Consider the following 111,042-nt stretch of genomic DNA (forward strand, 5'->3'; position numbering starts at 1 on the left):
CTGTTAGCAAGCCGCAGAGTGGCTTGTGGACGAGACCTCCAGCAGTAATCCCTTCTGCATTCAGCCCTCTAAAAATAAACCTACCTTCTATGTTTGTTGTTCTATTAAGGCAGCAGTAATAATGCAAATGTATTTTGCACACTGCATTTTTGTTGTTTATGTTTTCCCGTACAGATGGATGGTTCGTAATACATATATCAGCACATGTCCAGAGGGCACTTTCAGAAATATTGATCAGGATAGAGATTTTTCACCACCATGACACTTGATGTATATGCACTACAGTACAGGGCCCTCTGCAGAATCTCATTTTTTTTAATGGTTAAAGTTCAATTCAGGGCACAACAGCAAATTACAGTATGTGCATTGTTCATTATCATGTTTTGTCTCACTGAGGAAACAGAAATAAAAACATTTTATGTACTTAACCCTTGCAAAGCAATACCTGCAGTCTACAACAGTTAATATTTCATTATCATCATTACAGCGACCATCAGGTCTGGAGAACTTATTATTATGAAACTTAAAAGCAGTGAACACATCGAAAAGTGCGGGCTGAATATTTTCACAAATGGCAGGACGCTGTGTATTTTTAATGAAAACACAGGGAGCTGGCCTTGAAGTCTGTCTCGGCTCCACTGTGCTTTAGTATTTAAATATAAAATGCCCTTAGATGTGCAGAATACACCTGATATATGATCACTGAGTTTAAAAAGCAGCAGCAGCAGCAGGGGCTGAAAACGAAGCAAAGGTACGAGCAGCCCCAGAAAACCACATTTTAGTCAAATTTTTCACCCCAGTATAAATGTATTAAGCAGAATTTTAGCAACTGTAAACACACATTGAACAAAACCTACAAAAAGTTAATTGGGTAATAATTCTTGAGTGAGTAACTGTGTGTATGAAGAGTTAGAGTACAACAGTTAGATGCAATCATAAAAACCTGGAACATGAAGAACAATAATTACGTCATAGACCAACGTCAGGTCAGCTGCATGGATATTGATTACAGACTCGGAGCTTCACAGCTGAACACAATCAGGCTAATTAGCCATTCCATTACAGCTGCTGATTGGCCACGTCTTCAGGACTCGAGCACAGTGCCAACTCGGTTGAAATGAGGACTTAACCATGTCTGACCATCGACTATAGCTGTCAAACAAAAAAATAAAAAGGCAGTTCAGAAGAGAGGATTAAAGCATCGGAGGAAGCTTTGTTAGAATGAAACCACTGAGCTGCCACGGGCCAAAACATTTGAAAAGCCATCATTATTGAATTGGACTTAACATTATGTTTGAAACATCAAGTAGAAACTGGCATCTGTTGGGCGCTTTAGCATCAACTGGGGAGTTGAGATTCAAAGCACATGATATTTCTAAGAGGTCACAACCAGGACAAATGGAAATTTTACGCAAGGGATGAATTAACCTTTAGTTCAGTAGTTAGAGTTCTCTTTCTGTACGTCTGTTGAACTGTTACAAAGACACATATCACTGCTTACTGTATAGAAATCAATGAGTTTGTGCCTAAGGTTATGTCTGAGGTTACTGGATGTATGGCATAAAAATCAGAGCTACGGTTTGTAGTGGGTGTCTGAATCTGAGCTGCACTGCTGAAGTAAAAAGCAGTGAACTCTTACTCCACCAGATCTTTCCGAAGCATACAGTAACTCGATATGAGAGCTGAGCTCCAGGTTGCGAGAAAAAAAAAAAAAAAAAAAAGGAAAAGAAGAAATTAAATGTTTTCCATCTACTCTGCCACCAAAGAAAAACCTTATGCCCCTCATTTTCCGCATTGTGAAAGGCAGAAATAATGATTTCCTATTTGGTATGCATTTTTCTGCCTCTCTGGTGGAATGTTGATTCATAGGGAGCAGAAAGGCACTGCGGTGCCCGTGCCTTATTAAAAGTCAGCTCTGTGTTCGGTATCTTATCAAATACAGAGACAAAAATTACGAAAACAACCCACTATGCTAGATTGTCTGGCTGAATGGTAAATATCAGGTGAATAATTAGCTTTCCCTGTCGCTGTTTCCCTCTTTTGTAATGTAAAGTGGTTGAGCACCTCTGAGAGAAGGGTACTGTGTTGCTTCTGTAAACATCATTTCCTCCATTGCTCACGTCCCTGGGACACCCAGTATCTTGGCGACATAAAAAGTGAACCGCATCTTCAATAAACCCAATTATGGGAAAAGTTCGATCAGCTGATCCTGGCCTTGTTGAATAACCTATGCATCTTATTCCCACTGACGAAAATATTGTGGACTGCTGCAGTAAGTATGTAGCGGTTTCGGCAATGTGCCTCCACCTTGTTGCCTGTGCATAATTACAGTCTAACTTCATCAGTTACACTTTAATTAACGTGTATCAGCCTTGACAAACCTTAAATGAACCACTGATGATTAAATAAAAATGTGTGAGAAGCAAGTGAAGAACATTATATATGTATTTGTAACTGAGTCGTACATTAGTGGAAGTGACAGTTAAAAATTTACATTAATTTATAATTCAATAAGAAGCCGTTCATTTTTCATACTGTTTTAAAATTGAAAAACTTGATTAATAAATCAAGTACAGCAATATCTAATGTTTGCATATGCCATTAAACAATGCTTAAATTATTTAAGACGTGTACTGTATATATATATGTGTATGTGATATGTCTAAATATTAGTTGCCCCACTGCTCCTACTCTGAAGTTGAATGTTTTTTTAGTCAGGGGGTGTACCTGGCAGACTGAACCAGCTACCATTGAGCTTCAATTATATGATGTGCTGAGTCATATGACAGGCAGGAATGTTAATAGTCAACCATTAACTGATAAGAATTTTGACCGATTAATAGTATCCTCAAGTCCTTAAACAGTCCGAACAAACACACTGACACTTAAACGGCTTGACTCTGTTTTTAAACCCATTAGATAATGTTAGCCCTGTGATGCTAACAGTTAGCCCAGTTTCTGTGTTTATGTTTAGTGAGCAGTAAACTCTCAATGTTCCTGGCCAGACAAGGAGGCACAGGAATTAACCCTTCGTGAAGTCCCTGGCCAATCATAACATAGCATCAGGCCGGCTCAGACCAGGGTCTGACAACAGCACAGCTGTGCTCCATTGACTCTAATGCAATCGCTTCAGATTTCCTTCATTTTCAGGCTGGTTTTGTGGATTTGGAGCTAAATGTTGTGCCTGGGGCACGTCGTGTATTGATGATACTCGTTGCCTGGAAAGGTTGGAAAAATATACATGTTTCTTCCCTGTTCCGAAACCAAAACCGAACCCTGAAAAGTGTAGGGTTAGCTAGCTAGCTACTGAAGATATAGCCTACTGAATGTATACACATGCTGCTTTGGCTTGATAATAATTAGAACAGTGAAACAAAGACTGGCCCTGCTGTACAGGAACCAGTGAAGGGAAGCAGGGAAACTTTGCTGATATTGAACCAGATGTGTGTCATCACAGTGTGCGCAGATGAACGTTGTTTGGCTTCCCCTGCCTCTCTGGCAGTGGAGGTCCGGGCGCTGGCAGGGGCACAGGGGCGAAGCCAAACACTGTTCATCTGCACACACTGTGATGCCACACAGCTGGTTCAATATCAGCAAAGTTTCCCTTTATATTCATTGTCTTGTGTGGCGATCAGCAGTGATGTGGTGGTTCACTTTTACACTGTGATCTGTAGCCTATAGTTCGGCTTTAGCTTCCAACTATCTTTGTCTTTTTAACCTGTTGTTGCTGCTGAGTCAGTTTGACATCCTGGATATATCCTTCAAACACAGACTGTAGACCCCTCTGTCTGCTTCTCTCTGGAATCACTGTTTTATTTTTCCAAAAATATGATAACATTTCTTCAGGGAGTGCAGTTAGTTACAGTGTGGGCTCCATGCTTGTTGGACCATTACAAAAGAGCGGGGCTTAGCCAAGGGTCAATTGTCGGTAACTTTATGTGATCAGTATCACAAGTGAACGTAAAAGCCCACCCTAGCTTTTTTGTCCATTTGGGTATACTTGTGTTTTTTAGGTGGTGTGTTTGTGATTTTTGTTGCTTCCTCTTGGATGCTTGCTGCCTACGGCCCTGCACCTGGTCCCTACCTTTTTATAAAGTCCCAGGCTCACTTGTGCACTGTGCCCAAGAACATCCCAAACCCAGCAAAATAAGAGGATAATCAGAAAAAAACAGGCATACGGCAAAGTCTCTGCAAATAAATACACCACTGCACACTTCCAGTGGGTCATAAGTGATGACTGAGAGGGATTACTTTTGTATGAGTCTATAGTTTGGCCAAGATTGATGCTAATAATTTCACAAACTATCAGTATCATTAGAACTTCCATCTGATGGAGGCTGCGCAACCATCGGCCACAATCGGTCATGTAGGGACGAACAAGGGGATCAAAAAAATGCGGTATGTGTACGGCCCCTAGGACAAGACATATGAGGAAAGCTTTAACATTTGACCAGTTGACATTTTCCATCCACATGGACTACTGAAATACTCCTTTGGCCTGGTAATCAGAGATTTAAATTTGTATTTTTTATCCATCCTTTTCTTTGGAAACAGCCAATCACAGTGAACATTCTGTGGGATAAATTGTATTTTCATGGATTTTGAGAACACACACAGTAGTCATAAACAGAATCATTTTCAAAAATCTATCTACAGTCTTCCTAAAGTCTGAATATATGTTTTCCAAACAAAGGATATTCCCCGTTTCCCTCATCCTATTCTCCTCACCACGCTCAGTTGCCTACCGTCCACACACGGGTATATATTAACTCGTGCCTCTGCTTGCTTTTTTGTTGTGATTTGTGGTTTTGTGGTTTTAAAAAACTGTATTTCTGTTCCTTCTGGCAGGATTTTACTTGTTTCATTCTGTTCTAAGTAAATAATTCGGAGACACTCGCATTTGATTTCATACTATTTTATTTTGTCAGTATTATTTTGCCCCCTATGTATGCTGTTTAATTATTTAGTAGACTTGTAATTCATTTAATGCTTATGAACTTACATCACCTTCAAAGTTTACAGTCTAGACTGCAGTAATTTGAGAATGTAGTTGCTCATCAGAGGTTTTGCCAACAGCAGTACAGATTCCTTTTTTCGTTGAATACAGTTTTTCTTCTGCTTTTCTTAATAATAGTGAGATCTGTGGGCGAAGTACAAGTGTGTATCAGCGGTGAAATGAACATTTAAATCTAATTTTTTTCTGACATTGAAAGGATGCCAAGCTGCAAGATGCTCTTTGCAGTTTTTAAAGGAGAGTTTATAAATGTTGGTGATTACTTTGTCCTAGTGTTGATAGTTCAATCCATACAACAAACAGTATGTCTCTAGAGTGGGTTAACTGGCTGAATGCTGTGGATACTTTTGCATAATCCCAATGATTCTTTCCAAAGACAAAGTTCTGTACATAATGTAATGACACTAACTGTAAAATGATTATACTTTTCCCCCCTTTAAGTAACATCAACTGCATACTGTCTACCTACCGCATTTGCCAAACCTATATTAACATTTATTCCCTCTTTTCTCTCTGTTTACTGCTTACACTTAACAAACGTAAGACCTATTTGATATCCTCTGAAGTTAGTCAATCAATGTCACAGTCATCATCAACGCCGTAAGATTTTAAAGAAAACATACCCAGCTGTCACAGCAACATGAGAAGTGAAGTTGCACTAAGGATTTTCAGACCATGATTCGTACTTTCTTTGAAATGTCAGTGACAGGACTCCATCTGTTACAGAACTACAGTATATATATCTAATACTGTGCTTGAGCGCTTTGATGGATTCCGCCATAGATCCTAAAATCCCACCAAGTCCTGTTAGAATGTAACAAGGACCATCTTGGTCTTTCTTCAAAAAAAAGGAAGAAAGACACAACCAATCTGTAAGTAAGCTTGAAAATCACAGTGTATTTTGAACTGATAATGGGACATTGCTTCTCTAGTGTGACAGTTTGGCTCCTACAAAGCAAGAGGTTACAGTAAAGGTCCAGTGTTGAGGATTTAGGGCTGCCCCTGGCTAATTTTCCTAGTCAACCAGTAGTCGTCATTTAGGGCCATTAGTCAACTAGTCACCTGCATATTTACGATATCAATTTAATTATTAAATGATATATTCTGGGCGGGGCAACACAATGGTTTGAGTTGAAGGTGTGAGAAAGAATAGTATCAGTAACATTGTTAACACTGTGCTACATTACACAGAAATACAAACCGTACTAATGAACCTTCATTAATATAGGCCTATATTTTATCTACAAGCGCATGTCACACACTGAGCAAGCCGCCTGTTGATGATGCTGTCGGCAAAGCAGTAATGATTGTGCTAAGTGGCTAATGGGCATGTAGCTACTGACATTCAAACGATACGCCATGTTTGTAGTCGACCAATAAAGATGAGTTTACATATCACCGTGGGTTCGTCCTTCACCTTCTCAAAATGATCCCACACTTTCCTGCCCGACATGTTATTATCTAGCCTGTGGAATAACTGCAGGAACCAGCTCTGTGAATTAGGGGCCGTACACATGCTGCGTCTTTAACCGCCTGGAAAACGCGAGGTCGGGCGCTGGGTGCTACTCTTGTGCCTTTTTTGTGCCAGCTTTCAAGAGAGCGGTGGCAGGTTGCATCTGAGGTTGCTAAGCAACCTTAACAAGCATTGTATAGCCTATTTACTTGAAATCCTGAGTGCAGAGTTGATCTTCTTCCAGGCACTGTTTATAAGTGTGTAGACCTATCGTCTGTGAGACAGATGTAAAGCTCTGGGTAGCCCTGCACTAACATGATCAACTTTTCCATGTTTATCACAGACTGAATATTTATGGAAGGCTCCTGTCTGACCTGTCAGGAGAAGTTGCAGCTGGTTGCAATCTGATATCCTCACAACTAGATCTTACACACCACTCCTTTAAGTTTGGGATTACATTTAGAAAAGTAACACAAAACAAAATGAATTCAATATTAATTTAACTGAAATATGTATGCACAAACATAACTGCATTTGTAGCAGAGACCGAGACATGTTATAATAAAGAATTATAATATGAAACATTACAACGCTTGTGGTCTAAGTGTTTACGTCCATAAAAAAGCTGATACATTGTTAGAATGCATCATAAAGACAGCAGTTAATACTTATCGGTGTGAAAGGGTTTACTTCTAGATGTATTCATAGTCCATAATTAGAGTACCCTTTAGTTTATGTCACTGTTTGCAGCACTGTGGTTGTAAAATGAAGATGGTACTCTTCATCAACACTCCCTCTCCTCTGGACATGAAAATGGTATGCTTTGTGAGGGCCAACCACCTGAATACTCATCTCACTTTGTGGCGTCACTTCAGTCAGTCTTACAGGATCGATGTCTCAGCCAGTCATTATTACTGAAAATACTACTCACAGAAGTTTAACGCTGCTTTTTTTTATTTTCACATTTAAGACTCTCTCAGGGCAGTTATGCTTATATGCCCCCGTTTTCTTTCTTCTTCTTCTTTTTTTTTTTTAATAACACCCACTAATCTTACAAATGCATACCATTGCGCGCTTGTGTGCTTTTAGACTGTATGCTATATTCTCTTCATTAGCTGCAAAACGGATGTAATTGAAAATCTCAATTACAACAATATCAACACGGGCCTCACATCAGCAATATGCTCCCAACACACAATAACAAGTTTATCATGGCATTTATATCCTTGGCAGCGATAGAAACCCAGTAAATTGCACTGCGAAGTCTTGTCATCTTGATAGCTTTTGTACTTGTGCATCTTTCTTGTTTGCCTCCTCTGGCTGAGATTAATTGCTCCTGTAGCCAGCACTGACAACAGCGTTTATGGAGGGAGGGCTACGGATATGGGATGCCTGTATTTCAGGTCCTCTCCCCTCTCTTGCTTTTTTCATTCTCCCTGTGTCCCTCTTATTTACCACTTTGCTGTGATTCACCAGAAGAAAAGCACAGAGGGAGCATGTAATGGGAATATGGTAGATATGGCACTACAGGCAACTGCCTGCAGGGGTAGAGGAGAGGTGATGTCTCAATTTATGATCCCATTCCATCGTTTCTCTTAAATTCATCACCTGGAGACCACCTGCTGCCCTTCTGACGTTACTGATGCCTTTGTCACTCATGCAGGTACGATGACTGTAATACTATAGAGAACCAGTTAGATGCTGATATTGCAGCGATATTACCAAGAAATACAGAAAATACAGATAGTAAACGTTCGCACTTCCCACCTCACAAAATTCAAATAAGAGCTGAAAGGTCATAAGAACAGTTGGGTTTCTCATGACTGTGACATTGACCTCATCTCCCTGACAGCATGGTCTGAAATCAGATTGGCACTGTATGGACGCAATGGACAGAGAGCAGGGCCGACTACTCTCTGTTAATAATTCATGTATCTTTCTCACATGTGGGACTTCATCCGAGACACTGAAAGGTGTCTTTGGACCTGAATAGGTTTTATTCTCAGCTGAATTAATTCTCCTTGAGCATTGTCCTGTTGTACGGTTCTTGAGAGAGACTCATGGGGATGAAATGCTTTAAGAATTCAATGTGCTTCAACACTGAGATACTAGCATAATGTCCTGAGTTGCTATTGAGCTGCGTGTTACCAGATAACTTAATAGACAAGGCCTTAACTCAATTGACCCCCACTGACTGTCAGCTCAACAGCCATTGACTAACTTAACAATGCACCAGAGCACACACACCAACATCGAGTTTTACCATTATTTTTGTAATCACCTTCTCTTTTCATATGTTTTGGGCATTGCCAATAATGAGAGCAATAATAAAAAGCAATTAGCAATTGTAGATTATTGATTACTTTTGTAAGGAAAAAAAATGATTGTCATTATTTCCCAGATCTAAAAGTGACATATTTTTAGAGCTGGGGCAACTATAATAACAATAATAATGACAAATTTAATTCATACAGTGCTCTCAAAACAAAGTTACGTTGTGCTTTACACGGTTGAATTAGGATTAAAACATTTCATAATGAAGTTTTTATCAACATTATTAGCAGTAATTCAGCAACATAACTGGGAGCTAAACCAAGTGCTTGAAAGGTAATCAGTAAAATCTTAAAATTAATTCTAATACATAATGGTAACCAGTAGAGAGAGGTTAGAATAGGAGTGGTTTGATGGTGTCTTTAGTATTTGTTAAAACCCAAGCAGCTTTGTTTTTTATACTAGCTGAGACATGAGATAGTTTTTGAATACAGTGAGTACAATAATCAAGCCAAGTTGATATAAGAGCAATTATAACGCATTTTAGATCAGCTCAGATGAGAAAAAATGGTTTTTGAGATGCTCCTTGGTTAATAAAAACACAGTTGAAGGACTTTTGATTCTACAGTAGTCTTTCAAGAAAAAGGTCATTGGCACCAAGGATACAGGTTTGGTACTTGAAGACAAGGGAAAATGTTTTTGTAAAATTGGGATAGACTTTGAAGGACCAAAGAATGATTTTAGATTAGATTTTATTTAGCTTGAGAAAGTTTTGAGACATCCAGCTCAGCATTTCTGACAACATAATTGAAAAACTGATGATAAAACAAGTTGCCTGAAAATTCACTTTTTTAAAAATAAATTTGATTATATTATTGTGTTCATGTATGATATGTCCCAGTGGCAGCGTGTGTAGACAAAACAACAGTGGGCCAAGGATGGAGCTTTGGGGAACACCACTGGTCAGACGTGCCACAGAGAAAGAGGCATCATCTGCCACTACCGAAAAAGTTTTATTTGATAAATAAAACATGAACTGGTCTAGCAGTTATGCTGCAGTTAGCACAGTTAGCTGCTAGCCACAAGCTCAGACACCTTCATGTTAAGAATTGTGCACATTTTGCCTGAATCAAACTCTGTCATATGGAGCTCCTTTAGGTAAACCTTTTCAAAAAATTTAAATAATGACGGTAAATTTTAAATGCGTCTTCAGTTTTTTTTTTTTGTTTTGTTTTTTTTTGTGATCACTTGATTAGTCTGATTGCTGCAACAATTTTTGATGGAAAACTTACCAAAATTTTCCAGCTTTTCCAGTGTTGTTATAAAAATTATGATCACATTGTTTAAGCATGCCATTTTGTTGTGCAAGTCTGGAGGATCGTTCCTGTTTTATTCTATAGCAACTGCAACATCAGCAGGATAAGGGAAGTCCATCACTATATCTGTAAGAGGAAATGAGAGAAACAGAGGGTTTGGAGAAAGGTCGGGGACAGTGTCATCTGGAGGACAGTATGACAAGACATCACACCAACTGAAAACCATTGTTATCTATGAAGTCTGTACTTCATAGATTAGGGGAACCGAAACACCCGAACTCCAACACCCAATAAAAGCTTGCAGTAGATGCTCCTCAGGGAGCCTTTTCTCTGTAACCTCATCTTGTGTGTTGCACTGTGAATCGCTCCTCTTGTACAAGATAATAAATTCTGTTAAGCTGTGATATTTCGGCTCCAGTCTCTATTTGCTTTAAAGGTCATTACAAACAAATTCTTATGACAAGTGTGAATATTTACTGTTTTTCTTTTGTCTTATATATTAGCAAACTGAATATCTGTCTGGGAATAGAAATGTTATTGGGACAAAACAACCATTTTAAAGAAGTCATCTTTAACTCTGGGGACTGCCATTTTGATCAGTTTTTTGAAATTTAAGGGCAAAAAGTATATATTTCCGTATTAATAGAGAAAGTATTCAGCAGTCTAATCTCTAATAAAACTAATTTTTGGTTGCAACCATAGATGTATTAACTTCATTTTGCTTTGCCAAAAGTCCAAAGAAAAGAAAAGAAAAGAAAAGATACTTGAGGTATGAGACAATTGCATGAAAAAAAGAAAAGCAGGAAATCCTCATTTAAGCAGCTAAAATCAGCAACTGATAATTGCCAGTTTATTAATTAATTAGCATAATTGGTGAAACATTTTCTGGGGATTGACTAAACACATCAAGGACCAATCCCTTCAACCCTAATAATAATTCCATCCTTGTTTCTCGCTCAAAACATGAGTGTGGCTCATGTTTGCTTTTACCATTCACAGTGTCTATGATATGAGTCAGTCCCTGGGATTTGTAAGCTGATTCAATATTGTGAGAGCAAAGTACTTTTGGTGCCGTCATTTATCAGACACAAAGAGCAGGATGAGAAGCAATTCCATTCCTTTGCCACCTGATGTTGTCTCTCAGGACCGCAATTTTGCTAGATAAGTGTCCTTATCCTCGGGTGATACGGGACCCACCTTGAGAAAAATCCCTCACATTCTATTGTGCCTTTGCCATCCGGCCAACACCTAGAGTCACGGTTACTACAGACATCCATCATATCTCCCTGGACGCAAACGCAGAGAAGATAAACCCACCCTCCTTCATGACCATTCATCTCTTCTTCTACTTGTGCAGTCTCCTCTGATCTTCTTTAAAGCAGGATGCACTGAATAACAATTCTCTTTGACAACACTCTCCAACTATTCCCTCTTTTTGCCTCTGAAAATACTGACACCAATATGTTTGAATCTCCAAGGGGAAATATGTCTCAGATTTAAGTTTATTACAAAAGATATGGGCCATTCAATTTGTTTATGAAAAGAGAGCGGCGAATAAAAGCACATCATCTTTTATGCTTTTGTCAAAGGCATCAGTGATTCCCAAATTGTCGCTGTGCCTCTTGAAAACATTTACTTATACTTTGCAGATGAAGCTCATTTCTGATCACAAATTCACTGAAGGCACAAAAATCTGCCAGGCAGCCACATTAAGCCAGCAAATGTGCACTGCTGTTTACCCCCCCGCTCCCCGCCTCCACCCACCCCGACCCGCTTTCAAGCCCCAGTGGCATTCTTCTATTCAGCTGATGAAAGAGATTGCTTGGGTCTTGCACTAATGAATTGGCATTATTATTAAATGATGTTTGTAAATTATGACCCAGTTTGCTCCCGATGAATGGCGCAGGAACTCAAAACCCACATCGTCAATTAGGAGCTCACAACCACTGTGAGCAGTTAGTTGTGGAGTTAAACTGGATTTTGGATGCAGGTTGGAGTTTGGGAATTCCATTTGCAGCTCACTGGCGCTGCCTTGTGGTGTGAAGGCAAACATCCTAAATTTTCCCCACTTAAATGAATGCACTCTTAGAAACTATTCATGAAATTATAATACATTATTATCAATTTGTTTTTTAGGAATTATGGTTGAGTCAAACAGTCAATAAAACAGAAGGTTATATGCAAAAATAACCAGTGTTCAACATACAGAAATAATATTTCATGAGATTATTTTGTTGGCAAAAGTATCTAAAGGCATGGATTAGCACTTTTAAAATATGTACTTGAAAATCTAATAGTGTCTCCTTCATTAGGACTGATTTTATGTCCCATCCCCCGCCACAAGGGGGAAGACGAGTGGAACAGATGCAAGCAGAGAGCTTCTCATCTCAGTGATCAAATATTTCTTTTTCATTTGAAATTCTGCTTTGTTGTTAATGATGTTGACAACAACTTCAGTCAACTTGTGATGAATGAGCATTTGACAAATGCAAATGAGCAAATGTTAATTAGACTTTTGATCCAAATGGTTTTCAGAAGCATATTTTTTAAATCTCGCCCTGTAATGTGTTGATTATCTTGCATGAGAATGGTGGGGATTTAACACGCGCAGCACATCTGCTGAGGGTCATTCTCACAGTGACACCTTGTGGAGGTTGGCTCACACATGCATGGTGTTCAAACCCAAGCGCATCCAAACTTTGAACTGTATTATAAGATAACATTTTAATCATTCTCTAAGTCTTATTGTGCAGTTTTAGTAATTTAACTCAAGATGGTTATAAGGAAATATAAGCACTTGAGATTTCCCTTCTTACCCTCTGACTGTTTCCACCACAGATGTTAAATATCTTTGGCCTTTTTGTGGCTTAAATTGTCTTTAAGTATTTTAGTATATTTTTATACTACTTTAATGATAAAGATCCTACGCCTTTGTGAGTTAAAAGCTCATGCTAGACTCATTCTACCCCCCAGAAAACACACATGCAATTTCAATTCCAGGTCTCCAATTTCATGATGTTTAACTTACACATGCCACTACAGTGTATCTCATTTCCTACTTTCCCCCCTGTAGCTTGCACAGCTGTGTTCACATTCTGCTCTAAAATGAGTAGGAGTTATCTGAGTGACGGGATCCACAACAAACTAAGGACACTTCTGGATCGAGCTGTTTATTCAGAGGTCTGCAAACATCAGACCATTTTGAAAGATAGCACGCAGCCGACATGCACAGAGACTACCGTGAGATATCAAAAAGCTACAAACACAGATGTGTAGCAGTGGATTCATTAAATGAAATCAAGTGAACAAAACAAGATGATAAAAAAATGCTCACTTGAGATGCATTTGAGACACTTTCTAACTAAACTGTCGTCCATCTCAAATGAATTGAGACACAATCTGGGTTGATTTGAATAAAAGTACATCTGAGCAGGGCTGAAGAAACTGTGGTCCACCTGTGTGTCTGCCCTGGGGCTTTATGGGCTAGTTCAGTGGTGTCAAACATACGGCCCGCAGGTCAGAACCGGCCTGCCGAAGGGTCCAACCTAGCCCATGAGATGACTTTGCACACCTAATATTAATACAGTTGTGAAGGCTATGAGGTTCCAGGGTTCAGCAGCAAGTTAAAGCGTGAGTAGCCTTCATGTAAAGTGCTTTTTTTTTGGGGGGGAGGCTCTTCCACCCTGATCAAAATATTAAAGGTATTTAAAGATACTGAACATGGTGGACAGTATTGTCAATCAGCAGCTTCAGTACAAAAGCGTCTGTATCAGACTTATCTTCAAACAAGACTGGTGTAGTTTGTAAGGCTGTGATAAATTAACTTGGGTCCTCAAGAGCTTCCACTGGTGATGTGGTGATGACAGCGTTATTACACATGAGTGAAAATGTATGGAATAATGCACTTGTAATGACAGAGATTAGTACAGTGGCTGAATGTAGAAAAACTGATACACACCATTGAAATTGCACTCATCTTTTTGAGACATCTCAGGCTGTTCATCATCTGCTTTGCAAATGAATCAACATTTTCAGAACTTCTTTACACTAAAGGAAAGGGAAACATTCGGAGGTGTTGTTGTTTATAGATTACTATGCAATGGTTTTACCGGTCCGGCCCATGAATTAATATAAGTTTGAAACACTGGAGTTAGTGACTTTGTATTATGCCAACACATTCTCACTCTTAACACATCAAACACCCAAACCTGGTCAGTAGCCCTACCCATCAAACTGTGACGCTCTAGGTGCCCCTCTTGCATCACTTTTTGACGGTCTGGGACGACGTGTCGGTTTCCGGTCCCTACCTGCCTAGTGTCTTTTCAAAATACACATTTAATGTAGGTTTACGTTTAGGCAGCAAAAGTCCTTGGTTAAGTTTAGAAAAAAGATTATTTTTGGGTTACAAATAACGTGTTTGTCACTAACGTAATGTTATAATGTACATTATGTGACTTACGATGTTATGTTGTTAAAGTGAAAGTGAAAGTCCTGTGTTTGTTTGAACCATCCATCTCCCTTCCCTCCACCCTACACAGATTTTCTTGCTGTTTATACTATGCTGCTCAGAGCATCTAATAATGACGCAGTCTGCTACCGCTTCTGACTCATATATATGCAGTATCCCTTTTTCTTTGTCCCCAGAATTTTCAAAGGAGTTGCACTAAGGTCATTCCAATACAATGCTCCATCTGACTGGAATAATCTTCCTCTTTTCTTGAGATCTGTCACCTCTTTCCTCTTTACATTCACATCTCAAGACAACTCGTTCATGTTTTTAAAATGTCGTACTGAAGACTGCTATGTAAGTATTCGAGGTCACGGTATCCAACTCTCATTTGTCTTGTACAATAGCTGAGGTTAAGGGGGTGTGGGTGGAAGATGGATGAGCGAGATGTCTGTAGTGTATTTGTAGTGTATGTTTGTTATGAAGGCAGTTTTGTCTGTATGTTTTTGTTTTGTATGTGTGTCTAGAAGACCCCCTTGAAAATAAATTCAAATCTCAGACAGACGTTAGAGAGTGCCTTGGTATTTTGGTTTCAGACACAAAGGGCCACTGACCAAGCGTTGGAATTTCTTGGCAGTGAGAACACTCTGATTATGCAACGAGGACTAGTATGTACTGTCTCTCATATGTGAAAACAACATCAGCACCGATGGTAATTTCATAGATCACGAACAGACCTCCCGTGTGTACAAAGAAGAGGCTGCTGCTCTTCCTGCAGGCGGTTTAAGATGGTAAATATAACAAGAAAATGTATCTGTACATACACTGAAATAGAATTTCAACCACCATCATTATCTCCATGTACACTGGATTTTAGAAACACCAAATCTCCTGAGAGTGAAGGTTTAGTGTTACAATATTGCACGATTGGCGAAATTCCACTCCCATACTTCACTGACCAGATGTCTGTCCCACGCAGCAGACGGGCTATAGAGTGTTTCCAGCCATAATGTATGACCTTTCACAGAGCTCTCCCTCACACATGATTTTAAACCACCGGAGGATTTATCCATCTTTATCAGCACTGAGTCACGGTATCAGTGTAGGCGAAGTTCCTCTTAGGAAAAGACATCATTTGCGGGAATGTTTTTTTGGGTTTCCTGTGAATTTATACCTCCCCAATCCCTTCAGTGTTTCTCACTCTTGGTTTTCCACATTCACTTATGCGTCTTCCACAGTAGTTCATCAGATCGCAGTAATAACACCATTCAATTTGGCATTTAGCTTTATGCTCCATCCTTGCCCGGGACATAATGGAAGAAAAACTCACTTAATGCCTATTTTTTGTGGCACTACCCTGCAATTTGACAAGGCTGGATTACAGCGCATCTCTGTAAATAGCAGTCGGGGAAAATACCAAAATCATGCCATCATTTTGGGCTCTTATTATTTCCTTTATGCAGCTTAAAGTGCCTCAAGTGAAATTACATTATCATAGTGCCCCCTTATCTGCGGATCCCCACGAGTTGCTGGGTTCCTGCTTTTGTCATGCTTGACTTCCACTCAGAGGTCTGGGTGTCGGCGAGCCCCGGCTGTCTCCGCCGCAGATGAATTTCACAGCTTTGTCACATCCAGACATAGCGGCAGGAGGGGCTGGAGGGTAGGTGAGGAGGAAGGAGGGGGTCACATTCTAGACTCACTGAGGCTAAGAGGAAATGATGTCACCCTTGCCCGGACTACCATGACTCATTAGTTTCAGGCTGTGCTTTAATGTTGCCCTACATTTGGACCTCTGGCTGTTACAGCTGTCTTGGCAGTACCAAAGAAACTCTATGAGGAAAAACACCTTGGCCATAACATTTCTCTGTCAGCACCATTTTCCATGTGTTTTTCTGCATGAAAAACAAGCCAAGGTTTTGATTGTGCTCGTGCAGGGTGCAGACTACAAACTGAATTCTTTCTCATAGGCACATTTAGATGCCTTGTTAGCAAGCTGTAAATCTATTTCTTCATGTGATTCTGTCTGTAATAGCAGAGTGTGGCACAAGTTTAGAGCAATATGCAGGACGATTTTGGGTTTTGTGCAGGAGGCAATCCTGCAAGCAAAATGTTTTACGTTCCATCATGGCTCACTTGACAGCCATTGAGATCATTTTTACAACATACATATAATTTTCTCGCAGATTCTGTGCATCCCTGCAGTTATAGAGAATGATACGCAAACATAAACATTGGACTTTGTGTTTTATTGTACTTCATTTCCATTTTTATCCCGTACAATGGAACATGAGATCAGATCGGGCAGCAGACCACTAAACCTACACACCATATATGCAGCAATAAGGACATTTCTTCAAGTGTGGACTGTGGAATTTCACCAGCAGAATCAGCACATGGTGGGTGGGAGAGAGGGCAACCATCGCACCCAGCACTAAGTACACAACTATACATAGCTGGGTGGGCATATGTATACATTTAGCCGGCTTCCTGTGCAAGTGAAAATTATGGGAAATTGCGTGTGAATATGCACGTAGGCAAACATACTGCAACCACCGATTGACCCCAGTTATTTCAGCCTACTGACTAAATCAAATGAGCGCCTTGAAAGAGCCTGTGTATGTGAGTGGGTGTCGAGTAGTATTGCATGTCTACAGCATATACGTGCACATTATCATGCCTGCATACATCCACTTAAGTGGGTGATCTAGTGATTTGCTCAAAAGAGTGGCAGTATATTCACCTTTTGAATGTTGTTGTTTTTTTTTTTTGTTTTTTTTTGTTTGCTGGAGGAAAATCATCTCATTTGAGTTCGACATTCCAAACACCCTAAATCCTTTAGTAGATTAAAACAAACTGCTTTATATTTATGAGTTGCTCTTTGTAACTTTGTGATTAGAAATTCCATAATTAAGATGCCATGGTAGTATTGTACCCATGAGAATATAAATTATGTGCATACCCGCAATAAAGTCCTGTTATCTTGCTCATTTATACACATAAATTGATCTTTGATAATGACAGCTAGAATCTATTGGGAATAACTACAAAGCTCTCAACGAAAATACAGAACAGTACACAGTCCCAAACCGTTTGAAGTGCACGTAAGAAAAGCTTCCTATGGTGTGCCTCAGCAAGACGTATGAATGAGGTCAAATAAATTTATGAGAAGGGATATTTGGGGGGTTGTTTTTCAATTACGGATGTTCCAGATTACCTGCTGGTTCAAGTTTGGGTCAGTCACCTTCAGCTTTGTCAGAAGGAGATACCTAACTGAATTTCCCATGTGCAACATATCCTCCTCCAGCTGTTTTATGAGTCTTTGTAAGCATGCCAGCGTAAAGACAAGTAGTGAATTACGAGGCCATCTCAAGAGGCTTGTTATGTCCTTGGTCACGGGGAAACCTAGACTCCCCCACTCTTCCACATCCCAAGAACATCTAGGTGCACGGTAGGAGTTAAAGTTTCAAGTAGTAGCAGTTGAGAGATTCGGAGATGAGCACTGTGCAAAACAACAAACATTCACTAACGCCAATCCCTAAACTTCCCCTAACAAAACTTAGAGAAACTTTCACTGCAGTACACAAACAACTAAATGCTGTCTTCAGTTGTTGAAAGTAGCAGAGATGGAGGAGAGCAGTGCTGAATCCAAATGTCCACCCTCTGGAATTGCAGACTGAGCCCTTGCGGACTTCAGTTGTACGTAGGCTGACGTATTTAAAATTTCATCATGTGCAGTCTGGGAGGGAAGAGACTGCAAGCCGCTGATAGACAGCCCTTGAGACTGTTTTACCCGTTGCTTTGGAAACATTCAGCTATCACTGTTGTCATATTCATGTCATAAAAGTTGAAGAACAATGCCGACTCATCTGTCGCTGCAGATAACAAGATATAAATCCCAACTATAACTCAATAAATTGCGTATTACTGACATTCCAAGACCTTCTTTTGTTGTTCTTCGTCCAATTTTTTTTAGCCTACTACACTGCACAGCCTGATGGGCTACAATAATAAAATGCATTTTCATTCCCTCTACAGCCTATACTTATAGGCCTACATATTTCTGTATCATGATGAGGTCTCTGGAAGTCTGCAGAAAATCCGCTTGAGGCCCCTTGTGGAGTTGTTGGATTGTGGATTTGGACAGTACTCGGCACTCTCGGACTTCCCGGCAATGCGCCTGCAAAGTCTGCAAGTTTGCAAGTATGATAAAATGCGGACATTTGGATTCAGCTGTCAGCTGGTGTTTAAATTGAATGATGTCATCAGCGTGTCCAACACAGAGGCAGTAATCCCTTCAAAGGGACCAATCATGGGGCACCACCTGTTAGTTTTCAGTTTCCCAAAGTCCACCGTTCTTGCCAGCAAGGCTTTGATTTCACAGTTTCCTGTGGCATCACTGTCATCAATGTTGCCTTACTTCAAAGGTGCTTTTTCTGAAATCTAACAGACTTTAAACGGGCAAGCTGATTTACCCATTATTATTTCAGTGCCTCATAGGCCTTGGCCCGTTTGCAGACTGTAAGAGGCTCAGAACAAAGAAGCTGAAGTGATAGTGTCTTTGAAAAATGCTGTCACATTCCAGGGTGCATTTGGGTATCAAGCCTCAGTGACAGCATGATAGCTTTTAGAGAGCAACAGTGTGCGTGATAGGAGGTTAGGGACCCTGTGCGTCAGGCTTTGCATAAGTAAGGCTGTATGTACAAAAGTGGAAACATATGTATGCTAGCAGTGTGCACATTTCCTGCTATAAATCATAGATATTGTGGAATCTTGCCACATGAATGAGCTCACTGTCTACTCCCAAGCCACATAGCAGAAAATATCGTGACTATTTTTAACATTTATGAATCCGTGGTCCCACATGCTTTTACAGCACCAGTAAGAGGAGATAGTGGTGGAGAGGGAAGAGGCAAGATAAAGAAAGAGATCCGAGAGAGGGAGGACAAGTTTTGACCTTGTGAACCAGTCTCGGGCTTTGCATTCTTGGGAGGTTGTGTTTCTCGAGAAAGCTGTGTGATTTCTAGCTTTCACGACTCCCCTTGGTTTCTAACCTCTGTGTTTCTGTGTGTGTGTTGGTGGAAGAAGGGAGGGTGAGTGTGGGAGTGGGGCTCCATGTGTGCTCCATAATGACCACCACTTGACTTTGGCATTGTGCATCGCACTTGTTTCTCAACCAAGCCCTGACCTTCAAAGACTAAATTTACTCTGCCATCTTCCAGAGAGGACCCACTGCTAAGTCCAGGGTTTACTCTGTAATTGTATCAGGCCAACCCTAATATTACACAGAGCAGCACCTGACAGATATAGCAGCCATGCACTTTATCTCCTGCCCCCACAAACAATATGAAATAACTGACATAGACTATAAAGTCATTTTCTGATAAGGAGAGAGGACATTTTTTAAATAAATAAAACTTTCACTTGCCTGCGATTTTGAGGTGGAGTTATGTAAAGGTTTGAGACATGCCCTCTGTCAGTCCAGTTTCCCCTTTTTTTTTCAGCCACACTGATGGCAATGACGATTGGGTGGTCCATCACTGTGGGCTTTAAAGGAATAGTTCACTACCCAAATGACCATTTGTATATCAGTTAATTACCCTGAATGAATGAGTGAATGAAGAATCCAGACACGGAAAATTCTTTATGAATTGAAGTCACAGGGAGCCACATTTAACAACAACAAAACTATATCAACACATCTGTTTAGAAACTCTTACTTAACTTGTGTAATTGAATCCATGTTTCATTTATCCAGTTGTATGCTCAGTATTTCTTAAACACATTACCCTGCTAGTCAACTGCAAATGAAACTTATCAATGCTCTCTTCAAAGCCAGGCTCCATAGACAAAAACAGTAATTCCACCTTGCTGAACATGGAAGATGCAGGTCTACCACTGCCTTGATCAAGTTTGTAGGGCTGCCCCCACCCCCTGCGACCAGTGGTTATCATTTAGGGCCATTAGTCGACTAGTCGCCTGCATGTTTATGATATTAATTCAATTATTAAATGATATATTTTGGGCGGGGCAACACAATGGTTTGCGTTCAAGGTGTGAGAAAGAATAGTATCAGTAACGTTGTTAACACTGTGCTACATTACAGAGAAATACAAACCGTACTAATGAACCTTCATTAATATAGGCCTATATTTTATCTACAAGTGCACGTCACACACTGAGCGAGCCGCCTGTTAATGATGCTGTTGGCAAAGCAGTAATGATTGTGCTAAGTGGCTAATGGGCATGTAGCTACTTCCATGTTTCAGATGACACGTCATGTTTGTAGTCGACCAATGAAGATGAGTTTACATATCACCTTGGGTTCGTCCTTCACCTTCTCAAAATGATCCCACACTTTGGATTTCCTGCCCGACATGTTATTAACTAGCCTGTGGAATACCGCAGGTACCAGCCCTGGAAATTAGGGACCATACACATGCTGTGTACTGTCTGGAAATGTGAGGTCAGGCGCTTACCTTACTATTATTATTATTATTTTTTGCCAGCTTTCAAGAGTGCAGCGGCAGGTTTTCTGAGGTTGCTAGGCAACCAAACAAGCATCGTATAGCCTAAAATCCTGAGAACAGAGCTGATCTTTTTCCAGGAGCTGTTTATAAGTGTGTAGGCCTGTCATTCATGAGACTGATATAAAGCTCTGGGTAGCCCTGCACTAAAATGACAAACTTTTCTATATTTATCACATGGAAGAACGGAAGGATATCTGATGGGTGTGATTGGTTTGCAATGTGACTCCTGTCTGACTGCTGAGGGTGACCTCTTCCTATGTCTTTCCTTTCAAATTAAATTCACACATGGTCCAGTCATATGGGTTTTGATTTTTTTTTTTACAAGGTGCAGCCTCCTAATAGAGTTTCAGATTTTGTTTTTTGTGTGTGTGCAACTAAGTGACCAATGGAATCATGCCGTCTAATGACCTTTCTGGTAGGCTAACGTTAGGTCGACCAATAGTGGGCAGCCCTAATAGTTCTGATTGTGTTAGTGTGACTTTGGCGAATCTGAAGTAACCCTTGATACAATAATGTGCACTATATTATTTTGTCATATGAGGGGTCCAAGCTATTGACTTTGCTGAGCCCCCATCTAGCATCAGTAGCAGGTCAGTTGCAGGACAAAAATTATGTACAGACACTCCTGGTTCCCAGAGGATGTACACTCATGATTTTGGTGATCCCTGACTTTTCCTCTTCCTCCCACGAGGAGGACTTCTGTGGTTTTGAGTAAAATGCCCCAGTAGCACGCTGATGTTTGTGTTTGGCTCAGTGGAGCCTCACAAAGCTGCCAGCGTGGCTTTAGACTCTTTTTCTGGTTAATTTATTTATCTTTGGAGCATGATCACACTGTAACTACAAAGTTTATCTGCTCAGGTTTCACCCTTTCATCAACATTTGTGTTAAAACCTGACACTGCTTTGTGGTTTATATGAGCTTTCCTGCTCTGTTTATGGAAATGGATATCTCACTGCATCCTTTTTTAGATTTTGGAGCAAAACAGCAAAAAACTGGAAAAAAATATTGATTTTAGTGAAACGGAAACTCACTCACGCACACAGTTTTTCTGTGTGTTGTGTGCTTTTCTATGCAAATCCACCTCATGAAATCTGATATTAAAGTACTGCATGGGTAGTTACACTGGACCCAGATTACAAATTCTCCCTCTACGTAAACTTGTGAAAGTCATAACCAAAAGAGGGTTATGGCTGGGTGCCCAGACGGAGGCAGAATGCCACAACACTGCAGCTACAGACCACAACGTCCAGTGTGCTAGATTTCCTTTGTACATGCAACAGAGGTATCCAAGGGAAAAAAAATCCCTCACTTGTGGTTGGTCTTTTAAGTTGGAGCCAGTGGGCCAATTAAAATGATTAGGGTGGATCACCACTGGTTTTGTCTCAATGTGCTGTGGTCACTAGATTGCCAGTCTGCTGCCATATTGCTTCTGGCTCCTCAGAGGGCAACAAGTTCACATGGATGGCTCAAAACAAACACGCCCCTACTGAGAGACTTTTCGTCCTCAGTATCTGATAGGACTTGAAGAAGAAGTGCTAACTACAAATCCAACAAGAGCCACACAACGTGGAACATACAATTATATCATACCAATGGATAGCTTTCTATGGCATGAGGTCAAGAGCGACGGTGGGAATGTTGTCATGTCACGAACCCTGTTCTTTTCTCCTTCACAGGGAGTGGAGCACAGTCTATGCTGCTGCAGCTACTCGTCCACAATTGAGTTCAGAAGTGGCATAAATATAGACCCAGACACCGGGAAAGATGACTGTGGTTGATTCATTTTGTGTTCTTGGATGAGCCTTGCTTATGCCTTGTGGCACATTTAGATTAGTGAGATATTTTATCCCAGTCTTTCATCTCAGTAGTTGCAGGTTCAGATAGATGGTTGCTATAGTTTGTCAGTGTGTTGTTGAAATCCACAGTTATGCTGAGGGTGTCTTTGATGTTTTTAAGGACCTAATATTTTCTTAGATTTTCCCCCTAAGGTTCCTTCTTGCTGGCAAATCTGATATGATACTGTTTGTGGACTGAACTGACAGTTACTGGCTTCTAGTACCTGTCCAGCAGAACATCTTTGGTGTCACCTCAAAGTCTTTTTGTCTCAGAATTTTACATATTGAAAATATCACAATGAAATCCATTTTTCTTACACAAATTAGTTTATTTATTTCATTTTTGTCTGTCTAAAACCTCTAATACATTCAGGATTTTAGGAAGATTATGAATCATATATGGAAATCTACCAAACAGTTATATTTATAGTGCAACTTGAACTTACTGCCCCCAGTTACCAGATTCTCATGATGGACATGATGAGCGTGGGTGGCCATCCTCATTACCGTGCCAAAAACCATAAACAAACAGTGATGAAAGTAGCAAGGAACTCGAGTGAATGTAAACATAACAGACACTGTCACAAACATCAACAAACATCACAGCACGTAGCAATTTATGGTCTATGTGAAAGAAGCATCGGGATGGACATTTAATCACTTGCCTGTGCCTAGCAAAGGGCACTGTCCTGAATTATAGTAGCTCAGTAGCACAGTAGCTCAGTCCATGGGGACTTGGGCTGTTAAAGTCCTCGTCCAGACCAAATATGGAGCGTGGTCTGGTGGCTGAAGATGTGCCAGTTCACCTCCTTGACCAAAGCACCAAACCCCCCAACCGCTCAGGGCGCCTGTCCATGGGCAGCCCCCTCACTCTGACATCTAGGTCCTGTTTGTGCATGTGTGTGTATTTTGGACCTGTGTGTATATGACAACGCAGTGAAAACATTGAATTTCCCCTCAAGGATTAATAAAGTATAAAAAAATATTGTGCTTAAACAGTCTTTCAATGTCTGTGATGTAGATTGTGGCTTTTAAGAGAAGATATGCCAGCCCACAGAAATTACAGGGCCCCTGAAACGGTCCAGTGAGTGGGTTCTCTCCAAATCTGCTTTACTTATATCAATACATGGAAGGAAGTTAGCAAGGAAATTCACGTCAACTTTAGCTTATAATTAATTTAGATCAGTCAGCTTCTCAGGTCATGTGGCCAGCCACCTGTGTTTTTTTTTTCCAGAACAGTTGCATACAAAAAAAGACCCATACCCATTTCTGTTTATGAAATAGTCTTACACTTTACTAAAGCAACAATACATACAGTGGTTATTTTTATTGTTTTAATAAGCAGTAGTGAATGTTTTGTAGGGATGGGCATGAGTATTGGAGTACTTGTTTGTACGTCGTGTTCGCTCAACGTATAGAGTATTCGCCACCGCCTCTCCCACATGAGAACATGACTTTTATATTTTTCTTCTTCTATTTAAAATGGGTAAGATTTTATTTGATTTTAGAGGTGTGCACAGTGTATAGCTTCGCTCAGCGCCTCCTTGACCCACTGTCCTTCTCTTTCTCTGTTTATCATGAGACTTCTGCTGTGAGAGTGTGAGCTACGCACCGGGGAACAGTTGGTGCAAGTCCACCTATGCACACACACACACACACACACACACACAGCGACAAGGCTTACTGTTGACATTACATCACATTATTGTTTTGGTGTTGGATGTTAGCCGCTGCTGCTGTGTGAGCTCATTATACCAGACAAATTGTTAACTGGTTAACTCTCGGGAGAGCGGCACCGAGACGGTCCTTCAGTGCTGCGTCTAACCTGTGTAATGTCATGGCAGCAACTGAAAGTTTGCCAGATTATATCATGTTAACTTTCAATTGGTTTAATAGACAAAGTGAAGTCTGGTTGTTCAATAAATGACTTCAATCAGCCAACTGACATTCCCATTAGATTTATTTATTTATTTATTTTTCTTTTTTCTGCTAGCATTTGATTACTCTATAATAATTTAATGTGAGTACCTGAATATGGAAGTGACTCAAAATGTTCATCCCTAATATTTTGGTCCCAAGTAAAATTTGGTTGTTATTGCTGGATGAACATGATTATTTTTAGCCTCCATGGCCCCCTTTTAGCGGCTGCGCCCCTGAAAGCTTTTTACCCCCTCAGGTACGGCTCCTGCGAGGGGACAAGAACAATGAGTGTCATTATAGCTATAATCATCTTGAATCAGTACAAACAGCATATTTTATCTGATACAACAGCCCATAACAACCAGTCAAGTCAGAAATTTTCAGTTTATTGCTTTCTGAGGCCCCATTTACCAGTATTTGCTCTTCATTACATCATAGCTTGCACTTGTCATATTGATTCGTTGTCATAGATCTTGTCAGCAGAACCTCATCTGACCATAATATTACATCCAGACTCCTCACTTCACAGTGGAAAAGTGCCCACACGGGGGCTCTGGGGGTCTGAACACCGCTCTCCTGGTTCTCCCCTCCACACCCATATTGACCTAAGACACGTAGTCTCCACATACACTAGGGCACACACAGACACACACACCCTGACACCAGAATACACTCTCATTCTTTCATCTGCAGTTGAACTTGGAAAGTACTGATTGAAGGAGGAAAACAAGACTAAACACACTAAAGGATCATTCAGAAGACCCCAAAATAGCTCATAAAAGGCACTTTGTGCCACTCATATTTTTCTTTGCTTACTATAAACTGAGCTTTTGTGGCTTTTGACAGCTCCCCACCCTCCATCCATCCTTCCACTCTGCTTTTGTCTTTCCATAAATCAATATCTGTCTGCGGGTGTGGGGCTGCTGATTGTTTTTACAGAGCGTTGCTGTGTAATTTGGCTAAATGGTACTTACACCGAGCTTACTCTGAGATGGTAAACAGTCTGGCTGGTAGAAAGGGAGTGTGCCGATAGCCACGAAGCATACAATCAGCTTTAATTGGTATTGTGGACTGTGGACGTACTTGATTACTTACCTGGGAGATAGGCATGATGGCAGGCTCGTGATAATAAATACTGTTTTGGTTAAATTGTAGATGGATCACATTCACTGCATCAAGTTTTACCTGACACGTCTAAATCCACTTTTGTATCACATATAATCATAGCTACTGGCATAATACTGCATGAGAAATTCACTGCACTGAGATGGACAGGGACTTTCCCTTAAGTTTACTGAAAAAATAGATAAATAAAATAAAACTTTTACAATGTGTTGGGGTTCTTGCTGTTGCCAGAGACTGTGGTTTGAGTTGTTAAAATTAAAGGATAAAAGGATCTCTCTCTTCAGCTGGTAAAGCACTTAAACTCACCATATGATGTTGGAAATTTAATCAAAAAGCAAATTGTGTGTGCGAGTGTGGTTAAATGTAGATTCCTGTAATCTTTTCGCAAACACAACTGTTTTGTAGTTTTATATTTCTAACAAAAAAGCAAGTTTTGCAAATGGTATCCAAGCATGTTGTTCTCTTGGGTTGCTTTGCACTATTGCAAGATGATAAAAGTTCACTTCAGATGCAAATAGGTCGTCTTTATTAACCTGTAATGGTGGAACATGTGCAAGTAGCTGCACTAAACACTCTTTTATATTTGATGCATGCTTATTTAATGCTCAGTTTCCCTTGGTTTGATGCAGGTACCCTGTACTGTAAAACAACAGCTCATACTACATTATCCCAATTCTTCAAGGAATGTTAAAAAACGGGGAGGCTTGGCAGAGGCCTTTTATTGCCAAGTAGCAAATTACACAGAGGGGGTCTTATTTCAAGCTTTCAAACATTCCTCTATGAAATGTATCTAGCTCTCACACACACGGCTCCTGCAATGCTTTATTCCCCGAAGCCCCATTTGTATGAAATGTAAAGTCTAATAAATTTGACATCCTTTGAAGTGCGCACACAAGTAAAAAATAATAGACACAAAACTTACCCACACTGCCCCACTAACACACACACACACACACACACACACACACACACAAATGCACTGAGTTGCATCTGTGCCCAGCTGTATTGAACGTTTCCTCATTGTATTCCTGCTCTATCCCAGTACTTTTCCACTGATGTCTGACTCACAATTGCACTGTGCCTGAACCCTCATAGTCCCCCACCCCCACCCCCACCCGTCTACCCTCCCCTCCAAATGTAACTTGAGAAATTTACAGTGAGTTAACCATGCAGTCGATTGTATTTATGACACACACATACTTGGCCTGCTTCATATGATGATTTTCGGATCAACATATTGGACAAAATTCTACACAGATGGCTTACTCCTTTAGAAATGTCTGCAGATTTAAGTCTGATTTCAAATGAGTCACTTATTTATTAAACACACTTTATGCGTGGCTGATGATAATTTGTATTTTTACTGGCAACAAATCCCATGAAGAGATGAAAACTGATGCTGCTAACCTGTCTGTGTATCTGAAGCCTGATACAGCTCATTGGTCTGTTCCATAGATCTCCACTGTGTCCAAAATGAGCTCATCAGTGAGCTATGGTGTTGCACTGGGTGACAGTAGGATTAACTGCGGCAGTATTGTTTATTTTAAGTCACCTCCACAAGCAACCCTGGTGCCAAAATACCGAGTAGTCCACCAAATGCACAACTGAAAATAGTTTCAAACAAATGCACTGTTCCATTATTAACTTGGTAAAAGCGACAGTGAGCAGCTGTTTTAAGAAATTAAAGGTCAGAAAAGAAAGTTAAAATAAAGGAAATTAGAATAAAGTCAAATAAAACTGTATATTTGTGACCTGTTTCATTCACGTATGTGTTAATCAGAAAGGGCTAGGGACAGTGTGAAAAGTGATATACTACTTAACTTGGACAGTAGCTCATATTTCCATCCTCTTAAATTGTATGCTTCTGTCTGAGGCATCATAATGGTGTTGATAACAACTGATAAGAACTAATAAATGGCTTGGTAACATTTTAAAGGGTGCAGATTTTATGCCCCCACACCAAAATTATCACCACAGTTTGCAGTAAACATGGTTCTATGCACTTTAAAAGAACACTCAAAGTGATAGGAAGTAAAGAAAAAAAAATAGTTTTTCAAAGTGAAGTATCTTTAAAACTTCTGTGACTTTAAAAAGAAAGATAAATTCCCATTAGACAAAATATAATGAGCTAAAAAAAAGTATCTACGAAGGTGAGGCAAAAGGTAAAGGAGTACAATGCAGGATTGTCGGTTACTGTTTGCAGACACACTCACCAGCAGAAGTAAAATGAAAAGCCAACCCCAGATTCAGTCTCGATTGGCATTTCGCCTCGCTATGTTTTTTTTTGTTTTTTTTTTTTCCTGCGCTGTGTGTCTTGGATGCCTGCTGATACAGTCTGGCACCTGGTCGCTACCTTTTATAAAGCCCTGCTCTCAACTTCACCTCAACACTGTGGGGGTATTTTATTTTTGTATAAACTTCAGATCATCCTGAATAACCTTGTAGAATATGGAGAAGTTTCTTTATTTGTTTCCTTTTTTCTCAATATCCTTTTATCCTTATTATTCCTTTATTTGATTTGATTTGTTTTATTTTCCTTTTATATGTATTTATTATTTATTTTTTAATTATTATTATTATTTTTAATAAGTATTATGTGCTTCTGTCTTAACCGTCTATTTTCTGTACTTATCCAGTTTTGTAGTATTTTTGGTGTATTGTTCTGTGCTTATACAAAATAATTTAAACATGCAGTTGTTTTGTAAATGCTGGTTACGTTAAAAAATGTAAAAACAAAGTGCCTAAACAAAGTTGGAAACAAACAAACAAAAAAAAGTTCCATATACAGAAAATAATAGAAAAATAAGAAATTAAAGGCAGAGGCCAAAGTCTCCGCAGAAAAATACACCACCACACGCTCCTGGTGGATTTCAAGTGATGATTGAGAGGGATTACTTCTCTATAAGCCCATAGACTGTTTTTAGGACTATCTTGCATAGTGTATCTTTAACAAGAAGATTGTTAATAAATAAATTACGTAAGAGTGAGTGGGGTTACTGGAGAAAAAGAGAAAAGGTTCTCGAAAAGACCGGGCAGTCTGCCAGTTTACAGCTTCTCCAAATTCCATGTGGTCACAAGGCAAGTAATGGATTAATGTCTTGATCATGACGAGGTAAATACCATGTTTAAAAGCGTAACACTTTAAATGACTGTTGCATGGGGCATGCACACAAGAGGCTTCGATACAAAATATACTTTAAGTAGGTAAACAGTGCATCAGATGCAGACTAAATATGCTGGAGACTGCCTATGACTGCCACATAGCATGACTGCGTCCAAACCACAGCCACCAGATATGACCACACATCAACTGGCCCCAGGCACTTATTTTGACACATTATTGCAACACTTAATTTAAATCCTTTGTTTAGTCAGGACCAGAGTGTGTGCCGCAGTAATGTCTAAATCACTGTCTGTCACCGGGCACCCTGCAGTTAGTGGCACACTTGGATTTACTTTGGTATAGGATCATGTTTCCCATCTCTGGAGCCATTGACCCCAAGCATGGCTATATAAACAGGGAGTTCTAGGCCTCCTGGTGTGTTCAACTTTGACCGTAAAAGCATGAGTTACTGAGTTTAATCATCTTAAAAGGAAAAAGGAACTGAAAAGTTGCCTTTCTTTACTCTCCATTTGACTTTAGAAATAAACCAGGTTTAAAACATTTTCATCCATTTCTGGCTTTTGGTACAGCCATTCTTGTGAGAACCTGCTAGTTTAGAAGGTATGCAGGTTTTCCTGCACGCCTGGCTCGGATCAATGTCACCTTTCAGAGGGTCCGACCAGGGGCAGACCGGGGGAAATGATGGCCACAAAGGGCTCTTTGAGTAGGAGAGAGCCTTTCCCCCATGCTGACCTAAATCTCCCTCTTCTCTTCCCCTCTCCTCGCTGCCTCACAGCAGCTATTCAGACATTCAGCCTTCAACCGGGCTTCACAGGGAGCACAAACGTGCGCCTGGTCAGGGAGTAGTCCTTGCCGGGTAAATAAAAACACAGGCCTCGGGAGGGGTGAGTCTTCAGAGGGTGTGGGTGCTAAAAAGTAATGAGATTTGGTAGGAAGGTGAGTCCTTAGATGATGTCATGAGTGAACTACTGATTTAAGTTTAAGATTGTATTTTGTCTCTAGGTGGCACACTGTTAATGGTTTGCAATGGGCCACCGTTCTCTTGTTTGTCCATCTCCAGTACACCATAGTTTGTTTTAGTTTTTCAGTCTAGCTGGTGGATTGAAATGGTAGTGAGAGATAAATAAAAGAGCACCGATGCGCCTCTCCAAAGGATGACAGGTTTTCTGTAGGCTCCACCTTCCATACTCTCCCCTTCTGCTCTGTCATCAGCCCTTACAATTCCCATCTGGCGCACTGTCACAGGGTTATGTGAACATGTTTACACTGAGCCCCTAAGGTAAACTGAACTACATTTGCACCGATGTACATCATCACACCACACCCCAAACACTTCAGTGCTGCTCCCCGCCGCAGAGCAGTACTCCGGTCCAGACCAGGCCTGATTGTTTCTACATGTGACGTGTTCCGTGGAGAACAACTTGACAGTCTATGATGAACTGATGCAGTGATAACACAATGGAGGGCTGTCTGCGGTGGGGAGTGATCTCTTCCAGACACTGCTTTGCTTTTGCCAAAAGAATCGACACAGAGGACTGAATTCCTTGAATATCTGAAATTACCGTATGCTGAGTTTGTAGAAAGGCCGCTGCATGCTTTGAATGCAAAATCACTTTTTTTTATGATGCAGATAACAAAGAACAGATTTAATTTTTTTATAAAGACTTTTATTAAGTTTTGACAATAAGTTAAACAACTTTCTGAGTTTCAAAATTCATTCACACACATCTCTCAGAAAAATATTGCAGAAATGTCTTCAGAAAAACAAATGAATGTTGCCATTTTCCAAAAGCAAAGGACGAAAAACCTTTCAAGTAAAACAGAATATTGAACTTCATTCAAACAGAATTCATATTGAATTCTGCTGTCTTGTTTTTCTGGTGTGAAAAAAAAAAAAAAAAAAATAGACTTATTTTTCACTGGGCACGTATCTAACTTGATTTGAAAATCTGAATCGTTTCAGGGTAGAAAACACCGTCCAAATATGGAGTTAAATCTGGAATGTAGAAACGTGGAGTGTTGATGAGCACCAGTCATAGATTTGGAGGCAGTATATAGGCGTTTAGTGACATTCTACCTGAAACAAAAATGATACAAAACGGCCATCTGCATGCTAGCATCCTTTATCTAATCGCTAGCAAACCAGTGTGTGATACTAACAGTTACCATGACAATGTGAAATCAGTATTGTGAAAATCATGATATGGTGATAACTTACAGTACAGTACAGTAATTCCAAGTAGGATGTTGGTTTTCAATGGAAATGGGAGTGTGGCACATTGTGTTCCCTGCTAGCAAATTTTTCTTTCTAATTTGTACATCTTAAGTGTGAATTAGTTCTGTCACTTTCCTCTCCACCTTACACTCTGTTTGACAGAGATTTCTTGAATGCAATCATTTAATCTTTTAAAGCTTTTGCTTTGAAATAGAACTGCATCAGCAAAACATCTGGGACACAAAACGCCAAATGAAACAAAACAAACATGACCAAAAAAAAAAGCAAAGCATGGTCAAAAGACTAACAGTATGATCAGATAGTTCAAGGGTCGATGAAGGACACTGCGATGTAGCGCGTTCCTTTGGTGGTGGGCAGGCCTTCGTGGAGGTGAGTCAGTCGTCCTGGGTGCATGAAGCTCCAGCCTTTCCTCGGTGACTCTATGGAGCAGTTGTACCGATGGAAACGGCAGCCCCCGCCCTGATACAAGGAAATGAAGGAATTAAAAAATTGCACTATTGATTGTGAAATGGGTCATGGAGTCAACAAGAATACAGGGAAGATGATTAAAGTGAGAACACTCACATTTAATCAAGCTGGATGACACCCAGATGCCATCAAGCATTACACTCTAATATCAGCATGCTTGAACTCCTTAAAGGAGTACTTCAAACCCCAAATGATCATTTTCATGACTCTTTTCATGCATACCTCCAAGGTGAACGAAGAATCCAAAAAAGGCAAACCATCTTGATGAATTGATGTCGTTCTGTTTACAGACTTTCATACAACTAGTGCAGTATAATCCGAGTCTCACTTATCCAGTCATATGTAGGGGTGTCCTGATAGTTTTTTACCCCTGATCTGAGTCGTTTTATAATGAGTATCCCATGATAACAAGTCCCATTCAATACTTCTGTTTTCTTAGATAATACAGCTGCACAGTGCACACTTCAAGTACATTAAAGTTACTAAACCCGATCCAATGCGTATGCTTGACAATTGAAAAGCTCTGCAATGCATCAAGAAAAAAATCCCTGCCTTTGTTTATGTATTTATTTGTTTGTTTATTTACAGAGCAAGTAAACAGATCTAAATAACAAACCCCTCCTTTAATCTTGTTGGCCTTGCTGCTGTCTCGAGGGAATGTCTCTGTCCCTTCAGAGAGTAGCCTTTTCTCCAGTGTTGGTTGCTTCGATGCAGCCTTTGCCTGAGTTACCTGATTGAATGGTATTTTATTCAGTTTATTTTCGCCGTCTGTGCATCTTTAGTGTGGATTAGGCTACACTGATATTGTTAAATCACAAGTAACACTTGCTCCTGGAGCTTTTGTCACACTTTGCAGTGGCGTGTTGACAAGATTGTCTTCAGTTCTTTACCGCTGTCTGTCTCTTCTACACTTGTGGATAAACACCATGCCATAATCACACGAGACTTTCACACTGAGCTGAAATGAAGCGAGTGCTCATAATTTTGGTTTAAGAAAAAAAAAAAAAATATATATATATATAAATAAAAGTGTCATACTGCTTTTTTGCTGTTGGTTAAGGCATGTTCTTTGCCGCAGGCGGGGCTCAGCCCCTGCTCTTACACACACAGAGGAGCTCAGCTGAGTAGAGGAGGAAAGTAAAGTAGAGCGGAGAGTTGAAGACTATTGCACTTAGTGTGACTCTGCAGGAAAGCTTTGTGAGAAAAAGCACCTTTGTGATAGCTTATTTAAACAAAGGGTTGGATCCTCTATACAGCTCAATATACCCCGAACTCTCTCCATTAAAAAATGCCTTGATTGGCACTGATCCAGATCTCTGAGATCGGATCGGGACATCCCTCGTGCTTCCTAAACACATGCGTTTTTTGCAAAAATTATATATTTAAATCAGTGCTTCCAAACTGGTGGGTCGTGGTTCAAAAGCTGGTCGTGGGCTCATTCCTAATGGACTGCAAGTAACTCGCAAACGTGCCAAGTTTGTTTAAAAAAACAAACTTTCTTTGAAGTACAGTGAATTATCAGCACAGAGCTTTTATTTTGAAGTGCCGTTTTCTACAGTAGAGTGAGGGACTAACCAACAGCTTTTACAAAGACATCAAACTAGCTCAACAACATGTCCAAACGCAAGTATGACGCTCAGTGTATTAAATTGTGTGGACCTCGAACTAATGATGAGGAGAAATCTGGACACCGTGGCTGGACCAGTTGGGAAACACTGATTTAAATCAATTATGCATAAACAGCCCAGGTGTGCTACTTGTCCATGCGTGAGACTGTTTATGCAGATGTATATTAGAAAATGCAAACACAGGCAAGAATGCACGTGTTTGGAAAACACTGAACATACAGCTGGATAAATGAGACTCGAGTCACATTGCACGAGTTGTTGGGGAGTTTGTAAGCAGAAATTTCGGTTTATTTTTGCTGTTGTTAAACGTGGACCCTGATGACTTGAATTTATCCTGAATGTTTCCCTTTTTTGGATTGATGGATTTGAGGTTTTCTTCCCGAATTCAGTGTAACACAGGCTGAGTAACTGACATAAAAATGGTCATTGGGGCGAAGTTTTCTTTGAATACAACTCCTTACCTGAAAGTCTGTGTCTTTGTTATTGAGGGCGATGTTGATGGTGAAGGTGGAAGAGTCGTGATGGGGCCTCAGGTACGCTTGCCTCTCCGGCGTGTATTTTACCACAAAGTTCATTAAAGCATAACCCTGTGATGAAGCACATTAATCCATCAAGTTAGCTGACAGTCAGTGTACCTTTGAACATAACCGATGGAAAACCTGTCAGCTGTTATTAATTGCTGCACATGTGAGAACAGGGTCCATGACATGAGGAAACTTTTTCTTCAGTTTAAGCTTTTGGGCAAATAGTGGCAGCGTTCATTGTTTATCTTTCTTTCACTTCTCCATGAGGTCACACTTACCTTAGTGTAGTAGCCAGAGAAAACTTTTAATGTGACGGGCGATATGAACTCTCGGATGAAGTGTAGCCACTCTTTGTCATAGCCGATTTGCTTCATATGAATGTCGTCCGTCGGCACCGTCTCGTAGCCGCCGGCGATCCGCTTGTCCTGAGAAAAAAAGAGAGGAAGTAAAGCATACTGCAGTGTGATTAACGACGGAACAAATGACCCACCATCCGCGATGTGTGCCATTACAAAGTGGTGATGATGATGACAACGTGCCTGTGTGTGCGTGTGTCTCTAAAACCGCAGGCTGTACTGTTGTCTGTCTGCATGAGGCTTAATGACCCATCCAGCTCAGCCTTTTTCCCCACACAGAGTTAGTCAAAGAATCTGTACACATTTAGTCTCTCAGGCAAACTTTTACACGCATTAATTACCAATTTCAAACTACATAAAACAGGCCACATGGAATAGACACCATAAACATTAAACACAATATCATAACCATTTATGTGGTTATATTTAAATGATGGACCTGGACAGGATGGTAATAAAATTAAGCATGTGTGTACAAGTACCCTCAACACCAGTGGTGTCTGTGTGTGAGATTGTACGTGTCCTAACAGGATTTTTGGGCATTTAAAAGAATAGTCCACTCACTAATCCCTACATCTGGCTAACATTCGACCCCCTTGACCCTTGAAGGTCGTGAAAGTTAGCTTGAAAGTAACAGCTCACCCAGGCATCAAAGACAACAAAGGCAAGGCTGTTACAATAAAGTTTACAAGGCAACATGAGGGATTATTTCCTGCCTTCCACTTCGTTCTATTGGTGTCTGTGCTGGATTAATTACAACGAACACTTAACCACAACAAGACGTGGAAGGCTTTGTCTTTACTATGATAATTATCTTACTCAGGCAATTTAAAAGTTGTGAAAGTTTTTTAATGTGTACTGAATAAATTACAGCAAATGGCTTCTTCTGAAGGTTAGAAAATGAGCCCTGGTGTCTCCAACTGTGTGCAACTATTGCTGCAAATGATGTGTTCAGTAATAGATGGGCAACCTATTGTTATTTAATACTAAAATATTGAGTTTATGTGAGCTTGTTTCAATCTCATAAACTGATTCTTGTAGCCCTGTTTTTTTTAGCCTTTAACAAATGCAATTAACAAATTAGCTTTTAACTCAAAGCATCGTTGTGCCTCAGCATAACCATATTTAAGTGGGATAATGGCTGTTGAGTCTTAGGGCCCTGTTTTACACCTGGCACAAAGCGGAGTACAGCGCAGCACAACTGGGCGGCTGTAGCTCAGAAGAAGTGGAAGATTGGTGGTTTGATCCCCAGCTCCTCCAGTCTGCATCCTTGGGCATCATACTCAACCCCAAATTGCTCCCGAGAGTGTATGAATGGGTACTGAGTAGTAGGCGGCCCCTTGTATGGTAGCCTTGGCCACTAATGTGTAAATGTGTGTGCATGGGTAAAAGAAAAAACCTGCTTTGAGTGGTCTGAAGACTAGAAAGGTGCCATACAAGTGCAGTCCAGTACTGTTGAATTGTCATTGCTAGCTTCAGACTGATGCAGTTGTCATTTTCACGGCCAGTGTCCACACTGTGTAAGTAGCAAATGTGCTCGTGCTCCTCTGTGCGCCCATGGATAGACATCAAATGCATCATTGACCAGCAGAAACCTAGCCTAAAGTCAATACAACAGTATTTTCCTGCTATTTAAAGGGCACATTATTCAGATGGTAAAATGTGCCTACATAGGTGGGTTCAAAATGCACGTGCACCCTGCTTATTAAACACACAGGGAGCCACTGGTGGTTTGCAGGTGGGTGAAATAATTCATCATTAATGAGGTGAATATTAATAACATTCTCTAAAATGTGAACGTAGCAGAGAGCAGAGCAGAGCTGCTCTCTGACTCAACATTAAGAGAGATGCTGTGCACATTTACGCTTGAGAAGCAGTATATCTTCATTGATTTTTCATTAGTTAAATGTCTAGTTCTGTTTCCTCTAGCAAGTGTATAACTGAAGTTTTTAATGCTACTGCTTAAATGTCCCGCAATATTTGCTGCAGTGACATGACGGCTCTTACTGCGTTACTCTCAGCAGAAAACCACTCGCTTCTTCAATTTGCCAAATACACCTTGTAAAAAGCAATGTTAGGTGTAGGTGCCCTGGCTTTTAAAATGAAAAGATGATGATACTCTGATTTATTGAATTAATTCAAAATAAAATACTACCCCTTTGCCCCTTGCACCTTATTTTGCACCTAGATTATGCATCATTTAACTAGCAAAAGTGGAGTTGGGGAAGACCTAAATACACTTGCATCATGCACTTTAGACCACGCACTACAGATTGCTTAAACAGGGCCCTTAGTCTTGTTTTTAATAGCAATTGTCCTGTACTTTTTGACATTTTATGGATGAAAAAAAAAAGTAAAAGGTGATGAAAAGGACAAGTATTTTTAGCCATAATATATTGTCTCCCTCACAAGGACGTGTGAACATTACCACAGAAAAAAAGTATGTGCCTGCTGTGTGTTGACTACAGCTCTGTGTTCAGTGAACCTTAGTTAACAGTACTGACCTCATGTTTGCCTCCGGACCATGAACCATAGTGCTCCATCTCCTCAACTATTTCATCACAGGCCTTCTCTGTGAGGACTGGGAACCAGAACACATCTGGACAAGGCTGCAATACACAGACATGAGCAATGAGACCACGGAGAACAGACTTGAGTCACACCTTCACCTTTAGCAGCTGTGACTGAAATATAATACCCAGAGATGTTAAAAGCAGATGTGTGGGATTTCTGTCCGACGTTATGTCATTGTCTTTCACTGTCTCTCAGTCTGTATCTCCAGCACATGCAGATATACTCGCAGAATAAATACAAACCTCCTCCAAGTAGTTCTCAGTGAAAATCTGAGTGTAGTTTTTGTGGATGTACTTCTCCTTCCAGTCCTGCGAGGAGAAAGAGTTGCGGATTAGTTTTCATTTTTGTGGACTGTTAGCTGACCTACATACCTCACAGAGCTAATCCCCTCTCCCACAGGGCAGGTCCCAGCGTGCCAAATACAGTAGTAAATCACAAAGCCTTATCAGTCAGGAGTCTTATCACGCTGAAGTCATTACTTCAGAATCGTCTCACATCTGTAATCCTTCCATTATGGCTAATAACCTTTACAGATGCCTGCGCGTTTATCTCAGCTATTCAGAAAAAATGGCTTTCTTTGTGTATGAAGAATACGGAGAAAACATAATGACTTACCACAGGGTTTTCAAATATCTGCCACAAGTCATTGTTATAATGAGAAATGTTATAATTGGCTGTGGAAATGAGCCTCCCAAAGTCGTGACGGTTTGTTATGTACATGAAGACTCCCTGCAGCAAACAGGGGGGGGGAAAAAAGAAGTTCAGTCAGTTTCACAAAAAGTTGGAGTCACTTTAATGTCTCACAGGCAGGATTTCTAACAGATCCATATCTACATAAACATAATTCATGCATATAAATACTCTGCAGGTTATAATTATGGTAACTGTTTATGACTTGAACACTCATCGATGGTTAGCACCGGCATAAAAACCAACAGTTACTCATGGCAAACTACTTTAAAGCTTCATTTGCCCCAAAATGAAAATAAAATGTGATTTCAGTGTGCTTTAACACACTGAAATCAAGTAGCTTTAACTTAGATAGAACCAAAAGAGACAGATAAATAATCTAAGATTATTTATGGGTGGGTGGTGGCGGGGCTGCAGGGTGTTGGTGGGTTGGGGAACAGGACAGGGTGGGGCAGTGAGGTGAGAGGAGTGGGAGAACAGGGACAGAGGGGTGCTGGGCAGCTTGGGACAAAGCAATTCCAGGAACGATACTCTATCTACAGTGAAGCACGGGGAGGGCGCCGTGTAGGGGTAGATTTGGACTCACTATCAGACTAGGCTTTGAAAAGAAAAAGAAATGATGAATTAGACAGGGTTTTGCAATATGCTGGTGCAAGTGTCCAAATTGCTAATGTACAAAATCATCTTGTGAAAGCTGTGATTTAGTCCAGATGGTTTACATGAGTGAAAGGAAATATTATTGGAGCCTAGTCTGAGATCAGTCGGTGTGTTTAGAGGGAGCAGCTGGTTACATATGTTTCCTGGAAGGTTTGGCGGTGTGGGGTAAAGCATCAGGACAGGGGACTTGCATGTGAACTGACTCTCCAACCTTCTTTCTCCTCCTTGATCTCCTCTTGGAAGGCATCATAAAAACAGGACAGAAAACAGGTCTTTCTCTCTCTACCTTAGACAAATATCTGTTTTTGGACCTGAACTCAAGCAAAGAGATCAACATCAATTTCCAAAGAGCTGCCAGACATCCTGATCTTTTCTGTAAGGATATAGGCAGCAGCTCAATAGTAAATCTTTTTACATGTTTGAATATGTAATCGCCCAATCTGAAATAGTGATTGACAATGCTCAATTCCAGTGGAGAAACAAAAATGTGTCTTTGCTTTACTACACATTTACCGAATTTAACTCAGCAGGGCCAAAAAATCCTCAATCAAATCAGGTCTTTTTCATGTGAAAAAGAGTCTGCTATGAAACGGCTTCTGAGCGCTAACCCATTGGAAATGGATGTTTCAGAAAACAGAACAATCAAAACAAATGGAAACCTTCGGGGGCCTGAGCATATGGAAGGCTTCTGGAGAGGGGGAGTCTTTTTCTCTGTGACTGGTCTAAAATAAAGGAGAAGCATGATGTAAATATCATAACATAGATTACTGTTTCAGAGTAAGAGACAGAGTGACAGTTGAAATATGTATATGTCACATACATAGCAACTCAGGAGGAGAGGAAATGCGCCTGCATGAGAAAGGAGCAAGGTTCCCTCTGAAGCTGATGTTTTTCGTGGGTTAACACGGGAGGAATGCATGCCGGGGGAAAAAAGCCAAGCAGTCCGAAAGTACACCATGTTTGGATCAGGCATGGTAGTTGTTTAGGTCAGAGCATAGGTGACATGTCAGTGGTATAAAACACAGCTGGGTGGACAGTTTATAAGTGGAAAGAAAAACACATCACACAGACAAGACAAACTTTTGTCAGCTAGCCAGCCAGGCATTGCAACCGGTTGCACTGTCTGTGGTCATGTAACAACGAGGGCAAGAGAAAGTGAGGGATTATGGGATACAAGTGGAGGAGAGAACCTTAATGCACTATAGAGCAACCGTAAACAAAGGTTCATGCCTTGATGACAGACAGACATTTAAAACCGCTTATACTTGCCAGTCTTTGGTTTCCGTTGAGCTGTTGACTTTGTCAGGGTTAAGAGATTCTAAACTAGCAGTACTGAATCTTAAAAAAAATATTCAAATATAAATATCCTTACAGTGGTTATGCCCTAATAAAGTTATGTTTTCATAGACGCTACAGTGCAGACTACTACTTCACACTATGTTTACAGTACTGAGACATGAATCCCTCAAGATGGCGGCTAAGAGTTCTTACCATTTCTCTGGCATTTCTACAAAAAGCCATATCTGGGTCTAGTTTCTCCAGCACAAAGTAGTTCCTCTCTTTCAGTTCATTCCTCAAAGCACTGCCCTTGACAAGGTATATATGTGCCATGAAAGGAATGTTCCACACACCCCTAGAAACAACAAGACAGAGACAAAGTGCTCATTTTACAGTAACTGGGTAAATTTGCATTCTTGGAGTGCTTGAGATTTTTTCATTACAATCCTCATGCCAGCCATGACTACAGCCATGACTACAGGTGTGTTGTTGGGGAGCTATATGGCGAAATAAGGCAGCACGTCAAGACTAAGAAAATACGTTATCATAATATTTTGTCTGTCGAGTTACAGGTACATAGCAGTACATTTAAAAATACTTTTAGGTGTTTTTTTCCTTGACTGTACCCCTTTTACTCCCACTTTGTGATGACCAATTCCACTTGCCCTACCATCTTTGTCTTAGAGGTTTATCCCCAGATCCCAACCTTCTCTGCCCACTCACACTAACCAACCAGTAGGAGTTGCTTGTGCAGCTACAAGGACCTAATCCCTCACTGTCTTCCTCCCCATAGTTTGGCGGGTGATTAAATCTGGGTTTCTACTGTGGTGGGTGAATGTTTATTCCTTTGCGCCATCTGGGCGCCATTTCATCTTATTTTTAAACACATAAAAAGCGAGAGAGAAGAAGTGAATTCGACTACAGCTGCAGGCTCTGACACTCAGTGCTAAATTACTGCACAGGTTGATTGTGACTCTAACGACTGTTCATATGTGTATTCTAGCATGTAGCTCGTAATGACGGCATGGCTTAACATGGATGAGAACTGTTTCGGCACAATAAGGCAAGATTTATTGTGTGGACCATAAAAATGCAGGGCTGTTGCTGTGTGCGTGTGTACCCTCATTGTACTTGTGACTTACACACGCTTTCTCTGCACAATGTCGATATAATCTTCAGAGCGGGCGTAATAACCATCCAGACTCAAGGCTCCCCAGAAGTTGGACCACAGCTTGCCGTGACGAGTGACAAGGGGACCAATTATTTTTCTGTAGGGAAGCAGAAGGCAGAGTGGAGAGATGGTAATTCTGTCAGAGTAGATAAAAAATCTGTGACATCTTACAGACAGCCAACCACCTAATGCACTGGGTCTCGTAGCGGTGCTGCATCGAGGCGATCAACCTCTGTGGAAAGATATGATCAGTGCCAAGTCACTAACAGATCGTCGAAGTGCATAATGCAAACCAGAGCCGTAAATCATGCTCGACTGGATTGAGTGTAGTGGCTTGCTGCAGCAGGCTTTTTTTCCCCCTGAATCTAGTCGATTTCTTTGAATTTGTATGAAATACAGTAACACAGGGTTTGTTCCACTGCAGCTCTTTTAGTCGTACAAACCAAAACCACAATGAAAGGGATTTTTTTTCTATGAAATAAACTGGGCAGACTTAAAATAATTGAGCCATAAATCACAGCGATGGTTGATAGGGATGCAGATGGATGCACTATGGTATACTAATGCAAAGTTCTCATGGCTGAGATAGATTGGAATTTTCCTCCCTTTACTTCAGTCCCTGGAGAGAATTCTCATGCTGTCTTTAAATATCCTAGAAAGGGGTTTATAGATTGCATGCTTCCAACAGGTCACAATGCCATGCCACTGCCACAGCGACATCCAGTTTATAGGGAGGTTTCTTCAGAATCAAGAGCTGCAGAAGGGAACAAGGGTTTGCATGTTTGTTTTTTGTATAATGCAAAGTGGCATTTCGGGGTTAGCGTAGTAGACCGTTTCACTGTTTCCGTGTGGCCAGGCAAAAAACAGGAAGCCAGGGCGGCTTATTTTTAAACTGTCATTCACCCGGCTGTAATGTTCCTGTGGTTTTGCCACTTTCAATGGTTCGACGATCACAACAACAACCAGGGAGGCTCCCTGAATGTGTTCCAGCGTGGTTGTTAGTCCAGCTACCATATGATTACCTGTTCTGCTCGATGAGGAGCTTCAGTGTCTGTCTGTTGGTGAGCATCACATCTGAATCCATGCTGAAGTAGTAGTCGCATGTGGCATCCTTACGGCAAAGATCCCTAATGAAATCAAAAGCACAGACATGACGTAGAGAGTAGTGATTATTCAATCTGGGGCTGATTACAGTCAATGAAATACTTGAAAGTAATCACAGTCGCAAGTTGAAATTTATCAGCTCCTAAGTATAAGATGTCATTTTCAATTGCAGAGTCAGACTCTCACTGACTATCTTTAAGCCTCCAGTGGATAATGTGATTTAAGGAAGATTAGAGACTGCTAATAAACCTTAGACTTCTTCATTACAGGGCTGTCCTGACCAATGCTTTTAGGCATACTGTGTTTTTGATAGGATCTCTGTGATGAGGCCTCACAGATTGAATTATCCCCATGACAACAGGCTATTATTTAACACTGAGCAATGAAAGAGAAAGGGCCCATATCGGAGGACTCAAGGAGAAATACTGCACCTTTTTGGCTGCTGTGCAATACATCACACAAGCCACACATTTTCTACTGTGCTCTCTAGCCAAGAAAGGACACATTATCTAAAGTCTAGAGAGATAACTATTGAGCTGACAATATTGCAAACTCACTACATATATATGCAGTGAATCTTTTAGTTTGAAACGAACACCTGTTCTGCAGCATAAGAGGACTGTTTTATTAAATACATGCTATCACCATCTAGAGGTTTAAATGTAATTTAAAGGGTCAAAATTCAGGGTGTTTAAGTAGTGCATCCAACATGGATGCAGCTGAGGCGGCGGCTAGCAGCTAACAGTGCTAACTATAAATAGCGCTAAACAATGATAACAGTAATGACAGAGCTAATGGTGTTAACCAGGGTAGAAATGGAGGGTGGGTGCTACATTCCCATGCCGCTGCTGTTCCAATACTAGCGATAACCACCGTATAAGCTCAGTGCAAGATGGCGGCAATTAGCTAGCCAGTGGGGGCTACACATACAGGCACTCACATGCACTAACACGGACTGTCTACCACAACAAAGAACAGATAAGCTTAGATTACAACACACACAGATGTAGCATGACTTCATTCTCTGCTCAGGATGCCATTACTTTACTATATATTCACAATGCAAAAGTGGTTTGCTGCTAATTTAGTGCTCTGAATGTGGCATACAGATCCTCTAAAGGGGAACTACATCCATGTTAAGAATTCACGTTATTCCTATGGTCTAACACAGTCAAAAATATTCATTAACATGGACAGCTCCCAAATTCAAAAGCTAGAGTGCTAAAACTCAAATTTGTGATATCACTGGGTATAAAGTCTGGAACTGCCTTATAGACAATGAATTGGGAAAGATGTTATACATGACACTGATAGCTCTTTTCTACCAAACTAGCTCTGGTTCTTGAACCTCTTCTGTGCAGGATTCTTGGACCCTTGGGGCTGTCTAATGAATCAACCTGTGTTTCCATCAGTTTTAAGAGGAACCACTGTAATCAAGAGTGTGTCCTTAACAGAGGCCGTTGCACAATGCACAACAGAAGTAAGCAGCAATAGCAATTACATTGATTATGTTTGTTCTGTTATTACAGTTGGTTTTACCTGAGCATGGGGCAACTACCAATGCAACCACTGCACGCTCTTTCTCTTCTGACAATTTCTCACTTGACTTCTCCATAGTTGCCTTCTCTATCCTCTCTTTCCAACCTGCAGAACATGACGCCCACTGATGTTGTCATAGTTCACAATTTAGATGAAGGAAAACCTGCTATTTTCTGGTTCCAGCTGAGAACCAACTTTTCGGCTTCTGAACCAGTTTATTTTTGGTTGAAATACTCAGTTCAAAATAAGACGCGGGAACCGGAACAGAACTGTTCCAAGTTGGTGGAAAAGTGGTATGAGAGCACCCGGGGGATTATTCTCAGTATATTGGTACATTTGCTGTTTCAGAACTGAAAACACTGCAACAGAAAAAGCTCATTATGATGTAAAAAAGAAAACAAGCATTAACTGGTTTCACAAAATCCCATTCATTGTCAATGGAGCAGCTCAAGGCTTTACACTTGATTACATCACAAGTTTGAGACTTATTTGAGAGAGAGTAGCTAATGTTTGCAAATATAGATTGAACTTTCCAAGGCCATGGAAATAACATATCAGATCTCTTAATTTAGGTGGTGTTCCTCTTTAACGTGCAAGTTCTCCTTTAGTTTAGGATCAATCAAGGCCAAAGACATCATCATCTAGTTGAATCAATTTTATTCCTCAAACCACACGTTCTGAGAGATGACAGATTTAGAGACATACATGCCCATGTTCCTGGCCTCTCCTTGGCTCAAATTTTCTTCTGGACCCACAACCTTGAAACTGTTGAACGCATTCCTGTTCTCTTCCCAGAACTTCTGGATGTGCTTCTCGTGGTAAACCTCCTGAGCAGGGAGCCAATATTAATGGATTAGGAGCCACATAGAAGGAGCCATGTGTGGTAGAGCTCTAGAAGATAGCCAACGAACAGCTGCATAAACTCACATTATTGTGGATGAAAACATTTAGTTTATCTTTGGGATAATCCAGGGTGAGAAGTCGCTGGAAGAATTCAGGGAGGAATGGAGTTGGCTGCTCAATGAATACTCCAACCAACACACTGGGATACTCCTGTTTAGATTAGAGAGGAGACAAATTAGTACTATTATACACAGAGCAGGTTTTAGTCACGGACCACTGTTTAACATAAATCAAGGATGATGTGACATTTCACTTTAGACCTAAGCAAATAGTGAAGCTTCAACAGATGGTGTCCATGACAGCGTTCCTTTTGCTTTATTGTCACTTCATTGCTCTTTGTTATATGATGTGATGGCTTTTATTCATTGCAGAGGTCTGTGTTAAATTTAAGCAATATATTTTTACTTTTGACATTTATGATTAGCATATTCTTGCCAAAAAATATGTAAAGTTCTACAGATGGGGGCAGTGGACATCCAACTAGGTATGCTCTGCTTTACAGGACATTCTAACTTCTAACCCACATTGCCACGTATAACTCTTTTTAGAAGACAGCCCAAAATGTACTGTACAAAATGATGGTTCAGACAGTTCGGGCAAAGAAGATATATAGAGAAAAGGCACTGAGAAGAAAGGAGGAAACATTTTCCCATGACACTCTGCTCCAGCCCACACAGCTCAGTCTGGACTCCTCATCTTCCAATGACCAGTTCACAGCAAAGGTCTGGCCCAGGGATGAAAAGGGATCCGAACCGAACCGTCTAATTTGCAAGTTCCGCAATGACTGCGTTGCAGGCACAAGAAGGGGGGACTCGAGCATCTTGCCAATCTGAGCTTAAATTGTTACGGACATACAACGGACAGACAGTGAAAGGAAAGGAAAGGAGTGGCAAAAAGGGCAGGGAAAAGAATAACCAAAGCATCTATTAAAACCGACAGAAACAACAAAGACTTTCTTTTGAAAACAAGAGACAAAACTAGGAAGTGACGAGATCTAGGGAGCTCGGTGTAGGGTAGTAGTGTAACACTCGCAGTATCTTTGCAAAGCCTGAGCTTATTCCCAGAAACGAAGTACACAAAGAACCAATCTAGACAGTAAGTGACCTGGATTTACCCCACAAGAAAGGCCTGGACACAGTATGACCAGTGTTTCCACATGACTTGATCTCACAGACACCTCTGTCCCAAACACACAGAGTGGCACAGTAGAATGAAATATCACTGACTTGCCTATTATTGAGAAGCAGCATTTTTCGGCATTCATTATGGAAGGTCACTGAGAGCAGCTTTTACAGAGATGCCTTTCATGTAGCTGGGTTTGTATTGAATCGGCTCCAGGTAAACTACTGAAGCACTTTTATTTGTGGAGCATACAGAATTACAGTTAATGTTAAAGGATTCATTAGTAATACACTTCACAGACATTGGGCTTTTTGTGTAGTGCAAAGATATTTTGTAATTGCAAAGACAGGTTTTGTTGCACTTTTGAACAGGTCTGTACCAAACTGATTTACAGAAACAAAGTAGATAAAAAAAGATTAATAGAATATATGAATTGGGATCTTGTGTATGCTTCAGTGCTTTGACTATGAAGACAAAGTTAAGTTGCGGAACGTTGTTGACAGACACAGCTAGAGAAATTTTCTAGAGCCTGCCATTCTTGCTGTCTATACATTGCCAGCCTTGGCTGAACTCTGTGACAAATTTTCAGCGTAACCACTATAACTTACTTTTGTGGATATAACCCATACTGAGAAGCCCACTAAAAGGCAGGCTGGTCGACAGTGACACCCCTTTAAATGAGCCCTTCTGAAAACCCCAGAAGCCATATCCTGCACCACAGCAGTGCAGTGCTTCCTCTTCCCCAAGTAGTTTCCCTGGCACTTATGCTCTTTTAAAAGGGTCCAAGAGGACCAACGGGCACATAACCTATTATTGCTGGAAAGAGAGTGCGTGCAGCACCAACAGTCTTGCATATCTGCTGAAAAGCTGGGCTCCACTCCTACTGTCTAGACAGTCACTGATAGATGGATGGTTGACGCTGGAAGACCAGGCGCTGTGTCATCCTTTGTGTCCAAAGGGAGGTGGCTCATGACAAACTTTCCGCAGCAGCACTTTTAAATATGGACTAAAGGAGGACAGGAAATAGAAGAGAGATTGTTTCATTTGAAGCACTTACCTTTAACTGAGACAAGTCCACAACATCGTCATCACAGTGCGCACAGCCGTGTTCATAGTTCCATGTATCAGGGACATAGTTGGCCAAGTAGTTCAAGTACATCTGCGAGGGAAAGAATTCAGAGCAGGTGAATGCCAGGTTACAGAAGATTAATATCAGTATAAGCAAAAGCCTTTCTCTGACTCAGTGGAGCTCCCTTTTAGCGCCGTGATGTGTTTGGATTATTTTGAAATATGACTCTGCATATCCAATTCACTTCTTTATTATAGGAATAAATGACCAGGTAGGATGAGTAAGCAGAATCATTTCAGACTAAGGTCAGACTGAAGACCATAGGGCCATAAATGTTTCTTAAAGTAAAATTGAGACTTCACTGTCTGGTTTAATTATCCCTTTTCTTCTCAGTTCTCTTCATAAATTTCAACGTATTGTAATCATAATTATGTCTGCTCTTTATTTAGTGTGCACAAAAAGTTCACGTTTATGGGGAACGTAGTAGTTTCAGTTCACTGCTGTTTACGAATCCCTTATTGCAGACATTAACATTGAGATCACATATTTGTAGCCAGGTTGAACTTGGCACAATAACTGGAAAAAATAATAATGAACTAATGGTAAGGAGTCCGACCAGGCAGCTCTACCGGCAGGAACCACACTGCTAGGATTCTGTGATCTACCATGCAGAGCTTCTCCACCAGATGTTGAGGCCTCCGGGAAGAATGACTCAACAGTTTGGTGGGTTTGGTTCATTACCAGGGAAGGCCAGAGACAGGCGGCTGGTGGTGGAGCAGGACTTGTGAAGAGATGGGGGGAAGGAAAAAGGCAAGAAAAAGAACTCCACAGAATGATGATGGTATCATACGGACATCCTGCTTTTCAGCTTGCTGAGCCTGTCACTCTATTTTACAGAGAGTGAAAAGAAAATGGGGGACACACGGGCAAAAGAAATATACCCCAGTTTTGGCTAGACCTCTGTCCTCCACTGAATAATGAGCTGATTTTTACGGCCAGGACTACTGGCAAGTGAACAGTATGTATATTTCCTGAATGTGTGGGAATTTATGCACTGAAATGAATATTTGGTGATTAATGTCAGTTGGATAAGAACCTAAATGACATGAGCCAACAGAAACTCATCAGCAAAATGGAAAAGAACAGTTCAATAACTGAGCAAGTGTACAAGATGACAATAATTAACTTAAAAGTGTTTATGCTGTGCCATAAGTACGCTATGTGAGGTGTGCCCCGGGGGCGTAACTTCTTACTCACTTTGGTGTTTCCGTTGCCATGGACTACCACTGGCAGGGAGTCGTACACTGTGTTTCTAACTCTGACTCTGTCTGTTCCAAACTTGAGGAGCACTTCATCTGCCAAAAAGAGAAACAAGAGACATTTCAGGCCAGGTTATGAAAATCGACTTACCACATGGGCGAGAGCTGTGAAGGTTTATAACTTACTGGGTAAAGTGCCAAGCCTACAAGTTCTCTGAAAGTATGCAATCGCTCACAGAGTGTGGGAGCAAAACGGTACGGTGTTGGTTCAAGTTGGTGCAGCAAAAGTTATTTAATGCCCTAGTTTTCATTTTTTTTTTCATTTGCGAGTCAGCATGAACCTGGTGTTTTAAATAACTGAGTTTAAAATATTTGACAAAATTACACAGATTAGCAGTGAATTGAATTATGGAATTTAGTTTCTGTGATGTCTCACCAACAGCCCCATTTAGGTTCTGGAAAATCTGGCACTTGTGGTCCAAAGTCATATTGAGAGTTTGCTGAAAGACGTGAAAACATAAAGTATCTTAGTCATCCATGATGTGTTTGAAAGGGATATATTTTCACATTAATCATTGGCATTGACATAAGGTACTCACTCGCTGTAAAGGATCCAAGTATATTTTTGTGTAGAAGAGCTGGTCATCATCGTTGTCATGGAGATTCCACTGTGAAACAACTCTGTTGACGTATGGGGCGTAGCCGATTATACCTGCAAGTAATAAACAGTGTGAAATACGCACCCAACGGTAAAGTATAGGGTTGAGGGAGGTTTACAAGGTCATATACAACTGGCAGACTGTTGGTGACAATTACAGTATACAGCTGGAATGCCTTACACTAAGTGCGATTTTTGGCACTAACCCCAAGCACACAAGTAATTGGCAGGGACTCTCTTTTCCCACAGTCTGGGGATAGAAAGGAGTGCAATCATGGGCAGTAAGGAAGCTGTACGTTTTAACTGTCTCCAAGCAGTGTGTGCAAAAATCACAGCCTCTCTAAATGTACATTCTCATGGCAGTCTTTCCTCTAGTTTTACCCTGTCTACTCTTTTTTTCTGATTTTGCTCAAGGACACTGACCACAGTGACAGATTGCAGGGTTTGGTGATGTCGCTGGTGTGCTGCAGTATGCATCCCATCATTTTAAAAAAAGCTGTAGACACTGTAAACAAGTCGGCGGGTAGACGTGACATAATCTAAATGGCAGGAGCGAGAAAAAGTTAAAAGGAAATCATGACAGTTTATGCAAATCATATTGTCGGTAGCTTATCCACAAAATGATGGTTTTAAAGAGTGCTGGGAAGTGCATGCCTTTTTGACCCAAAAAATCAAAGATTTTTCTTGATCTGCTGGAAAACACTGTACAATATTCTGACTGCAAAGTTGCCAAGAAAGCATGGAACACAGAACAATAGGACTTATCACGCACAATACATTGAGAAGTTCACGACTGTTGAAGAGTTAAGAAAACTTTCATTTACAGCTCTTGCCACGCTTGTTGCTAATCCCCCTCATTGGTTTTCGGTCCCAGGCTTACTTCAGTAATACTGTAGTCTCTGTGACAATGTTGCGTGGTACCAGATGCTATAAAACATTACCAAATGGTCACTTGGGCGGTAGCCCTAGGAACATAAACAAGACCTGCAATTTTATACAAACTGTGGCACGTTTTGGGGGCCAAGACAAATCCACATGTCATGTCAATGATAATGAATGCTAAAAACAGTCTGTGATCTGTCTGAGACAGCTAGGCTCCAATATGGGAGGTCAGACCAGACTGATGACCACAGGGAGAGCAGTAATTCAATGTCCTGAGCAACTGGCAGGATTCAGCTGGCTATGGATTATGGATGAGGACTTACTTTCACTGTTTCATTTGTTTAAAAGATCTGTGAGTCAGAGTCTGATTCAGGGTGCAGCACATTGAGCTCAGCATAGAGCTGAGCCAGTGGTTAGTAGCAAACGGTGCTAATTCTATAAACAGCGCCGCTGACAATGGCAACAGTTAACGGTGCTGACCTGGGAGAAAATTGGAGGGTGGGTGCCACGCTTCTACCGATATGACACAGGACACAAATACTCCACTGTGTCTTTACATAGCAAATAGTTGCTTGCTCTGAATTTTGTATAAAGCTCCTTATATTATTATGCCTGCAAACATCTTTTACTTGTAATATAGTTGCATGCCAATGCAAAAATAAGAAAGGTGACCGCTTAGAAAGTGGCTGAAAAGGAACAAAGTTCGTATTCAGTTTTCACATGAATGGGCTTCTGTCACCTCCTGTCTACTTGGACAGGAAATTCCTCAAGGAGCCAGTTTACAGGGAAAATAAACTTCCATTTTATTGCAAGAGATAATAATAAATGTCTAGTGGTTTTATATTTTAGAACTAACTCCAGTCTGTTGTCATTTCTTGAGCTTCAGCCAACAACAGTGGGGCTGCACTGCTGCTCAGCCTTCTGAATTCCAAGGCCTGCGTGACTTCAGTCTTTGACAGCTGATAGTTTAAAGTACAAACCCATGTGCACACATTCAAGTTAGGTGTTTACAACTAGATTACTCTCTAAAAACTAGTTTGTGGGATTCTTAATATTGTCTTCATATGATGAAATTAATTTTATTGCATCAATCTGTACAGATGAGTGTATGGGTATCAGTTAAGGTTAGAATTACTCGGGGTAGGGTTAAGGGTATTAGGGTTAGGATTGACCATGAGGTTGGGGTTGGGTTAGGGATACACCATGGTAAGCGTGACACTTAAATATCTACTTTTATTTTACAGAATACTTGAGTAATTAAGGGACTTTGCATTATCCAAGCAATGTGTTAAAATAGCATCTTGCTATCTGTGACAGAGAAGATTCAACAGGTCAAAACATTTTGATCATATTTCGAATTTTTGGAACCCACCTCCAGAGTTGAGGTAGCGCTTGCCACTGCGAATTGAGGGGTACTTGTCAGCTAGTCGCTTATCTGGCCATATCAGTCCCTCTGCAGCAAAAAGCACCTTGTGATTGGCTTGCTGGAACTTCCTGAGAATCTCCTCTGGTCCTCCGGCAAAGATAAGATCATAGCTAAAAGAAAGGATTTAAAATTAAATACAACAGATCAGTATCATGCTCCTCCCTTCAGGGACAGCCTGGCAGTTTTCTTAAGGTATTTTATCTTGAATCTGACACATGACTTGCTCGAGACAGATAGGAATCTAAATGTAAACAGTGAGCATTCTTTGTGAGTGAGCATCGTATAGGCGAGCATTTCTCGACTATTACTGAAAGTCTTTCCCAGAAGAGTCCTGCTTTGACAGACATTCACACACAGAGCTCTGTGACAGACGGAGGAAAAAGCGCCTAACCCTTTAAATAGGCCTTGTGGTGACTTGTTTAAACGCATGTTGTAATTCAAAGGGCAGAATTTTTAGGCTGTGGAAACTCCTAATGTTTCAGGCAATTGTATTTAGAGGTGTGAAGTCATAACAGTAAAAGAGCTGATTCATCTTGGTGACACCATTTCCACACAGTCACTGACTATAAAACAACCTCTTCTGGAAATGACTTTGGTTCTGTGCTTGTGTCTGTGCTCTATACACAGTAGTCTAAAACTGACCAACCAAAAAAAAAAAAAATCTTGCACATTATACACTTAATTTATATAAAGTGGCAGGAAATGGAAAAGACATCCTGAACCACCTCGGTCAGGCATGTGATGAGAGGAAGAGAAGTCTAGTGTAGGTGAGAAAGCCTGTAAGCCCTACTGTATCCACATCTGGCCGACACATGTCCATACAAGAACCCTCTGTCCATTGTTAACTCATCAATCATAGTCACTGCTGCAGTATAAAGAGGATACAAAACATTCATGACCATGTTTAAAGTTAATTATTAAAAAAAATAAGACTAACATGGCCTGGGGGAAAGAACTGTGTCACATTCTCTTTGTGGGTGATGACTTTGTTATCATCGGAGATTGCTTCATTTCTTTACTCCTACAACAGAACTAACTGTTACTGTGACTGCAATATTTGCTTTGGACTTGGTTTTAGAGGTTATCTTAACACTAAGATCGCTCTTGGTATTCGAAACCCATTTAATTAGAGGACTCATCTACACTCGACTTACCAGTGGAATTCTATCAATAGCTCGCAGGGCAGATATAGATTAATTCTCCTGCTCCTCCTTAACTACACAGTGCACCACCCAGGTCTGGAGCGAAACAGACAGCCTGCTTGCTGCATTTACATGCATCCCACCAACTGGTTTCCACTGGTAAGCCTTGGCCGCTCTGCACTGCTCATTTGGTGATTATAGCTAGCAAAGATACTTGTGTATAAATTAAATCAGATTCCAAACATTACAACACTATATGCTGTACAAATTTCAAGTTTTTTCCTCATTATCTGCTAGCTTAATGTCTGATATCAATCAAGGGTAAGATCATGTCAATTGTTGCCAGAGCTCGCGAGAGTATGTTGCTAAAACAGAGACATGATTCCAACAAAGTTAATTTTCTCCTGATTTGTGTGTCTGGGAAAAAACGCCATTTCAGTGTCAGAATGTCTAGAAGGGTTCTGGCTTGTACACAATGGGTCCAATATCTACGTAAGTGACTATGGGACTAAGGGAACAATCTTAATCTGTACTCCAGGAAATAAATCTAAAGTGGGCCATCTCAGTTTATCCACCGTCCTTGCCACTAGTAACGCCATCCTGACCCAACACCATTGCTGTAAAAAGATTGTGCCCACCCTCTTGTCACCCCTCAGATCATCCCAGTGAGTATACGTCTCACTGTAAGCTCTGTTAGCACTGTTGCCAGTTACAACATGTCTAGTGCTGCTAACATAGTTAACATTGCTAAAGGGGTCTTGCCTCTCAAAATGAAGCCGCTTACTCACAGGGGCTACGTTACCAGCAGTAATAGTAAATGAGTTGAGGCGCTAGCTAGTCTCGCTCAACAGACCTTTCTCAAGAAAAGAAAGGTCTGGCTGCGCCGACTCTCACTTTAAGATTGGAGAAAAAAAAACGCCCCGGCTTTTTTTTATTTCTATCAGCCAATCACAATCATTCTTGGCGGTGCCACAGCAACGGTGCACTTGAAAACTGCTACACAACCAGAGGTGGTAGGGTGGGACTTCAGCGGGTGGCTCGTTCCGCCCAATGAGAGGCTGATCTATGCAGCAAACTTCCGCCCACTCAGACTAGGTGCTAGCTAACCTAACTCCCACCAAACTTAGGTGGTGTGCACTGCAGAACAGCCAAGACAAAAGTAAGCTAACCAGTGGAGATCGGAGGGTGGGCAGTGTGCACTATGTTTTCAAATGTTAATGTAGCTAGTCAGTTGTCCGTCAGCATACCCGGCAATACATTTAAAACACAAAACATTAAAATCACACCACCTCTAAATGGAAAGTGCTTTGAAATGATATGCTAATGCTCACACTGAGTCAACAAAGAATATACCAAAAGGAAAAGCCTCTTGTATTTCATGTAACTTCGCGTTTTTTCATGAAAATTAACCGGATACTTATTGGTTATGGATGTCAGGCCATTGAGAGCAAAGTTAAACAAAACTGACATCCCTAGATGGGAGCTATGATAAATTCTAAGAAGCATCCAAGGAAAGTGTCTGAATCGGATGCTCCAGACACGTGCCCTTGAAAGAGTGCTCCTGAAGGCTGGAAGATACAGCAAGCTCACCTAGTTTGTGTAAATACTCTCACTGCCAGAGAGGGGAGACAAAAGTTCCTCACTGGAGATTTAAGTAATTAATAGAGAGCACTTAAAGCTTATGTTTCAGTACATATTTAATGATGGACAATGGACTCAGCTGTGTGTTTGTATACTGACTGTCCCCATTCCACTGGGTTTCAACCATGAATTAGTGGCTTTAACCCTCGTCACACCCACCAAACTGGCAAACATATCTGAAAGTGTTGTGCACCAGTGAGAGAAAGCATACCTCACAAACTCTAAAGTGGAAACCACCACCTTTTTATACTGGAATTACAAAGGTATGGTGTTTGAAAATACAGAAACCTCCCTAACTGGTTACATTTTCCATTTTAAAAGCCCAAAAGTCCTTACTACATCCATGACAAATTCCTACCAATTGCAAATGTGCACAGAGCAACTGAAAATGTTCTGGCTGTGACTGGCAATTGAAGTCTCTGTTCAAGGTATATGGCTTTTGAATTGCATGCAATCATTCTTTTCATTATGCGAATTTCAGCCCACGCTCAGAGCTCAACAACACAGTGAATAAATTTCCACTCAGTAAGTGAATTACATAAATGGGACAAAAAGTAAGGCTGTGACTGAACCAGACACTGTCAACCCTGGCAAGGTGGTCCAACAGGATTAAAATTTTAAAATACATAAAATGCATTTGAATGTCTGAAGCACAGATGCAATTTACTTCCTGTTTGAAGGGTGTGACAACTTCGCACAGCAATTATAGCTTGCATTATTCATGTGACATGGTGCACTAAGTATCATCATCTTCTGCTCCATTTGAGGAAATATGGCCTGCAAAGCTGTTATTATTCTAAACCACTCACATTAACTCAGTAAAACTTTCCATCGGCTCTGAAAACTCATCATTCAGCTACCTGCACGTGAAAATTACTCTCCTCGTATACTTGCCGACGCTCTGTAATAATGCCTTAACATGAATGAGCGGAGGGCGGTTAAGAGCTACATGAATGGGCAGGAACCCCTCTCACGGAGGAGGCATCACTTTCAAAGCATTCATTATAGTCTGTGATTGTGAAAATTAGTTTAATTTCTAATTCATAGATCTACACAGTGATTAAAGGTTCCGCTCCTGTTATGGGAATGTTTTATATGGCGTTGTTTTATTTCATGTCAGAGCTCAACCTCGAAGAAAAGTAACACTAGTGAGCAAATAAAACATGAATAGCAAACAATACAAAAAAGCTAAAAATGTCTGTTTGTCAACATACCTGTCCACGGAAAGGACAATGAGATCCTCCTGGTCAGCCAGAGCCTCCATGGCCTCCTTCAGTAGTCTGACTTTTTGCCCTCCGCCGATAGAGCGACCCACGTCACCACCCTTCCACGCTTCTCCCATTCCCAGCACCTGAGACAAAACAGATGAAGTTGTAGAGCCCAACATGAGCTGGCTTGACACCAGACTTCACCAGAAGGCAGCCTAGCAGCACTGTAAAAATAACCAAACCTCTAAAGGCCGTCACTCAATTTTTTCAAGACCGGGTAGTAATTCTGCCAATGGGAGAGAAATTCTCACTTTCTAATATGTAAGACATTTCCAAGAACTTTCCTGGAGTAAGGCAGAGTGAGAGGGTCCACTAACCCTCAGTGGTAACTTGAGTGGAAGATTTGTTTAAGCTCCTGTGTGTAAGTGCTGCCAAAACATATTTCACTAAACAAGACACAATCTCACTGGTTACTAAACAACTGTGAATGAAAATAAAGTATGCAGATGTGTGGCGAGATGTAGATAAGAGCATGAGGCAAGGCAGCCTTATACTGGAATCCAAGTGGGCCGAGTTAAAGGTCTAGTCTGGAGGATTTAGGGGGATATATTGTTTGAAGTAGAAGATATTATAATTGGTATGTTTACTTTAATGTAGTACAGTGTCATACAGTACAGTATGACATTTTTCAGTGTGTGGGGCTTAGCTGGAGGCAATACAGTTCTTCACAGACATTAGCTAGTGCTAGCTAGCAAGTTCTGTTGGCTTGTTTTAGACAAGATGAGTGGTGCATTCAGAAATACTTATTCCAAGTGCACTCTGGCACAGACTGGACCGTTCATAAATTCGGAGTGCTGTCGGAATGTACTATTAGGTTATCCAGAGCGCCGCACTGTCAGAGTGGCAAAGCGCAGTGGATGGATGATTTGGCAAGATTGCTGAAGGTGGGATGGCCGGCGTTGTAAATGATTACGATGCCAATCTTACAAAGGAGGACGACACCTGAACGTTTTCCTTCCGTTTGTTTTGCTATCGAAGCTAACATTAGCTAATGTTAGCGTCACAGAGAAATCCAATATTCATCTTAATACCTCCCCAGTTTCTGATGAGGTGGACATGATAACCCTTAATACACATAACGTTATTCATCCCTACAACAGTAAATACTTCCTCCCTAACCTTATATGAAGTGTGCGCTACACATGTGAGCATTTTTGATCATCACCTCCATCCAGTCCTTTCATCTTATCACATTTAACCATAGTTGTCTTTGTTTATGTTGAAGGGTAATGACTGTAATGTGATAAAAGTTAACTTTAAAGCCATGACTCCTTCTATTCTAGCACCCAGTCACACATTTTAAGACTCCTATGTAGCCTACAGCTCTGTGGTGGCAAGTCATGTTTCGCTTCCAGCTAACAAATTGACGTCATTGTGTTGTTGGCCCTAAAAGCTACTATAAAAGTCAGCATGTTTTCATAACCGTAGAATGAGCTGTTTATATCTACATAGGGAACGGTCCCCGTCCACAAAGATTGTCATGTTTCTGCAGTTGCCAAGAATGGACAAACCAAACGCTGGCTCTAGATAGGGCCATTCACATTTTCCTGTCGGCTACCGTAGTTAGCAGCCTCTCCGCAACAAAAGCATTGGATAAACACAGATGTTTTAACTTGAAACTTCTTTGGTTTAGCGTTGAAGATCACCACAGGAAGAGACCTTGGTGGATAATTCAGCTCCCAGTAAAAACCTCCCAAAAGTCTGGATCTTAAGTTATTATGGAAAAAATGTGAGCACAGATTAGCAGGTGCTCGGTTAGCAGCCCATCTCTGGCATGCCAAACAACCTTGGATTTGTGACATGAAACTGCTTTGTTCAGTGTTTTTACTGGATTAATCACCAGGTCTGCTTGTTTTGGAGAGGAGGAGACCTCTGTGGCTCATGGTAAAAACCTCCTGAATGTCTGTATCAGAAATAAGGTGAGCACACAGTAAGTTATCAGAGAAAATCGGTAAGCAAACATTAGCAGGTGGTGGAATAGCGTCCTGTGTGCGACATGCCAAACAGCTTAGGAGAATCACTTATTTGTAATGTGAAACTGCTTTATTCACTGTTTTTACTGTTTTTAATCAACTGGTCCATTTGCTTTGGAAAGGAAAAGACCTCTGCGGACAATTCAGCTCATGGTAAAAATTCCTGCACAATGAACACTTCAATCCTCAATCTGCAATCCTCACCAGTAGCTGCCACTAAATCCCCTTAAATCTCACACACAGGATCTTTAACATTGAGTAATACCTATGCTGAAGTAAAATTATCAGATACTTCTTATTCTTTGTTTACTTATAAGTCTCATTGGGTTTGCTGTACAAAGATGAGTACACACCAAGCCCCTAGAAGGCTGGCACAGTAGCTTGCTAGTATGTTTCGGCACAAGATTGAAAAAAAAAAACAACAGGTGCAGCAGGGTCACACAAAATGGCAAAAGCCTGAGCAAATGCAGGCTGCGCACTGACTCTGACCTCTGAGCATAAAAAAACAATGTTTTTCATTTTTTTTACTGCTGGTTTCAACCTCAGAGGGGAATTCCGGACCCACTTTGAGAAGTATCCCTTTCAGATGGATGTTTTCGTAGCTTGCTGCACTTTGTTTCCTTTAACAGGCCCAATCAATCTTGGGAAGTGTGTGTTGAAAACATTTGGCTGCTGTGGGAGTGTCGCTTTGTTAGCGGGGACAAGAGGCACATTTGTGGGTATAATTTTAAAATACGAGAAGACAATCTTACCTTCACATTGTACTTGAAATAGTTTGCAGACTGCATAAATCGGAGGAAGCCATCTGTTTCCTCTGTGGCAACAGTGAGGACGAGCAATTTTTCTGCAAAAGACAGAAACACATTTCCACAACCTTACTTATGGGACTTATAAAGTCATCACATATTTTTTGGCGACCAAATTATAGGGATGCGCGGATATACTCTTGCGGCATTTAAGTTGTGAATTTAAAGCAAATTCTTGGTTTCCACTGAAGGATATCCACAGGAATATGTCTAGTGTTTGACGCTTATATATAAAGTCCTGAGATTCCAAAATAATGTCAACCAAGCTCTTTTAAACCTCAGACTTATGTCAACAAACTGGTAGCTATTTGGTTAAGCCGGCTAAACCTACATCTCAAATTAGTAACATCTACTGTAGTTATGATCTGATTCAAAAACAGAAGCGTATTTTTAAACATAATTTCTTTCTTCTTGTGTCAAAGGAACTCCCATAAACCTCCAGGACATTTCCAGTGGCCATGAGTGCTGATGTCTGAGGTTAAGGGAAGGGTTAGACCAAATACAAATTAGCACCATAGCCTCATGTGAAGCTGGACTAGATTACACCCACTAAGCTTCTTTTCACTTGTTCTATTATGCTTTCTAAAACCATCTGAGGATAGCCTTGATAAAAAACAAAAAGGCTGAAATATGTGATTGTGAGCCAAGGAAGGGAGTACCCCCGGATCTCTAGATCCGGTTCATCAAACTCTGTTAGTGTATGAAGGGGGAGTACACAGCATTAGTTTCCAGCGTCCCAGAGATATATTCAAAAAGTGCCAAATGTTAATGTTGCCCCGGCAAGCAGTCAGGGAGGCCAGCAAAAAGTTAATGACACTTTAATATGGCTTTATAGGACCACTTGAATACTAAACCTGCTTTTCATGTTTCGAGAGCCAATCTGCTTTCTATTTAATATACAACACTACATTCCACTAAACCCTTGTAAATGATTTATTGGACATTGGCAAGTAGGATTGGAAGTATTCTAGAGAACACAGTAGGGCCCTATAAAGGCCCCGAAAGTGCACTCTGCCCCAGAACACAGTTAAAGAGCTAGAAAACAAAGATTAACATGCCTGCATTGTTTCGTTTTTGTGGATATTTGCCGTTAGCCTGGTGCTCATTTATTTATCTTGTTGACTGCACAGCAAATCTCAGCATGCACATAAATATTCACACTATAAAAAAAGATATATTGATATCACTTTTCATTCAGTACAAGCCCCCTCACAACAACTGTGTGATCGTACAAACCAGCTGCCATAGAAGAGGAAAGTTGGAATAGGGATATAGAATAAACCCAACAAAAATCATCAGAAACAGAAATAATATGTGCTGAACAGTCAGTGCTCTGTGGATGCTGAAAAGTTGGGCATAAATTGAGATTCCTGACATCCATTGTATCTGTACTTTATTCCCACACCGGAGAAGTAACTAACAAAGCCTGAGGGCATACAAGAGCCAAGGTCTTATACTAAATCATTATGTGTCAGCAAAATCAAAATCACCCATCTCCCACCCACTCATCCACACTTTAAGTCCATTACATGCAGTCTCCTTGTGGCTCTTTTCCATCCATTTCCTGTCAATGTGACTTAGCCATTCTGTCATCCCAGTCTAGCCTGCGGCCCTGTCGTCGCTCTAATAGCCATTCCAATACTCCTCTGACACAGAGGTTCTTTTACAGGTTGGAAATAGTTCCCTGTCTGCCTCGAACTGGGCAGATTCAGAGCAACGTGAGTTTTAAATTAAGCACTGCACAGAGGGAAGGGGATGCCTTTTCTGGGCCACAGGTGAGTCTATGTTCTTGTTCTTGGCTTGGGATGATGAAGCGTAGTGCAGAGAGGGGTTAGTATCTCACATGTTGTGGAAACACATTTTCTGGCAGTTAGATATGTTCAATGTAATATGTGCATGTGTGAGGACCAATTCGTCTGGCAAAAAGATACATTCTAAATCAAACTAGGCTTCTATTTTTCTCCGTTCTTGCTGTGTGAAGCAAACCTTGGGCAAAGCTAAGGGCCTTTTTTAAACAAAAATATATCTTATTGATGTTCAAATATGTGGATAATGGAGCACACTTTCAGACAGTCTCTTGTGGAAGCCATCCACAGTGTTCCAACATCAAAAGTGCCACACATTGTTACGTAACAAATGAAAAAAGAGAGCTTCAAACTGAGTTCAGACACAGCTTACTCTCTCACCTCTGTACAGCTGGTCAATCACAGCGTAATGTGTGTGTGTGTGTGTGTGAATGTTGGAATGTCTGTATTGGAAGGTTGCAGACATGGTTGGAAACAGCCCCTTCAATTTAAGGTGCAGTGGGGAGGGGGTGTCCGAAGGTATTGGACTGTGTAGCAGGCAGCTCTGACATACTGGTGTCTGAAGAATGCTCTGCTGAGATTTCTTGGCAATATTTGGAGACCTCCAGGAAATTTCACTATTCATGATGCTCTGATTACAGCCAGGACACATGTTTTGTATTTCACTCTGCAATGAACTCAGTTATTTTTTCTGTTCATATAAAAAAAAATTATCACCAGTTGCATTGTTTGTATTTGTGCAATAAAAGCCAGTGGTGAGGTGGAGGTTGCGGTGCTTTTGCACACATTTTTAAAACAAAAACACTGACTGCCTGTGATGTCACTGAAAAAATGTGCCTTCAGGATGAAATAGGCTGACAGCACCCACCAATTACCCCTCGGTGACTTTGCCCTGACCTTAGGGAACCACTCACTTTCCTCCAGTTGTCAACATGCAGGCCACATCAGTGCATCTCAACAAGCAAGCTCCCTGTTAAGTACAGCCTGGGGATGCAAACCACTTTTGATTTAAAAGAGATGAGATGGACACTTTTATTTCCTACATTAAACAAACACGTCAGCAGATCTCTTTCATGGCTTTTCCATACACAACTCCTGGTGGAAAAGAATCCCTTCAGATTTACAGAGGCCTCATGTGAACTCAGCTGGAAACCTTGGCTGGATTTTGTGATATTGTCTCCAAATACATCACAAAGCACATCGCGAAGACTTATGGTCTGCAAATTCTATGCCAAGCCAAGGCCACATGTCTACTTTTTCATATGATGTTGAAATGAGGGTTATCAGTTTGCTGCTTTGAATCCAGATTTTGATTGGGCTTTCTGTTTCTTGCCCGGTAATTATCTTGTTATCAGTTTGGCACAATATTTTAAGAAAGACTGCCAAAGGTCCAATGTGTAGGATTTATGGACATCTATTGGCATAACTTTATTACATTCATAACTATGTTTTCACTGGTCTATAATCACCTAAAAGTCAGAATAGCTGTGTTTACATGACCTTAGAATGACCAGTTCATATCTACATACAGAGCAAGTCCTCTTCCATGTTGTTCTACTGTAGCCCAGAAAGGACAAATCAAAAACTGGCTTTAGATAAGGCCATTTGCATTTTCGCATTGGCCCCCATAGTTCTCCTACACACTTGGCACACGGGAGAAGTTTCAGTTTTGCAACCTTACCACTAGATGCCACTAAATCATACATGTCTTTAGGTAAATCCTTGGTCCCACCCTGTGTCTGTATGTTTGCATCCACTGGGGTCCATCACCCACAGATATAGTCCTAGCGTCATTGTTTACTAGGAGTAAGGGAAACAATTATTCTTAGATGCATCACAAAATAATCAGAAATTTAAACCCAATTCTCAAAAATTATGTAGGACCAAGCTGTAAGTTTCTTACGACTCAACCAATTGGATGGTGAAATATAATATACGTAAAACATGCATTGTGCTTAGGTTCTACTACTATTATATTGATAAAAGATAATGGAAGAAAATTAGTTTATTACAAATGTGCTATGTTTTAGAAGTATCAAGTTGCCACACAATGATTAAAAATTATCATGTATAGAAATAAATAAAAAAATTGATATGTCTAGATACATCTATAATTGTTTTGTAATTGCATCGTAGCCCTCGAAATCAGAATCAAATTGAATCGTGAGGTACTTAGAAAGTCCTAACCCTAGCATGTATGCAGATGACAACCAATTCTATGCTACACTATTGATTAATGCCCACTTACTGTTTTATTTCAAATACACATTTACTAAGTTAAATCTTAGGTTAACAACCTGGGAATTACTCTAACGTCACTGATTAAAATGTTGATATCTGTGTGTAAAATATTACCATAACAGGCACATATCATTTTCAAAATTTTGCCAAGGTAACGTAATTATTGTCATATTTGGTTAGCTCATGGTTCCATGACTGTGCTGATTAGTCTTTTTCTTTCATCCCTAACACACTCATCTGAAAAAGCCAAAATGCCTCACTTGATTTCCCTTTGCCTTTAATTCATAAATAGCTCAGAGGTCTCAAGACCAATCAGAGTATTTGCCTATTTCATGCATCATGCAGACTGTGTATGATTTTCTGTTAGTAAGGATGCTTCTTGTGCTTCATTGTTCAAATGAATCCCCAAGGAGAAGAAACAATTACTTAAGGATAAAAGACGTACAAATCTACTTTCTAATCTAATGACAGATTTAAATCCTGGGCCAGCTGGCCAGTCCTTTGATGTGTCTTTTTATGTGAATCACACTAATGATGAAATAAAACTGAGATGCAGATGGCAACCCTTAAAAGGAGATGTGTTTAGATCACTGTGATTGTGGAGGATGAATGTCTAGTCAGAGTTAACACAGGAACCTCTCATGTCAGCACTGTATGAACAGCCCACAGCAGGAGAGGAATGCAGCTCATACAGTGCCGCTGTAACTCTTCTCCAAGAAAGGCATCAACGCCAAATGGTCTTTCACTCCCTCTCACTCTTTCTTTAGACAACATGGGACTGGCCGTCTAGGTAAACTTTCACACTTCGATGAGCAAAGTTCTGACTCACTGGCTGGAGCCTAAGCTTAAGTAAGCATTTCTCGCAGAACGGGAAACGATATCATGGGAATGTTCCCTGGCCTTGAGCGTAAGGATAACAGGATCTTTCTTCTTTGACGAGACATTCCTAGTTAGTGAACACAAACCACTGTTCTTTCTATTTTGGTCATTCAAGTAAACAGAATTCACAAAGGGTGTCAGGCAAAGGAAAGTGCAAGGAGTTTAATAGTCCATATTCCTTTGTCCTCACATCTATCTGACTGAGTCTGCCTTTAATCTCAAGGTAAAGCAAGGGGCTATGAGATGAGGGGGGGAAACATTGCTTTAAACCAAATCAGATCTGATTTATACTTGCCAGGATTGCACAGTAATGCTGAATTCTGCTGTTTTCTGTGAGTGCAACCCAGTGTGCCATGCCTAGACCTGGAGATTTGCCAGGGGATGAGCACCCTCCTGAAAAGCCAGCACTCATTATATGAAATGTGACTTTAACTTTATCTCAAGTCAGTGAACCGAAATAATGAAAGTAGACATCACTATCAGGGTACTTGGAGAGTGGTAAGAAATTGTTTAAATAGGCTGAGTGTAACACTCCAGGGTGTTTACCCTTCACAGATGAGCCTTAGCATTTGAGCTTTGCCAAAATTTCAACAGTAACACACACTGCCACGTTGTACTGTTGAAACCCCTCATGGTATTACTGAAAGTCATGTACACCCTCCCCATCTTGGTGACTGTTTACTCTAAAAGACTGTGGAATTTCAAGCCAGGTTGCATATCAACATTAGAGTTTTCTGTTGGTATGTAATGCGTGGTGGATGTCGTCATAATTTGGCCACATTAGCAGGAATACAAATGGAGACAGACTCGTTGCACATGTCCGAAGTAAATGCAAGGTAATGCCTAAGTAGAGAAAACTGAAAGGCAAGTAAGGCGGTGGCGTACAGCAAGGGGAAGACAGCATTTTAAAGACATCAGTGTGTAAGCAAAGACACGTCCAAAATCCATATTTTAGACTGACCAAGCTAATTCAGAGAAGAAATGTCTCTCTGTCCACAGGGGCCTGCAAAACATTCCTGATGGTCATTCAGATCCATTTTGCAGAAGATGAAAGTGTCATGTTCATGTGTATGTAGAGGTTACTGTAACTCTGGCACTACCTGTATTTTATCTTACGATCAAATAGTGGTTTTGTAACTTGGAAAAGTTGTTCACTTTACTAAAAAAAATGCTGCTGCTTAGGGACACAGCTGGAACTAGTAAGATGCTAATCTTGCATCAGTACAAAATTGCATTTAATCCAGCTGTAATACAAGACATGGCTACTTCTCTGGACTTTATCAAATGAACGAGGTGTAGTCTGGAGAAGCACGATGCCATTTTTAAACCTCCAATAGGTGATGTTTTTTTCAGTTTGGGGGCAGCGGAAACAGATTGTGAACATATGTTAACCTGTCATCACCTTTTAAGTTAATATGGTGAATTAGTCAAACAGTCGCTTACTACACATCGAGCAGTTAAGGAGTAACATTAACATTAATTTGGAGTCATTTTTTCTGGCCACCTGGTGTATGTAATGCCAGTATTCTCTTTCAGCTCTGTTTTCGGTTCCCTACCAACACCCGAGGGAAATATCTGGCTCTTTAGCTGCTAAATGTGTCTGTCTGTCGTTTGGTGCTGAGCAGGTAGTGTACAGTGGGTTTTTAAAGCTTTTCCAGAGAAAATAGCTGCCTGCTGTGGCTGAAAACGAGGCTATGATAGCAGTGAGAGGGAACCAAAACAGTAAAATTGCAGAGCAGAGAGCTACAAAATGAGCTGAAACTCTATAAAGCTCTGTAAAGCCGAGGGGGTCTGCAGATTCAGGTGGTAATTCTCTGTATATCCATCGTTACAAGCCACCCTTTTCACATTGTCACTTGATATATTCTAATTATAAAAATGTCAATCACAGCCAGTTTGAGGTCTAAGCACTGGGATATGCTTGGAAAGAAGTAGTTCCTGCTGTGTTGTCCGACCTGGTTTGAGGTTAGATGTGTTTATACCATGGACTGTATATAAAGATGGACGACATGACAGCTCCTTAAAAGTGAAGTAAAATATTACTTGTGGGTGGCTGCAGTATAGGTCCTAAACCCTGCACCCTCCACGATAATAGATGGGACATGGGCCAAACTAAAAAATCAAAGTACAGGTCTAAAACCGTTTCCTAAAACTTGTCATTTTAGGTAGTTGTTATCATGTTGATGTATGTTCACATGCTCACTTTTCTGATACATTTGGTTTGAATGACTTATTTGATGCTATAATAAGGGGGTGTGATGTCATGATTGACGGCTGTGTGTGTCAGTCGGTGTGCTTGCAGTTAAGTTGGGGTCAGGCGGGTGTATGAGCAGGACCTCAATACCGTGGCTCCACTTCTCAATCACTTTTGTGATTCTCTCTTGGTACTTCTCACAGTCAAGGATGCTTCCTTGGTAGGATGGGTCGTTCTGAGTTGGGTCCTACAGAGGCTAAGCAAGACTCCTTCCTGGCATTCAGTGAACACACATCGGAACAGGCCAGCAAGAGGCCAGGTGCGCATCACTGACTTCAGTTCCGGCAAATTGTGTGCAAAGAATTGTGGGTGCTTGCAGCGGAGGATACACACTTGCATCTTTGAAAATTCTCTAAAGGAAGGACCTGAATTCGAAGGCTCTTTGAAATTGGAACAGTCCTTCAGTGGGATTCAATGACATAGCCTCCTTGAAATTCAGCCATTTAAAGATCCTTCCTTCGCTTTGAGAAGCACCATCTGACTCTAAATGATGCAAGATGGCAGCACCAGTATTTGGGATATAGTTGGTAGTATTTTCATACAGTGGGAGGAAGAAAGTGGAGACATGGTGCCAATCTTTAGACGACAGCTGTAGCTCAGGAGGTAGCACGGGTCATTCACCAATCAGAAGATCCGTGATTCAATCCCCAGCTCCTGCAGTCTGCATTTTGAAGTATCCTTGAGATAGATACCGAACCCCACATTGCTCTCGATGGTTGTTCCATTGGTGTGCGAGTTAGTTATGGCTGTGTAGCAGGTGGCATTGTAATGGAATGACAGATATTAGCATTAACTGACTCAGCAGCCCCATTCCGTCCTCCATATATCATGAGTTTCGTACAGGTGGGTTGGACCTAATCAGAATGTCACTACATAGAAAAATAAATACAGTTTGCTAAAATGAGGGCAAAATTCTTTTATCAGTGATTGTATCATTAAAAATCACATAAAAAAAACAAGTTAAGAAGCTTTTCATCTCTTTACATTAGGTTGATATTCTGATAATTCCACGGAGCAATACGTAGAATAACTTTTGCAGAAATGACTACCTAAAAATATAGAAGCACAGACACAAGCATGAGGAGTAAAGCCAACAAAATGATTTGGAATAAATCATAAAACAGCAAAGCATAATCAAGTGTAGCCTTGCACAGCAGCCTTGGCCGTAAGTGTGTCAATGTGTATGTGAATGGGTGAATGTGACTCATTGTGTGAAAAGCCCTTTGAATGGTCGGAAGACTAGAAAGGCGCTATACAAGTGTAAGTCCATCCAAGTTCACTTTATATATAGTCTATGGTTTATACGTGATCCAAACAGCCACAGGTGAAGGTGAAAAGCCGGCTGTCATAGAGAGCGGAGAGAAACGATATAATTCATGTATGGGACTGAATGTCTGAATGTACAGTCTTCACATAAGTAATTCTGCCATCTCTTTATTCCTCAGCTCTCAGCCAAACATAGCATGCTACTCAACCTAAAGTTTCTTTTAAAGATTTTCCAGCCTTAGAATGCATTACATTTTTAATGTAGATACAAGCACAGAGGTAGCACTTCAGATATCTAAAAGCCAGAAGCCCCTAGACGTGCAGACATTCCTAGCCGCCTAAAACAAACCATTGTTGCCAGGTGAGTAATCCATGTGTTTGTAATTATCTGTAGTCACCTTATTTAAGGGACGGTTGTACAGGGGACTAGAAAACCTAATGCATACAGGTTTGTTGGTCAGAGGGTATGCTTTAGCCGCCCACAGCTATAATAGAGTTAATCTTCTAGTGCCGTTTCAGAGCCACCATAATTGATAAAACACACTATTTCCATAACACACAAGCCATGTAGTGCATCTGCAGAATAAGCCTGTGTTTTCAATTACACATGTCGAACCACAGGCACTTTAGCCCTAGGATGTGGCATGATGTCACCGGTGCAGGGTCGGGAAACAATTTGGTAGTCTCGTCAAACGTCATTTTGAATCAAGATTAACTTATTTATTCCACCCTACAACAACAACTATAACGAAGAATGAAATAACTAAATTGGTGTATGTCATGCTGTGCTCCTGTCAGGGGTAATGATTACAGTTGGGGTGGTCATTTCCTCTGTTCACCACAATCCGGTGTGACTGTAGAGCTTCAAATCCTTCACTGTTGACAGTAACACACCTAGTTTAATTCAACATAATGAACTTAGAGTTTACCAATTTAACTTCTAACTTGTGCTTTAACTTTTGTGCCGAACTGCTGTAAGCGTTAAAGCAGGACACAACTTTACGATATAAGCTATTATATTTTGATAAAATTTCCAGCAAAGGGAATATGAGCCAAGTCTTTAACTGTGCAACCACATGCTGCTTCTTTCAAACAGTCCCGTTTCTCTCCCTGGAAAGTGAATTGAAAATGCTTTAAGAGGAGCAGTGAGCTGCTCCCAGACAGCATGTTTGGCATCTGCGTTGTCTTCTCAGCTTGCTGATTTATTTAATCAGGCATCAGTGGTGACTAAATACAATCTGCAATCCCTGGCTCTTAAAAAGGACAGGAAAATGGCTGTACTTTGACATTTTTCCTTGGAAATCCCTGATGTTAGTGTATCAGTTAGTCTGTCAATCACCTAAAGTAATAACCAGGAACACTTTCATAAAAGTAAATGTCTCTGTTTATTTTGTATATTTTTTTTACTGATTATAGCTGTGATTCAACCTAGGGCAAGTTCCCCTGGATAAAGCTGCAAACGCCTGACAGTCGTACACTGATTATTTACTGTGATGTCTCATTTTCCTGCAGCCACTTCTCTCCTTTTAAAAACTACATCACACTGACATGTTACGGTGAATATTCCAATCTTAGTATCTGCAATATGTTGACAACTACTGATGACTACAACTTCATTTGTGGCAAGTTGAACAGTTCACCCTGTCAGTTGTATCAAGATTTAGCCAACATGTCTTGCCAAAAATCAGCAGCTGCTCAATTCCCACTTTCACACTCTAATCATTTAAATGACTTGCTACGTAGTACAATGGGATATTTGTACAATAGCCATAATCCTGACAACTTCACTGAATGTCATCTGTTTTCATTATTGCTAAAGAGGAAGACATTGCATCATGGGAGTTGTCTGCTTGATATCATGCCGACCTTATCTCTTTGACAGATGGCAGAATACCTCAGACGCAGCTAAGAAAAAAAGAGACCAAGAAAAAGAAGACGATGCAGCGCATATTTGGCTGAATAGGAGGCACGAAACCAACCTCGTGGTGATATAGTGACAATGTTCTGAGGCATGATTACGGGTTTGGCTTGCCAACAGGGTTTGTTAGTTTGTTAGACTGGAATTACAGGCAGTAGAGAGCTCTACTGAATATAAGGCATGGACAACTTTAGGTGGAGCTTCCTTTTCTTCTCTATAAAAGGCTCCCTGCCGACACGTCAGTGTTGTCTGGGAAAGGTCTAATCTAAAGACGCCTTGGAACAGTGGGAAGCAGACCAGATCATACTGAGTAATGGGATTTATAGTCTCTGGCGTACACGCACACACCAAGAAATATGGCCTTGTAACTGTAAGGGATACAAAAGTTGTTGCCAGGTAAACAGTGTCAACATCTCTGTGTTGATAGTGTTGATATTTAAAACAGATCTTTAGAACACTGAACCTTTTACCGTTTTCATAAAGTGGCATCTTTATGTTCAAACTGATAATTGGCAGTTTCACTTACTGGGACACCAGTATTGTAAAATGTCTCAGGGTCTTAGATTAGCAGTCGGTGGCCTAAACTCACACAACAAGAACTACAAGTTCAATCCAGTATATTTGCTGTCAGTATGGCGTTCACACAGTCAGTCAGAAATAAGTCAAAGGCTCCATTCAAGGGGCCGGACAGTGGGGGTCTGCGCCTCCCACTTTTTGTAACTTTCCAAAACCGACAAACCAACAGCCACGTCCACTGTTCATAGCGACTGGCAAGGTGTACATAGGTGAGAAATGGGCAGAGCTCTGCATTCCTGCTTCTTCTAAAGTTCCTTTTCATGACTGAATTACGCCGTTTGCATCTGCGCTACTATCAATGGAGAGGCATTGTGCTCTTAGAGAAAGGTTGGAGAGGAGGTTATCAGGATGTGCATTAAGTTTAAACCGCCAGAGAAACACTGTCCTTGCATATCAGCTTGCACAGGTAGCATTCATACTGTAACTGCACAAGTTTTTGTAACCTTTTGACTATTTCTGCTTTGTAATACCCCGTCACTATGAAGACTTGCATCTCGCCCCATCTAAAACAGTATGTACGACTTGTTTTATTTTTTGACATGGCATTCTAATAGAGAATATTTATCAGTTGTTTGCATCACTTTTCACCCCATTACTCTGCATCCTGCTTGATTCTGGAAAGAAAGAAAGCTGAGAATTTGGAGGGGAAAAAGGATGACTCATCAAGTTGATATTCTACACTGTAAACACCTCATGCAATAGGTGTAACACTCAAGTGTTTCTGACGTTACCACCCAGACAGGCCCCGGGATTGCTTGAGTGTTTTAGCAGTGTGTCCTAGTCAGAACTACAAGGCTTCTATTTGGAGCAGAAAAATGAGAGACACAAAAGAACTTACGCAGTACATCTCAAATCTGGGCATAAAACGTGTAATGCAATCCCTCACGCAATCTGTTCTGGCTTGTGTGCTTCAATAAAAGTTATGCACTGTAACACGGCAAACTATTTATGGATTTATACTCCATAAACTGTTAATTGAGTTGGTAGAATTTCTCGCCAGTGCCTTGTGTATATATATATATATATATATATATATATATATATATGTATGGTCTGGACCATGTTTTACTGTTTTGCACACTTAGGGAGTTTGCAGAAACATCTGCGCATGATGTTCCTTTGGCAATGAAACGTAAGGAAAAACTTAAAAAAAGTAGGCTAGATTTTGAATGTATTTTTGGTGACCCAGCCCTTTTAGTACACAGATCAGATCTATATGAACCTCAAATGCCTCTATTCAAAACAGAAAAGAGCTTTTAAGCTGGTGAAGCAAGATTGCAAGATGTAAAAATCTAATTTTAGCAACGGTAGTGCATCATATACTTTGAAAGTCTCTCCGTAAATGTGGCACCTGGTTAAATCTAAAGGGATGGAGCTAAGTAGCATGCAGTTAACCACGTTTACATCACTGAATGAAGTCATTGCACTACTTTGTCCATTTAAAGTATGAAAGGTTTCATTTACAGCTGCTGATATACCCCAAATTCCATTCATGAGGGATTAAGTAGGCTTAGTGTATTAATCCCAACAAGCTGTATCACCTTAACCTCATGATATAATCCCCCCCAGGGTGCACTAACAAGGCGCTCATAAGCAAACATTTTAACCCTTGTAAAGTTAATGTGGCTACTGTGTGGGGGTTAGCCCAGACCAGAGGACAAAACAAGCTTGTTGAGACTGAAGGCAGCTGTTGTTCCCTGACAGTAGACTGCCCCCCCACCCGCCCCCTCCTTACCAAAATGCATCATTAAAAAGTCCTAAATTTCCAGACTCAACTCACACATCAGCCCACAGCACTTATGACACCCATACTGGTATAAAGACACACATGCACCCACTTATGTTGTTGTTTGCAGTTTTTTTTACAAGGTGCCCTGTGACTGTAAAAGGGGCTGTGTTGCGCTGAAATGATTTAAGGGTAATTTAGAGCAATTCAATGCCAGCAAGTCAATAAAACGGTGACACATTGGGGGAGCTTAACCTATATACACGCAGTGTGTGTCTCAACAGCTGAGCACTCAGGTTGTACTTGGCTCCACTCCATCAACCTTCAATTATAACAGCTTTACAACCTCCTCTCTTGTTTCTCAAGCACATAATTGCTTGTTTGCTGTTAAAATCAAATACTAAAGGAATTTCTGATTTATGTTGAATGCTGGCTAATAAGTGTCTGATTGTTCTGGGTTTCATTCAAATCTGACTGTAGCTTGAAGCAAGTGTAAACAAGTGAAACCGACCAGAGTTATTTCTCGCGCTGACATTTTACAGCTTGACATGTGTATATAAAAGCTGGTTGCTGCGTGCTGCCAGACAACATAACATAAAAACAGGATTGTGAGAAACCGCAGACGGTTCTTTTGTGTTGAACACTATCGTGTAATTTAACGCTGCAACATATGTAGAGCCTGACACAGGCAGATTCACGCACAGGGAGCCACAGGCATGCAACCTGCGCCTCTTTACATGCAGCCGGTAATTACATCCTCGAAAATACATCATTCATATCTCACACTTGGCGCGACAGCTCAGACAGATGTAAAGATGTGTTGGATTAAATGAGGATTAATATGATTTTGATTGTTATGTTAGGGGCGAGCTGCAAACAGTAGGAAGGAGGAAAAAGTTTACCTTTAGGAATAGGCGCAGGAGGTTGAGGTGTTTCAGTAGAGTAGACACAATTTGCAAACTTCATCCAACATGAAAACACAAAACAAAACTTGAGGTACTCCATAGTTCTTGCGCAAAAGTGCGACTGGTCGACCGGACTATTACCTCCCAGCCCGAGAACAGTGGTCAGGGTCGGCCCTGCAGGCTCGTAATGTGCGCTCTCGCGATAATAAAATATTAAAAGTTTAAAAAAAAAAAAAAAAAAAAAAAAAAATCATCCAATGAATATGAAGTTGTCTGGTCGAGTAGCTCCGGAGACAGCCTGTGCTCCAGGGGACGGGTAGTATAAGTACTGCAATTCAGGGAAATTAGAGCGCAACAGGCGTGGTGGCTTAATTGCGACTGCAGCCACTTGAGTTCCCGCTGAAGTCACCGCCCATAGAGAGACAGCGGAGGAGAGATAACAGTGTTCACCCCCTGACACAGGCACGTCCTGCGCGAAAGTTTGACTAAGCACAGCTGTATTTGAACCCCCACCCCCACTCCTTTGCCATTACATATCCCTCCCCTGGTCCCCTCCCCCTGAGCACCGAGCGCCTGTCTGACCAACACTGCACCCCTTCTGCTCCACAGTCCTCACTCAGCCTCGGTGCATTCAGACTATAAAACACATTTAAAGGCGGCAGATCAGCATTCTATAAATGATTTTATAGCAAAGGCAATATTTGTTTTGTAGTTATTTTTCTATACAGCACAGTTAAAGGTTTAGTGTGTTGTGTTTAAAGGGCCATATTGGTAAAAATAGAATATAAGTATTTTTTCTTTAGTGTTTTTCAGTCTGTTCCTAGGGCTGGCTATTTTCACTGTTTTCCTGATTCGATTTGATTCAATTCGATATTGATTCGCTTGGGGATATATCACCTTCAATACCAATTTTTGTTATAATGTGATAGAGATTCTGAGAGAACTAATACTGTAGATTTACAAGGAATTATTTTTCAAAGATAATCAATTTAGAGCAGGAATAAAACTAAATGATGTTTGTAGAGCAGCAACACTAATATTAAAACAGCAAAGTCACAATATAAACTCAATATCTCACTGGAAACAAATCAAAAATGTCAGTATATACCACCCAGCCTGAGGGTGGACAGTAAAACCGTCCCCTGAGGAGATCACTGCCTGCAGGTCACATTACCGTTGGCAAGTTTTAAGATATGCAAACTAAGCTAAACTGTTGTTGTTTTAGTTTGTTAGTAACAATTTGCTATTAGCTAGAAAGCACTCTGTTCTTGTTTAAAAGAAAATGTTAGCGGTAGTGGATGAGAGACTGCAGACAGAGCAGAGTGAATTATCACTTTTCTAAAAATTTACATGTCGCTAAACAGCTGTAACAAGCGTTGGCATAGTCAGCTAAAGATATCTTCACTTCTCTGTCTCCACTGCGGATCCTCTGCTCCGACTTCCTGCACAGGCAGCAGGAGAAGAGGCTGCTGCAGCATGATAACGCATGATGCCAAAACATAAAAACAGCAAAGCCCAGCATACACTGTACGATTTTTGACCGGATTTGACCCGATTTTTTTGAGACGCATGACCTGCGGACGCTCGGGCCGGATTTCCATGTCGTCGTACGTCTTTTGTCATGCAGTGTACAGGGGGGGCGAGGGCCGATCATCTGTTCCAGAGCCACGGTCGGACGGTCAGATGAATTTCTGACATGTCAGAAATTTTGGTCAGCCAGGCACAGACATTCACACAGTTGAAGCAGCGCCACGAGCCAATTCACCAACGTCTGTGCATTTATCCCTCACTGCGCCTGCGCGAAGACATAGATCACCATGGCAACGCGTCGGTGGACTGTAAATATGGAGGCCAGGTTGTTTGAGCTGTGGCAACAGTATGATTGCCTGTTCGACGGTTCTTCTTCCACCTACCACGACCGCTATCAACGAGAGAAACGCTGGCAGGAGATAGCCAATATTCTTCAGCTGCAAATCATCAAAGCAAACCGCTTGTCCTGCTTTGTTGGCAACATCGGCACTTCCGGAACAAATCGGAGCTTTCAAATGTATCTTTATTGACAACTGTCAGTGGGCAGGACAGTCAGCAGTGGCCGACGAGCCATTTTCACCTGTACAGTGTGAGCTCTCTGATCGTGCTTTATGATCGGAACGTACAGTGTGAGCACATAAATCGTGAGCTTTGGCCGCACATCGCAGACGATTCACTCATACAGTGTGAGCTGGTATTAACAACAAGATTTTAAAAATCGTATAGTGTATGCTGGGCTTAAGCTAGCAGAAATTAAAGAGTCAGTAACATCGGGGCTTCTAAATACTACGGTCGTTAATAATTAGCGCTGCAGCCATTTTCTATCAACGAGATTAACGGAGTTAAAGCTTCATGCATTTGTGGAAAAAAGCGTATATTAAAAGATCGATCTCGGATTTCATGAATCGATGTCGGGTCATTCAAATTAAAATCGATGTGAATCAGATGAATCGATGATATTTTGGGATGTCCATGTATATTACCATGTTGCAATTCCATGCGTCTACTGAAGCCCAGAATGGACAAACCAAACACTGGCTCTAGATTAGGGCTGCAACGATTAGTTGACTAATTGATGACTAATCGACTAGTAAAATAATCTGTGACTATTTTATTAGTTGGCTAATCGGTTTGAGTCATTTTTCATAGAAAAGTACAATAAAAGTACCCCAAAATACTCTTAATGCAGCTTCTTACATTCAGATATTGGCAGCTTTACACACACTCCCATGATGGTGAACTAAAATCCTTTGGCGTGAGTACGAAACAAGACATTATGTGACATCATTTTGGGGTTTGGGAGAGACGGACTGACTTTTTTCAACATTTTAACACATTTTTCAATAAAATGATTAGTCAACTAATTGAAGAAATAATCAACAGATTAGTCGACAGTGAAAATAATCGCTAGTTGCAGCCCTACTCTAGATGGGGCCATTTGTGTGCTAGCATCGATCACCATAATTACCAGCCCCTCCACATTTATTCTGTGTCTTTAGCAGCCCATTTGGTTTGGAAAGAAGGACACCTCTGCATTTAATTCAGTTCAGGATAAAAACCTCCTGAACATCTGGATCTTAATTTATCAGAGAAAAAATCTGAGTACACATTAGCGGGTGCTGGGCTAGTGGCCCATCTCCAACATGATGACGAACAACATTGGAAAAACACTTTCTTTAAAAACTGTTAAACAGCTTCATTGAGTGTTTTTACTGCTTTTAATCACCAGGGGTCTCATTTATAACCATTGCTTACACACCAAACAAGGCCTGAAAGAGGCGAAGTCACTTCCCACGGAAAAGTTGTGATCTATAAAAGCAGACTTGATGGGAGAAGCTTTGACCCATGCTTACAAACATTTTGGAGACAGGAAAATGGCAATGCAGATGGTGAGGTGGAAGCCTGATTGTAGAAATTGTCGAATATTTTCGGGCACATGCCATTTTTGGCTTTTGTCCGTAAGTAGACTTTTAGTATTGATCCTACACACTGTTTTATAAATGAGACCCCTGGTTTGTTTGTTTGGAGAGATGAAGACCTCTGCGGATAATTCGGCTCACGGTAAAAACCTCCTGAAACAATGAATGTTAAAGGAATTCAAAGCGGTAAAAGTTTCAGCTCATTGCAATTCACAGTCCTCACCACTAAGTGCTGCTAAATCCCCCTAAATCTTAAAACCTGTTCCTTTTAAGTAGAAAAACCGTAGTGTAAGAATACTAAGTTACAGTAACCATTTAAATTTCAAACAACAAAATTTACTTACAAGTGTCAGAGGAAGCTACTTTGTGTGTATTATATTATTAGAGTAATATTATTTATAGTGTAGGCAGCATTTTAATGTTGAAGTCAGTGTAGGTGGAGCTCATTTTAAGTGCCTTAGTGGAGTAAAGGTATAAAGTGAATGGAAATACTCATGTATAGTACAGTCAAGTACTCAGTTACTTTCCACTGGGGTTACAACTGCCAATTAATTTTCTGCAAATAGATTAACCAACTGATGACTTGGGCTCTACTTTCCATCATTCCTCAATACAACACAGTAGATCACACTATGCCCTCGTCTAACCAATGGCAGTATATGAAAGTGTAAACTGATACTGCAGTTGTTAGTTGTAAGTTCTGCTTCCCTACAGCAGTGGACAAACACACACTCAGACACACGAGGGGAGAAATGAAGAGGAAAAACAGAAACCACACATTAAATCCAGCTTCCATCAACCGTTGGATTGCATTTGTGTCTCCCTGTGTGTCAGCTGACCTTGAAACCAGTGCTTTGTCCCATTTGTGTCTCTCATTCCTTATTAGGAGTAACAGACTCGTCCCCGGCGTAAACCATTCCTGTCTGGCGAACACTATGCATGGCAGTCACGATGGCTGCCACTGCCCAGATTGTTTTACTTAATGACATCACTGAGATTTTGGTTTTCAAATACAGAGGGAGTTGAAGCCAGAAGTTTTTTTATGAGATAAATGACTTCTTTCCAGAGAAGCCCTGATAAACCCTGAAAATGTAGAGCCGTGCCAGAGAACACAACAGAGTACTTGACTGGGGCTTGAACTATTCTTTTTACTGTAATTCAGCATGAATCCGACACTGAAGTGAGCACTGGGCAGGCACGTTTATGGAAATTAGTGTGTCATGAGAAAATTACAACTTTAAATCTTGCTGTGTAGCTTCAAACAAAAAAGGCTACCCTCTCTACTGTGCAGCTCAGACAAACACAAACTAGGTTAAAACAACACAGCGCTAATCAAGATTTGCAAAGGTATCAATATTTGTAATTAAAGTCTTAAAGAATGTGTAATTTCAAGACTCAGTGATACATATCTAGCAGGGATTTTTGCCCCGTGGGTTGGTGAGGGAACTCTGCAGCTGGAAAATATAAGTGTTTGTGGTACGGAACCTCATGCTGCATATTGGCAGCGTGCGATCGGGAGTAAGCTGTGTCTCGCTTCAATTCACTGCAGCCTGAACACCCACCAAACGTTTGGAAAGGCCAGTGAAATGTCCTCTGGATTTGATTACACCCTGACAAAATGTCCAGAGGTTATATGAGGGGTTTAATATCCCATCAGAGGCCCACGCTTGGAGATGTGAAATACTACAGCCTGTAAGAAACACTAGGACAGTTGTAGTCTTTTTCCTTTCCAAGTCAGGTTCTGCAAAAAATGTGACATGCAGTGGCACCGATGACACATTTTAATTTGGGATGCATGTGGCGTGGGTGAGGAAATTACATTTAATTACACAGAAATTGCCGCATACAGAATACAGAGACTGGGAGACTGCTGCGGTAAGTGGGGTGAGGACGGAGGAGAAAGCCAGGAGCTCATCAGGACACCTGCACATAATTACCCCCCCCCTCTATATCTGCCTGGGTATCAGCAGAAGGTAGCAGACTTTGGACTACAGACATGTACCTTAGAGCTAAATGCAGCTGTTTATCAAACTCCTAAAAAGAAACATAGACTGCTGGGGACTTTCTTACAGCACAGGCGGTGTGCTCTGGAGGAGCCTGCTTTTTTAATTCTGGCTCATTTCAGTGCCAAATAAAACACACAAGCCTCCAGCCTCCCCTGTCCTTGCATTAACAAAAGACTAAACAGTGTTGCAGCCTCCTGACGACACTAGACCATCCTGTATTTTCAGCGCTGTTGTGGAGACAGTGGGTTTACAGGCACTGTTTAAATTTAATCAAGCTGAAAGAAGAAACAGATGATTCATTAGGGAGGCAGACTATAAAGAAAATGCCCAATATTGAGAATAAACCTAGAAATTCCTATGAGGAAAAAGAGAGCTCATGAGAAAAGGGACACATGGGAAAATGACGCTGAAATAGTCCCTCCATTTATTCAATGATTTTCCCGTATGACTGACATGAATATTATGGGGCATATACAGTAATCTAAAGAACGTATTGTCCCTTTCACTTATGTCAGCGCACTGCTTCGGGCGATATCTGTCAGTGGTCGGACACACCTTGGGTTTCTTTCCACTTTTCTCTATTTTTGACGCAACCTTCTTTTGGTGGTGCAGCCAGATGGTTTTGCAATCACACATGTGACTCACAAATCCTAGACACTTGGTCCCCTAAACCTTGCTTAGGAACCCACAATTGCAACATGATTATGAAGAATGAGTTTTATTTTTATCTCAAACGCTTTGATCACTCCGCAGAAAGTTTAATTACTAGTCCCAATCAATGGCGAGAGCAGCACTCCTTTCCCCCACTCAACTCGTCCTCTTGTAAGTTTGTCTTTACGTCATCCTTGGCTCAGCTCTGTCGACGTCAATCCCACTTATGAGATCCACGGGGCATCCGCTGGCCCAGGGTGTGGTCTAGGGGTTTGCTAGGAAGGGGTTTCATCAACACCGCATTTAATCTAAGACCAAAGAACTTTAACAAGCACAGCAAGTACTTTTTTTAATGTCACGCCAGAGTCTGGCCACAAAAGAGAAAAGAGGTTAGGCAAGAATTAATCCACTTTGATCATGGGCGGTCTGCCTTCTATTGTCTCAGACAAAACATCTGAGCTTGCCGTAAAGATTTGAGCAGCAAATTACGTGAATGCACACTTGAAGATGTTCAGTTTCCAAACCTATGTGACTCTCAGTCCTATAAAATTGCATTTTTACCAAATAGTCTGGGTTTTTTCGGGCAGTGTTCCTTGAAAATTACACATAATGAGCTCTTTTGCTGGCCTTTCATTTGAATGTCATCATTAGGCGGCCACGTGAAAACCACAAAACCATTCCAGAAGTAGGTTGAGGAGAAGAGGATTCAACCCTGCATTAATCTCGTCCTTGCAGTGCCACCTTTATCGCTCCAAAGAATCTGTTCATACACCACTAATTTGCTTTGCCAAATGCAGTTGGGAGGATACATAATCGTTGCCTGGACAACTATTTTTTTTTAATGGCAGGATGGGGGACCTTTATATATCCCAGAAGGCACAGCGAGGAGGTCAGGGTGAGTACTTAGATGTACAAAGCTCAGGACCTTGACACCATGGCTTCAGATTCCTGTGTTCCACATGTTGTTAGGACTAGCCATTTACATGCTTAGGCCCTGATGAGACAGAGCGCATTTTGCAGTTTGCTGCACTTTTTTTTTTTTTTTTGGATTATTGCAAGGCAACCACTGACTCACATGGACAGACATAAGGCACTTGAGGACTGCACACGGGGAGAGATCTGTGTGGGTATATGAGACACTCAGAAAAAGGAGAACTCACAGAATACCATGGGCTGATCCAGGAGCTTTGCCTGGATGATGGTTGGTTCACAGCTTATTTTAGGATGAGTTGGGGACAGTTTGACAATCCGCTGTCAATTGTCGAGCATAATTACGGCTGCTAAAACATTAGAAAGTAGTTGAGGCCGCAGTTTGTTCAGATATGACTTGCAGATTGCCAAGGACGATAATGAAAGTGAGCTAACGTTAGTTTAACAAAAATTATGCACACTACCACTTGTAATCTCAGCTACAGAAGGCCCGCCTTTCAATTCATCTGACTGGGCAATGGCAAAAAATGCCAACAACACTTTTTTTGCTCTGAGTTGAAGTCAAAAACAGAAAAACGTGAGGTGCTTAGCAAGGCATAAAGAGGCGAGCAAAACGCTTCACTCTCATCAAAGACAAGTACAAAAAGCCGCCACAAACTGCTAAAAGTCACTCTGCCTGATCGAGGTTAGATTTAGGTTAGATTATAGTTACATTAAAAATACATAGAGCATGTTTTGTAGGTTAAAACAATTTGATACTTTAATTCCATAGCCTGTTGACCCAAAAGCACATTTGCTAATGCATTTGTAAGTGGTGTATGAAGATCACTGTTGGGAGAAGGTGTTAGTGAGATCTTACATGTCTCCAGTCTTTGGTTTCCTCTTAGGAATGTCAATGTAAACGTAAATAACCATCCCCCGTTTTATATTTTACATCTCCTCTCTTTCCCCTCATTGTGTGTATATGGTGTTTTCCTAGGCTGCGTTTGCACAGATGTTGCCTCAGCCATTTGTTCATCTCAGCTGGTTGAAAGCATGAGAAATTCCAGGTCCTGTATGCTGTGTGTAGTGAGCAGACTACATTTTATTTCTCAATGTGTGTTGAGCTCCAGGAGTAATCAGAGGAGTATATTTTTTGTTCCATGTTGGCAGGAAACAGAGTTAACAATTGTTTCCATAAAGATTCTGGTTTCAATGATTTGTTATCATAAACCCCTACAGGACATACTTACAGTCCCAGTCAGCCTTCACAATGCCTTTTAAAACTCACTTTAAGTTGAATTCTCAAAATCTGCGCAGTAATTTAACCCAGCAGTTCTAAGAAATGAACAATAGAGGAACCTCAGCCCACAGTTGCTGGATGTGTCAGTAGTGTAAACACATTACTTTAAGACAAGAGGCTGGCTAGTTGCCCCAACTTACATACTGTCATTTTCTTCAATCACCGAGGCATGTAAAAGTTGTTTGTATCCCCTAACTTCCACACATCAAACTTACTTATGTAACCAGTTATGTCATTTTTAAAGACTTGCACAGCATGAATTTATCACACGGTTTTCAACATTTTATTATGTGTTTAATTATAAGGGAAGTCTGTGACATGGGATGTTGCACAAAACAGGACCCTGCATACTCAAGCTGAAGAAAACATCTGTGTTTGTCCCAGCTGGGGACATCTCAGCCAGCAAATCACTGTAGGAATGACATCAGTCACATCACATGTGTGTGTGGCCTGGGTGTTTGAATTCATCTGAAACGTGGAGAATTTCTCAAGAATATCTGACCACACAAGTTCAGGAAATCCAGAAATGTACATCTTGAAACAGAATATCCCCAGAGTGAATTCTGAAGAAGTCTCCACAGTTCTTTCAGAGAGGCGAAAAAACACTAAGGAGTTGCACATTAGTCTTGAAACAAACACAGCTGTTTCTGTGTTGACTGTTTGGGGTACATGTCATTGGTTCGACAGCCCATTGGTTCGACATCCCATTAGTCCGACTGTCCGCGGTGTTGAACGGCTCGCGGCGGGCGTATGGTGCGCCGCAACCGGCTTGAGGCGGAGCAGGCTCACGGCTCATGCGTTTGTCACTTTCTTTTTCATTTTAACTCACATCATGATCTTTTCCTGACCCTAACCAAGTGGTTTTTGTGCCTAAACCTAACCAGACCTTAACCACAGGGCATCATGATGATTTCGGAACGGACTTCGGAACAATGAGTTTAATATGGTCGGAACAATGGGATGTCGAACCAATGGGCAGTTCCTGACTGTTTGTTGGAGAAAGTTCTCGATGATGTTTATTGAAATGTGGGCTCATCAGGAGTTCAAAGGTGAGAGTTTACCACTTTTACGACACCAGTTAATGTAATACAGCACCCATATAAATGGTGGTCAAGATGCAGAGAAAACAAGGCTTAAAGTAACTTTAGTTTTACTCTTGGCACAGCTTGTTTATTATGTAACTTGAGCACTATGGGGCAGGGTAGGAGTGATGAGGTTTTGGTTTAGATCCAGGAATTTTTAACATTGCAAGCCCAGACATGTAATATTCTCATGAACTTCAGCTGTAACTTGGATGAAAATCAAGCTCGTGTGCCATGACTGCAGGGTGTCTTAAAATGTCTTAAATTCAATGTTACAACAATAAGGCCTTAAAAGCCATTAAATAGTCTTTAATTTGAATTTGTTAGGTCTTAACTGCTACAAACATTTGATCTAATGTCATTTATACATCTTTTAATTTGTGTTTGTGAAAATGAGTGAAGCCTTTCTGTGTTAAAGTCCACATTTCTAATTTTGCAAACCTTTAAAAAACTATAATACTGTCATTTTACTTCATACTTGCACTTACTTGTTGGTAAAATGTACATCAGTGTAACTCACTCTCATAACCATATTCCTACAGAACACCTACCTCTGCACAGGACCACATATATACTACTTACCTGCAATGCTTAAATAAGTAAAACATGATTTGTCTATTAATCAGTCCTAAATTTGGTTACAAGGTGTCTTGAATGGGTCTCAAAAAGCTTTAAATCTAACTGTCTAATACCTGTAGACACCCTGGACCGTCTATCATAAAGTGCATTTTAATGCATGTAAACCTGGATTGAGATGCAGATAAGAAATGTAAAATGGAAATTACTCAAGAGTACATACCTCTGCCAGAGCTGTCCAATGCTCGCACATTTTTTTCATGTGAATTTAAACTCCTTTACTTTAGTTTAATCTTTATTTTTCTCAGGAAACAGCTTCTGTGTTCTCTTCATTTCAAAATGTTGTCATCGTGAAGAAAATGACTCAAATTGATCACAGAAAGAGAAAGTGTTATCTGGTGATCACATACAGTAAATGACTAAACAACACGCTAACATTAGCCAATACCACCAAACACAAAGTACAGCTGAGGTTGATGGGAATGCCATTAGCTTTCCGGATATTCGGTTGTAAGTGAACAAATTTAACAAATAAGAATTTTGTCCTGATGACAGTGCTAGACAAAAATTGACAACCCAATCGCTAAAGTAAGTGTTGGCATTGTGCATTTCTGGCCCCAGTGAGACGGAGCGCATTTTGTAAGTTGCTGAAATGTACCCTAAGATCTAAATAAAAAATGGACAGGCATAGGGCACTTGAGGACTGGATACAGGGAAACAGATTTGTGTGGGTCCATGAGATCCTCAGAAAAAGGAGAACTCACAGAGAGTACCATTGGCTGCTCCAGGAGCTTTGCCTGGGTGAGGGTTGGTTATTTTTGGAGCCTTAAACCAACTGGCCAAATGGTTTACAGTATTAGTGCAAAAGGAGAAGATACAGAAGGAGAAAATACTGTTTTATATATACTATCAAAACCAATGGCAATCTGCTGTCAATCATTTCTGCAAACCACGGATGTGTCACATTTGTACCTTTTTATAGCGGATAATTTAAAACCTTACATTTCTTTACATTTTTAATTTTATGTTGTGACAGTGCTGTGGTTAACGAGTGGTTAGGTTTAGGCACAAAAACCACTGATCGAGGGTTGGGGAGAGATCATGTCTTGGCTTTGAATACCCGTTTTGGTCGCTCCAACCACAACTGGAAATGTCCTGAACTCTCGTTAAAAAATCCCGGCTTTTCTTGGTCTTGAACAGTGGTCCGCTGCTGGGCAGCCGTCTTGCCAAAGTATCAGACCATCCACCATCCCTCCACCTCCTGATGAGAAATTCAGCCATATAAACGGAATCTGAATGACACCAATTAAAGTAAATGCACAAATGTAACATATCCGGGGTTTGCAGAAATGTACAAAGCCAAAAATTAATTGGAATTGAGCTGGAAGCGAAGGGCTAGCCAAAGCTGTTTAGTTCATCCTGAGGGGAACATACATGTGTCTACCAAGTTAATGACAATTCACACATCACTTAAAACAAAAAATGTCAGAGGATCACCAAATTCAGTTGACCTCATTCTCTGAGGCCTATAAATATCTGTACCACATGTGGTGCCAGTTCATCTAATAGATGCTGAGATATTTGTCAGGATAAGTACAAATTTTTACCTGCCAGGATTGAACATTTTCCGATGATCAGGAGAAAATGGAATAAGAAATCACCCCTATCCATGTCCTTTCTGGCCCCGCATGTAGACGCCTCCACGGTTCACATTGTTTTCCAACCACAGCTTAATTAGCTGAAGCAGTCAGAACAGCGCCACGTCATATATTCCAGAAAATCATGCCAAGCAATGTGTAGAAACTATCATTATTACAAAACGGGGGCTTTGCTATGACTCAGAAATTCGTAGAAGTCTAAGATAGTGCAGTGAATTTATGTGAAACTTGAATCAAAAGGGACCTGTGGCCTCAAACGTTTTGCATTCTAAAAATGATCACTTAACATGGTGGAGTGTTGACAGTATCCACGGACACGCTGACATCAGCCACACTGGAATGTTGGAGAACATTTCCACATTAGTGATTTTTAAATCTCCCATAAATCAAAATCTTATTGAAAAGATGCCGTTGTTGCACAGATATAACAGATTGTGAAAAATAATACACGAGCTGCTCCAAAGTGCACCACAAACTGCTTGATTTAACCCCTCTATTCAAGCTTTGCTTTTTATTCTGCCCCAGAGTAGCTCTTTTCATAGATGTGTGATTAAAAAAGCTTTAAAATGGCAGTTCTTTAGGTTACACCCAAGGTTAACAGCTTCAGGTTAATGGCTTACTTGAAAAGGGAGAAAATGAAATGTTCTCATTTCCCTTTTCATGTTACTCTCCAAGGACATCTGTGTTTGACATAATCAGTCCAATCAGTTACTCTGCAGGCTGGAGTTTTGTGGAAATATATAAAAAAAAAATAAAAATAAAATAAATTACATCCATGTTTTATGAGAGCTGCTTAAGAATATTGCTTAAGAAGGTGAAGGTGGTAATCACAGCAGCTGGTGAACTAAAGTAATTAACAAGCAAGGCTGAGTGGTTTTACATGACCACTGACAAGGTCTAACCATTTAACATTCATAGGTACAAACTGCAGTGAGGCCCAGAAGGCCCCTTATAGAGTAATGAAAATAATGATTTTGGTGATTGAAGACATAAAAACCAAAGGAACTGCACACATCGCTTAATTTGTTATTATTATTAGTATTTTTATTGAAGAGTTTTCATGGACTATTTGCACAATTTAAGCTTAGCTCACAGAGTTAGTTTGCATTCATGACTCAAATTGGTTTACAGTATTAGTGCAAAAGTAGAAGAATAAGTACTCTAACTGTTTTTATATATACTATAACTGACTGGGAATACCGAAACTCCCCTTGTATCACATTCTGACTTTAATTTTTGGCTTTTAAACACAATCAATGAGCCTTCAGAGGACTAAGCACCAGCATCTTATACTATTAATCCATTCGACCAAACAAGATGTGCAACATTGTCTGGGTAATCCTAATGGCATGGGTGTAAGTTAGATTTACTGAAACAGAGTAATTAAAGCCATGAAAACAGAACAGACTGCAAAAACATCCATCTTAAGTACTTAAAAATATACTACACAGGATTTTATTGGAAATGTATACACACATACAAAAGTAATCCCTCTCAGTCGTTACTTGTGACCCATCGAGGTGTGAGGCAGTGCATTTATCTGCAGAGACTCCATCCTCTGCCTGTATTTTCTCAATTTTTATTATCTTCTGTGCTTGGGATGTTTATGGGCACTGCACTCAGGTGAGGTTGGGACTTTATAAAATGGTACTGACCAGGTGCCAGACCATTAGCAGCACATATCCAAAAGACACAGCACAGAAAAATGTAAATATAGCAAAGCAAAATGCCAAAGAGTCAGTCTAGGGTTGGCTTTTACTTAGCTCACAAACAGTAGCCAGCAATCCTGCATAGTATACCTTTAATCATGTATTTGTTCTGAAAATCAAGTTTTGAAAAATACTGCTCATTAAAGGTGAGATAAATCCACTCTGAGAAGCAATACATTAAAGGTAGAATAAAACACTGTTGACACAAGAAAATGACTTAAGATGGATTTTTTCCCCCAGTTTTTCTGAACCACAGATGACATACACGCCATTGTCATCATGCTACAAAAGAGCTCTGAATGGCCTTAAAAGGATAGTGTGGATCTTTTGAAGGTAGGAGGTTGTATGAGGTACTTCCCTACAGTAGATGTCAGTCCCCCTCAGTTTGGAGAAGCAGACAGGAGTGTCAAATCAAAAGCAAAGCAATGAACAAAACATATTTCAGCGACCTGAACAAAGTCCCACCAAAAGCATCAGTTTAAGTGTACGCTATATCGCTATATACTGCTTTATCATGCCATCAGACAGCAGTTTCCAACAGGGATGGAAGCCTTTAAATCGCTCTTTTCAAAGCCAGACTCCACTGAGAATAACAGTAATTTGAAATTGGTGAACACAGGAGCTGCTGGTCTGCTGCTGCCTCTATAAGTTACTTTGTGTCATTTTGTGACTTTGCTGAATTTAACCTAACCCTTTAAGATGCGAAAGTCACACGACGACCCAAACAAACTGACTGATCGAGGCAGCAGTAGACCAACAGCTCTGCTGATAGAAAGGGCAGTCCTGCCCCGCATCAAGGTAAAGAGGTAAAAATATTCTAAATACAGGTTACAATTAAACAGACAGTGATTTTATTTCGGTGGGACTTTTTTGGAGGTTGCTGACGGCAACTATGACCAAAACAAACTGAATGAGGCAGCGGTAGACCAACAGCTCCTGTGTTCAGCAAGCTAAAATTACTGATTTTGTTTATGGAGTCTGGTAGCTTTGACGAGAGCATAGATGGGGAAGTGAACCCTCCAGCTGCTTCCCAACGTGAAGCGCTGTCTGAAGGCAAGGAAAAGCGGTGAAAATATTCTTAACATAGTGTAAACTTAAACTGTTATTTTTCTAAATGGCTGCAATATGTTTCGCTGCTGCCCCCGTCCACAGCAGTACATTGCTTCTGTGGTGGTACCTTTGCCTGCTTCTCCAAACTGGGGGTGTGCCAATCACCATCTACTGTGTGTAATACACTGACTACCTCATGTAGCCCCTCGCCCCTTAAAAAATCTAGATTAACCCTTTAAGGTTGATGTAGCACATACTGTAGATAAATTATACGCTACAATGTTCCATACCATTCTTAATCAGGCTGAGACACTCTATTAAATCATATTTGAATTTTACAAGGAGGCATGGTGCACAGCAGTGTCAATGGCAATTTGATTGAGGTTATATTTAACTTTTTGGACATATGTAAAGGTCACCACACCATATGTAATGCAACAGTGAGAAAAATCAAGTGGATATACTTGACAATGTACGCAGAATATGGATATTTAGCTGATTTAATGTACACCATCTTCAAAATATTACTGTCTTTATATTCATAGTATCAGGTGCTGGCATGTAGTTCCTGGAGTCAGCAGTTGCCAACACTGTAATACAGTAGCATGCATTTCAACCTGAGTTTGTCCAAAAATAAACAATGTCATTAGACACTACTGTTTCAATAAAAATCTATGGCATAAGCAGATTGAGTTGGTCTATTTGGGCCATGTTGGGTTATTCTTAAATGAAAAGCTAGCTCCCTCTTGTGGACAAGACAGGGGGTTGGTACATGGAGCCATAACCCATCTGCTTCCAAATACACAACCTCTACAGAGTTAGTTGACTATGCATAATTGCTATGGCGTTGAAAATATTATTGAAATCCTACGTTATTTTATGTTTCTGTTTTAATCACACACAAGTACACTCATAGCACACAGACACGCACACAAAGCAGTGCACACACACACACACACACACACACACACACACACTACTCTATGTTGACAAATTGTAACAGACCAAAATATAAAACCATAAATGAGGGTTTTGAATATCTGAACTACAAACTACATCACATGAGTTTTTTAATTCTCACACAGTATATGTAGCTACAAGCATAGTGTTTTATATAAATTAACATCTTGATTATTAATATGACCAAATTACACAGGTGCTATGTGGCTGACCACCTCGGCGTACCGACCATAACAACACCAGTTTTCTGTCACAAACTGTATAACAGCACTTGCCTGTATTAGTGTCACCCTTTGTATTGACTTGTATGTGGATGTCATCCTACTATGCAAGTTTTTTAAGTAGTAACTAAAGGTTCTGGGCCCAGATGGGCTCAGCGACCATAATGTAAACACAAATGAACTTCCTCATATAAAAACTGCGCTGTGCAACTGCACTCACAGCCCAGTCACATGTTTAAACAACCAACCTGAGCAGCTAAGACTAAAACAAACCTTCTATTTCATTGTTCATGCAAAATTATAATGTGTGGGTACCTTTTGGGTACGTTCTTTAAACTATCTGTTTGAAGGTTGTTCTGTGTTAGGGCATTTGGGGCTGATCATAATGGCTTTGTGGCCTTGTTCTTCCAGGAATGTTTGTATGCTTACATGGAGATCCTGATTGGCTCCTAGTTAGTAGACTCAAAGAACATGAAATCCTGTGTAGAAAAACAAGAAGAAGAAGATGCGTTAAACTGACACAGAATGTTCTTGAGGTTAAAATACTTCAGCTGAAGTGTAGAATTAAAAATTAGAGATTTTAGCATTGGGGCATTTTAGTGGATGTGGCTGCAGCAGAAAGTAAAAAGTTTTGAAAAGCTGTTTTGCATCTGTAGTGATTGGGGTTGATTCAGGTCACATTTCCCACAAAATGTAGGCTAAGTGGTGCATTAAGTGGTAGGTACACGAAGTTTCCAACTACCAGTGAACTGAAAGACATCCCCATGAAAGCGGGGTCATATGAGGCTACTGCTACTCTGTGCCTGCCACATTCGGCACTCTTATTTTGCTCTGAGAGAATCCTAGAGAAGAAATGTAACTTTGCTTTTTTGACATGTTGCTAAACAACTAAGGGTACATACTACTTTACTTACAATGAGGAAACATGCGCCGATCATTACAGCCTTCATTCTCACATCCAGGTCCATGGGGAACTGGATACCAAAGTTGTCTGAATCTGTGAATGCTTCCCGAAGAAGTCCTGTCCACTGCTTACTGACTTTCCCGATCTTGCTGACTTCATCCATCGTCAAAATCTGCAGAGAGGACAAAATGCTGACATGTGTTGCATTAGGATGAAGATCAATCCCTTAACTTGTTTGGTTTTGTTGGAGGGAGATCATGGAACGATTCAAAATCCCATCCAATTTCAGCTCTTTGCCTGCTGCCACAGTGACTTGAATTTTCTATCCCAGTAATGACTTCAAAGCAGCTAGGGAGGAACCAGGATGGTAATATCATGCTTCAGTTACCCCTCCTCTGGGTCTGGTAAAAGGTCTGTATCAGTGACCCAAATCCCCTTCACAGCTCAATCTAATAAAACCAGCTGAGCCGTGGAACAATGGCCACACTGTGCCACACAAGAGCATGCCCTGTGCGATGGCTTCATCCAAGCTGCAGCCTGCTCTGATTGGAAACATATTTCCTGCTTCAGAGCACAGGGAGAATCCCTTTCCCCCCCAAAAAAAGTCCTGAGGACGAGAATGTTACCGTGTTTTCACAAATTTAATGGATCTCTATGTTTAGATAAACCCACCTCAAAGTCAACATCTGGAAGGCAGCTCCATCCACAGAAGGGCCCGTGGATCTTCAGTACAGGCTCGGTGTGTTCGTTTGCAATGATGAATTTGGGGGAGAACGGGTGCCACTGTTGTGCAACGTACCCCACTGTGTTACCGGGGGGAGCCTGCACCTCCAGCTGAGTGAGGGATTGTGGGAGAAAAGAGTGTGATTTGTAGCCACATCTTCACAAAAAAAAAAACAAAACTAGGCGACACTGAATGTAAACAGTAATGGATGTGGTGAACAAAAAAACTCCTCGAACACTGTAATTTCACGGACACAGTGTCAGCATGTCGAAAGGTGCTTTCACTCACCTCTTGTAGACAACAAGGGAAGAAGCAAGACATGCACTTAAGTGGCCGTGTGACGGTGATGACCTCTTGTCCGAAATTGTCCAGGACGTGGATGGTGAAGGGGCGCAGGGGACCACAGCACTGTCGACTCAGGCAGTCGTTCTCCTCGACCGCGTAGAACACATTCTGACCCATGCTGTTACGCACTTCATACTTGTTGTTGCTTTCGAAACCAACGAGGGCTGCGTGGAGGAAAAGTACTCATGAAGATATCATTGCTGCACAGACCCTGCAAAACCAATCTGTACTTTACAGAAATTAGTGCTTGTTTACATACTTTACCTTCAACAAGCTCTACTTTCTGTTTGATGAGTAGCTGATCCACCTAGAAAACCAGATACAATGGATTCAAATGTATGCACTTTTGTCTTTTTACATGCAACAGTTCAGTGTAGTGGGTGTAGTTGGAGAGGAGGGCTTTAAATACAAGATGGCGTAAGCATCACAGCTACAACAATTAATTGATTAGTTTTCACAGGTTTGAGTAAAAAGTGTTCTTAAATGTGAATATTTTCTTGTTTCTTTACTCCTCTATGACAGTAAACTAAATATATTGGGGTTATATATGAAAGAAGACATTTGAGGACACTATCTTGTGCTTCGGGAACCACTGATCAACATTTTCCACAATTTTCTGACATCTAATATTCCAAACAACTAATAGATTAATCGAGAAAATAGTAGATGGATTACATGACAGTGAAAACAATCATTTGTTGCAGCCCTAATAAGCATGTTCACATTTTGCATCTGGCCAGTAACTGATAGTGTGGGGTCACTGACATGTTAAAAAAGATCTGTCCAGCTGTGCAGGGTATAAATATGCAATAGTCACTTCTTTTTCCAGTGGACCTGTATATTGTTTTTTTTTTTTCTGTGGACATTGTCATGCACTTCTCAAGCTCCACTAAAATGTAAGTGTTTTTCTCCAACAGAGACATTGTGTGCTCAGTGCAGTTTCTGGGCGTTCAATCTGCAGAGGTGAGGGTTGGAACAAACCTCTTTTCCCAAAAGATCCTTTTTTTTTTTTTTTTTTTTTACAGTCGACAAATTGACCTATCATAGCAAAAGTGCAGGCGTGATTGATAACATTGAGGATGTTGCTGTTCTTTTGAAAAGGCTTGAGACAAAGTGAGACAGCAAGCACAATAGCAGGGCCCTGAAACTGGATTTAGCCCTCATGCAGTTAATAATTTACAACTGTGCTTTTGCTACTGTGACGTGTCAAAATTTCGTTCATTAAAAGACCTATCTTCTGTAGCATCAGTGCATTATAATATCTGTATCTTTAAAGGAGAAACACCCGCATCAAAGTTCATACATGTTATTACTACGGTCTATGACAGTCCAAAAAATATTAGTTAACATGGGCACCTCTCCCAAATCCAAAAACGAGAGTGCTAAAACTCAAACTTGTGATGTCATCATGTATAAAGTCTGGAACTGCTTCAGTGACAATGAATGTAATGGGGAAGATTACTGGGAGCACCCACAGCAATGTTATGAGTATAGACTGAATCACAATGTTTGTTTGCTATAACTTCTGGGTAGAAAATCTTTGCTTAACTAAAATCAAACAGCGCTGAACAAACATTTCTTCAGCTGGTTAGTTTTTAGCCACCTAAAAAAAGGGCCACTAAAAATCTGTGTAAGTTTACGCTATATTTACATTTTTTGCTTGCTTTTTTCGTCGGGAGATTGAAGCTGTTACATCAAAGCCATCAGACTCCATTGACAAAAAGAGTAATTGTACACAGCAGAACACTGGAGTTGCAGGTGTGTGAGCTCAGGCTGTTAGTATGTGTGCTTAAGCGGTTTTGCTGCAGCCCTATCCTCGTCAGTGCACTGCTTTGCTTCCATGTCAGTAGATGTGGTTTATCAAAGATAATTTTAAACCAACACAGCACATAAAATAAGCACAGCGAGATGTCAGATGGGTCTGCCCACAGTGTTTGATTATATGTCTTTAAATGTTAAAGTTATGGCTGAATATGCCAACAGAAATAAACAAGTTTGCTGAGTTCACATATCTCAGCAGCTGAAATGAATTGCCTACTGTCTACCTGGAAGCAATTTTTGTTGTTAGTGTGAATTGATTTTGTCTGTATGGGTACATTTTCTGTTTCAGAACTGAAAACATTCAAGAGGATAAAGCTTACTGGGTAAAAAGGGAAAACATTTTGTGAGTACTCAGTCTCCCAGTTAGTGTCAACAGAGCAATTCACGAGTTTTTACTAGATGACATCACAAGTTTGAGACTTCTCTGGTTTCTGGCTTTAAGAGAGAGCAGCTCAAGTTCACAAATTTTAAATTGACCTTTCCTTTTTTGCCATGGAAATAACATACTGGAATTCTTAATTGAAGTGGTGTTCCCCTTGAAGGTGTGAAATATGTTTTAAAACTAGTTTGAAGTATTCGGTGATATTCCAGGCATAATGTGATGATGTTAAGAAATGATGATGATGATGATGGAAACAGGCCACTACACTAACTTATAACATTTGTAAGAAAAACACAAGCTTAACTAGTTTAATATTTTACCTGAGTCAGGTATTCTAGTCCTGGTGGACAGCCTGGTATCCCCGGGTTGGGCACAGCATACATATCCATTTTGTCAGACTGGAGGGAGACCTGTTGATAAATGGCAAGATTAAACTGAGATACAGCGCCATCTTGTGCTCATAGAGGTGACACATAAACAAATGAAGATGAGTCGCGGTTAATATGTGTGTGTCTGTGTGTCTTTACTGTGTTGTTAAAGGGAGCAGGGGACACTCTTGTCCTCTCTGTTACAGTGTCCATGCCATTATTGAGGTATAAACAAGCAGCTGAGCAGCTCGTCCACAGCCTGGGGGAGCTGCTGCTGCTGCTGCTGGTGGTGCTGGTGGTGGTGCGGAGCTCCACGGTGGGCGACACAGATAATCTTGCTCATATCTGGATTTAACGGGCTCCAGACGGGAACACACCACCATGAGCGATCCTCTTACTCCGCTTATTTACACATATAAATCAGCCCTGAAGGCAGCACATGCCACACCGCACGTCTCCCACATGTAGGCCATCTCCACAGCACGTCTCTGATTGATTATATTAAGAGTGTGATGTTCCCAGCCTATGACTGTTTGGGCTGCTGACGGGAACGCACGCCGAGCACCGATCCGCCTACTTTCTCACTCATAGGAGACGTCGACATGTTAAAGGCGACGCGCTGTCGTCAGCAGTCTCCATCAGCTATAAAACAGGCAGATGTTTGAATGAAAGCAGGATTACTCACCGATATTTCACCTGCTACTCCAAATAATAACAGGCCACTCCGGAACCAAGCCTATGGAATAAACCTATAAGCTCATTGGTCGACGTCAGCGTACTTCCCATTTCCATGCGCCAATCACAAGACGGGAATATAGAAGAGGACTCAACAGAGTAGACATGAACGGACTAGAGCAACATGTAATAGAACATATCCACTAATACCAGTTGTATGCCACTTTTTTTTCTGGATTTTCTGATTATACATCCGAAGCTTGAAATATGTTTTTATTTTCAGACATATTTATAGTGATGATATATGAACAAATTTTAATTTTTCATTTTCCAGATGTGACCAATAATTTGACAAATGTCTGACGGTAAATCCATTGAGAGAGTGTTCTCATACAAGTACTTGGATAGATGACAAGCTTTCATTTAATGTACATAGTGCTGCTGTAATTAGGATGCAAGATTGGCTTTTTTATTTTACGTTCAGTGCTAGGAAAAAACATGTGGGAGCTACTTTTCTGTCTGTGATTGATTGCAGTGACATATGCAACCTCCTTGATTCAGTATACCATGCATCTCTATGTTTTATCACAAATGCAAAGCCCCTTACTCATCACTGCATTCTTTATAATTCAATGGGTTGGATGCCATTGACCACTCAGACAAGAGCACTGGTATATTTTTATCTATAAAGCAATACTGGGCAAACTTCCACCTTGCCTCTGCACTCCTCTGTGTGCCAGCTGTGCTCCTCCAGGTGGTTGCTTTTTTAATGTAGCCCAGGTTTTAACAGATCTATATTTTCCTACTCTGCACCATGGACATTGAACAATCTTCAGAAAGATCTCAAATTAGAAACACTTACATCCATTGATGAATTTAAGGCCATCATAAAGAATGTGGTGACAGAGACATGTTTTCTTGGGAGGCCACTATGACTGAGTAGTTGTTGTTTTATTCTGGATTTTATATTTGTTGCATTGTAATGTGTTGTGATTGTGAAAAGAGGTTTTTAATCTCAATAGGACTTCCTGGTTGAATAAAGGTTAATGCGTGGCACAATTATGTCTTTTACAAAAAATGTATGTATCACATACTGTATTTTTTTTTAGATATTTGTAAGGTCATTTTTTTTTCTGTGTAAGATTTAGAGGGCTTTAGTGTCATACGGCAGCAAGGACTGCACACTGCAACCAGCTGAAACTTCTGGTTAGACTTCTTTCAGTGTTCATTGGTTTGGAGGTTTTAAACATGAGCCAGATTATCCACAGAGGTCTCTTCCTCTCCAAAACAAACTCACCCAGTGATTTAAACTGGTAAAAACATTGAATAAAGCAGTTTCACATAACAAATCAGTGTTTCTCTGATGCGGTGTGGCATGTTGGAGTCGTTCAGCTCACGGACAACATGCTACTGTGTGCTCACCATTTCTCCCTGATAATAATAATGCATGCTCACCTTTTTTTTAATCCAGATTTTCAGGAGGTTTTTACTGGGAGACAAATTATCCACAGAGATAACATCCTCTGCAAAACAAAGAGACACAATGACTAAAACTGGTAAAAAAAAAAAAAAAAAAAAAAAGAAAGAAAAAAAAAACACTGAATAAAGCAGTTTCACATTACAAATCAGTGTTTCTCTGATACTCTGCGGCATGCTGGGGATGTGCAGTGCTCCCACCACATGCTAATGTGCGCTCAACTTTTTTCCCTGATGACTAAAGTTTCAGGCGTTGGGAGCCAAACATACCCAGCGATTTAAAAACACTGAATAAAGCAGTTTCACATATCAAATCAATGTTTTTCCACTGCTGCTCATCACAGATGGGCCTCTGACAACTGTGGCTGACGCAAAAATGTGAAAATGCAAATAGAACCAGTGTTTGATTTGTCTGTTCAGGGCTACTGTAGAAACATGGTGGGGAACATGGTGATCTCCATAAAGGAGAACCCACTCCCTATGTAGATATAATTGGCTCATTCTAAGGTAAGGAAAACACAATTATTCTTATTTTCAGCTGATTATACACTAGAGACAAATATACTTGTAATGTTATATTCCATTTTGCCAATATATCCCCTTAAATCCAACATACTATACCTTTAAATAAAAAAAAAATATAGGCACCCTCTTCAGTTTCAGACTCTGCTGTATAACATCGAATAAAAACTTTTTAAATATGCTTTTGTTATTTGATATGAAGAAGGCTAAGCAGACTGAAAGGATGGAATCTTCGAAAGAGGCGTTCAAATTTTAAAATGTCCTCACCAAAATTATGTAAACATTAGGAGTCCCTGTTTGTCTCCAAGAGTATGTTGACTAGTGGCCATAGGGTTCTCTATTTGCAGCTACGGTGATGTAACAATGAACATCACTTTAAAGGGATACTAAAGATCTTCAGAAGCGTGGCTGTATGAGGTGCTTATCCATAGTCAGTATAGTGCATGAAGTAAATGGCTGTAAGTCTGTAAGCAGCCAAGAGAGAGACAATGAGGATAACGTATATTTACTTGGGGAAAAAATCAGCGTTGTGGAAATATTTTGAATTTCAGAGAAAAAACATGTCAACAGACAGAGCACATGGCATATGTTAACGATGCCATTACGAGATAAAACATGACGTAATGTTACCTGCCTGGACAGGCATCTCACTCCATTAACTTCTCACTACAGCAACATTAGCTGCTGTGTTTCAACAATGTCAGGCTGAAAAAAACGTGCATGCAAGATGAAATTTAACTGTGCTGTTCTGTTGGGAGATGCAGTGACTTAAATCAACAGTGAGTAATAATCGTACATGTAATTTGTTAAGCTATGAGTAGAGGAAGAAAAGTCAGCTAGCTGCCAGGCTCATTTATACAATGCACTTAAGCAGTTACTTAGTTATTTACATTATCTTTGTGTTGTTTTTTAACTTTTATGGCCAAAAGCAAATAAAGAAAAGGGTTACCAATGTGTTATATGGGCAGATAATATCGTCTCATATCGATCGCAAGCCCCTGAATCGCATCGAATCGAAACCGTATCATGGCTAGACTCACAAGTCAGTCTTTAGACGCTTTGCTTAACTAAAGACTGATGTCTTTCCCCCTGATTTTGTGTTCAGATGGGCGGATACAATTTCAGAGTTTTAAAAAAACTCCCTACGTTGCAGAACCAATAGTAAATCCGCAGGGCGGTCCTTTGGTGGCTCGCCGAACTCTTGTGCTCGTAAACATAGTCCCGCTAAAAACACGTGTAGCGGTACAAAATGGCTCAAGTCGCTGTAAGTCCTTCATTTCCACAATCTTGTGAACTGAGCACACGTTTGATAAAACAGAGTTAAATCTCTCGGCATCCATTTTCAAGCTGTGTTTGTTTCCTTGCAGACGAGAAAAGGGGGAGTGCACATTTCCGGGAGGGCGTGTCCTTTTCAAAAATACAAGAGGCGTTGCTTTGTTGCTGGCCATTTTCACCGGTGTGTTAAACACACTTTAGAAAGGAGTGTCCCCAGACTATCAAAAGGCAGAGATCTCTGATTGTCTGGTGGCGACACTATATCATGGCAGACTTTGTAATATCGGCAAATATTGTATTGTTGTCCAAAGAATCAATATAACATTGTACTATGATGAAACCAATAATTTACACCCCTAATTTACCTTGATGCTGGCTTCAGTTCCCTATCTTTGCTCCCATCAAAGCCACCAGACTCCCTTGGCATAAGCAGTAATTTTAGCTCACTGAACATTGGAGCTGATGGTCTACCGCTGCCTCAGTTACTTAGTTAGTTTGTTTTATTGTGTGACTTTTGGGTATCTGAACTAAGTCTTTTATATGACAAAGTCACACAATGACACAAACAAAATAGCTGATCAAGGCAGCAGTAGACCAGCAGCTCCTGTGTTCATTCATTCATTCATTCATTCATTTTCTAACTGCTTCATCCTCTTGGGAGTCACGGGGGGGCTGGAGCCTATCCCAGCTGACATCGGGCGAGAGGCAGGGTACACCCTGGACAGGTTGCCAGACTATCACAGGGCTGACACATAGAGACAAACAACCATTCACACTCACATTCACACCTATGGACAATTTAGAGTTACCAATTAACCTAGTCCCCAATCTGCATGTCTTTGGACTGTGGGAGGAAGCCGGAGTGCCCGGAGAGAACCCACGCTGACACGGGGAGAGCATGCAGACTCCACACAGAGGGGCTCCCATGCCTGGGATCGAGCCAGCAACCCTCTTGCTGTCAGGCGAGGGTGCTAACCACCACACCACCGTGCCGCCCCCTCCTGTGTTCAGTGATGTTAAATTACTGTTTTTCTCAATGGAGTCTGGCCTTTCAGAGAGCAGTAAAACATTTTCATCTTAGGAATCACTGTCTGATTGGCAAGGAAAAACAGAAAATATTCTAACTATACATGAACGATACATCACTTAGCTTCCGTGCTAATACTCCTGCCTGCTTCTCCAAACCTTGAGCAGGTTTACTGACGTCTACTGGAGGTAGTACACTGACTCTGGTAAAGTACCTGATACACTCCCATTACAGCCCCTTTTACACTGCCAGATTTTCCGCAAATGTTGGGCCGTTTTGCCGGCACGCTGCGAGTGTTTAGACAAACATAGCTAGATTGGCGAGTTGATCCGAGGCCCCAATTTTCCGCCTCATAGGGTAGTCATATTGGCGGAAACCTTTTAGTTTAAACAGACCGAGGCGACCTTCCGCAATGGGAGAGGCTGTTGAAGACTTGTGGGAGGAGCTGTTGATGACGCCGCATGTGCGACCCACTGGCGGGGGATAAACAGGAAACAGCTGATAGCAGGAATTAGCGAGCAGCTAGTAGCAAGAGGGAAACACAAACCTAACAGACAATGTAAAGATGAGCAACTGGGGAGACAAGGAATTGTGCACCCTCCTTGCCCTCGCAAACAAAGAGGCCATTAACCATCAGATGACGGGGACGGTGAAGAACGGGCCGATTTACAAGAGAATTGCTGAAGGACTGATCAGCCGCAACTTCCCTCCACGTCACAGTTTACCTCATGCGCTGAGCTACACGTTTTGTTACTTGCTCACGCCCCCCATTGCCCCGAAAAAGGCACATTCTGTATAAACAGAAGTAGGCAGGCGGCACTTTGCCACACTCCCCAATTTTGTTTTTATACTGCCAATGCTGTGGCTAAAAAAAGACTGATTGGGCTTTCCTGCAAATTTGCACAATTCCTATCTATGTAAAAAGGGCTTACAAAAGATCCAAACTATCCCTTTAATTCGCTGCATAGCTCACCAAAGAAGGAAACTCTCAGCTGCTGTTTAATTAGCAAGTACTGAATGTGTTTAATGTATGGTACAGTGCACCCTGGTGAATGTAGGTCACCAGCCGGTTACAGTTGAACGTATGTGAAGATAGTGTATTTATCTCTTACTGTACCAGTACTGTAGCCATCCTAACAGTCACAGTATGAGTCTATGCATATTATTGGGACACATACAATGATAAAAAACACACAAACGCTGTCCTTCAAGAACAGCATTGCTCCAGCATTGCTGTTAAGGTTATATTTATACTATCGGATGTCAAGCAGTGATTGTGTTACATCTACTGTATTCTAGCAAATTGCATGTTATGAGAGACACTATATTTTTGCTGTCCCGACAATGCAGTGGGAGAATAATTGTTGACAGCTGTGACCACAAAGCTGTTCTCCATGTCACTCAGCTGCACACACAAGCAATAGAGACATGCAAGGTAAAGGTTAGCTGCAGGCTTGTTGTTCTGATCTGGTAAGTTAACAGTAATATAGAGTAAGAAAAATCAGATCCAAATGAAGTATGAGCATCCTAAGGAACATCATAAACCTCCTCACATTTGCATATAAGGGATAGATGAGCCAATTTTATGCAAGAAAAACAAGAATTTTAAAAGTTGAGTGTCACAGTCATACCCTGCAGTGCATCACTTAAAATCTGACAGAGATTGGTGGTTTATAATAGTTAGAATAAGTCATGCTGCTACAAACTTTAAGGCAGTAACATAACGACATGTTAAAGAGAAGAATCTTTACACACAGCTGATGTGCACTTGAACTTTATGTGTGGGTTATTATGCTTTATATCCACTGGAGAGCAGTGTTGAGCTAATGATGCTCAGCCTCATGGCCATTACTAAGACTAATGCAGAAATTGCCTTTTCATTGTTAAACAAAATAGTCCCAAACAGACACACAGTGACATACACACAGTACACACACACACACACACAAATACACTTACTACCCTGTTACAAATGACACGACGTTGTTGGGCCGAGTATCCTTATTTGCGAATACAAATTACCTGATTTCCTCAAGCGCTACTGATTTCTCCAAGAAACACTAATGAGAACAAATGATGACTCGCACGCAGATCTGCTGACACTTCAGGCACAGATAACTAAAAACACGTTTTAATTGATTCATGTTAGTGTAATTGCTTACAGTGACCTGACGTAGCCTAGAAAACACTGCATATATAATAAGTAGTGTGTTTTCTGCTCTACAAATAAACAAATTTATATATATTTTTAATGATAGCTTTACATTTTTAACTTTTGAGGTGTATATTTAATTGAGCTTTAAACACACTATATCACACGTAGAATAAAGCTGAACAGTTGGTAGCATCAAGGGTCCTTTTTATCACCCCGACTGTCCAACCCGCAACCCTGAAACTTATGTTCTTCATCAGTGAGATCAAAACAAAGTAATGCAATGACTTTGAAATGGTGGCGTTCTGTGCTCCCATCTGAATAAACACACCGGACAGTCAGGGGTCTTTGAAAGCCAGTCAGATTGTCTTTCTGACTCCAAGAGCCCAGTTACTCCCACCAGGGGTTTGTGTGTGTGTGTAAGTGTGTGTCTGTGTGCAGTTGTACAGTCCCTGCTCTCCACATTCCTACCTGTTTTACAATTTTTCTGTGTGTTTGTGTTTTTTTTTTTCCTCTTTGCGTTAAGGTGGTGCTCTTTACCCGCATGGGTAATCTTTCGTGCACTCCTAACGAGGTTGTCATATTCGGCGCATAATGAGGAGCCTAAAGATGAATGTAAAAATGCCTCCATTACACCGCTTTCATCCTCTTGTTCATTAGGTTAGCATAAGGTTACAATACATTACACCGGTCCCAGTGTTCCACACACAAAATTGCATGTGTCACCGAGGGGTTGTGTGTTAGTTTGCCATGATAACATTCATCCATGTACACACAAACATGCACATAGTGGTGCTATACCTGCCTAAATTTAACCCCTAACAGAACCTCAGCATTGTCAGCTTAAATCTGACTTTTTTTTGGTGATGTTTGGAGAGTAGGTTTTATAAATGTCCCCATCACACTGGGTTTCTGATACATTATGTCTGTAATTCACACCCACACACACACACACACACAAAATGCAAATGTGTCCTGCATGTTTTCATCATCTGTGGATGTCCAAATTTGCCACATTCACCGCTTTTGTTATTCCGTCTCTGTCTCTTCACCTCTGCCCATCCCTCACCTCCCTCCCTCCTTTTATTTCTCCCATTTCTGCACCCCTGTCAAGTGCTTTGTTTGCTGTGACTTTCCATGCGGTTATCTGAGCGCAGACAGTATGCCTCACCCTGGCACAGGACCTCAGTTTCCACGGCAACTTTATAATTGTTTTGGATGCGTTCCAAACGCCACTGGATACCGAGGCATTATTGATGTCAAAAGAAACATGTATGAAATGAGGAGATGTGGAGGCGTCCATATGGTTCTGTACACAGCCTCATGCAAAGCCATTTAACCGTTTTTCAATGGGAGTTTTGTGATACCGCTGAATAGATCCCACATGTGTCGCATGATATTTCATAATTTTGATCTTTCTGTTTCACAAAGGGATAATGGCACACATCACAAGCCACTGAACTGTGCAATATTTCCCCTATTCATGTCATTAAGTCATTGTCACAGTATGCACTGCTGGGCTGAGTATGGCGACCTTACTGAATACAATATGTCCATCATGATGCTTTTATTAAAAAAAAAAAAAAAAATCTGAATGGTAAAAATGAGAATAAGGTCCATCTGAACCCATGAGGGAAAATAAAAGTCTGCAGCACCAATAGCTTTCCCCAGTTACCGTAAAGTGGGCTGTTGCCGGCCTCATTCACTTCAAGTAGTCTTTGTTTTGACAGCAGAGGCGGTATGAGTTATCCCAGTGCTTGTCACCATAACCATATTGTGACCCCCCCCCAGCCCCCACCAATTCTCTCTCACACACATATGCACAGCCTCGCAGCACCTCTGCGCCTTGAGCTGTAGCCACATTAACCACTACGCCGCAACACTCATTAAAATAACATATAGTGTCAACAGCAGTGTGGCCCCAAGTGGATAAACCCAAAATGCTCCGTCTTAACTTAATCCACAGACTTGTCTCTACATCAGAGAATTGCCCTCCGAGCAGCAGGTTCGCCTCTTACTGTTGCTTATGAAACTTTGACTCTTACGGCACTCTTATATCACAGAATGTGTGATTTAAGAAAGAAGAAGAAGAAGAAGAAAAAACTGAGAAGAAGAACTGAAATGAGGTCCTGACTGATCTTTTTTCTCTGATCTCGAAGCCTCCCCTCCCTCTGCTTAATTTATGACCTGCGAGGAGGAACCCAGGGAGTGAGAAGTGAGTGAGACTGGTGTGAAAGCCCTGAATAGAGCAGGGGCAACAGGCCCTCCAAATAACACAAAAGAGGCACCACAGCTGTTTAGAGGCAACACAAGCCTTCACGAGGCACTGTCTTCTGCACTGGGCTCCCAGACTGGCACTCACGCTGACTTTGTAAGCCGAGTTGTTATATGAATACTGTAACACAATCATCACATTAAATCTGTGAGTGGAAAACCTTCCAAGGCGTGTGAGGAAAGTTAAAAAGAAGACAACTGATATTACCCAAATAAGTCTGCCTGTTTTGCTTGAATGAAAAACCACAGTTTTTGTCACTGATATTTATTATTGGCTCTTAACTTGTCGCTAAAAGGAGGATGCTCCTACTGTGACATTCGCCTTTGAATTATTTGATCTTTCCATGATGCTAGCAACCGAACATGAGGAGAGAAAGATGTAAATGAGGTGGCAGGGAGAGATCAAACCGTCTCTATTCCATAGTGAGAGCCAAGAGGAGGAAAAGAAAAACAGCACAACAGCCGATCACCTTTGCAGAGGGCCGGATCATTCGAGGACCCTGCTGAGCCGCAGGAAAGTGTCACCAGGCCTTCGTGAGCTCACTGTCAAGCGCCGGTTACTGACTGTCAACTGCAGCTAAAAATGATTTCAGAATCCGGGGTTAGAAGTTCAGCGCACTGTTTTCTTCCCCCAGACTGAGGGGAAAATGCTGTCACCATAGCCGGGCCCGTAATAATTTATTCCCCCCTATACAAAACTCTGTTGGCTCCCCGTTCCTACGTCTGCTTCTTAGTTTTGCACTCACGCCCATTAGCTAGCCACATGCAGGACACGTGTGAACTCTCAGGATGATGGTGGATTTTCTGTATAACTTAATTGCAGCCCGTATCCATCGTCATGACTGTGTTAAAGGAGCCAATATTGGAAAAGTGCTCACTTTTGAGCATCTTTGTTTGCATTTGGTGCGTTCTCAGGATTGTATTTGCATGTTTTGTTAGCATAATTGAGCATTGACATCATCCTAGCAACCTTAAAATCATTTTTTGAGCCTCCTGGATGCACAAACTTGAAGCTGCATTGTTAGACTAGAATGACAAAACAAAGATGATACTTTCAAATCATGTAAATTGGGAACTTGGATGAAAAAGAGTGTAGTCTGCTCTCTTTTTCCATCTCTCTCTCTTTCCCATCCGTCCATAGAGAGAGTATCCGGAGCCATCTGCAGACCACGATCCATCCCCAAACACTGGGGATCACAAAGGTGTTATTTTTCAAAGCTGGCCCTGTCCACCTCCTGCCGAGGGTTTGCGGCTGCGGTTCAAGGGAAGGTGGGAAACTTCTGAGGCCCTGTTCCCCTTGTACCCCCCTCCCTGTCGCCTGCCTCCTCAGGGGCAGCCCTTTGAGGGTGTCATAACTGCGGCCTGTATAACATGGGTTACTGCTGACGGCGGTTGGTCACAGTTGATGAAGCCTTTAAAGAAGCCTCCCCTCTCATGGTTTCTGTTAAAATTCTGGAGAGCGGGAGCAAAGGCCTGGCTCCCAGACAATTACAGACGTAGTAATGGGAGGACTCTGGGGTAGGCCTGCATTTTGACTTGTGATGGGTAGAGGGTGCTCCAAGTCCACGTTTGAGGAGTATGTCGTTCGGTGCAGTGCAACCCTCCACTACCGCCTTCTCTTTTCCCCCCTCCAAAAAAATGAAATCACCCTCTCCATTTTAGTTTTGTGCCTCCATGCTTGCAAGTTGCCTCCACAAAATGAGTCCTCCATGTTTCGCGCGACTCGGCGGTCTCCATTTCCCGAATCTAAAGGGAGAAAAAAAAACATGAAGACTATGAAATATGCTTTAAATGGACAAAGCTGCAGAACATGCAGCTGTTGTGGTGCCATCCTGTTATCTTGGGCATTGGGGGAGGGTGTACACAAGGTAAAATGGGACAGAACGCCATGACAGTCTGGTGGTAATAGCATGAGAGGGTTCGCAGCACCTGGTACTCACCTCTTTCTCCGGAGAGTCCCTGCGGACACGGTGTCCCGCTGGCACACCGTAAAACTTGATTGTGGAAAACACCATCACGCTGAGACTGATAAAGGGAAAAATAAGAGATGTTTTTATTTTCAAATTTTGGTTGTGCCAGCAGAGGAGGGAAGAAATTGTTGTTTAAATAACAATTTCGTTTTTTATGTTTATGTCCAAAGCCTTTGTAGATTTATGTTTGTTAAAGTCCAGAAACTTCATTTAATGTTTAGTAGTAGTAGTATTTTTCTTCTGAAAACTATTGACTTAGTTGCACTGGCACATGCTTCTGTAGTGTAGATTTTCTCATGACATATGGTTTCTAAAATTTTTCGGAGATGGGCAGTCATGGATATTTAGTAGATAAAAATTACTTTAGATTTCTTTTCCTTTTTCCACCATTTCACTTCTTTCTTTCTTTAACTTTGCTAAAATCTCTATATTGAAGTTGTTGAGAATAACCAGATTTTCAGTCCTGGTCTTAATTATGGCCGAAGTATTATCTCGATAAATCAAAAGTGATTTTATTTCGAAAGAAAAATGTTACACGCCAAGAACCACAGATGCTTGGATATGTTCTAATTAATAACATTTGACATCTGTTCTGCGGTTTGCATCTGCAAATCCAGTGAAAATTTAAAATAAATGTTCTAAAAAGAGAGAGTAGATATTAATGTATTTATTTTTAAATTCTGAGTACATTTTTATTTTTATAATTTAATTATTTTTACATTTTGTGTTTTTTTGTCTTAAGTCTGTCTCATTTTACTACAATTGATTTTTAAAAATTTAAAAAATATTTTTTGGACTTTGGACACATTAACAGATTTAAATTTATATAATTTAATTTTCCATATTTGTGCTGAAAAAAAGTCACAAAAGATAAATATTCTGAAGTTAGTGCACCAGTACTGAATGTTAAATAAGAAAAACTGCAAGCGTACAGTGAGTGTGCTGTTTCTCCACGTGTGTGTGTCGAACCCCGGCTTGACCAGACAGATACAGCGAGGCGGCCACCTTGCCCTGTGTGAGTCAGTGTCGGTGCAAAGTGCAAAGGCCAGCGCGGTTCAGGACTTCTCCTCAGGCCGTGCTACGTGAGCTGCAGCATGTGGACGACGTGCTCGGGAGCAGACCTGAGGAGCCCCAGCACCGCACAATGCTCCTCTGTTCTTTGTGCTGTACTTCTATCTCGCTCTCTCTTTGTCTCTCTCTTTCTGCCCTGCACGCACACACGCACACTCACACTGATACACACACTCATGCACGCACACTGAAGAGTTCTCTCCACACAGTTGGAAAGACAGGGGTCACTGACTGGATGCTCCCAGCTGAGTACTTCAGTGCAGCCCTTTTCTCAAACACACACACATGCACACACACACGCACGCACACACACACACACACACACACACACACACACACACACTTTACGTGCACTGTGTTAATGTCTTTTTCCATGCTGGCACCCTGCACAAAGCTCTGGCGGTGTTGTAGTCTGCATTTCTCTCTGAAACTCGAGCATTAACTGAATGTTTTTCTCATTCATTATATAATCAGTAAAAATTGTTTCACAAATGCATCTGAGGGAATGTGGACTGTTGCTAAGAACAACAATCTTGATAGTAAAATGTTTTAATAGTATCTTTTTAAACCAAACACTCATTAAAACCGAAACTATTTGTGGTCAAATTTAATTGTAATTATGCTCATTAAACCTATGTTGACGACTTATTAGTCTCCGAAAAATAGAACAGATAGTGTTCTTAATTCAAATAATAAAACAAAGTGATTAAGTCATTATTTAAGAGATTCTCTGTCGTCATTGCTCTCATACAGGTGCTGCAGGATATTCAGTGTCTCAGCTGGCACACTACTGAGATCTGGCTGTTTTCAAACCCCAGAGCGAAGCAATCCTCGGCCTGGAATCTTACTTTGGGATCCCCGTAAAATGAGTAATTTCTTTGTGAGATCCATTTATGTTTATTTTACAATAAAGCAACCATTAATGGTTCTGGAAAATTGAAACCAGACATACAAGATACTTGAAAACAAGGTCTGCGCAGTGAATGGGTATTTCATTAATCCTATAAGGGATGTCCCGCAGTGATTAGCTGGAAAGCCCATAAAGGTACTGAGTTTCACTTTATTACAAGGCAGGCTTTTTATATTATTGTAAATTGCAATAACTTGCAATAAAAGTAATGTTTAACAAAAAACAAACAAAAAGTATGAAGGGAGGGATTAAATTATACATGAATAATAGAGTTTACGCTCGCAGAAGTTTGACTTTGTCTAAACTGATGGACCGTGGTTCGGCAGATGATTCAATCGACAACCTCTCGATGCTCGGCTGAATTAATTACTGCCATAACGCTGCCGTATCGATCAAAAACACAGTGATCCTGTGGCCGTTAATCATTTGTGTCAAAATGGGAGAAACATAACCCAGCCAGGCAGTGCAGGGGGCGTGCAGAGGAAGTGGAATGCATGAGGAACAGGGAGGTTGATCCCTCTGCCGCTTTGACGTCAGGCATCCATCTACTGGTGTTATTCCTTAATCTGATTCACTTGGCTGCTCAGCAGACCAGTGTTGCCTGTTGGAAAGGTTTCATGTGTGTGATGGATGCTATTGTCAGAAATGCCAAGGTCAATATGCGACGCAGCAGCAAAAAAAAGAGGACTTTCTTATTTCAAAAGTGCTTCCCATGTATCATCATCTCTGCAATCTGACCTTGCTTCCCTCTGTAATAACATTCAGAGGGAGGACAACTGCTGGGTGCATGCTCATGGGCTGGCGTTGATCTTTAAAACGGGTCATGGCGCCGCAGAGAAGAGGCCCGTGTCACTCATGACAGTATGCAGGCGTATTACTTACACTAAGACAGATTTGGAAATGGAGTTGTACTGTCTGGCGTGAATGCTCAGGGACAATTATGTCTTGATTTGAGCATCTTAACAGAGGGGCCACCATTTGACTGCGCGCTCTCTGTACAACAGCAATTAGCTGATATCGAGGCACATCATCGTGTAAACAGATTTAGAGTAATGAAATGTCAATTTTGGCAAATGACAAACAATAAAGAAGACGTCGCACGAACAGATAAGAACTCTAATAGTTTGACTGACACTGTCAGCCGTGGTTACTTTTGCTTTGCATTATACGATTCACTCAACCACATCACCATTAAAACTTAATCTCAGCACTGGCAGTTATTGATGCCACATGAGGCAGGCAGTGGGCAAACTTCGTGTGAAGGAGGGATTTTCTTGTCAACATATCCCGATGCTGGAGCTGTACGGACTGATGTAATCCTGGTCATATTAAAGACCAACTCTTGACATTTTTATAAGAGCGTATAAAAGATACTCTGCTCTGTCTGATACAGTTTTTCCAAGGTAAAATTTTCTATCCGTATTAAAATATGTAAATATTGTCAGTTTCAACAGTTTTAACACTGAGACACAGATGTTTCCTACGTGATGTGCACTAGAGGCTTTAAGTTTCCACATCACACTTGTCAGCCCTGTCCCTTAGAAATTATGTTTATATACAGGTAATTTGAAGCAGTGAATACATCTTGAGGGAAACAATTGCAAGCAAATTACGTTTTCCATTAATACAATGGGAAATTAATGTACCTGGCAAGTCGCAAAAATGTCGGCAAAACGTTCACTTAAAACATATTTCAGTTGTTTCCTGCCAAAATAGGCAACCCTTGCAATACGCTATCCACTCATAGTGGCTACAGCATTGTTTTTTTAATAGCTTTTTAATTAACATTTAACCGAAATCACAATCTTTCCCTGAATTTAACCGAAGTGCATTTACTGCCCGAAGTTCTGGTGTCGATGTCCTGCAATTTGTATGCCCGCTATCCTCCCTTGCCACCTTCCGAAGCCTTCACTGTTCACGAAAGTAGTTTTTTGTTACCTGAAAGAAATGTCTACGAACATAATCCAGACACTTGTGTGATTACACTGTGACAGCGTAATTTCAAAAGCAGTTTTGCAGCGTACAAACATAAATTCTAGGAGACAGAGTTGCTGTTGTGTAAGCTGCATACTTGACCATAACTGGCCCACAAACTAGTAGTGATGTCACAAACTCATGCTCTTGCATACCCGTCTTAAACTCAGATTAAAGATGAGAAACTTTCCTCTTTCAGCAGTTGATTGTGAAAACAGCAATGTATTGTCCCTGCACATGCACCAGTCTGCACAGTGAAGGTCAAACATCCAAGTAAAGTCACAATAAGCAAAAAAAAAATTTGATTGTAGGGGGACTTTAAGTTGTTAGAACCAAGATCAAATAGTAATGTTTTGCTTTCACTCAGTTAACTACTTAATAACTGATTTTAATTAAACTGTCTGATGAGGAAAAAACATTCCATGGTGTGTTATAACAAGGCTGTTATCACTCAACAAGGTGGGCATCACACCATCAAATTTCTTTCCTTAGTAATGTAAGGAAATGGCCGCTAACCCGGGCGGGGTTTCCCCACTGAGTCCTCATCTCCGACTGTCCACTGATTCACTGCTCCCACAGGGGAGACTGACCTCCTCAGCCACCTGGGGACGACCCCCCTACGCACAGTTAAATATGCTCACAGGAAGGAACCGCAGAGGAGAAAATCATGTCGTTAAGACTCTACACCAAGCCGCTGTGTCCGGCGTCCTTTTTTCTACGGCCAGGGAATAAGAAATACCCCAAGTCTTGGAAAATGACTTCAATTAACCATAATGTTAATCACTATTGCTCAGAACAAAAGTCAAGCTGAGAAATCCCTTGATGGAAATTGTTATAATTGCCCTAACAACGGGAATGAATATTTCTCCCTGCTTAATTACATGTGACTTAATATTTAAATATACCATTTGCGGGTTTTAAAGTATCTTAATCACAGCCATTAATTTTAAATATCTAGCATTTGGAGTGGCGGGGGAGCAGACAAACACCTTTTACAGTGTGACTGGTTACATGTGGCAGGTAACGTTAGCAGAATGTCAGGTATGTATTATGCACGAGGCGCTGCTGACAGGGCCTGTATGCCACGACAAGAACAGGTAATTGTGCTTTCCTCGTGCAGTAGGAGGTAGGGAGCGATCTGTTACATACGAGCTGGAGTCTGACTTGTCGCTCTGACCCATCCATCGTAAACAATGGCACTTTTCAGACAAAACTCAGGCTGGATTTCCATCACTATGATAAAGTAAGGCAGGTTGTGGGAATATACTTCACTGTATTTTATTTTATTTTTTACAAAATTTAAGGTAGTGCAGAAATGATTGATAAGTTGATATGTTGGCCAGGAATATTATCACCAACCGTTATGACATTCAGTTAATTGTTGAAGCCTTTTATCAAGCAAAATTGCCAAACTTCAGCACCTGAAGTGTGAGAATTTGCAGAATTATACTGTTTAACATCATTATAAATGTAATATCTTTGAGTTTTGGACTGTTCATCAGACAAAAAAAAGCAATTTGAAGATACCTCCCTGGACTTTGGGAATTGCGTTAGACAGTTTTCACTATTCTTGGACTTTTTGGGGGTCTAAATAATCAACAGATTACTCCATAATGTAAGTAGTCGCATGTTGAACCTTCTTATACTTTACTGTGACCAAGACGCTAACATTTTCCAAAATTAATGCAGTCCTTGTCATCAAATGTTCATTCTCTCCTCTCCCCTCGCTGTGGTCATTTAGGAACTCGTTGCATGGCTTCTCGAGGTTCAGAGGTGGCAACCCCAGAGTCCTGGCCAGCTGCCAACAGTGACTCTCCCAATCTGGCCACCTAAATCACCGCCTCATCTAATTGGCCAAATCACCCGCTGTTCTCAGACCCCCGTTGCTGCGTGGCAAAGGCCTTCTGAGGAATCAGACAATGTTTGCAAACTGTTAATGTTGTGTTTGGTCGGTGTGGATGGAGACGCTTCGAACTGTTGGGAGTATACAGGTTATACGGTAGGAGGAAAAAGTTTAGATCCGTGTGGAGTAAACCCGAATTGTATCTAGCCTGGCATCGGCAGACCAAATCACAAATGCGAATTAGTTGAGAATATTTTAGTTTATTTTCAAATATCAAGGGGTGGTATCAATACGTGACATCGCCCTGGGTGGCCATTGACCAGGTCCGTCTGGTTTAGTCATTCACAGCACATTACAACGGGGTGCAGAGATGAGCTGATATATTAAATGTTGGCATATGAAACTTTTGCCAAATCCTATCCGAAGTGCGCAAACACATCTTTCTTCTTAAGAAAAGCTTTTAAGTGCAGATGATTGATCTTCTTTTGGCAGAACCGTCCGGTTGGTTCAATACAGACATAAAAGCGGCTTCAGCAGAAAGTTCCGCATCAGCTGCAGCCATGTTGGTTGTTTTCGAAAATGCCTCAACAATGCTCCTCTTTACGGTCTTTGTCATAAACACGCCCCGTATTAGATACATGGTTGTGATTGGTCTGGCCCGTTTCAGGCCGTTGAGAATCTGTCCAATGCGGAGAGGGACCAGACGCATCTGCCAGAGCAAATAAAAGCTCGCAGATTAGTCTTGTTCCCAGGCAAAATTTCATCCATTTCATATCTGAATTTCAACAGTCAGAATAAGTTTCCAGTTTCAGAGCAATTACAGCAATATACACAAATCAACCAGACACTGGGACGCTGCATTTCCACCATGCTGTCACTTATCGAGAGTTGACAATAAGCTGAAATGCTGCAGGGCTAACAAACACGCAGACATACACAGAGAAGCGCACACATCAACAGACAACCGTGCACACACACACACACACACACACACACACACACACACGAGTTAAGCAGGCCTTTGGGTCACGCAGTGTGAGTGAAAAACAGAGAGTGGGAGTGAGCGAGCAGCTGCAGGAGCCATGGGGTGGGTTGGGCCTTACGGCGAGCAGCGAGGGGCTGGGGGAGGCTTAGGGGATGGAGGAGGCTGAGGAGGCTGGGGAGGGCTGCGGGGAGACCCGGAGCTAGGGGCCGCCTGTTTAATTGGAGCTCATTTACACAGCAGTGGAGCAGGAGACACCTGAAGGGCCTTCCCTGCCTTATCAGCTAAATGGCTCCCGCTCCACATCTTCCACAAGTCGGATTCTTCTTCTTGTTTATCACTCGGTTCTCTCTCAGAAAAACCGCTCTGATACTGCAGCTTTTTCTGCACGCGTGGATTCCTTGAAATGCCCGTCCTCTCAAACATCAGACAATTAAGCGCAAAGAAAAAGTTACAAAAACAGCGGCAGAGGCAGCCCCGAGCTGCACACACAAGTTGTTGACATGCCTCGTAAACTGAATTATAAATGATATGCACCTTTAATACATTCTGCTGTTGTAATATAATTAAATCAGCCAGTGTTGACAATGATAATACCCACCATACCATCTTCCTGTAGCTTTGAAAAGCAGGTAGAGGATGGCGAGGTGGAAAACAGGAGGCAGCGGTGAGGTGAGGGGGAGTATGATGAGGAGGAAGACGAGGAGGAGGAGGAGGAGAGGAGCCAAAAGAAGGAACAACTTACTGTAATCATAGTCATGTTCAATCAGACACCTGCTATTAAGTTGATAAATACACTTTTCCCAGTGTGAGTCCGGATACACTGAGTACCCCTAAGGCACTGTTCTGCTCTTTAACTACCTACTCTGCCTGGCTTCTTCACTCAACCACCAACTCTCTTCCCATTAACTCACATTTCACCCAGTCTCACAAGATGTCCCGAAATCCATTCCTTATAGGGCACTGTATGATTGAGTAAATGTAGTCCTCGATGGTGAGACCAAGAACAGATTTGGTGAGTGGTTTTTCTGGCTGTTGCGGAGTGAAAGGGTAGGGATTTGGGGACATTTTTACTCCATTAGTAAGTACTATTTTGTCCTTTTTTTCCCTTCGTGCTTACGGTAATAAGAAAAAATGAGAGCGGAGTGTATGTGTGTTGCCGGGTTGGTGGGGGGGGGGGGGGGTGTGTGTGAGGGAGGGTGTATGGAGAGGTTGTTGTGTTTGAGGCAGGGAGGGTGCACAGACAAAGCTTGCCTCCTTAATCTCTTGTCTCGCCTTTTCAGCTCCAGTCGGTGCCCACATGCTGGTGACGGGGCCAAGAGGATGCCTCCTGTAGAGAATCTTACTCAGCACGGTGTCATGGCCGCCACGACACCTGATAAACATTAAGTACAGGCTGTGATGCCTAAGTGTTATTATTGTTGTTTATTTATTTTATGTCCCCTTAGTGTTTTACAGTCATCTCAGCTGTAGGCTGGTGGAATAAGGGAGCGATACGGGGGTTTGCGTCTCTTTAAGATGACTTTGCTCCGGACTTTAAGAGAATGTAAAGTAACCGACTTTAGCTCAGGCTCCAGATTTAAATGGGCTCTGGGATTTAATTAGCCGAGTTATCCAGATAACTTTGTAATCCTGAACTTGTGCTATACACAAAAATACCTTCCAGCATATTTGGTCCTCCTGTCATGTATTGTACCCCCTGAGTGGCTGCCTCTGGCATGATTACAGGCCATGGGGATGTGTTAAAGGCAATCTGATCAATAAGAGCACACAATTTGCCTCTAATTCGCCTATTTT

At 41.0% G+C, this 111,042-nt stretch overlaps 2 protein-coding genes across 6 annotated transcripts; both read right to left on the reverse strand.

Moving 5' to 3' along the window:
* Positions 1-30,917: 30,917 nt before the first annotated feature.
* plod2 (procollagen-lysine, 2-oxoglutarate 5-dioxygenase 2) lies at positions 30,918-71,464 on the reverse strand. 2 transcript variants are annotated; one of them, XM_049564910.1, is made up of 20 exons: positions 70,974-71,464; positions 57,353-57,444; positions 54,574-54,710; positions 50,523-50,686; positions 48,210-48,322; positions 48,047-48,110; positions 47,609-47,706; positions 46,340-46,441; positions 44,185-44,310; positions 43,963-44,084; positions 41,637-41,741; positions 40,586-40,711; positions 39,657-39,798; positions 38,825-38,887; positions 37,434-37,547; positions 37,061-37,126; positions 36,749-36,853; positions 34,167-34,313; positions 33,826-33,951; positions 30,918-31,727 (listed from the first exon to the last, which is right to left on the reverse strand). In XM_049564910.1, exons 1-20 carry the CDS (start codon positions 71,074-71,076, stop codon positions 31,572-31,574), a joined length of 2,271 nt encoding a protein of 756 aa, XP_049420867.1. In that variant the 5' UTR covers positions 71,077-71,464; the 3' UTR covers positions 30,918-31,571. The 2 variants fall into 2 exon arrangements, with proteins under 2 accessions (XP_049420867.1, XP_049420868.1); XM_049564911.1 differs by lacking the exon at positions 38,825-38,887.
* Positions 71,465-83,683: 12,219 nt separating this feature from the next.
* si:ch73-206p6.1 (phospholipid scramblase 1) lies at positions 83,684-93,345 on the reverse strand. 4 transcript variants are annotated; one of them, XM_049564929.1, is made up of 7 exons: positions 93,225-93,345; positions 91,047-91,136; positions 88,788-88,830; positions 88,467-88,687; positions 88,127-88,288; positions 87,465-87,626; positions 83,684-87,029 (listed from the first exon to the last, which is right to left on the reverse strand). In XM_049564929.1, the coding sequence occupies exons 2-7, from the start codon at positions 91,113-91,115 to the stop codon at positions 87,000-87,002; spliced, it is 687 nt and encodes a 228-aa protein (XP_049420886.1). In that variant the 5' UTR covers positions 91,116-91,136; positions 93,225-93,345; the 3' UTR covers positions 83,684-86,999. The 4 variants fall into 4 exon arrangements, with proteins under 4 accessions (XP_049420886.1, XP_049420888.1, XP_049420889.1 ...); XM_049564931.1 differs by lacking the exon at positions 93,225-93,345 and adding an exon at positions 91,780-91,823; XM_049564932.1 differs by lacking the exon at positions 93,225-93,345 and adding an exon at positions 91,780-91,809 and having other exon boundaries at positions 91,047-91,124.
* Between the last annotated feature and the right edge of the window lie 17,697 nt (positions 93,346-111,042).

Source organism: Epinephelus fuscoguttatus, linkage group LG21, assembly GCF_011397635.1.
Source record: "Epinephelus fuscoguttatus linkage group LG21, E.fuscoguttatus.final_Chr_v1".
In the NCBI taxonomy this organism is placed as follows: Eukaryota; Metazoa; Chordata; class Actinopteri; order Perciformes; family Serranidae; genus Epinephelus; species Epinephelus fuscoguttatus.

Excerpts from the sequence above, each read along its gene's own strand:
- si:ch73-206p6.1 (XM_049564930.1), bottom strand. The coding sequence starts at position 91,307 with ATGGACACTGTAACAGAGAGGACAAGAGTGTCCCCTGCTCCCTTTAAC. Across the intron at positions 91,137-91,253 it reads CTGCTCCCTTTAACAACACA|GTCTCCCTCCAGTCTGACAA; the intron begins GTAAAGACACAC and ends ATTTATCAACAG. Across the intron at positions 88,688-88,787 it reads GAAAGTAGAGCTTGTTGAAG|CCCTCGTTGGTTTCGAAAGC; the intron begins GTAAAGTATGTA and ends TCCTCCACGCAG.
- plod2 (XM_049564910.1), bottom strand. The coding sequence starts at position 71,076 with ATGGAGTACCTCAAGTTTTGTTTTGTGTTTTCATGTTGGATGAAGTTT. Across the intron at positions 48,111-48,209 it reads ACTTGGATCCTTTACAGCGA|CAAACTCTCAATATGACTTT; the intron begins GTGAGTACCTTA and ends CACGTCTTTCAG. Across the intron at positions 40,712-41,636 it reads CTCCTCATCGAGCAGAACAG|AAAAATAATTGGTCCCCTTG; the intron begins GTAATCATATGG and ends GCTTCCCTACAG.